The sequence below is a fragment of the Macaca mulatta genome, chromosome 15 (genome assembly GCF_049350105.2).
Source record: "Macaca mulatta isolate MMU2019108-1 chromosome 15, T2T-MMU8v2.0, whole genome shotgun sequence".
Classification (NCBI taxonomy): domain Eukaryota; kingdom Metazoa; phylum Chordata; class Mammalia; order Primates; family Cercopithecidae; genus Macaca; species Macaca mulatta.
In genome coordinates this window covers 118,063,082-118,207,260 of record NC_133420.1, presented here as the reverse complement: position 1 = coordinate 118,207,260, position 144,179 = coordinate 118,063,082, and the positions used below count along the sequence as shown (strand labels likewise).

Below are 144,179 nucleotides of genomic sequence, written 5' to 3'. Positions count from 1 at the left end.
GGCCTATAATTTCTATGTAAACTCAGCTCACTGTTTGAGTCATACTACGTTTCTTTTTTAGCTCAAGATTTGTCATCCACTACAAAAACCTCCTTTGGCTATACAAAATAGACAGCCACTCGAAATTGCTGGAGGGAAAAGCCAGTTTGCACAATGGGGGTGGCATGTTTGGGTGAGAAAACCAGAGACTCAGAATCAGGAAATGCCAGTTCCTCCCTTCACTCCTGTGACCTAAAGAAAGCACCTTCACCTTGAGAGTCTGGCCTTTCTCTTTTAATTTTTCTTTTTTTTCTTTTTTTTCCTTTTTTTGAGATGAGTCTCACTCTGTCACCTAGGTTGGACTCTAGTGGCACGATCTCAGCTCACTGCAACCTCTGTCCTTTGGGTTCAAGCGATTCTCCTGCCTCAGCCTCTCGAGTAGCTGGGATTACAGGCGCCTGCCCCCATGCCAGGCTAATTTTTGTATTTTTAGTAGAGATGGGGTTTCACCATCTTGGCCAGGCTGGTCTTGAACTCCTGACCTCGTGATCCACCCACCTTGGCCTCCCAACATGCTGGGAATGTGTGAGCCACCCCACCCGGCCTGGCCTTCCTTTCTTGTAAAATGAGAGGGTTAAGTTGAGGTTCGTAGTCAATAACTACATGTTCAGTCAGTAACAGATTCATATCAGGGATTTCCATAAACTTTCCCCAACCCAGTCACCACCATTTCCTTTTAGGACTATGATTTTCAAGGTCTGCTTCAGTCTTCATAGCTTTACATGTCTGGGAACTTATGTATTAAATTTTTTTTGTAAGAAAATTATCCTGTGTGTAATGGAAATGGAAATATCTCTTACTCTCCTGATTTCAACCTGCTGAATAGAAATATTCACATAACACAGCATTTATAAAATAAAAATCACTCATAAGCTTATCTTTCAGCAGTAACCACAGTTCATATTTTACTGTGGCAGCATCTAAACGTGTTTCTGTGGAGACCCACACACATTCATTTTTCCTAGGGTATTTTCAGAAGTCTTCCTAGTCTCCATCTGCTTTGTTTTCTTGTTTGCCACATGTTATGTGGATCTCTTTCCATGTCAATATGAGATTTTTTAATGTCAAGAAATACAGATCAAGTCATCATTTTCATGTTCAATGGTTTGAGAACATTCCATCACATAGTTAAATTATAATTTCTATAACTCTTCCCTATTCATGGGCATTGAGATTGGTTCCTTTTTTTTTTTTTTTTTTTTTTTTGAGACGGAGTCTCGCTCTGTTGCCAAGCTGGAGTGCAGTGGTGTGATCTGGGCTCACTCTAACCTCTGCCTCCAGGTTCAAGCGATACTCCTGCCTTAGCCTCCTGAGTAGCTGGGACTACAGGCATGTGCCACCATGCCCGGCTCATTTTTTGTATTTTTAGTAGAGACGGGGTTTCACCATGTTGGTCAGATTGGTCTCGAACTCCAGACCTCGTGATCCACCTGCCTTGGCCTCCCAAAGTGCTGGGATTACAGGCATGAGCCACCATGCCTGGCCTATTTTTTTTTTATTTTGGTATGAAAACGAAGCTAAGCCGGGCACGGTGGCTCAAGCCTGTAATCCCAGCACTTTGGGAGGCCAAGACGGGCGGATCACGAGGTCAGGAGATCAAGACCATCCTGGCTAACATGGTGAAACCCCGTCTCTACTAAAAAATCCAAAAAATAGCCGGGCATGGTGGTGGGCGCCTGTAGTCCCAGGAGGTGGAACTTACAGTGAGCTGAGATCCGGCCACTGCACTCCAGCCTGGGTGACAGAGCGAGACTCTGTCTCAAACAAAAAAAAGAAAAAAAGAAAACGATGCTAAGAGGCCAGGCTTGGTGGCTCATGCCTGTAATTCCAGCACTTTGGGAGGCCGAGGCGGGCAGATCACTTGATGTCAGGAGTTCGACACCAGGCTGGCCAACATGGTGAAACCCTGTCTCTACTAAATAAACAAAAAATTAGCTGGGTGTGGTGGCGTGCACCTGTAGTCCCAGCTGCTCAAGAGGGTTAGGCATGAGAATGGCTTGAACCCAGGAGGTGGAGGTTGCAGTGATCTGAGATTAAGGCACTGCACTCCAGCCTGGGTGAAACAAAGACTCTGTCTCAAAAAAAAAGAAAAAAAAAAAAAAGCTAGTATAAATATCATTGTTTATTCAATGCTTATTTTTCTAAACTCTAGCTATATTGGCATTATCATCCTTTGAGATTTTTATAAATCATCAAACAAAAGATGACATCTTATTTTTATTTCTTGGACTACTGGCAAGGTTGAACATTCTTTTATGTGTCTATTGACTATTTTACTTTTTTCATTTGTAAACTGGCTATCTATACCTATTATACCTATTTCCCATTGTTTTATTGAAGTGTGAATTTTTTTCCTCATTGCTTTGTAAAGATTCCTTCTATATTAAGGATATTCTTATGAGTTTTAATACAGACCATATACCTTCATTCTCAAATTACTCTCATTTTCAGTTAAAGTTCAATTCACCTGTTAGCATATCATTTATATATTTTTTTATTACTTTTATTTTTATTTTGTTATCTTTTTTTAGATGGAGTCTTGCTCTGTCGCCCAGGCTGGAGTGCAGTGATGTGATCTCGGTTCACTGCAACTTCTGCCTCCTGGGTTCAAGCGATTCTCCTGCCTCAGCTTACCAAATAGCTGGGATTACAGGCATGCGCCACCACGCCCAGCTAATGTTTTTTGTATTTTTAATAGGAACGGGGATTCATCATATTGGCCAGGCTGGTCTCGAATTCCTGACCTCAAGTTATCCACCCGCCTTGGCATCACAAAGTGTTGGGATTACAGGCGTGAGCCACTGCGCCCGACCCTAGCATGTCATTTATAAAATTGATATTTGAGGTATGTTGGGAATAGGAGATTGCTATATGTGGAAGGTCAGATCTTATTTTCTATGGTAAATTAATTTATTTTCAAAGTTCACTTTTTTCTATTTCTTTCATTTCACTCCCACTTTTCATACAATACCTTTTCCTCAGCTCCCAGCTCCTACTTCAGTTCCCCAAAAGTGAGGCTATTAAGATGCTCACTGATTAGAGGATTTGAACATTTTAAAAGAGAAGTGGGTGGTGACGGCACATTATTGAAACTTGAAAGAGAGCCAGTGTGATATAATTTCACATCGGGAGCTGATCACTATGGCAACGAGGAACAGATTTTGAAAAATAAGTTTCAATATAATAGAATTAGGAGAGAAAAATTGATTAGAAAAAAAACCTGACTGTCTATCTTTTGTTTTACTTTCAGCTTGTTTATCATACGCGTCAAAAATCTGATACATTAGCACCCAAGAAACGTGTTTCTGTTTCAAAAGCAAATACATTTTAATTATGTTTACATGGTATAAAGCCACAAAGAGGAAAGAGGAAATGCTTTGTTTGTAATAATAGTGACAGTATCTCTTTGGAGTCTTTTATTTCAGAAGAAATAGTTAAATTTAAAATATATGCATAACTTTGAGTTCTTTTTCTAACTTATTTATTCTTTTTCTTTTTTTTTTTTTTTTTTTTTTGAGATGGAGTCTCACTCTGTCACCCAGGCTGGAGTACAGTGGCACGATCTCGGCTCACTGCAACCTCCACCTCCCAGATTCAAGCGATCCTTCTGCCTCAGCCTCCCAAGTAGCTGGGACTATAGACGTGCAGCACCACGCCTGGCTAATTTTTGTATTTTTTTTTTTTACTAGAAATGGGCTTTCACCATATTGTCCAGGCTGGTCTCGAACTCCTGACCTGGTGATCTGCCCGCCTCAGCCTCCCAAAGTGCTGGGATTACAGGTGTGAGCCACTGCGCCCAGCCTTGCCTTAACCCATTGAGCCACTGTGCTAGAAGTTGAGTATACAATTAACCCTTAAACAACCCAAGGGCTAGGGACACCACCCCTCCTCACAGTCAGAAATCTGTATGTAACTTCTGACATCCCCAAAACTTAATTACTAATAGCCTACTGTTGACCTTACTGATAACATAATAGCCTATTAATACATATTCTGTATGTAATGTGTATTATATATTGTATTCTCTTTTTTTTTTTTTTTTTTTGAGACGGAGTCTCGCTCTGTCACCCAGGCTGGAGTGCAGTGGCGCAATCTTGGCTCATTGCAAGCTCCACCTCCCGGGTTCACGCCATTCTCCTGCCTCAGCCTCCCAAGTAGATGGGCCTACAGGCGCCCACCACGGCGCCCAGCTAATTTTTTGAAGTTTTTTTTTTTTTTTTTTTTTTTTTTTTTGAGACGGAGTCTCGCTCTGTAGCCCAGGCTGGAGTGCAGTGGCCGGATCTCAGCTCACTGCAAGCTCCGCCTCCCGGGTTTGCGCCATTCTCCTGCCTCAGCCTCCCGAGTAGCTGGGACTACAGGCGCCCGCCACCTCGCCCGGCTAGTTTTTTGTATTTTTTAGTAGAGACGGGGTTTCACCGTGTTAGCCAGGATGGTCTCGATCTCCTGACCTCGTGATCCGCCCGTCTCGGTCTCCCAAAGTGCTGGGATTACAGGGTGAGCCACCGCGCCCGGCCGTATATTGTATTCTCAAAGTAAACTAGAGAAAAGAAAATGTTATTAAGAAAATAAAATTTGAAAAAGAAAATCATAAGGAAGAGAAAATACATTTATTAAGTGGAAATGGCTCATCATAAAGGTCTTCATCTTCATATCACTGAGGAGGAAGAGAAAGAAGCGGGGCTGGTCTTGCTGTCTCAGGGATGGCAGAGGCAAAGGTGGTGGAGGAGGTAGAAGGGGAGGCAGGAGAGACAGGCACACTAGGTGTAATTTTTGTGGAAAAAAATTTCATGTATACATGGACCCATGCAGTTGAAACCTGTGTTGTTCAAGAGTCAGCTGTACGACATCGGGCAAACCCAGACATGGTCTCTATTCTCATGGAGCCTTTCATTCCATAGAAGATATTTTCCCATATCCTCAAATACTCCTCAAATAATGAATTCAATAGTACAACATTGCAGTGTTTGCATATGTATTAATTTATTTAATGACTCTACTGTTAACATTTAGACCAATTTTAATTTTTCATTATGACAGATGATTAAGAGCTTATTTGTATATTAATCTGAGTTTCTGGTTATTTCTTACGTGTTGTTTCCTGGAAAGAGAATTACTAGCATAAAATACTTAAACCAGTTTCTTACCAAAAAAAAGTAAATGATAAAATCACAGTCTTTCAGTGAAAAGATCATCTTGTCAACAATACTATTTCTGAAGTGCAGCATGGGTAACTAGGGCAATAAATTTCTGCCCCTGCCCCCAGACGGAGTCACACTCTGTCACCCAGGCTGGAGTGCACTGGTGTGATCTTGGCTCACCGCAACCTCCGCCTCCTCCGTTCAAGCAATTCTCCTGCCTCAGCCTCCCAAGTAGCTGGGATTACAGGCATGCACCACCACACCCGGCTGATTTTTGTATTTTTAGTAGAGACGGGGTTTCACCATCTTGGCCAGGCTGGTCTCAAACTCCTGATTTCAGGTGATCCACCCACCTCGGCCTCCCAAAGTGCTGGGATTACAGGTATGAGCCACTGCGCCTGGCCATAAATTCCTTTATTATATAAGTGTCTCCTAAAGTTGATGTTGAGAGTAGACTTTAGCTTCAGAAAACAAACCAACGTTTAATAAAATGTCAAAATTCAATATTACTCAATTAACAGATCCTTTGTAGAGAATGTCATCTTTGATAAGAAAAAAAGAGATGTCAAATCTATCCATCAAGGTTGTGTTTGAGGGAAGAACATGATCCAGGTTTGAAGCTAATTTGCTTCTTCAGGGGATTAGTCCCAGAGGTTAACAACCAAATTAGGAATGTCAGAGTCCAGTGATCTAAGAAGCCAGTTATGAGTTGACAGCCTTACTGGTCCAACATCACTCATGACCATCATTCCCTGTGACCAGTGGTGTCTGCCCCAGCAAAAATGGAACACCTCATTTTTATTCCATGGAGACTCTCATTTCTTCTGTCTACATTGTCATTTTCCAGAATATAGAATATTCATAACAGAAGGAATTGTATTTGTTGAAAAGACATTTTAATTACACTTTACAAATCATTAGACCCACCAACATAGCATTCTACAGAATTTGCATTTGCAAGAACCAAAATTATAAATGCCACTTCCTTTTGCTTGGCTCAAAACATATCTACTCAGGGAATATTTTTCAATTAACTCCACTTCTCCCTGAGGATGAGATTAGAAGAAAACTGTAAAAATATTAGAAGTCTGGGGAGCTAGTCTTGGGTCTGCATTTGTGTGACCACAGGCAAGTCGCTCATTCTTTCTGAGTCTGAGTTTCCTCACTTATAAAACAAGGACGTATTAGTAGATGATCTCCAGTGATGTCCAGTGGTCCTTCTTTACTTCTCATGTCCCCACTACGCATGCATGGTTTATTCTATTTTACTTATTATCATATGTTGATTTGTTAAAGATCATGAGAATCAGATCTGTGTATGTGCTATTTATGAATGTTATCCGTTTGGAACTTAAAGGTAAACTTTCTATGGAAAAGGACGTCATACCGTCTCATCCTCCTTGCCATCTTCTTCCTCTTCCTCCTCCCTCTCATCTTCCTCTTTATACACTTTTTGTTCTGCTCCTTGACCTCCACCTCTTCTGCTTCTCCTCCTTCCTCTTTGTATGGCTGTCAGTGCCTTAATGTGGCTTTGCCATGGTTTTGCTCAAAGTAAGATGCCTAGAGGGAGACAGAGCTAAATGACCTTGGGTGAGACATTTAATCTCTTTGGGCTTTGATTTTTGATGGCCTCCCTTTTCAGTCTAAACTCTCATGACTCCCCTACACACACACACACACACACACACACACACACACACACACACACAGAATGTGCCAACTAAAATCAATCCCTTTGCTCCCACTGATATCTGCTTATATATTTCTTCCTCTAAACTGAAGCTCAGCCTGTCCTGTGTGTTGCCCTCCAGCCCTCCTGAATCTCTTGAGTCCAGGCTCCAAGGCCTGGTTCACAGGCCCCCTGAGCAAGCCTTCCTTGATCCTTCTTGCAGGTCAAGTTTGCATTGCGATTTCAAACACTCACAAGGCCCGCTCCCTTTCTAGCTCTAGCTCCAAACATGTATTAGTATTTGACAAAAAAATAACAAAATATTAAATATATAAATGAATGATAAAGGCATGTCTTCTAAACAAGACAAAGATCTCTCTCTAGGCCAGAAAGTAGGGCAGCAACACAAAGCATGGAGCTGGCTTCAAACTACAAGCCAGCTGATCTCTGGAACTGAAAGAACAGTTAAATTTCTGTGGAATAATTAAGGTCAAAATACCCCCTGAAAGGTGGGAGACAGCATCAGACAACACTGCCTAATGCTGGAGAATTCCACAAAATCCCTGGCCTGCAAACAGAGGCTGCAGGAAATGCTGGTCCTACTTGGAAGGTAATGTGGTTTGGATCTGTGTCCCTGCCCAAATCTCATGTTGAATTATAATCCCCACGTGTTGGAGGTGGGCCTGGTGGGAGGTGATTGGATCATGGGGGCAGTTTTTAATGGTTTAGCACCATCCCCCAGTGCTGTCTTGTGATAGAGTTCTCATGAGATCTGGTTTTTTAAAAGCATGTGGCACCTCCCCACTCTCTCCCTTTCTTCTCCTCCAGCTATGTTAAGGGAGGAGACCACCCCTCATATTGTCTTATGCCCAATTTCTGCCTCCAAAGAAAGAAGAAGTAAAAACTAAAAGGCAGAAATGAAATCCACAGGCAGACAGCCCGGCGCCACACCCTGGGCCTGGTAGTTAAAGATCGACCCCTGACCTAATTGGTTCTGTTATCTATAGATTACAGACATTGTATAGAAATGCACTGTGAAAATCCCTATCTTGTTTTGTTCCGATCTAATTACCAGTGCATGCAGCCCCTAGTCATGTACCCACTGCTTGCTTAATCAATTACGACCCTCTCACACGCACCCCCTTAGAGTTGTGAGCCCTTAAAAGGGACAGGAATTGCCCACTCGGGGAGCTCAGCTCTTGAGACAGAAGTCTTGCCGATGCCCCCGGCTGAATAAACCCCTTCCTTCTTTAACTTGGTGTCTGAGGAGTTTTGTCTGAGACTTGTCCTGCTACAATGTGAAGTGGTGCTCCCCTTTCTCCTTCTGTTATGATTGTAAGCTTTCCTGAAGCCTCCCCAGAAGCCAAGCAGATGCCAGTATCATGTTTCCTGTATAGTCTGCAGAAGAGTGAGCCAATTACCCTTCTCTTTATAAATTACCCTGTCTTAGATATTTCTTTGTAGCAGTGCAAGAATGAACTAATACAGAAAATTGGCTACCAGGAGTAGGGTATTGTTATAAAGATACCTGAAAATGTGGAAACTTTGGAGCTGGGTTACAGGCAGAGGTTGGAACTGTTTGGAGTGCTCAGAAGAAGATAGGAAGACGAGGAAAAATTTGGAACTTCCTAGAGACTTGTTAAATTGTTGTGACCAAAATGCTTATAGTGATATGGACAGGAAAGTCCAGGCTGATGAGGTCTCAGATGGAGAGAGGAACTTACTGGGAACTGGAGCAACGGCTGCTTTTGTTATGCATTAGCAAAGAGGTTGGCTGCATTTCATCCCTGCTCTAATGACCTGTGGAACTTTGAACTTGAGAGTGATGATTTAGGGTGTCTGGTAGAATAAATTTCTAAGCAGCAAAGTGTTCAAGATGTGGACTGGCTGCTTCCAACAGCATATGCTCATATTGTGAGCAAAGAAATGGCCTGAAACTGACCCTTATATTAAAAAGAGAAGCAGAGCATAAAAGTTTGGAAAATTTGCAGGATGGCCATGTGTTAGAAAAGAAAAGCCCATTTTCAGGGGAGCAATTCAATCCTGCTGCAGAAACATACATAAGTAAAGAGGAGCCAAATGTTTATAGTCAAGACATTAGAGAAGAAGGCTTCCGAGGCATTCCAGAGACCTTTGAAGCAACCCCTCCCATCACAGACCTGGAGGCCTAGTACAGAATGGTTTTATGGGCCAGGACCAGCATCTCCCCACTGTCCTGCACAGCCTTGAGACACTGCTCCCTGTATCCCAGCTACTTCAGCTCCAGCCATGGCTCAAAGGGGCCCAGGTACAGCACAGCATGCTGTTTCAGAGGGTGCAAGCCCTAAGCCTTGGTGGTTTCCATGTAGTGTTAAGCCTGCAGGTACACAGAATGCAAGAGATGAAGTTTGGGAGCCACTGCCTAGATTTCAAGTTTGTTTGTTTGTTTGTTTATTTGTTTGTTTTGAGACAGAGTCTTGCTCTGTCACCCAGGCTTGAGTGCAGTGGTGTGATCTCGGCTCGCTGCAACTTCTGTCTCCTGGGTTCAAGCAATTCTTTTGCCTCGGCCTCCCAAGTAACTGGAATTATGGGCACCTGTCACTATGCTTGGCTAATATTTTTGTACTTTTAATAGAGATGGGGTTTTACCATGTGGCCACGTGGGTTTCAAACTCCTGACCTCAAGTGATCTGCCTTGCCTCAGCCTCTCAAAGTGCTGGGATTATAGGTGTGAGCTGCCGGGCCTGGCTCTCTACCTAGATTTCAGAGGGTGTTTGGAAAAGCCTGGATGTCTAGGCAGAAGCCTACTGCAGGGGCACAGCCCGCATGGAGAACCTCTGCTAGGGCAGTGCAGAGGGGAAATGTGGGGTTGGAGCCCACACACAGAGTCCCCACTGAGGCACTGCCTAATGAAGCTGTGAGAAGAGGGCCACCATCCTCCAGACCCCAGAATAGTAGATCCACTGACAGCTTGCACTCTGTACCTGAAAGAGCTATAGGAACTCAATGCCAGCACATAAGAGCAGCTATGGGGGTTGAACCCTGAAAAGTCACAGGATGGAGCTACCCAAGGCTTTGGCATCCCACCCCTTGTCTCAGTGTGCCCTAGATGTGGGACATGGAGCCAAAGGAGATTGGAACTTTAAGATTTAGTGACTGCCCTGCTGGGTTTCAGACTTGCATGGGGCCTGTAGCCCCCTCTTTTGGCTGATTTCTCCCTTTTAAAATGAGAGTATTTACCCAGTGCCTGTACTGCCATTGTATCTTGGAGGTAACTAATTTGTTTTTTATTTTACAGGCTCATAGGCAGAAGGGACTTGCCTTGTCTCAGATGAGACTTTTGGGTTAATGCTGGAATGAGTTAAGACTTTAGGGGATGGTTGGGAAGGAATGCATGTATTTTGCAATTTGAGAAGAACACGAGATTTGAAAGGGGCCGGGGTAGAATAACATGGTTTGGCTCTATGTCCCCACCCAAATCTCATGTGGAACTGTGATCCCCAGATGTTGGAGGTGGGGCCTGGTGGGAGGTGATCAGATTATGGGGGCAGTTTCTAATGGTTTAGTACCATCCTCCTAGTGCCGTCTTGTAATAAGAGTTCTCACAAGATCTTGTTTAAAAGTGTGTAACACCTCCCCTCTCTCTCCCTCTTTTTCCTGCTCTGGTTATGCAAACTGGTGCTCCCCCTTTTTCTTCTGCAATGATTGTAAGTTTTCCTGAGGTCTCCCCAGAAGCTGAGCAGATACTGGCATCATGCTTTCTGTATAGCTTGCAGAATAGTGAGCCAATTAGACCTCTTTTCTTTATAAATTACCCAGTCTCAGATATTTCTTTATAGTAGTGAGAAAATGTACTAATACAGAGGGGAGAGTTTATAACAGTATGTGCCTTAGGGCAGAATGCAGCAGATAGCTTCCCTCTAGAAAGGCATCCAGTGACTTGTGAGTGGCTCAATCTATGCATCCAGGATATCCTCAATGCTATCTTAATGCAAGAGCCCTGGGATTCTCCTGTAAGATCTGATTCTTGCCGGGTGCAGTGGCGCATGCCTGTAATCCCAGCACTTTGGGAGGCCGAGGTGGGTGGATCACCTGAGGTCAGGAGTTCGAGACTAGCCTCAACATGGAGAAACCCAGTCTCTACTAAAAATACAAAATTAGCTGGGCGTGGTGGTGCATCCCTGTAATCCCAGCTACCCAGGAGGCTAAGGCAGGGGAATTGCTTGAACCTGGGAGGCGGAGGTTGCGGTGGGCTGAGATTGCACCATTGCACTCCAGCCTGGGCAACAAGAGTGAACCTTTGTCTCAAAAAAAAAAAATCTGATTCTTATTGCAGGCACACGGGTGCCCTGTGGAGGAAACAGCAGAACTACTGGTGAGAAAGAGAGCATACTATATTGTATTTGCAGTAGAAACTCCTGGAGATGATGAGCCCACAAACTCTAAGCTCAAAGCAGATGAAAAAAGCTAATACTAAAAAAGACAGGTTTTAGCACTGGGTGAGGAATTTACCCCTAAGGACATGAAAATAATGGAGCAATCTGAAAATGACTTTAAAATAGGTATGTTTAAAATGACCTAAGGGATAAAGGAAGAGATAACATTTATTTAAGTCTACAATAACTAAGAAAGAAAATGTTATTTTGTTGTTGTTGTTGTTAGTTAAGGATCGAAGGCTTAGAAAGATTAAGAAACAAACTCAGTGTCCCACTGGTAATAAGTAGTAGAGCCAAATTTCACACTCAGGGTTGTCTCCAAAGCCGAGTGTTAAACAAAAATGTGTGTTGTTATTCCCATCAGTGTCTATAGGGCAATGTGTGTTTGCATTTTTCAGACCATCTTGAAAGGAAGAAATATAACAGAGCACTTTGTTAAAATGACTTGGGTGTGCATAGGCTTGGCTCCTATTATAGGATGGGCTAGAAAACAATAATTAATTTCATAAAACTCCAATTCAATAAATATTTATTGAGCACCTACAATCTGTTTAGCTCTCTGTTAGATGGCATGAGGATTGCCAGTGATGGGGAGAGAACGCAATGTAATTTGCAGTCTAACTGGGGAGCAAGGCTTGGGACTATGCACCAGGTTGGGGAAATGTTCAATAAGGTGTGCTTATGTGGGAAAACAAACAGTGTAGCCAATAAGACAATCAAGATTCCAGAGAAAACAGTGGCCATTTGTGGCTTTCAAGTAGGGTAGTAAAGCATGTGCATGATTTAGATAGGGTAGATCTAAAAAGAGAGAGAATTCCAGGGAGCAGAAATAGTCCACTGAAAGGAAAGAGACCTGAAAAACAGAGCCATTTTTAGGGTCCAGTGAAGGTATCAGATTGATCTGAGAGAAAAGATTCCACTGAGAAGGTACAAGAATACATTTGTATAGATCAGATTCAAACCATATAACACCTATCCTTTGCTTAGCAACTATCATTTATTCCTATAAATGCAGCTATTAAGTAAAAATCCATTAAAGAACAAATTTTCTATTAAAAACTTTAATAGAATATTTAATATATATGTATATGTTATGTGTGTGTGTGTGTGTGTATATATATATATATTTTTTTTTTTTAGCCAAATTTTCAACCTTTTTGTAGGGGTCATAATTATCTTCTCCTTGTATCCTCATGTGGCAGAGAGGAGAGAGAGAAAGAAAGAGCAGGCTCTCATGTTTCCTCTTAAATGGGCACTGATCCCATTCATGAGATTCCGCCTCATGACCTAATGACCTTCCAAAGGCCCCACCTCCTAATACCATCACCTTGAGGGTTAGGATTTCAACATATGAATTTGGGGACACACAAACATTTAGTTTGTAACAGCATATCTAGGCAAAGTAAGACAACTTTGGGCCATCCAAACATGGAACACAATCCTAAACCATCCCGTGTGTGTGTCTCTGGGTAAACTCATGAGTACATCTTTGCCTGAACTGTAAGGTTCAGCAATCTATTTGCTGAGTAGCAAATGTGGGAGTAAAACATTTATGTTAGAAAAAAAGAAACAGCTGTTTGATAAGTGAGCCTTTTCAAGAGTTTTCACTGTGAAAAGCTGTTACCAGGTCAGTGCATGACATTAAGTCTGTCCTTGGGATTGTGAAATGGAGGGGGAGGTTTCTGGTGGGTTCACTCAGGTTCTCCTTTCTGTGACATAGATGCCACTATCAAGAAATGCCTAATTCCACCCTGTGGAGGCTGAAGCAACTCCATCTTGGATGCTAATCTTCCATGTTAACTTCTAATTAACATTAACTCCAGTTCTAGGAAGACCTCTAAGATTTCCAGTTTACCTATTGTTCCTTGTACAAGGGCAGGTAGTTACTGGATATCCTACTCTTAGGTCAAACAACCTTGATGTTATTCTACTTCAGTTGTCCTACACATCCCTTCTGAATTGCCTTTTCCTTGTGTTATACAACTCTGGGTTTGGGGATTAACGGTACAGGGATCCACCATCTTGTCTCACCGCCACCTGAGGCACAGACATGGCTTCTGTTCATAAGGCCCTATTACATATTTCTTCCTGAGAAACTGGATCTGTCAGCCTCTTTCTTCAGCCTCTCAGCTTCCGGGGACTTCTGGGGGTAGGTTTGCATAGACCTGCCTGCCATGGAACACATCCTGTTTGCAGGATGCATCCCTCCAGGTAATCTATGATTATACATGAAGGCAAACAGGCAGCAGCCTCAGTCCTCAGAGATGGTGCGGTTGTTTTTTTCTGTCAACACCTAAACTGTGGGATATTTGTATTGCATCACATTGTCATAATATTTGTGGTCTTATGAAACGTGTGTTACCTTTTCTGTGTATGACTTCCTTGGTAAATATTTTCTGGGTCTCCACTGATCTTGTTATCAGAAATAATGTAAAAAAAATTCGCCAACAACAATTCGTTTGTTACACTAAGAGTTGTTTGTTTGATCTGTCGGTTTGCCATGTAAACTAAGACAAATATTGACTTCACTTTTCAAATTGATACCTCCATTTGAAAGACCATTCCCCTAAAGAGAGAACACTTGCTTTGAGTAGTTATTATTAATCTATTTGGTTAAATAAAGGGAGAGCTCTACTAATAATAGTTGACATTTCTTCCTTACTTTTTAAAAATTTAAACAGGGTGTGCTCATCAGATATGTCTTTAAAATTAGCTAAGGGAAATCTCCAAATAAAATGCTGTTTGTTGGAAGCTTTCCAGATCCACATGGTTTTATTCGGTTAAAAAAAATTAGAAACAAAACAAACAAAACAAACTAACAAAAAACAGTAGAAGACATGAAGTCCGTTCGGGCGCGGTGGCTCAAGCCTGTAATCCCAGCACTTTGGGAGGCCGAGACGGGTGGATCACGAGGTCAGGAGATCGAGACCATCCTGGCTAACACGGTGAAACCCCGTCTCTACTAAAAAATACAAAAAAACTAGCCGGGCGAGGTGGCTACTGTAGTCCCAGCTACTCGGGAGGCTGAGGCAGGAGAATGACGTAAACCCTGGAGGCGGAACTTGCAGTGAGCTGAGATCTGGCCACTGCACTCCAGCCTGGGCGACAGAGTGAGACTCCATTTCAAAAAAAAAAAAAAAAAAAAGACATGAAGTCCTCAGAGAGGGGAATAACACACACCAGGGCCTGTTGGGGAGGTCAGGGGTGAGAGAAGAGAACTTACAGGGCTAGTCAATAGGTGCAGCAAACCACCATGGCACATGTATGCTTATGTAACAAATCAGAACATTCTACACATGTATCCCGTTTTTTTTTTTTTTTTTCTTGTTGTTATTTTTGTTTTTTGTTTTTTTTTTTTTTTTCTTGAGATGGAGTCTTACTCTGTTGCCCAGGCTGGAGTGCAATGGTGCAATCTTGGTTCACTGCAACCTCCACCCACTGGGTTCAAGCAATTCTTCTGCCTCAGCCTCCTGAGCAGCTGGGATTACAGGCACCCACCATCAAGCCCAGCCAATTTTTGTATTTTTACTAGAGATGGGATTTCACCATACTGGCCAGGCTGGTCTCAAACTCCTGACCTTGTGATCCGCCCATCTCAGCCTCCCAAAGTGCTAGGATTACAGGCGCGAGCCACAAGACCTGGCCTGTTTTTTTTTTTTTCTTCAGAAGATATAAAGAAAAGAAAAAAAAGAAATGAAGTCCTGACATACTCTGTTCTCAGCTGTTCTTCAAAGATAATCCTATGGAATCTTTTGAGGTAAACAGTCTGATTGAGAATCTTTTCCCAAAGGTGCTTATAAATACCTTTCATCTCTATCAGAATAAAAGCAGATGTATTGTGGGGTTGAATTTCATGTTCACTGCTTAATTAATAACTTAAGAAAAATGAGGGGCTTTTCTATGTTTACTGATGCTGAACTACTCTATTAAGCAATTAGGTTTCATCATTCTATCATTGATAAAAAGGACGATGATAATAATTAGTTGTACAGGAGTGGCACATGAAACTTGAGGAATTGTAGGCCACCCTCCCTACTGAGATGCTAAAAAGGTTTCTGGATCTGCCTAAATTAAACTTAATTTAGTCTGAAATAACTATGGGCAGCAGAATAATTATATCCAAAGTGTCTGTGTCTTCATATAAAGTATATATGACCTGGGATCCCCTGAGATTTGCATATGTTTGAATCTTAATATAGAACACAAATTTCACTTTAGTTTATATTCAGGAAGATTGCTTGAAAAATTCTTAATAATTAATGCATGTCAGCCAAGACCACACATGTATATTAATGGGTAGACGATTATGTTAATGGACAAATAACTTTCTATTATAATTGTATTAATTATAAAATTTAAAAATGTATTAATTATACATTTTACTAGCAAGTAGCTTTTAGAAGTTCCTTTTTCGAAATAAGGCTAAACTTATTCCCATTTAACAGAACGAGGAGCAAAGGTACATGGAGCAAGTGACTTGCTCAAGGTCACAGAAGCAAAGTAGGATGTGGAATTCACAGCCCTTGAGCTTTGGTTTCTTGCTAAGTTCTTCTCTGTTGCTTAGGAACAGTGGTGCTTCTTTACCCAATAGCATAATATCTGTAGAACGTACTATTACCACTGTAGAGTTTTTAAGTGGAACTAAAATTCCTGTGAAATCAGTTCTTTGAATTCTGTATGTAGAAAAAAAAATCCTCAGAAGCAATCACAATGTGAAGAGATTGCATATTGTCAAGTTAAAAAAAAAAAAAAAAGATTTATTCTCCTAAGAACAAAATGTAGTGTCATTTTTCTCTTGGAACTCCCTCTTCTGCAGTATTTTTAATTAATTTATTTGTTTACGAGGTGATCTCAGTGTATCACAGCCAAAAGGAATCTGTTGCTCCTAGGAGGAAACAGTAATGAAAGAACTTTGGAAACAACAAGAATAATACAGATAAGAATTGACTACTTACTAAATGCTGATACTGATTTGAACCTAGAACTGGTTTGAACACCTACATGTGTCTATTAGGTTCACGACACTATCTTGGAACAGTGCAGTGGTTACGATCCTAAGCTGTGGAGTCAGATCCAGCCTCCAGGCCTGGCTGTACTCTTCATTATCTTGGGACTATTACTCTAATGCTGTGGTCTTTTTTTTTTTTCTCTCTCTCTTTCTTTTTCTTTTATCTTTTTTTGAGACAGGGTCTCACTCTGTCTCCTAGGCTGGAGTGCATTGGTCAATCACACCTCACTGCAGCCTTGACCTGAACTCAAGCCATCTTCCAGCTCAGTGTCCTGAGTATCTGGGACTACAGGCATGCCTTACCACACCCGGCTAATTTTTAAACTTTTTCTGGAAACAAGGTCTCCCTATGTTACCTAGGCTGGTCTTGAACTCCTGGCTTCAAGTGATCCTCCTGCCTCGGCCTTCCAAAGTGCTGAGATTTTAGGTGTGAGTCACCACACCCGGCCCACTCTGTTTTTTTTCTTGATGCAAAGCAGGGAAAGTAATCACATTCACTTTAGATTAGTTAGGAGTCAAATAACATAATGCACGTAAAGTGCCTAGCACTATGTCTGGCGCACAGAAGGTACTCTACAAGTGTCAGCTATCATTGTTTTTGTCAATATTATTAATCAGAAATTATATAGGCATGGATTGGAGAGACAGCATCTGCATGTTTGAGGAAGTTTCTATGTACAAAATTTTGCAGCCTTTCAGAATTGGAAGGGATCTTTAAATTCACTGTTCAACCTCATGATTTTCTGATAAAGAAACTGATGTGGAGAAGGTCAAAATGATTCATTCAAGGTCTATCCCCAGGATAGACAATGCCAAAGTCAATATAGTCAGTGTGGTCAAGCTGTTTCAGCCTTCAAGTGAGAGTTGGGAGAGGGGTTGTGAACAAAGGCAGAGACCTGGGGTGAGATATAAAACAAAACTGGGATAATAAAGCTGGATTCTGACAGGCCTTGAGAGCCAAAGCAGGCGAGTGTGTATTTGTATTGGCATGGTGGTGAGAGCACGTTTTTCCCAGAAGCCAATTAGTTGCTATGGCTGCCAAGGGGTAAGAGGACACCATGGAACAGTGGAGCATGCAAAGTCCTGCTTATGAATATATCTGATGGACAATGAAGAATGCAGATAGCGCTCAGCCATGGTAACAGGACTACGGAGCATTCCAGAGAGAGGATCTCCAGAGTGGAGTGGCAGAGAGGGGCACTGCAGAGAGGTTGGAGGAATGCAGGTACCCAGGGACTGCTGCCACCACAGCCCATTTATTAGGGCATTAGTCTAGAGAGGACTATCCAGACCCTGCTGGCTGCTTGTCAGGGGAGGATCAAGGCGGGCTGCAGGCAGCTGGGTGCTCGCTAGGAATAGTTGCAAAGAGACCAGAACGTAAAGCTATTAGCAACTCTGTCAGTCATCAGAAACTTTTAACATTATAGTATCCAATGTCAGATGGTCTAAAACATTTTCCTAATTGCCTCTTATAGGATGTGGCGTTGGAAAAGATACCTAAACACATACAAAACAACTAAACACAGACAATCTCTAAAATACTAAATTTTTACTTCCAGATATTCATTTTTAGAATTTAATTCCTGCACTAAGCATTTTTTTTCTTTTTTCTTTTCTTTTCTTTTTTTTTTTTTTTGAGATGGAATCTTGCTCTGTCACCCACGCTGGAGTGCAGTGGCATGATTTCATCTCATTGCAACCTCCACCTCCCAGGTTCAAGCAGTTCTCCTGCCTCAGCCTCCCAAGTAACTAGAATTACAGGTGTGTGCCACTATGCCTGGCTAACTGTTTTGTATTTTTAGTAGAGATGGGGTTTCACCATGTTGGCCAGGCTGGGTTCGAACTCCTGACCCCAAGAGATCCACCCTCCGCAGCCTCCCAAAATGCTGGGGTTACAGGCGTGAGCCACATAAGATGCTATGTCCACTCTAATCCATGGCTCTTCATCTATTACCATGCTGACTTTTCCTTGGTGAATGCTGTCCAGATTTTGTGCAATGGGCAGGTGGGAGGCACCTGTCTTGGTGAGAATGCTGGGCTGGACAGTCCTGGGACGCTAAAGCAAGGCAGCATGAGGTAGTGGAGCTGGGGTGGAAAAGAGCACAGAGGAGCCATGGCCACATGTGAGATGGCCATCAGGAACTGAGGGGTAGGGTGGGGACAGAGAGAGAATGACCAGTGAGATGGGGGCCAGGTAGCTGAAAGAAGAGTTGGTAAAGTACACGAGGCATGCTGAGGTGACACTTTTGGGACTGACTCTGCAAACGGAGGCACTGTGTGGGTGCTTGTTGTATGCTGTGGTTAGATATGCCACAAAACAGAAGCCAAGCGCTTTTTTCATTTGCCACTTGACTGCAGTATTGTTTTCTTTCTTTTTTTTTTTTTTTTAACATATTGTGTTAGTCCGTTTTCACACTACTGATAAAGACATACCCGAGACTGGGCAATTTACAAAAGAAAGAGGTTTAATGGACTTACAATTCCACATGGCTGGGCAGGCATCACAATCACGGTGGAAGGCAAGGAGGAGCAAGTCACATCTTAAGTGGATGGCAGCAGGCAAGGAGAGAGACTTGGGAAGGGGAACTCCTCTTTTTAAAACCATCAGATCTCCTGAGACTCATTCACTATCACGAGAACAGCGCAGGAAAGACCTGCCCCCGTAATTCAATCATCTCCCACCAGGTTCCTTTCAAGACAGGTGGGAATTGTGGGAGTTACAATTTAAGATGAGATTTGGGTGGGGACACAGCCAAACCACATCACAGATAAAGACATTTCAGAGCCTTCCCCTTGAGAGTCTCTCCTGAAAATGACCTCTATGGGCATAGGGCTGTACTCCAGATTCTTCCTCCAGAATTAATCTTGGTTGCACGTAACTGGAAACCCCGTTATGCAACTTAAACAAAATAGAGGTTATTTTTCCTTTGGTAGAGGAAAGATCTGGAGGCAGAGAGCCTAGGGCTGCGATCAGGCAGCTGAAGTTCTCGTGATCGGCAAGCTGGGCTTCGTTATTCCTTCTCTTCCACCATGGTCTCATGGTTGAAGATGGCATCTGGTGCTTGACCCACCAACTCAGAATTTTCCTGTGGAATCCAGAAGGGAAAGTGGAAGAGCAGAGGAGTACCCTTCTCAACTGCCAGTGCCCTTTAAGGAAGGAGCATGGAAACACCACTTCTGTTAACATCTCATTGGCCACCCTGAGGAGCATGGCCTTCTGGGAAATTTAGTCTTAACGAGGCTGTGGCTGGCTGAGGTGTCATTCCGATCTGTTAGGGAGGAAGACGGGAAAATGAATATTGCAGAGGCAGCTGGTGGTCTCTGCCACAGACCATCCCACTCCCATGCAGTCTTTCATGTCTCTCCCTGCTCTATTATCAGAAGTTTCCTGGCCTGTCTATAATTCCCAGCTCTTAAATTTTTTTTGGTGGAGGAATGGGAAGAAGCTAACATGTTAGAGTCTATGAGGATTTAATATTTATTATGAAAGGGTTACTGTATGGATGAACTTTTAATAGCATAATTTCAGGTATTTGCAGTAATCTGAAGGAGAAGAGACATTATGAAGCAACTACGCTTTACACATGGAAGGTCACACTGGATGTCATCTGCTCCCCGGGGTCCTGCAGACTTGCTGGCCTCCCCTCAGCTCTCCGTTGATTTTTCAGAGCTGGATCTAACAGAGTCTCCTCACCTCCAGTCTTCAGGCTGCTCCACTTTCCAAGTCAGTGAGTTTTAACCCTGGCTGTACACAAGAATCAAAACATACCTCTTTCCAAAATACCGTCATGTGTGGCTTAAAGACAAGTGTAGGTTCTGAGAAATGCGTCCTTAGGCAATTTTGTCATTGTGTGAATATCATAGAATGTACTTACACAAACCTAGATGGTATAGCCTGCTACCCACCTGCATTGCAAACATGTGTAAAATGGAACTATACTGAACACTGTAGGCAATTGTGACACAATGGTATTTGTGTGGCTAAACATATATAAACAGAGAAAAGGTACAGTAAAAACATGGTATAAAAGACCAAAAAAAGAGGCACCTCTTTGTAGGGCAGCCCCATTATAATTTTTATATGACTACCATCATATATGCAGTCTATTGTTGCTCAAGATGTCATTATATGGCACATGGCTGTTCATGTATCTGGACTCCAATATAATCTCCAAGGTTGTGTTATAATCACATGCATTTTGAAAAAGCATCCCAGTTCATCCTGATGGGCATTCAGTGTTGAGACTACAGTTTTTGGACACTTCTGATTAATGTGGAATAGTTTTTTTTTTTTTTTTTTTTTTTTGAGACGGAGTCTTGCTCTGCCGCCCAGGCTGGAGTGCGGTGGCCGGATCTCAGCTCACTGCAAGCTCCGCCTCCCGGGTTCCCGCCATTCTCCTGTCTCAGCCTCCCGAGTAGCTGGCACTACAGGCGCCGCCACCACGCCCGGCTAGTTTTTTGTATTTTTTAGTAGAGACGGGGTTTCACCGTGTTAGCCAGGATGGTCTCGATCTCCTGACCTCGTGATCCACCCGTCTCAGCCTCCCAAAGTGCTGGGATTATAGGCGTGAGCCACCGCGCCCGGCTAGTTTTTGTTTTAATGCTTCAGACTCATCTCAAAAATAAAAAATGGGGAGTTAGTTTGAGAATGCCTCCCCTCCGACAACCACCGTTTGCCTGACCAGGGAAGCAGTGCCTGCTAGAAGATGGAATTCTGGAATTCTGCATCAGTAACTGAATCACAGAGCTGTGTAACTGAGGATCTCTTCCTCTGATAATGGGGGTGTTTGTTGGAGTTGCCTGAGGGGATTCTGTAGTTTGCTGAATCAGGCTTTTCCTTGAACCCTAATTCTAACTTGGGTGGCTATCTTGTGCAGGAAAGAAAAAAACGTTCCCTCTACCGTCAAGTTTATCACTGGGTCCTGTGTATTAAACTGACAAAGACCAATAAACAAGAGAAAAGATTTATTTTTCATGCACATGGAGGAGGCAGGTTTTACAGAAAAGAAATAAAAATCCTCCAAAGAAGTGGTTATGACATTTTAACAAAGAGTAATAAATTGTGATAACACAAAGGAAAAGGAATTTGGGCTGTGTGATGGTTAATTTTTTTTTTTTTTTTTTTTTTTTTTGAGATGGAGTTTTGCTCTTTTTTTTTTTTTTTTTTTTTTTTTGAGACAGAGTCTTGCTCTGTCGCCCAGGCTGCGGTGCAGTGGCCGGATCTCAGCTCACTGCAAGCTCCGCCTCCCGGGTTTAGACCATTCTCCTGCCTCAGCCTCCCGAGTAGCTGGGACTACAGGCGCCCGCCACCTCGCCCGGCTAGTTTTTTGTATTTTTTAGTAGAGACGGGGTTTCACCGTGTTAGCCAGGATGGTCTCGATCTCCTGACCTCGTGATCCGCCCGTCTCGGCCTCCCAAAGTGCTGGGATTACAGGCTTGAGCCACCGCGCCCGGCCGGAGTTTTGCTCTTATTGCCCAGGCTGAAGTACAATGGCGCGATCTCGGCTCTTTGCAACCTCCACTTCCCACGTTCAAGCAATTCTCCTGTCTCAGCCTCCCCAGTAGCTGGGATTACAGGCATGGGCCACCACACCTGGCTAATTTTGTATTTTTAGTAGAGACAGGGTTTCTCCATGTTAGTCAGGCTGGTCTTGAACTCCTGACCTCGGTGATCCGCCCGTCTTGGCTTCCCAAAGTGCTGGGATTACAGGCGTGAGCCACCGAGCCCAGCCTGTGATGGTTAATTTTAGGCCATATAATTCAGCAGGACCATTGGTACTTGAGTTCCCTAGGCTCAGTTGACAGAGGAAAAGAAGACTAGGGCCTGGCTTATGGACGAGTCTGCACAATAAACAGGCACCTAAATTGTGCAAAAGTAAAGAGTTGTAGCACTTCGGCTCCCTTCTGGGACATCCTTAAGGACAATAATGAAAGAAAATCTTCACAATGGGCAGAATTTCAGGCAGTTCACTTTGCTTGAAAGGAGAAATGATCAGATATATGATTATACAGTGATTGGTATACACCGATGGTGAAGGAATTGGAAAGAACATTATAAGAAAATTGGTAACAAAAGTGGCCGGGCGCGGTGGCTCAAGCCTGTAATCCCAGCACTTTGGGAGGCCGAGACGGGCGATCACAAGGTCAGGAGATCGAGACCATCCTGGCTAACACAGTGAAACCCCGTCTCTACTAAAAATACAAAAAAAACTTAGCCGGGCGAGGTGGCAGGCGCCTGTAGTCCCAGCTACTCGGGAGGCTGAGGCAGGAGAATGGCGTGAACCCGGGAGGCGGAGCTTGCAGTGAGCTGAGATCCGGCCACTGCACTCCAGCCTGGGTGACAGAGCGAGACTCCGTCTCAAAAAAAAAAAAAGAAAGAAAATTGGTAACAAAAGAAATGGGGGAAGAGGTATGTGGATAGAGCTTTTGGAGTGGGCAAAGGATGCAAAGATATTTGTGTCCCATCTGAATGCTCACCAAACGGTGACCTCAGCAGAGGAGGGTTTTAATAATCAAGTGAATAGGATGACCCATTCTGTAAATACCAGTCAGCAGCCTTCACCAGACACCCCTACAGTAGCTTAATTGGCTCATGAACACAATGGCCACAGTGGCAGAGATGGAGGTTATGCATGGGCTGAGAGACATGAACTTCCACTCCTCAAAGCTGACCTGGCATCAGAGACCAAAACTGAGCCCCACTGTGGCACCATTCCCTGGGGTGATCAGCCAGCTACCTGGTGGAAAGGTTGATTACATGGGAGTATTTCCATCATGGAAAGGGCAATGTTTTGTCCTTACTGGAATAAACACATACTCTGGATTTGGATTTGCCTTTCTTGCTAACAAAGTTTCTGCAAAAACTACCATCTGTGGACTTACAGAACATCTTATCCACCACCATGGTATTTAACATGTCATTGCTCTGACCAAGAAACTCACTTCAAAATCAAAGAAGCTTGGCAATAGGCTCAGACTCATGAAATTCACTGGTCCTACCATGCTCCCCACTATCCTGAAGCATTTGGCCGGTAGAACTATGGAATGGCCTCGTGAAGCTGCAGTTACAGTGCCAGATGGGTAACAATACTTTGCAGGGCTGGGGCAAGATTCTCCAGAAGGCTGTATATGCTCTGAATCAGCATCTAATATACGGTTCTGTTTCTCCCATAGTAAGCATTCATGGGTCTAGGAATCAAGGGACAGAAGTAGAAGTGGCACCACTTACCATCACCCCTAGTGACCCACTAGCAAAATGTTTGCTTCCTGTTCCCCTGACTTTGTGCCTTGCAGGCCTAGAGGCCTTAGTTCCAGAGAAAAGAATGCTTCCTTCAGGAGACACAACGAGTCCATTGAACTGGAAGTGAAGACTGCCACCCGACTGCTTTGGGTTCTTCATGCCTCTGGGTCATCAGGCCAGGAAGGGAATTATGGTGTTGGCTGGCACGTTGATCTTGACTACCAAGGGAAAATTCTACTACTACACCACAATAGAGGTAAGGTATGTCTGGAATACAGGAGATCCTTTAGGGCATCTCTTAGTATTACCACATCCGTGGTTAAGGTCAATTGGAAATTACAAGAACCCAATCTAAGCAGGACTATAAAATGGCCCAGATTCTTTAGGAATGATGGTTTTGGTCACCTCACCGGGTAAAGAACCATGACCAAGAGATGCTTGCTGACTACAGAACTGGTAGCAGAAAAATGTGGTTATATATACCAGCTGCGAACATGTGGTCAGTTACAAAAATGAGGACTACAATTGTCATGAGTATTTCCTCCCTATTTTGTTAAGAATATGTTAAAAATATGTTCACTACAGTGAATTGTGGAATCTAGGTAACAGGATTTGTGGTTTATTAGAATCAGTTATTGAAATTAATAGTGAAATTCCTACGTATGTACCAAAATATAGAGAGGCTGGTTATAAATCAGCAAACTGCTAACCTAATTTTCATCTGTAATAAGGTAGGACACAATGTACTACTGAAGGGGAACCTCTTGAGAAGTAGGTAGCTGTGGCTGTGAACCATTTAAAGAGAACAAGAAATGCTGGGAGCAATGCAGTAGGATGGTTTCTTCTAACATCACTGGATATTTTATTTTATTTATTTGTTTAGAGGCAGAGTCTTGCTCTATCTCCCAGGCTGGAGTGCAGTGGTGTGATCTTGGCTCACTACAACATCAGCCTCTCAGGTTCAAGCAATTTTCCTGTCTCAGCCTCCCAAGTAGCTGGGGCTACAGGTGCGTGCCACCATGCCCAGCTAATTTTTGGGTTTTTTTTTTTTTTTTTTGAGACTGAGTTTTGCTCTTGCTGCCTAGGCTGGAGTGCAATAGCGCAATCTTGGCTCACCACAACCTCCGTCTCCCGGGTTGAAGCGATTCTCCTACCTCAGCCTCCCGAGTTGCTGAGATTACAGGCATGCGCCACCATGCCTGGTTACTTTATATTTTTAGTAGAGAAACATGGGTTTCTCCATGTTGGTCAGGCTGGTCTCAAACTCCCGACCTCAGGTGATAAGCCTGCCTCGGTCTCCTAAAGTGCTGGGATTACAGGCATGAGCCACTGCGCCCGGCCATCAGTGGATATTTTAACAGCTGTCTCAAACTTTGAGATTCTTGCCACGAGACATGAAATAAAACTCAAAAACTTTACGAGATTTTGGTTGAAACCCATCATGAACTAATGGTTTAAAAATAGCATAGAAGAGAAAACATCAAAGTATATTATTATATATAGTAAGGGTAAGAAATGTTTCATGTAATTTATAATTCAATTATATGTGTATATAAACTTATTTATCATATAAAATTTATTTTATAATGTAGGTAATAGCCAAAAATGCTTAGAAATCACTGAATGCCTTTGGCTTGTAGATATGGGGCTAAAATAACTAAAATCCAAATGCACAGAGTAACTCTGCAGATTGCTATTTTAACTTACAATCTGACCAGGTCTCTTACTGAAAATTGAGGCTTTTACCAGAAATCCCAGTAATTAAAATGAGAGATATGGCAAGATTTGAAAGATGTTTTTTAAGATCCTCCAAACTTTCTAAAATGCCAGCTATAGCATTTCTCTTGACTCAGGAAGCCACATCTCCTACATAGAAGAAAGAGGATAATTTTTCACAAGCTCCATCTCTTATTGATGCTCTAAAAATATCTGGGATTCAAACACAATATGATCAGGGAGGTGAAGTGCAAAATTCAAATGTCATATGCAGAAGAACCTGAAAAGATTCATAAATTCATGGCATTAAAAGTCTAGACGTATTTTTTTGAAACAGATTTTGGGAATGTTTCACCACAGGTAGGATTCAAAGTATTTATGTGAGTGTATTTTACTAGAGATTCAGCATAAAGTGGGCTGGGATTAGCTCACCAGCCATAGTTCTGCCAGTTCTCTGGGTTAACTCGTATAATCTTGAATTAAATGTTGGGCCATACTAAATGACACAGAAAGACCATGAAGGGTCATAATCAGGAATAGTGATTACCAGAATTTGTGTAACATACGCTGACCTGGATGTTTTTGCCTTTTCTTTCTCTGACCCTTGTTAAATCCCTAGGTAGAACCCAGAAAACTTTCCCTTTTCTCCTGCCGTGAAGATTATGTTAACAAGAGACGCAACACAATGTTTAAAAAGAGCTTTACAATCTGTTCTTGAAAGATCAAAAATCTGATGAAATTGGCTGCAACTGAAATAGGCTCCTTGATGTCAGTGTGGTTGAGAGAAGCCAGGGTGTCTGAGTTCAAACGACAGCAAAAGCACAGTGAATGTGGTCATCGAATTATGCAGCAGAGCAAGCACAACGTGAAGACTTTAAGGGATTATCCGGCATTCATACATTTCTGGCTGTCATTTTTTAAAGTGTGGGAATCTCAAGAATGAAACCAACAGGCAGCCCATGGCTGGATGGAAAAAAAAATTAGCTTAAACTATCACGTTAGAAAATAAGATTTCTTATTGTATTTGTTTTTAATTTATTTTTATTTTTTGAGACTGAGTTTCGCTCTTGTTTCCCAGGCTGGTTCACTGCAACCTCCGCCTCCCGAGTTCAAGCGATTCTCTTGCCTCAGCCTCCCAAGTAGCTGGGATTATTGGCATGTACCACCATTACCCATGCAGAGTTGGGAAAGATGTACACCGTCTGCTTACATGAGGTAGTATCTATCACAACCCTGAAATAATTCTAAAGCTTTCTGTTTAAAGCAGGAGAATTTCATATGTTTGTCAATAATCCTGCAAACTCCATATCCCAAGAGGATTTAATTCAAAGGGTGGAGTGTTTAGAAAATAAAAGAAGGCTGGGCGTGGTGGCTCATGCCTGTAATCCCAGCACTTTGGGAGGTCGAGGCAGTCGGATCACCGGAGGTCGGGAGTTCAAGACCAGCCTGACCAACATGGAGAAACTCTGTCTCTACTAAATATATATATATATATATATATATATATGTTTCTGTGTATTTTTATATATATATATATTTGTGTGTGTGTGTGTGTGTGTGTGTATATATAATGTATATAATTAGCTGGGCATGGTGACACATGCCTGTAATCCAAGTACTTTGGGAGGCTGAAGTGGGTGGATCACCTGAGGTCAGGAGTTCGAGACCAGCCTGGTCAACATGGCAAAACCCCGTCTCTACTAAAAATACACCAATTAGCTGGGCATGGTGGCACGTGCCTGTAATCCCAGCTATTTGGGAGGCTGAGGCAGGAGAATATCTTGAACCTGGAAAATGAAGGTTGCAGTGAGCTGAGATTGCGCTACTGCACTCCAACCTGGGCAACAAGAGTGAAACTCCATCTCAGAAAAAAACAAAAACAAAAACAAAAACCCCAAGTAAGTTCCATTTCACCAACTCACAGATATGATTAGCCTGAGTTTCCAGAAAAACAAGGAATGAAGGAGAGACTGCAATCCTGTACAAAGTGCCTAGAACAAAACAAGCACCAAATTATTACTTGCAAAATGCCAGCCATATTTAAGAACTGGCTCTTCTTTAGTTAAATTTTAAAACCGAGTTTATTTAAATCATTTCTTAAAACTTAGTTTCATCCTAAGCAACTCTGTTCACTCTTTTTGTATTTTTTGTTTTGTTTTTGTTTTTGTTTTTGTTTTTTTTGAGACGGAGTCTCACTCTGCCGCCCAGGCTGGAGTGCAGTGGCTGGATCTCAGCTCACTGCAAGCTCCGCCTCCCGGGTTCACGCCATTCTCCTGCCTCAGCCTCCCGAGTAGCTGGGACTACAGGCACCCGCCATGTCGCCCGGCTAGTTTTTTGTATTTTTTAGTAGAGACGGGGTTTCACTGTGTTAGCCAGGATGGTCTCGATCTCCTGACCTCGTGATCCGCCCGTCTCGGCCTCCCAAAGTGCTGGGATTACAGGCTTGAGCCACCGCGCCCGGCTCTTTTTGTATTTTTAAAATTGCTGTGTCACCCAGGCCAGAGTGCAGTGGTGCAGTCATGCAATCATAGCTCACTGTGGCCTTGAACTCCTGAGCTCAGGTGATCCTCCTGCCTCAGCCCCCACACCCAGTCTATCTTCATTCAATCTGACGAATGGCGAAATGGTTACGTTTTCAAACGCATTTTTAAACAATTACATAACCTATAAAATAACAAATATTCATCAGATAGTACCTAAAATCACTTTGCATACCATCTGTGGCATCTGTACAGGAATGTGTACCATACTTTGGGAAACAATGCTCCAGGTACATGTTGGACATTATCATTAATATTTATCTTTGGAGGCTGAGTATTCAAAGCCTCCCTCCAATAATGCAGGTGGTATATTCTCAGTACTATATTTAGATAAATCATCGGGAAACTTGACTCCCAATGTCGTAAAAATCCTTTAAGGGTCTATCTGACCTTTCTTTAAAGGTCACTGCTGCTAGGCAACACCTTTCTTCTGGGATGTCGACCACATTTCTTAGATTTTATTACCACGTTTCTTAGATTTTATTAAGCACTTTTCTTATCACGGGTGGAGGTGGGGAAACACAATCTGCTTCTATCTAGCATTTCAGTAGAGTCCTAAGCTCAGAGAGGACAACAAGATTTGGTTCAGAAGAGGTCACACATTTCCTCCTTCGTTTTGCACATCTGTGGGGGTCGTGTGCTATAGGCAGTGTGCAGTGGATTGGAAAATGAGGAGCTCTGTGTTTCCATCTTTGAGCTGCTACCTACTCCCTGGGTAATCACTGGCTAGCTTCCCAACTATAGGTCGGTCTCCTGTTGTCAAACCAGTTAGAGCAGGAGGCTGTCTCAACTGTGGGGAAGATCTGATTTCGGAAATGGAAGCTATTCTGCCCCATTCTCCCTCCTGAGCTGATCAATCGCAATTATTCACAACAATGACACATGGTGGGTCATTTTCTTTTAATCTATTGATTTTTAATCATAATGGAGAGAACTCCCCTGTTGCAAATCTGGAAGAGATGTTCTATACTTCAGAATTGTCAATCTTTCTCCTTGTTTTAAAGGGGACTACAGCATTCAAACCCAAATCTAAATCAAAACCTAATTTCTTCAGGTGGTTAATTGAATCAAAAGAAGAGTTGTTTCTAATTACCAGCTGTGTCCTGATTGCAAGGTTATTTGTATTCATCCATGACTAGCAAATTCATAATGCATGAAGCCCTACACAGCCACTTGCCTTAATAGCCCTCATTTTAGAAAGCTGATGTCTCCAAAGCAAAGGATGCTTAACGCAATATTTAGTCACATTGAAGAGCCTTGATTGACTATTCCTGAAGTAAGCTTGTAGAAAAGGAAGTAGTTTCCTAATCCACCTCAGCTTCTCCTCCAATCCACTCCAGCTCCTTTCTCTCAACCACAGGAGAAGCATAAAGCTGGAAGGTACAGGAACACACTCATCTGCTGTCTCTGCCTTCACTGAGGAGGCTGAGACAGTTCAGTGCATTTTCAGCCTTTGGAGTATCCGTGGTGAGGGTCTTCTATTGTCTCACATTTTAGTGCTCAATTATTAGGATTTCTCTATTGGCCACAGAAACTGGACCTTCCAGTTCCTCAACAGAGTCATGGGAAAGATCCCATCAGGAAGAGGATTGTTGCCTCTGGCAAGATTTGACCACAGGTTTAGAGCAAGTTACAGTCATGGTTTCTACAAAGTAGGTTGTTCCTGGATATGAGAGGTGGCCAGCCATCAGTAAAATCGAGCGTAAAGGGGCCACGTGAATACCAGTCATGCCAAATGCACCTTGGAGAAGACTCTCAAGCACAGTGCATTGAACTTTTGGGGAAGCATGCCCCTTCTAGGAAAGGCATACAGTCTCAAGAATTCTGACTTAAAATCCTTTGGAGTGGGAAGAAAAAACCACAGTCTATGTGATGGAACGGGCTGGTGGTCCTTACATTACCTGGGTTAGACTTTGCATTACCACCTAGCTTTGTCAATTTACACAAGTCACTTAACTTTTTTGAGTATCAGTTTTCTAAGCAGAAAATGAGTGAATGAAATATTTACTAAGATCCCTACTAGCTCTATGATTCTGTGGCTCAATTATTTACTTTCACTTCTAGAACCTCATTCATCCCTCCGAACAGTTAACTCACATTTCTACTGTAGTGTCTAAAAATTAATGATATCCACAAAATTAAACATTTCTAGTGTCTGATTCCACCCCCGTCCTGCCCCTGCCCCAAGCATTTCAGCAGGATTTTTATTTTTTATATATATATATAATATGTATATTATATTATATATGCTTTATTATATATATATAAAGCATTCAAACCCAAATCTAAATCAAATAGATAAATACATTTTATATATATATATATATATTTTTTTTTATTGCTGAGATTTATTTTATTTTCTGAGCTTAGAATTCACTATTGGAGCATCTCATGGATCATGCCTTAACTCTCTTCTGCTGGGTCTTACCAATGAGAAATGGAAGATGCATACTGGCAGAGAAAGAATTTAATAAGCTTTGGAGTCAGAGAAACTTAGGTTCGAACTCCAGCTGAAGCCCTTACCCTGCATGACTTCAGGCAATTATTCAAAACACCTTCTTCTTTAAGTAGAGATAAAAGTTCTGCTTTTTTTTTTTTTTTTTTTTTTTTTGAATCAGGGTCTCTCTCACTGCCCAGGTTTGAGGGCAGTGGCTCAATCATGGCTCATTGCAGCCTCAACTTCCCCCAGCCCAGGCGATCCTCCCACCTCAGCCTCCTGAGTAGCAGGGACCACATGTATGTGTCACCACACCCAGTTAATTTTTGTATTTTCTTGTAGAGACGGGGTTTCATCATATTTCCCAGGCTGGTCTCAAACTCCTGGGCTCAAGTGATCTGCCCATCTCAGCCTCCCGATGTGCTGGGATTACAGGCATGTCTGGCCAAATTCTTGAATTTTATGTAGAACTCTTAAGAAGATTAAATGGTCTTCACATCCCCAAAGCATGTAATGGCTCACTCATTCAAAACTCATCTTTCCACTCCATTTTTTGAGATTTCCCCAACCTCGTGGATGATCCATCTTGCATATCAGAGTTTCAGTTCCTCTACCTCTTTAAATATTTTTTTATCCTACCTAAACTATTGATCACCTTGGCCATAACATGAACATTTCATCATCTTCAATGCATAATTATTAAAAATTAACTTCAGTATCCCATTATCTGACCACCACCTCCTATCCTCTACATCTCTAACACCAGTGTCTTCACTCCAACAATTCTTCAGTCTCAACAGGCCTCTAATCCTTTGATCCTAGTGTATTTTCACAATCAGGCACTCTATTGCATTTTCATTTCCCTTACTAAGGTTAGAGTAGATGGTCCATCATACTAATCACCTCTCGCACATTCCACAAATTTTGTAGGCCCTCTCTTCAATGGCTTACTCCTCTAGCAAACATGCAATCTTGATTAAATCCCATTCTCTACCTCTTCTGTTCCTTTACCTGGGCAGATAATTATTGCTGGACAATAGCACAAAACTGTGTTGACTGGTTCTTTTAAATTATTATTATTATTATTATTTTGAGATGGAGTCTTACTCTGTTGCCCAGGCTGGTGTGCAGTGGTGCGATCTTGGCTCACTGCAATCTTTGCCTTCTGGGTTCAAGCGATTTTCCTGCCTCAGTCTCCCTAGTAGCTGGGATTACAGGTGCATGCCACCATGCCCAGTTGATTTTTGTATTTTTAGTAGAGATGGGGTTTCACCATATTGGCCAGGCTGGTCTTGAACTCCTGACCTCGTGACCCACCCGCCTCAGCCTCCCAAAGTGCTAGGATTACAGGCATGAGCCGCTGTGCCTGGCCGACCAGTTCTTGCTTTAGTTTCATGATCACAAATCTCAACTGCACATTCAATGCCACCCAGTAACCTTCTTGTTGGAACAAATAAGTTCCTCTTCAAAACTCAACTCTATGGTCGTAAGTGGTGAGGTCATAAATCCACCCTTCCCTTCTCTCTCCTTCCCCCTTCTTCACCCTGGTCGTCACCTTGGCCTTCAAAGTTCTCATTTCTCTACCTTATTTGGAAACAGTTTCAAACTTTCTTCTTTCTTGTTTTGTAAGTCAACCCTACCCCTTCCTTTCCCTCCCCTCCTTCCTTTGCAAATCTCATGTTTACCCTATTTGGAAAAGTTCAAGACTTAGCAAATTGGGTTGGCTTAGATTGTGCAGTCTGACTCCAGCCAAAGGGGAAAAGACAGAAGCAGGAACTGCCTTAGGAATAAAAATTCCTTCTCTCCTTTGTGTGGTGTGCAATCACTTTGGATACAAGTGGCACCCTTCTGCAGAACTAAATTGCCTTGATGAGAAATTTTCGATCTAAGTGCAGGTTCTTCTTTGCGGCACCTAGCACCAATTTCCAACACTTATTTTATTTATGTATGTATGTATGTACGTATGTATGTATGTATGTATGTATGTATTTATTTATTTTGAGACAGAGTCTTGCTCTGTCGTCAGGCTGGAGTGCAGTGGTGTGATCTCGGCTCACTGCAACCTCTGCCTCCCAGGTTCAAGCAATTCTTCTGCCTCAGCCTCCTGAGTAGCTGGGACTACAGGCAGGTGCCACCACTCCTGGCTAATTTTTGTATTTTTAGTAGAGACAGAGTTTCACCATGTTGGCCAGGATGGTCTTGATCTCTTGACTTCGTGATCTGCCCACCTTGACCTCCCAAAGTGCTGGGATTACAGGGATGCGCCACCACACCCAGCCACCCAGTAACCTTATTAGGCATCCCTAGTATATTAGTTTTTCCACTGTCTCGTATGACCACTTCACACCTTCACTCCCCTCAGATCTTTCACATTTCTCTCCATGTGCCTGATATTCAACAAGAGGACATAGAAAGCCTTAAGCATGTACACACTCCCTTGTCTGCCACTGCCTCTGCCTCCACACACTCCTGTTGATTATTAAGAAGGAAGTCCAACATGTCCACTTTGCCCTTGGGCTTCATTTCCTCTTACCTGCTTGGGGACTTTTCTCCTGCAGTTACTGCTCTTGCACCCCTAAAACCTATTTTTTTTCAAGTTTCAGTTATTCATTTATATATTTATTTATTTTGAGATGGAGTCTTGCTCTGTTGCCCAGCCTGGAGTGCAGTAGTGCCCCCAGCCTGGAGTGTAGTGATATGATCTCAGCTCACTGCAACCTCTGCCTCCTGGGTTCAAGTGATTCTCCTGTCTCAGCCTCCTGAGTAGCTGAGATTACAGGTGCATACCACCACACCCAGGTAATTTTTGTATTTTTAGTAGAGACAGGGTTTCACCATGTGGGTCAGGCTGGTCTCGAACTCCTGACCTCAGGTGATTCACCCACCTCGGCCTCCCGAAGTGCTGGGATTATTGGCGTGAGCCACTACACTCTGCCAAGTTTCAGTTATTTATTAATCAGTGTAATCTCCAATAGATTACATCAACATGATTTCATGAATTTAGAGGATATTTCCTGGTTAAGTGGAAAATTGTGAGGATGGCTTCTGGAAGACCTTCATTCTAAAGCAGATTTATAACAAAACATTTCTTTTTTTTTTTTTTTTTTTTTTTTTTTGAGACGGAGTCTGGCTCTGTTGCCCAGGCTGGAGTGCAGTGGCTGGATATCAGCTCACTGCAAGCTCCGCCTCCCAGGTTCACGCCATTCTCCTGCCTCAGCCTCCTGAGTAGCTGGGACTACAGGCGCCCGCCACCGCGCCCGGCTAGTTTTTTGTATTTTTTAGTAGAGACGGGGTTTCACCGTGTTAGCCGGGATGGTCTCGATCTCCTGACCTCGTGATCCGCCCGTCTCGGCCTCCCAAAGTGCTGGGATTACAGGCTTGAGCCACTGCGCCCGGCCCAAAACATTTCATTTAGAAATATGGACCTTCTTTCTTCAGTTTGCTGTAATCCACATTCACTGAGTAGAACTTGTATTAATCATTGGGACCTAGCTTGTTCCAGGGCTCTGGGTTATTCTTTCGGTCTCAGCTAACATCTGGATTGAACAATGCCAGACACACGACATACAGTGCTGCTCCAGTATCTCCAATAAATACAAAACTCCAATAAGTACAAAGAGGGGGATCAAGCTCGGATGCTTCTTGGTCTGACTGATGATCAGGTGGAGTGTGTTTGTGGCAGAGGACTCCTATTGGAAAGGAGAGAATCAGCCTAGCCACCAGGTCCCTGGGCTAAGTAGTATCTGCACTGAGACTGTGTGGATGTCCTAAGCCCTAGGACCTATTTTGTGACAAGCATCACACTGACCCTGAGGTATGAAGACCAATAAGGCAACACTCCTTCCCCAAAGCCCTAAATTTCCAGCAGTTAAGATCATATTCTCTTAGGGGAATATGCAAACCCCTATATGAGCAGAGGTAGCCTAGGGTGTTAAAATAAAAACTTTAAACAAATTATTTTGAGCAGAGTTTAGCTGCGCAAAGAATGATGGGCAGCCTCCTGAGCCAGAATAGGTTCAGAAAGACTATGGCACTGCCCAGTGGTCAGAGAATTTATGGACAGAGAAAGGAAGTGAGGCACAGGAACAGCAGGACTGGTTACAGGTTGGCCTTATTTACATACAGTTTGTACAGTTGGCTGCCTGTGATTGGCTGAAACTCCACAATTAATACAAGAGTAGGTTACAGTCTGTTTACACATCCAGATAGGTTACAGTTCACTATGTACAGAGGAACCTTTTGAGGTAAGGAGACAGCTTTAGGCTAAACTTAATTTAACAAGGGATACATTGGGTTGGAAAGTTGGGGTGGGTGTAGGGAGGAGAGGCAAGGATATAATTCCAGTGTTTGACGGAGATTTAGTAGGAACACTAAAAATCATCATTGTTTATTTGGAGCTAATTAAGTTTCCCATAATCATTAATAGTAATCTTACTCTCTTTTTATTGTAATTCTGGGCCTCTTTTTACTTTTAATAAAGTAAAATGCTCTTATTTGTGTGAGATGAGTCACTTAACTTGGTAGGGGTTCTGGAACAAACCTATGGTCTGTTTTATGTGTTCTAATTTTTTTTTTCACTTTTGTTTTTTTTTTTTTGAGACAGAGTCATGCTCTGTCACCAGGCTAGAGTGCAATGGCATGATCTCAGCTCACTGCAACCTCTGCCTCCCAGGTTCAAGTGATTCTTCTGCCTCCAACTCATGAGTAGCTGGGACTACAGGTGTGTGCCACCACACCTGGGTAATTTTTTTGTATTTTTAGTAAAGATGGGGTTTCACCATGTTGGCCAGGATGGTCTTGATCTCCTGATCTCGTGATCCACCCACCTTGGCCTCCCAAAGTGCTGGGACTACAGGCGTTTTTTCACTTTTCAATAGGTTTACTCATTTTTTAAAATAGAGAAGTTTTAAACTTTTATGAGGTTAAATTATCTATTGATTTATAATGTTGTGTTTTGTTGTCCTGTTTAACATCTTCCTTCTCCAAAGCACACTTTTCCATTCATTCCTTTAGCACTTATTTTCGGAATGCCTACCAAAATCTAAGAATTTTGGTGGCTCCCAACATATTTATTAGGCAATCCTCTTCAGGCAACTTTCAGTTTTCTTTGGGGAAGGGACACAATAACATTTGAACAAATCCATTAATAATTCTGGATTATCATAAAGGCTTTGAGGGACATATACAGACTGATATGATTGCTACCACCTGGGGAAGGAGTGAAACGGCCACTAAGATAGGATGCCAAGAGAGCTGTGGCCTGAAGGATGATGAGGACCATGTCCCACGTCAGGGGAAAGGTCTTCAGGTGGAGGGAAGAGCAAGGACAGTAGCTCTCAAGCAAGAAAGGGCATGGTGTGTAGCAGCAGCAGAGAGCAGATTGCTGTGGAGGGAGCTTTGTGAGCACGGGGAATGTGTGGTGAGATGAGGTTGGGGAGACAGGGCACAATCATGTAGGGCCTTGTATAGACCCTGCTGTCCTACGTCCCCCACCTCCTAACCTGACTCCTCTGGAGAAACTTTCTTAATAAATCAAAGGCATTGGTGGGTGTAGTGACTCATATCTGTAATCTCAGGACTTTTGGAGGCTGAGGCGGGTGGATCACCTGAGGCCAGGGGTTCAAGACCAGCCTGGCCAACATGGCAAAACCCCATCTCTACTAAAAATACAAGAATTAGCTGGTTATGGTGGTGCATGCCTGTAATCCCAATTACTCGGGAGGCTGAGGCAGGAGAATCGCTTAAACCAGGGAGGCAGAGGTTGCAATGGGCTGAGTTCACACCACTGCACTCCAAACTGGGCAACAGAGTGAGACTCCACCTCAAAAAAAAAAAAAAAAATCAAAGGCATGAATGCACTCATTGTCCACTTCTGGGGAACTTGACCTAAGATGCTGGCCAAGAGTTCATTTCCCCACTAGGTGCGGGAATGATCCAAGGGTGGGAAAGCCCATGTAACATCACTGGGGACTGCTGAGAAGCAGCTTTAGTGGAATTTAGACAGAAGCCAAATTGCAAGGATTAAGAAAGAAGAGGATATTGCAGATAGTTTGTAATTCTTTTTGTGTGGCCTACACTTTCTGAAAACTCTTATTATGTTTGGGATATTTCCAGCCTTTTGCACCTTGCCTCACCAAAACAGAACTCAGAAAATTGAGATTCTCAGCCTCTCTAGCAGCTGGAATGCAGGAATGTGATGTATGCAGCTTCTCATCAAATACACCCATATTAACCACCTGTTCAGAAACCAACAGCTTGGGAAAGAGACTTTCTTGTGGGATCTTTTGCTACAGTTGACCCTTGAACAACATGGGGCTGGGGCAATGACCCCTGTACTGTCAAAAATCCATGTATTACTTTTTATTCCCCAAAACTTAAGTAGTAATAGCCTACTATTGACTGGAAGCCCATATAAACAGTTAACACATATTTTATATATGCATTATATACCATATTTTTACAATAAAATATGCTAAAGAAAATGTTATGAAGAAAATAATAAGAAAAAATATATATTTACCATTTGAAATGGCTAGGCTTTGTATTCCCACCCAAATCTCATCTTGAGTTATAATCCCCAGTTGTTGAGGGAGGGACCTGGTGGGAGGTGATTTGATCATGGGGGTGGTTTCCCCCATACTGTTCTCATGATAGTGAGTGAGTTCTCAAGAGACCTGATGGTTTTATAAGTGTTTGGAAGTTCCTCCTTTGTTCACTCTTCTCTCTCTCTCCTGCCACCATGTAAGATGTGCCTCTTCCCCCTCCGCCATGATTGTAAGTTTCCTGAGGCCTCCCCAGTCATGCATAGCTATAAGTCAATTAAACCTCTTTTCTTTATAAATTAATCAGTCTCGGGTATGTCTTTATAGCAATGTGAGAACGAACTAATATACTATTCATTTAGTGGAAGCGGATCATCATGAAGGTTTTCATCCTTGTCATCCTCATGTTGAGAGATTGAGAAGGAGGAAGAAGACGGGCTGGTCTTGCTGTCTCAGGGGTGGCAGAAGCGGAAGAGGTGGAACAGGAGGCAGGAGAGGCAAGCATACTCACTGTGACTTTTGTTGAAAAAAATCCACGTGTAAGTGCAGTTCAAACCTGTGTTGTTCAAGGATCAGCTGTATTTTTGTTGGGTAAGCGGTAGCAGAAGCTTTGGCTTTTTGAGCAACAGCAGTAGAAGTGGCCACAGCAAGGGAAATTTTGGTTCCTCTGCCAGTCTTGTGGCCTGGTTTTGGGCATTCTTTTTGGAGACTCAACCTCAGCAACTCTGGTTCTCCAGCACTTCCAACAATATCTTTTTAATAAACTTCTCTTTGGAATACCTAGAGCCAACTTTGATTGCTTGCAAACAGTAACTCTGCCTGAGAGAGCAGAGGATGAGAAATTGGAGCCATGGTGGGCAACTTTTCAAAGTCACAGGAGAACAAAGAGAGTGCTAGTAGGTGGGGCAGTCAGCCTCTGAGTTGGCCCCCAATCATTATTGCCTTTTAGGGTTCATGTACTTTTGTTGTGCCATGTTGTACCAAGTCTGCTCTGTGTGACCACCAGAATACAGAGGAAATAACAGTGTGTGACTTCCAAAGGTAGTTCGTAAAGAAATTATAGCTTCTGCATTGGCTGCATGAATCATATACCCTAGGAGAATGCTAGCCACCATGTTGTGAGAACACTCAGGCAGCCCTGAGGAGATTCTTACACAGAGATGACTCCACTTGTTAACACAAATTTGCCAGCTTTTGCAGGGAGCTACCTCAGAAGTGGATTCTCCATTTCCATTAACCCTTCAGATACTGCGGCCTCAGCTGACCTGACTGCAACATTTTGACAGACCCCAAGCCAGAACTGCCCAACCAAGCTGCCACTCAATGCCAGACTCATAGAAACAATGGGAGAGGAGAAATACTTGTGGTTGTTTCAAGTCACTAAGTCTTGACGTAATTTATTATGTAGCAATAGATAACTAAAATATAATGCTTAAAGATGGTTTGTTTCTATAGGGCAGGAGAGAACTGAGTCTATTTATAACAAAAAGAAGGGACAGGGCACATGTAGAGAACTGCTGATCTAAGGGCGAAGAGAACTGAGCAAGGTTCAGAGAGAGAAGGAGGGAGGGAGAGAAGGAGGAAGGAAAAGAAGGAAGGGAGAAAGGAAAGAAGGAAGGAAGAAAGAAAAGACAATGAAGGAGGGAGGGAAGGAAGGAGAAAGGGAAGAAGGGAGGAAGGGAAGGAAGGAAGGAGGGAGGGAAGAAAGGAGATCAAAGACGTAGGGATAGCCTTGGCAGGCAAGAGGACCTGTTTTTTCTTGAGATAGGAATAAGGAGGGAATGAGATGGATAGGGTTAAGGATGAGCATAAAGAAGAGGGTAGATTGAGAGCTTCATCATCTCAGCAAAGTAGAAGTCAAGCAAGATCATTTGCAAGGACTGAGGCAGCCTGGGGTGAGGAGGTCTATTTTGTAAGCTTACATTTATTTAGTGTTTTTTCAACATTAACAATTTTTCTGGGGGCCAAAGCAGGAGGATTGCTTGAGCCCAGGAGTTCAAGACCAGCCTGGGAAACATGGAGAAACCCCATCTGTACAAAAAATACAAAAAAATTAGCTGCATGTGGTGGTGAGTGCCTGTAGTCCCAGCTGCTTGGGAGACTGACATGGTAGGATGTCTTGAGCTGGGTTTGCAGAGGTTGCAGTGAGCCGAGATCGCACCATTGCACTCCTGCCCAGGCGACACAGTGAGATTGTGTTTCAAAAAAGCACTTTTTTTTTTTTTCAGAGACAAGCTCTTGCTATATTGCTTAGGCTGGAGTGTAGTGACTACTTACAGGCGCCATCAGTGTGCACTGCAGTCTCGAACTCCTGGGCTCAAGGAATCCTTCTGTCTCAGCCTCATAAGTAGATGGGACGATAGGCCTGCACCACTACACCTACCTTACATTTATTTAGTTTTTATTTTGTGCAGGCATTGTGCTAAGGTCCTTCCATACATAATTCCATTTAACTACTCTACCAGCTCTACGAGACAAATGTCATTTTGTTAAATGATTCTTTATAGATGAAGAAGCTGATGCTAATGGGAAGTAGGGAAGCAAGAGGTAAGCTAGTTCTGTCAGAAACCAGACTGCAGCTCTTTTCACTCCCTACACCCTTTCAGTGGTTTACTTAAGAATGACTATTGTGAGAGATTTAAAAAGTTATCAACAAGAGGTTAGTCCAAGGAAAAGAAAAAAAATGTCCTTCAAGAAAGTATAGGACATTTGGTCTTCACAATTTCTTTTTTTTTTTTTTTTTGAGACGGAGTCTCGCTCTGTCGCCCAGGCTGGAGTGCAATGGCCGGATCTCAGCTCACTGCAAGCTCTGCCTCCCGGGTTCATGCCATTCTCCTGCCTCAGCCTCCCGGGTAGCTGGGACTACAGGCGCCCGCCACCTTGCCCGGCTAGTTTTTTGTCTTTTTTGGTAGAGACGGGGTTTCACCGTGTTAGCCAGGCTGGTCTTGATCTCCTGACCTTGTGATCCGCCCGTCTCGGCCTCCCAAAGTGCTGGGATTACAGGCTTGAGCCACCACACCCGGCCTCACAATTTCAACCGTAAATATAGCCACAAGGACAAACCGGCATTTTCTTAGCTGTTTAAATTGGCTTTGTCCTATCCTCAGACAGCCAGATATGTCAAGAAACACTTAGATTGGGCCGCGTACGGTGGCTCACACCTGTAATCCCAGCACCTTGGAAGGCTGAGGCGGGCAGATCACCTGAGGTCGGGAATTGGAGACCAGCCTGCTCAACATGGAGAACCCCGTCTCCACTAAAAATACAAAATTAGTTGGGCGTGGTGGCGCATGCCTGTAATCCCAGCTACCCTGGAGGCTGAGGCAGGACAATTGCTTGAACCCGGGAGGTGGAGTTTGTGGTGAGCTGAGGTCGCACCACTGCACTCCAGCAAAGTAACAAGAGCGAAACTCAGACTCAAAAAAAAAGAAAAAGAAAAAGAAACACTTAGATCGTTTTGCATGGTAAATTTTAATGAAACTTTAGACAGAACACCAAAAGGTTATGCACATCCTAGTTTAGTTTTTGGAAAGGTAAAGCTATCAGGCCATTTTGTGGAATGGTTTGAGGAAGCTGCCCCTACTAATATCTAAGGCTCTATGTTAACATAACAAAAGACGATTTCTTTTTTGCTGAAAATGTCAGCTCTTGGGTTAGAAAGTTGATTTACCCCATAAGGAGCCAAAGAGTAAGAAAGCAAAATAATAAAAAGGCATGTTATTTCTAAAAAATGGAGTTAGCCAGGTGTAAGGCTATGGTAATTAAAATCAGATGATACTGCAGCAAGAATTGGCAGCTTGGTGGGATAGGTCAACTGTCAAACAGACTCCTTAGTGTGTTTTAGGAAATAATACGTGATTAAGAAAACATCAAAATGATTAATCAATTAATTAAAATAGTTTAAGCATAAAAAGGGGTAAGCATCACAGAAATAAAAAATGAAAAAGAAATGAATTATTCTGAAATCGATACAGGTGAAGGCCAACAGCATGCTCAGTCAGGAAGGAGATAAGGCTGCTCGCTATCAGCATGGTTATCCTGCCTCGTGGAAAAATATATAGTTTAATTATACCTTCCTTAATGCATCCTCTTAATCATAAACACTACAGAAGAAATCACAAAGAAAGAGTCATGATTTTGACTATTCAATTCAAACATATAAAACCTCATGACTTTAAAAACCATTAAATGACTAATGGCAATCAAGCAGAAAGAGCAAATGACAGAGAGTTAACAAAGGGAATATATGAACATCTCTGATAGCAGTAGCACTCCAATAACAGAACAGACTATAGGATAGGGGATTCACTGGAGAAATAAAAATGTCAGCAAACAATAGAAATGTCTTCAACCACACTTGTTATCAAAGAAATGCAAATGAAAACAATGAAGTGGTAATCATAACCTAAAAAACCAGCGAGGCGCCCGGCGTGGTGGCTCACGCCTGGAATTACAGCACTTTGGGAGGCCCGAGGCAGGCGGATAACCTGAGGTCGGGAGTTCAAAACCAGCCTGGCCAAAATGGTGAAACCCCATCTCTACTAAAAATACAAAAATTAGCCAGGCATGGTGGCAGCCGCCTGTAATTCCAGCTACTCGGGAGGCTGAGGCAGGAGAATCACTTGAACCCAGGAGGCAGAGGTTGCAGTGAGCTGAGATCACGTCATTGCACTCCAGCCTGGCAACGAGAGCAAAACTCCATCTCAAAAAAAAAAAAAAAAGAAATCAGTTGGTAGAGAGGCTGGCGAGAGCATGGTGCCTGCTGGGAGGGTGACTTACTGTAGATTCTCTGGCAAGCCATTTGGCGTTATGTATCAATAATCTGTAAAGTTCATACCACAGATGCACTTCTGAAAATCTATATGGAAGAAATAATCAGAAAGTCAGAACAAGATTTATATGCAAGAATATTAATCACAATGTTTTCTATAAGGGTTACGTATTCAAGAATATAAGAATATTTAAGTGAAATGTGACTTACTCATATAGGAATATAAGGTGATTAAAATCATATTCCTGAAGAATTTTTAGGGGCATGAAAATAATCATAATACATGCAAAATGAAACATCATGCAAACTATTTATTTTATGCTCCCAATTATGTGAAATGAAGAATTCCATTGGAAACAGGGCATGTAATGCTTGCAATTATACGTATATTTAAAATTACCAAAATATTAAGTGTTTAACATATAGGGTGGACATTCAGGTGATTTTAACTTTCTTCTCCAAGGTTCTTCACATTTCCTGTAATGAGCATGAATGATTTTTTTTTTTTTTTTTTTGAGACAGGTTCTGGCTCTGTCACCCAGCCTGGAGTGCAGTGACACGATCTTGGCTCACTGGAATCTCCATCTCTCAGGCTCAAGTGATCCTCCCACCTTAGCCCCCCAAGTAGCTGGGACTACAGGTGTGTACCACTGCACCCAGCTATTTTTTTGTATTTTTGGTAGAGACGGGCTTCACCATGTTGCCTAGGCTGGTCTTGAACTCCTGACTTCAAGCGATCCATCTGCCTTGGCCTCCCAAAATGTTGGGATTACAGGCATGAGCACCACGCCTCGCCATGAATCGCTTTTATAAAAGAAAAGCATTATTGGAAGTAAAACTTCTCATGATCTCTGAAGATGGTCCCCTGGCTTTCCTGCAGTCAGTAGGATTCCAACCTGGGTAGAGAATTAGCCTCTTGATTTAGCATCAGAATTGCTTGAAATAAAGTGAGAATTCCCAACACATCTCAACTGTTTGGGGATCATTTGAATGAGTTTCAAGTAAGTCTCAGTGAATTCTTTTTCCATAAAAACTCAAGAAAATAAGGTGAGAACAGATGCCAATTACAGGGCCCTGGTGGCACAACCATAGCTCACTGTAACCTCCAACTCCTGGGGTCGAACCATGCTTCTGGCTCAGCCTCCCAAGTAACTAGGACCCCAAGTGTGTGCCCCCACGCCTGGCTAATTTTCATTTATTTTATTTATTTATTTTTTTGAGACGGAGTCTTGCTCTTGTTGTCCAGGCTGAAGTGCAATGGTGCGATCTCGGCTCACTGCGAGCTCCACCTCCCGGGTTCAAGCAATTCTCCTGCCTCAGCTTCCTGAATAGCTGGGATTACAGGCATGCGCCACCATACCTGGCTAATTTTTGTATTTTTAGTAGAGATAGGGTTTCTCCATGTTGGCCAGGCTGGTTTTGAACTCCTGACTGTCAGGCCTCTGAGCCCAAGCCTGCACGTATACATCCAGATGGCCTGAAGCAAGTGAAGAATCACAAAAGAAGTGAAAATGGCCATTCCTGCCTTAACTGATGACATTCCACCATTGTGATTTGTTCCTGCCCCACCTTGACTGAGCGATTAACCTTGTGAAATTCCTTCTCCGGGCTCAGAAGCTCCCCCACTGAACACCTTGTGACCCCCGCCCCTGCCTGCAAGAGAACAACCCCCTTTGACTGTAATTTTCCACTACTCACCCAAATCCTATAAAACTGCCCCACCCCTATCTGCCTTCGCTGACTCTCTTTTCGGACTCAGCTCACCTGCACCCAGGTGATTAAAAAGCTTTATTGCTCACACAAAGCCTGTTTGGTGGTCTCTTCACACAGATGCGTGTGACACTGACTTCAGGTGATCCTCCCGCCTCAGTCTCCCAGAGTGCTGGGATTACAAGCGTGAGCCACCGCGCCAAGCCTAATTTTTATTTTTTGTAGATACGGATGCCACTATGTTGCCCAGGCTGGTCTTGAACTTCTGTCCCCAAGCAGTCCTCCCACCTCAGCCTCTTAAAGCATTGGGACTGCAGGCATGAACCACAGCACCCGGCCTCAGGCTCTGTTTCTGACAAGCTCTCAGGTAATGCTGATGCTGCTGGACAGCAAACTACAATTTGAGTAACAAGATAGAGTCCCCACATAAACCAAAAAGTATCTGAGATAAGTCTCAATCAATTTATAAGTTTATTTTGCCAAGGTTAAGGACATGCCTATGACACAGCCTCAGGAGGTCCTGATGACAGGTGCCCAAGGTGGTCAGGCAACATCTTCTTGCTTTTGTACGTTTTAGAGAGACATAAGACATCAATCAATACATATAAGATGTACATTGTCTTGGTCAGGAAAGGTGGGAAATTGGAAGTCAGGGGTCATAGATCTGCCCAAAGATTTTCTGATTGGCAATTGGTTATTATCTACAGACCTGGAATCAATAGAAAAGAATGTCTAGGTTAAGGTATGGGATTGTGAAGACCAAGGTTTTACCATGTAGATGAAGCTTCCTGGTAGCAGGCTTCAGAGAGGATAGCTTGTAAATATTTACCAGACTTAAAGAGTCTGTTCTAGCAGTCTCAAGGTCTGTGTTGATGTTAATGATAATAAGGCTTGTCCCACCCCCTCTTCCCATCATGGCCTGAACTAGTTTTTCAGGTTGACTTTGGAATGCTCTTGGCTGAAAGGAAGGGTCCATTCGGATGGTTACAGGGCTTAGAATTTGATTTTTGGCTTATGCTATCTTAGAGGACAGTCCAACCTTTCCTGTTTACAAGTATAAAAGATTTTGAAACAAGTTCATCAGCAAGCATTAATTAGAGGAGTAATGTGCATCTGGTGTCTGGGAGCCCACATCTAGGGAACCGCTCTAGGGTCATTGGGTCATTAGCAGATTAACAAATGACTTCATGGCGCAAGTGCTTTCACATGAATATGGGGATGTATATACATCTTTTGAAATAAGCGTATTTTTGTGCATTTCTAGGGAATGTCTTTTAGGAAATTCTTGGGCATTATATTTCATCTTTCCTGATGGCATTAGTGATCAAAAGAACAAACCACCAATCCTTTTCCCTTGTCTTTCTTCTTTTTCCCTTTCACAAAATCTCTGGTCTCTGCATGTGTGTTCAGTAATAGGAGAAGCCAAGGCCTCCTGTGGGTCCTAGGAAATGCATTATCTACTCTAAAAATAGACAAGAGCCCATTGTCTCATGCAAAAGTAAATCTCACATACTAATCCAGCAGAAAGTGATCTAGCCTTTTAAAAGATTTATTAGTTTCTGATCTTCCTCTCTATGCATAACTATTTTTCATCTCATTCTGTGACAGATAAGTTGAATTAAGTGAGAGTTGAAATAACTTCTTTTAAAGAAAAATCATCTTTGTGTTATAAACCTTTGAGGTTTAGCAGGCCTCAAGATTCTTGAAGAATCAAAACAGTAAGTGAGGAAGAGAAAAGTAACTGTTACAGAAATAGCTGCATTCCCAGCAGTGGTGTGCTGTAAATGTTTAACAACCAGCTCTCAATAAACAAGAAACACTGCCAGGGGCTGGGGTGGGGAATTATGGGGAGTGACTGCTAATGACTGTGTTCCTTTTTTGGTGTGATGAAAATGTTCTGAAATTTGATGGTGGTAGTTGCATAACCTAATGAATACATTAGGAAACCACTGAATTGTACAATTTTAAAAGGAAACAACAATTCTCCCTTCCCCCAAATATTATTTGCATTATCTGCTAATTTCCATAATGTTAATTCTCCCACTATTGCTGATTTCAACACCACTGGTTCCCAGTGTGGCAACTGTTTCCTAGCCACAGGGGTTTAGGAAGAAGGTGCGGGGTATACAGGATTCCTTCTCTGATTGCTTTTGCTAGCTTTTTTCTTGTTTTTTTTTTTTTTTTTTTTTTTTTTTTTTTTTTGCTTGTTTGCTTTCGTTGTTTTTTCTGTCTCGAAGTAGATCAAGATGTAGTGAAAGCACCCTGAGTGGGATATGAGTCTGATATTCGTTCCTTTACTAATTCAAATATTCAGCCACACATTTAGCACCTCCTCATGCTGGGCTCTGTGCTGCGTATGTGACGCAAATTCTAAGGTGCCAAGAGTAACCCCTGCCACTGAAGAGACCACAGTCTAGTGAGGGATAGAAATATAAAAACACTATTGCCGAATGTGAGTATGCGTATGCTAGAATAGAGGTATACGCACTCTGATTGAGAGAGTTACTTTCCCCGATGGAGGAGGAATAGTGGTGGTGACATCAATGAGTGTGTCAGATAAGAGATATCTGACCTGGGAGCTGGGGAAGAGCACCACAGTTGAAAAAGAACAGCATGAACCAAGGCATAGAGGCACAAGAGTGATGGGGTGCTGAGGACACAGGCACTAATAAGTTGTGGGTAGCTCACAGGTTCATCAGTGGCCAGGATGTAAGATGTAAAGTGACCTGAAAGATGGGCTTGTATGCTTTCCAAGTCTCTATGGGCCATGCTAAGGAGACAGTACATTATGGTGCAGGAAATGGGGAGCCACTGAGTTTTGTTAAGCAAGGGAGAGACAAGCTCAGATCAGCAGTATATTACTTTTTAATGGTAAGAAGGATACATGGGTAGGAAAGAGAAGTGGGAATAAGCTGGAATTGAGTAGGCCAGAGAACAAGACTGTGTTATTCCAGCTGAGAGATGAATAAGCCAACAGTGTAGGGTACAAAGTGGAGGGGATGAAGTGGAGAAACACGTCAAGGTAAAATGTATAGAACTGAACATTCAACTGAATGTGCAAGACGGAGCAGATGGTGGAGTCAGGCTAATACAAAAGTTTCTGTCTTGGGTGACCAGATGAATGGTGATGCCCACAAAATGCCTATGGATGGTAGGCACTGAGTGAATATTTGCAGAAGGTGGCACAAATATCTGGATCATAGAGGAGCAGCATGGTATGATGGAAGGCAGTCAGAGTGAGGAGTCAGATTAACTTTGCTTGCATCATAGCATGGTTTGGTTACTTATTATAATCGTTGTGGGACTTTGAGCAAGTTTCTTTTCTTTTTTTTTCTTTTGTTTTTGAGATGGAATCTCGCTCTGTCACCCAGGCTGGAGTGCAGTAGCACCATCCTGGCTCACTGCAACCCCCGTCTCCTGGGTTCAGGCGATTCTCCTGCCTCAGTCTCCCTAGTAGCATGTGCCATCACACCCTAATTTTTGTACTTTTTTTTTTTTTTTTCAATAAAGACAGAGTTTTGCCATGTTGGCCAGGTTGGTCTTGAACTCCTGACCACAAGTGATCCACCTGCTTCGGCCTCCCAAAGTACTGGGATTACAGGCATGAGCCACTGCAACTGGCCAAATTTCTTAATCTCTCTGAATTCAGCTTGAATCCATGTGTGGGTGAGAAGAGATTTTGTTAGTTAGTACTGGAATTATTTTAGTTGGAGGGATTTAAAAAGCCCACAGTTATTCCTAAGATGAAGTGGAATCAAAAAGGTAGTGGAGGCAGAAATGTGTTCCCTGATCTACATACAGCCATTACAAACAGTGAGTCAGTCTTATTTCTTCATATTTGGAGGATTTCTGGATACCAAGTGACTTTTGTTTGTGGTTAAAAGGCAGAAGAAGAAAGACTGATGCAGTTCAAATCTAATTAGAGGGAAAACTCTGGTGGCCCCTCAGTTGGGGTCCATGGAAGCTTGATACAGCAGAAGGCCCTTGATACCTGGGCTGTCAGGAGTCCAGAATATGTCTTTTTTGAGAATTCTGAGTAGTTACAAACTATCAGATACATGGGAAGGGGACAGGTGCCAGTTTCAAAGTAAAGCGCAAACTGAAGCTGTTAAATACGTATGCGGGAAAATTGAAAATACTTTTGAAATAGGCAAAGCAGATTACTGGATGTCTTGTCCAGCATACTTTTCCAGATTATCTCTACAGCTTCATTGTTTTTGAGCTATTTTACAACTCTGTAATTGTAGACAACTGATAGCAATGCAAATGATTCTTGTCCAGGCATGCAAATACATTTTGTCTTGTGGAGAGGCAATTGATTCTCTCACATCCTTGTGGAAAAAGCAAATTTTGCATCTAATAAATTTCATTCGACTGTTTTTTGGGATTTACATTTGTGTGTGCTTTTTGGTTTCTCCTTTGGACTTCTTGCAACATCTTACTGGTTTCCTCAATAGTTAATGAGCGGAATAAAATCGGTGAATTTATTTTATATGAGGATCATGTTTTTACTCTTTAAAAAGGATGATCTGGCTGGGTGCGGTGACTCATGCCTGTAATCCTAGTACTTTGGGAGGCCAAGGCGGGTGAATCACTTGAGGTCAGGAATTTGAGACCAGCCTGCCCAACATGATGAAACCCCGTCTCTACTGAAAATACAAAAATTAGCCAGGTGTGGTGGCGCACGCCTGTAGTCCCAGCTACTGGGGAGGCTGAGACAGGAGGATCACTTGAACCTGGGAGGCAGAGGTTGCAGTGAGCCAAGATCCTGCCACTGTACTTCAGCCTGGGCAACAGAGTGAGACTCTATCTCAAAAAAAGAAAGAAAGAAAAAAGAATGATCATTTAATGAGCATCACAGTTACATTTTACACATTGAAAAACTAGGTTACCAGGATACTAGCCCCATGGTATCCTCAAGGTGCTGGTGGAGGACAAATAGTGATCCAGGGCAGAGGAAGGCTAGTAAGACTCCAATCTGGGGAGCATTGTAGGGCCAGCTTCTACTTCTCCAAGGCTGGGAAAATTCCTCCTCATGTAGACCTTAATACATATATGTCATCAGATTTTTGGCCTTAACATGGGTCATCAGATTTTTAGTCCAGGATAGAACTGTGTTTCACTGTATTGAGGTGAAAGGGGTAAGTAAATTAATCCTTCCTTCCTTCCTTCCTTCCTTCCACCCTCCTTTCTTTTTGTTTTTTTTTTGTTTTTGTTTTTGTTTTTGTTTTTTGAGACAGAGTCTCACTCTGTCGCCTAGGCTGGAGTGCAGTGGCTGGATCTCAGCTCACTGCAAGCTCCGCCTCCCGGGTTCACGCCATTCTCCTGCCTCAGCCTCCCAAGTAGCTGGGACTACAGGTGCCCGCCACCTCGCCCGGCTAGTTTTTTGTATTTTTTTAGTAGAGACGGGGTTTCACCGTGTTAGCCAGATGGTCTCGATCTTCTGACCTCATGATCCGCCCATCTCGGCCTCCCAAAGTGCTGAGATTACAGACTTGAGCCACTGCGCCCGGCCTCTTTTTCTCTCTCTCTCTCTCTCTCGTTTTTTCTTTCAAGGCCATGCTTTGTCACCCAGGCTGGAATGCACTGGCACATCATGGTTCACTGAAGCCTCCGTTTCCAGGACCCCAGATTCTCCCACCTCAGCCTCCCATGTAGCTGGGACTACAAGTATGTACCACCACACCCAGCTAATTTAAAAAATTTTTTTTATAGAAATGAGGTCTGACTGTGTTGCCGAGGTTGGTCTTGAACTCCCGGGCTCCAGTGATCCTCCTGCCTTGGCCACCCTGAGGATTACAGTACTGGAATTACAGACATGAATTGCCACTCCTAGCTCGGTAAATAATACGGTTAAGGAGAGGGGAAACTCAGCCAGGATTCAGAAACTTCTCTCTAAAGCACATTAGGAAATTCATCTAATTTTTGATTGCCTTAAAAGCACGGATCTGTGTCTCCTCACACATAATGATGCACTAACAATACGTAGAAGAGACAGTCAATATTAGTGAGAGGAGGGCTTGTTTCTTATGGATGACCCATTTAAAAAAATATACGATGATCCAGCTTTTCTCAGGATGGAGTCAAAACAGTTCTCAATAATTCCTATCACAGGACACTAACAGCATGAGGCAATCCTGCAGGAAGCACAGAAAATTTGCAAAGTCCTTCCTTGTGGCCTGAGGAAAATGACTTCTGGGTACTCAGGACAGCCCAATGTGATCAGTCTTCAGAATATGAGCGTTTTCTTGGTAGTGAACTAACTGCACAATTCAGGTGGGGCAGGATGTCTGGGTGCTGAAGAACAGGAGTCGGGGTAAGGAGCGCCTTGTGGGGAAAGGAGAGGCAAAGGCACGGAGGCATGAAGCATTGGGGTCTCTAGGATACAAGACGTGCGATGTGGCCAAAGTTCTTTTTTTTTTTTTTTTTTTGGTGACCGAGTTTCACTCCTGTTGCCCGGGCTGGAGTGCAATGACATGATCTCGGCTCACCACAACCTCCGCCTCCCGGGTTCAAGCGATTCTCCTGCCTCAGCCTCCCGAGTAGCTGGGATTACAGGCATGCGCCACCACTCCCAGCTAATTTTGTATTTTTTGTAGAGACGGGGTTTCTCCATGTTGGTCAGGCTGGTCTTGAACTCCTGAAATCAGGTGATCCCCTCTTCCTCGGCCTCCCAAAGTGCTGGGATTACAGGCGTGAGCCACCGCGCCTGGCCCAAAGGAGTTCTTGAAGGAAAATGTATCTATTATAAAATAAGAAAGAAGCCAAAAAGGAAACAACAACAAAGCAAATCCAAAAAGGGAAGAAAACACAAAAGATAAGTAGAATTAACAGAATAGTAAACAAAAAAAACTTGATATTTTAAAAAGACAAAAGAGAGAAAGTTACAGCAAATCCAATTATCAAACAAAAAACTATAAGAGAATAGTTTGTACAATCAAGATATTTGAGAAAATTACTTTCTCGGAAAATGAAAATTGTCTTATTCCAAACCTATGCCCAGTTAAAAATCCAGAAACAACTCCCCAAACTGCGCAAGGTCAATATGAAAAAATTTTGTAGTTTTTTCCTGAAATACGCAAAATAGTAAATAAATATTGGAGCAATAGGGTGTGCTCTTAATGGGCTAAGTATTATAGGGATTTTACTATCAGCAAAATTAATCTATAAATTCAGAACATTCCCAACCAAATACCAAGAGAATTTATGGGCAAAATAATTATACATTTCCTCTGAAAGAGATAGCACAGAATAGTTATGAATACTGGAACAACAAGAAAACAATGAGGAGTAAGGGGTCCCCCACTGCCCCCCCAGTGGAATATAGCTGGGGCAATTCAAAGTATGGTGTTAGACTCAACATACAAATTTGAACAAGTTGATAAAAAATGTTGAGACACGAAGCTATTTGGAAAGAGATAAAATTAGGTGCTTACCTCATTCTAGAAACAGAAATAAAGAGCCAGGCCTCAAGAGCAGAACCATGAAAGTATGAGAAGAAAATATTTTTATTTTTAAAATAATCTTGGGAATGGGAAGGCATCTGAAGAAAGATACAAAACCCAGAAGTCTCAAGGGAAAAGAGAATTAGAGAACTACACACAGAATTAGTATGTAGATTTGACTACATATAGAATTTTAAAAGTTTTGATGACGAATGATATTGTAAAAAGTTAAAAGAAAATTGGCAGATGAAGAGAAAATTATTAGTATACAGGAAATATAAAAAGTTCCTAAAAAACAATTAGAAAATACAAAAGAATAGATATGAGCAAGAAATTTATGAAAGAATTAAAACAAATGGCTGGCCAGGCATGGTGGCTCACACCTGTAATCCCAGCACTTTGGGAGGCCAGGGAAGGCGGATCACTTGAGGTCAGGAGTTCAAAACCACGCCTGGGGCCGGGCGCGGTGGCTCAAGCCTGTAATCCCAGCACTTTGGGAGGCCGAGACGGGCGGATCACGAGGTCGGGAGATCGAGACCATCCTGGCTAACACGGTGAAACCCCGTCTCTACTAAAAAAATACAAAAAACTAGCCGGGCGAGGTGGTGGGCGCCTGTAGTCCCAGCTACTGGGGAGGCTGAGGCAGGAGAATGGCGTGAACCCGGGAGGCGGAGCTTGCAGTGAGCTGAGATCCGGCCACTGCACTCCAGCCTGGGCGACAGAGCGAGACTCCGTCTCAAAAACAAACAAACAAACAAAAAAAAACCACGCCTGGCCAACATGGTGAAACCCCGCCTCTACTAAAAATACAAAAAAATTAGCTGGGTGTGGTGGCAGGTGCCTGTAATCCCAGCTACTTGGGAGGCTGAGGCAGGAGAATTGTTTGAACCCAGGAGGCCCAGGTTGCCCTGAGCTGAGATCATGCCATTGAACTGAAGCGGGGGTGACAGAGTGAGACTCCGTCTAAAAATAAAATAAAATAAAATAAATTTTTAAAATGACCAATAAACAGATGCAAAAATGCTTAACTTTGCTAGTAATTAGAGGAGTACAAATTATAATCATAGGTGATAATTTGTGGGCAAGAATATAGAGGAGCAAGTATTCCTACTATTGATCAGAATTTAAATTGCAAGTTTTTGAAGGGCAAGTTATTACAATTAAATTACTCTGATATAGGAATTATACATATAGCAGTTTCTCTAAAGAAATACTGGCATCCCAGCACTTTGGGAGGTTGAGGCGAGTGGATCACAAGGTCAGGAGTTCGAGACTAGCTTGGCCAATATGGTGAAACCCTGTCTCTACTAAAAATACAAAAAAATTAGCACTTGAATCCGGGAGAATCCGGGAGAATCACTTGAATCCGGGAGGCGGAGGTTGTAGTGAGCCGAGATCGGGCCACTGCACTCCAGCCTGGGAGACAGAGAGAGACTCCGTTTCAAAAAAAAAAAAGAAAAAATAAGGAAATACTGGCATATGTACATGAGTGTATATACAAAGACGTTCACTGTAGCATTGTTTAAAGTAAAAAAAAAAAAAAAATTAGAACCACCATAAATGTCCACCAAGATGGGGCAGGAGTAGCAGACATTGATGGGGAAGGAAAGTGTCCACTTCACATATTATTCCTTATATTTCCTTGTTAAAATAATTAAAAAAAAAAATGAGATGGGGTCTTGCTCTGTTGCTGAGGCTGGAGTGCAATGATGTGATTGTGACCACAGCTCACTGCAACCTTGACTTCCTGGGCTTAAGTGATCCTCCTGCCTCAGCCTCCTGAATAGCTGGGATTACAGGCATGTGCCACCACGATCGGCTAATTTTTTAATCAATGGGGTCTCTCTATGTTGCCCAGGTTGGCCTTGAACTCCTGGCCCCAAATGGTCCTCCCACTTTGGCTTCCCAAAGTATTGGGATTACAGGCATGAGCCCTCATGCCTAGCCTAAAAATTCTTTTAAGCAGCAATACAAATGATGCAGGAGTTAAGAAGAAATTACTTAGGCAGGCAGTGAGGATAGCGAAATTCTTGCTAAGGTTTTTCTTTTAATTAAAAGCAGCCCCAAATAATTTTCCTTTCTTTTTTTTTTTTTTTTTTTTTTTTGAGAGGGAGTCTCGCTCTGTCGCCCAGGCTGGAGTGCAGTGGCCGGATCTTGGCTCACTGCAAGCTCCGCCTCCCGCGTTCACGTCATTCTCCTGCCTCAGCCTCCCGAGTAGCTGGGACTACAGGCGCCCGCCACCACGCCCGGCTAGTTTTTTGTGTTTTTTTTTTTTAGTAGAGGCAGGGTTTCACCGTGTTAGCCAGGATGGTCTCCATCTCCTGACCTCGTGATCCGCCCACCTCGGCCTCCCAAAGTGCTGGGATTACAGGCTTGAGCCACCGCGCCCGGCCCCATTTTCCTTTCTAACTAAGAGAAGCCAGTAAAATTGAGCTGCAGCGATAGATGCCGGCAGTTGTGCCAATCACGTTCAAGATGGCGGCTGCATCTTCTCTTCTCTTTGTCAGCCACATGGAAGGTAAGTAGATGGTGCTGTGAAGGGGAGAGTTCATTTGCATAAGATTAGGGTGGGGCAACCAGCCTTCCCAGCGCTAGGTAAACATCATACCTGATGGAACCAATCTGTGAGCCCTGTGTAAATCAGACTCCGCTTCCTTAAACCTGACTATAACATCCGGGGCATCTGACATCAGCTGGTCCTTTCCTCTTGGAAGTCTACTCTCTCTCACCACAGAGAGAGCTGTTTTCCTTTCTCTTTCTTCTGCCTATCAAACCTCTCCTAAAATCCTCCTGTGTGTCCATGTCCTAAATTTTCCTGGCTCAAGAAAATGAACCCTGGGTGTTTACCCCAGACAATGTAGCTGCTTCACAAACATGTTTACTTATTTAGGTTAAAAAAAAAAAAAGAAATAAAAAACAATGTGAAAATTATACTAACATATTTAAAACGTTGTCTCTGGATAGTGGCATCTTAAATGTATCCTTTTCTATATTATTCAAATAATCCACAATAAACTGGGATGATTTTTTTCAATCAGGAAAAGACTGATTCAACATATAAAATTTTGAATATTCCATGTATTTCCATTTGTATGTAAAAAACATGATCGGCAAAAATACTGGAAGAAGATAAACCTGTAGGTTGGCAGTGGTTGTATCTGGATGATAGATATATTGGTGATTTTCTTTTGCTTCTGTTTTTCTTTCTTTTCCAAGTATTCGGTGATGTGCATACTTTTCTTTTAAACTTTAAAAGTATATTTTGTTAAAAGATGGTGGCCTGTCATGGTGGCTCCTGCCTGTAGTCCCAGCACTTTGGGAGGCTAAGGCAGGAGGATCACTGGAGCCCAGGAGGTGGAGGCTGCAGCGAGACATGATTTCACAACTGTACTCCAGTTTCAGAGCAAGGCCCTGTCACCCAAATAATAAACACATGAAAATAAAATGAAGCTAATGTAGGTGACCCTGAGCATGTATGCATATGGATATAATTTTTTAAAAACTATTCTTTTACAAATTACAAGAACCAGCGTATTCAACACCTCTTCTAAAGAGATAAACAATCCGTCAGGGCTGTTGTCATGTTGTTTAATAAGTGCTTGCTTCTGAGGGCCTAAAGAGAGAACACTTTGGTTTTTTAATAGCCACAATTCGGGTATAGGCTTCAGAACAGAATTCTGACCACCTATTTTATAGGAGAAAATGCCCTTTAAGACATAGCCTCTGGGCTGACCAGATCATTAACTTTAGTTTAGTAAGGTCATGGCAGAGAAAACAAGCAGTGAATTCCATTTTAATTTTAGTGTATTACCGTTTCTTGAAGTTTTCTTTTGGGGAATGATGGTTTTTAAGGAGTTAATGAAAAAGGAATTCTGATCTTTGTTTCTAATTCATTTTCTCCATTCTCATTTGCATTTTATTTGTTGAAGTCCTTGCTAAGCCACATCTGAATGAAACAAGAATTCCCTGGGGATAGGGATATTTACTCCTTATTTACCATCTACTTGGTGATAGAAAGCTGCACAGAACGAGGAAACTGAGAGTTAATACGGTTGCACATTTGCATTCTGTATCTCAAACTTTTCTAGCTGAAAGCTATTTTGAGGCCAGGTGACATGGCTCACACCTGTAATCCCAGCAGTTTGGGAGGCTGAGGTGGGCAGATCACGAGGTCAGGAGATCGAGACCATCCTGGCTAACACAGTGAAACCCTGTCTCTACCGAAAACACAAAAAAATTAGCTGGGCGTGGTAGCGCCTGTAGTCTCAGCTACTCGGGAGGCTGAGGCAGGAGAATGGCATGAACCTGAGAGGTGGAGCTTGCAGTGAGCCGAGATGGTGCCACTGTGCTCCAGCCTGGGCAACAGAGCAAGACTCTGTCTCAAAAAAAAAAAAAAAAAAAAAGCTATTTTGAGGCCTGGTGCGGTGGCTCACGCCTGTAATTGCAGCACTTTGGGTGGCCGACGCGGGTGGATCACTTGAGGTTAGGAGTTCAAGACCATCCTGGCCAACATGGTGAAACCCTGTCTCTACTAAAAGTACAAAAATTAGCTGGGTGTGGTGGCACACGCCTGTAATCCCAGCTACTCAGGAGGCTGAGGCAGGAGAATCGCTTGAACCCAGGAGGCAGAGATTGCAGTGAGCGGAGATTGTGGCAGTGCACTGCAGCCTGGGCAATAAAGCAAGACTCTGTCTCAAAAATGAAAAAGGAAAGAAATGAAAAGCTGGCCGGGCGTGGTGGCTCAAGCCTGTAATCCCAGCACTTTGGGAGGCCGAGACGGGTGGATCACGAGGTCAGGAGATCGAGACCATCCTGGCTAACCCGGTGAAACCCCGTCTCTACTAAAAAATACAAAAAACTAGCCGGGCGAGGTGGCGGCGCCTGTAGTCCCAGCTACTCGGGAGGCTGAGGCAGGAGAATGGCGTAAACCCGGGAGGCGGAGCTTGCAGTGAGCCGAGATCTGGCCACTGCACTCCAGTCTGGGTGACAGAGCGAGACTCCGTCTCAAAAAAAAAAAAAAAAAGAAATGAAAAGCTATTTTGAGTAGTTTTTTGGTGGCCGAGGACCAGAAGCACAGAGTCACTTGAAACTTGCCCATGACTGACTTGCATGTCACTGGCTCCTTGCACCATTTTACTACCTTCATTTTCTTTGTTAATATCCCAGAAATATATTTTTCATAAATCAAACTCTCCTTTTCAGAAGCCCTAGGCATTTTCAAAGCCGCCGCAGAATCAAATCAACCTCGAGATCTAAAGCCATTCTCTGCATCATTCATTTACTGCTGCCACAACCCAGGCCCAGGGAAATCTCTTTCTTTAGCTAAAGAGGCACCATTACCTCAGCTTCCCTAAGGCTCTTGTGACATAAAATGGCAGGACTTTTATGAAAATGTGTTGCGTTTTGCTGAAGCATTGCCTTTGGCTGTTTTAGTCACTGCAGTTCTGTGTTTGTTCAGCTGGAGAGGTCAAATGATTTGTTCTTCCAGAAGTTAATCATTTATGACAAATTTGCTTGGCTAACACATGCACTCTTTGTCGCAGACTAGCACGGGAGAGCGCAATTTGCCTTTGTAAAAATGCTCACATTCTTCAATGTACTTTTTCTCCTATGTCATACACTAGCTTCAGGCCACTAGCTTTTCTCATCACCTTCTCTACATCATCCCCTTCTGTCGCCTCTGGTTACCCCCTTTCCTCCCTTGTCAGTTAAAGACACAGAACCTGCCTTCACCTGCCAGGGCACATCAGGACTCAAACACGGTTCTCATGCTTGACCAGAGGTGGATTTTCTGAGGAAGCTTAGCTTCAGGGCCCCTTGCTTGCATGGGGTTGTAGCAGCGTGTTCACATGGTCATTCACTGTAAAATGTACAAATGCCAGATATCTTAGCCTCTCTCTACACATAATTATTCTCTGTTACATTGTTGTAGAACTTTCTCCTTAGTTCAGCCAAAAACAGGGTCCCTGTCACACAACCATGAAAGATTAGGCTCACAGACCCTTTAAAGGGTGAGAAGAGCAGGGTTTATTGGGTGAAGAGGAAAAAAAGGGAAACAGTGACTTTCAGCAAAGCGAGAGTCCTGCTAGTAGACTTCCTGCCTCACAGACCGACTCCCAGGTACTGCGTGGAGAGGCCGAGTTCCTCTCTCCTGCAAATGGCACCAACTTCCCGAGGTTCCGCCCCAGTGCACACTCCTCCCAGTGCGCAGGCTGGTTGGATGTTCTCCGGTGACCCCTTTATACTCAGCTGTCTCAACATCTCCCCTAATATGGCTGGACTTCAAGAGGCTGTGGGCATTGTGGGGAACGATCTAAAGGAAAGTTGAGTTGGGGACACATCTAATTTGGATTTAGTGGAATATGCTTACTTGGTTTGCACTCTGTTCGTGCCTGGCTACTGTTCAGTTATGGCTGGCTGACTTCTTGGAGAAATGGCTCCTAGGAACACTTCCCCCGCCCACTCTGCCACTCCCCTGAACTAGAGACTTAAGAGACATGAGAGGGCAGACCCAACAGTCTCACTGTGGGACGAACATGCACGTGATAGCTGGTACCCTAACTATGTGAGAGGCAGGGGAGAGGCATCGCCTGAAAGCTATGGAGCCTGAAGCCGGTCTCTGGAACACTCCTCCAAATGGTAAAACTTACATGTGAGGGAAACTTGATAGAAGTCTTGCCAAATCTGACCACAATCCCAAGAAACTTACATGACATCATCAAAAGAGATTGTGATACTGAAGGAATCTGCTACACTACTGACTTTATTTTATTATTATTATTATTATTGGTATGGAGTCTTGCTCTGTTGCCCAGGCTGGAGTGCAATGGCACGATCTCCGCTCACTGCAACCTCCGTCTCCCAGGCTCAAGCGATTCTCCTGCCTCAGCCTCCCGAGTAGTTGGGATTACAGGCATGCCATCACGCCCAGCTAATTTTTGTATTTTTACTAGAGACAGGGTTTCACCATGTTGACCAGGCTGGTCTCCAACTTCTGTCTCAGGTGATCCACCTGCCTCAGCCTCCCAAAGTGTTGGGATTACAGGCATGAGCCACTGCTCCCAGCCTGACTTAAAAATTTAATCAACCAGGCTAGATTAAAGATATTTACTCTTATATTGTATATTATGAAATCTTTTTTTTTTTTTGAGGCGCTGTCTCGCTCTTTCACCCAAGCCAGAGTACAGTGGTGCAATCTTGGCTCACTGCAGCCTCCGCCTCCCGGTTCAAGCAATTCTCTGCCTCATCCTTCTGAGTAGCTGGGACCACAGGCATCTGCCGCGATGCCCGTCTAATTTTTTTGTATTTTTAGTAGAGATGGGGTTTCACCAAGTTGGCCAGGCTGGTCTTGAACTCCTGACCTCATGATCTACCCACCTCGGCCTTCCAAAGTGCTGGGATTACAGGCGTGAGCCACCGTGCCCGGCCATGAGATCTTTATCATATGAAGAGATGGTCAAAAAGTATGCAGCCAACAATGCAGGAAGGTAAATCTTATTAAGATGTGTCAGGAGTTTAATTTTTATTTATTTTTACATGCTATTCCTTTGTATTTTATGATGCTCATGATTTTTTTGCCAGTGTTTAAAAATTTGTATTTCGTTGTGATTTCTGATTTCCCTCACATCGTTAACCAATTTTGCATTCTTTTCTACAAAATGAAACTTGAAGGTGAAATCCTCCTCTTAATCTTTTTAGGCTACCATGTTACAGGGCAAAGACTTTTATACAATAATTCTCAATCCAGATACTGGTAACTGATATATTTGAGGCTGGAAAAAAGTCCATAAATATTGGAAACTGCTATTATGAATCTGCACTCAGCTTTTTCTAGTTTCTATAAAATAAGATTTCAGCTTAGAGGACATCCATTCCCACATGCTAGAACAACACTCAAAAATCTCTAAAAATATAAAGCAACGTTCAGTAGGGAGGAAGCCATGTCATAAGAATAATTTGGCTGGTTCTTAGGAACAGTTAGTAACTAGGCACAGCCAAAATCAGTGTGTTTGTCTTCTAACAGATCATAATACCAGGTGGCAAAGAAAAAGACGGAAAGGAAATGCATGCAGTATGTTTCAAAGGGGGTTGTTGTGTTATGCAAAAGGCATGGATCCCAGAGGAAGCCATGTGCCTTCCCTACTGTTCAGATGGGGTTTGTCTGGCGCTAGGTAGCAGTAACCAGGGGAATAACAGATTGGTAGGATGTTCTCAAGCGGAAGGAATCTTCTGATGCCCCAAAGGATAATGCCTTTGGAACATAAGGTAATTCACATCTGATTATATTGCTGTGGTTCCCAAACTTCAGCATCATAGGGAGGAGGGCTTGTTGAAACAGAGTCCTGGGACCCACCTTCAGAGTTTCTGATTCAGTAAGTCTGGGGTAGGGCCTGAGATTTGCATCTCTGACGAGTCTTCAGGTGATGCTGATATGTTGCTCAAGTTCGTCATGAACCTTAAGAGGTTATATCTGCCGGGCGCGGTGGCTCACGCCTGTAATCCCAGCACTTTGGGAGGCCGAGGCGGGCGGATCACGAGGTCAGGAGATCGAGACCATCCTGGCTAACATGGTGAAACCCCGTCTCTACTAAAAATGCAAAAAATTAGCCGGGCGAGGCGGCGGGCGCCTGTAGTCCCAGCTACTCGGGAGGCTGAGGCAGGAGAATGGCATGAACCCGGGAGGCGGAGCTTGCAGTGAGCCGAGATCGCGCCATTGCACTGCAGCCTGGGCGACTAAGCGAGACTCTGTCTCAAAAAAAAAAAAAAAAAAAAGAGGTTATATCTGACTTGCTGTTGATCTTCTTTGTTCAGATCTTGCTGTAACAAGGGAATCAGCCACCATCACCTGCCTTTTGGCCCAGACTCAAAGGTGGGCAGAGGAGTGGGAAAGCATCAGTGGAAACAAGGGAAGGCTTCAGGTGTGCCCTGATTGCAGGCTGTTGGCATGGGAACTTGGAGGCTGGCAAACTAGAAGTGGAGCATCCTATGGGATTGCCTATGGGATTTACAATAGATGATATATATTTGGCTTTCTCCATGTGGTCCTAAGTTGAAAGCAGCGACAAAAATAAGAGAAGCTGTCAATTATTAATTAAGTCCTGATCACCTGGATTCAGTTGCTATAGGGGTTATTGTGTGGCTTCGTGGGCTGGTTGCAAGAGATAGTGATCTGAATTCCTACAAATTCTACTTATAGATGTACCTACTGGCTGGCTTCTTGGGCTGGTTACTGTAAATAATGGGTTGGCTTCTTGAACTGGTTGCTGGGATTGTGGATAAGAGTTCCATTTTTATATGTAGTTTGACCATCGTCTGTTTGTATATTCAGTCTCTCAGATGTCCAGTAATAGTTTCTTGCCTCAATGGGCAAAATCATATTGACGTTTACCATAGATGACAACCAAGATCCTCTTTGTGCATCCACTCTTGAATATAGATTAAGCACCTCGTTTATGTCACATATGATGTCAGCACTGGCAATGCAGCTGCCCTTTGAAGCTTAACAGTCCATATGGAAACAAAGAACTTTAATCAAGTAATTATAATAAAACGAGTGAATTCATTAAAGAAGTTGAGATCTATTGTGAGAGCAAAGGAGTCCTGGAGAAAGAGAGATTTACACTGACGTTTAAAGAGGAACAGTAGGTGAAAATGGATGGTGGTGAAGATGAGGGTGGAAAGTGAGGAGAGGATTCTGTGGGCTAAGAGGTCATCAGGGCAATCAATCCTTGCTGTTGCAGTAAGCAGACTCCCTCAAATCTCAGTGATTTAATATAATCAAGGATTATTATTATTATTATTATTATTATTTTGAGACAGAGTCGCGCCTGTCACCAGGCTGGAGTGCAGTGGCATGATCTCAGCTCACTGCAACCTCTGCCTCCTGAGTTCAAGCAGTTCTCTGGCCTCAGCCTCCCGAATAGCTGGAACTACAAGCACATGCCACCATGCCCAGCTAATTTTTGTATTTTTAGTAGAGATGGGATTTCACCATGTTGGCCAGGGTGGTCTTGATTCTTTGACCTCGTGATCTGCCCGCCTTGGCCTCCCAAAGTGCTGGAATTATAGGTGTGAGCCACCGCACCTGGATTATGTGTCATCCACACCAAGTTGAAGGTGGATGAGGCAGCTGTCCTGCATGCCTTTCTTCCAAGTGGAAGACCTAGGCTGCTGGGTCCCAGGCTGCTTCCATTTTGCACCTCTGCAGCCCTTCACTTCCAGATGTATGGATGGGAGGGAGAGAGCCTGAGAGTCTCTCACACTTGTTTTTAACTCTTTCGACTGAAGATGACTCATCACACGTCACTGGCAAAAGTTTATCACGCGACCTTCCTAGATCCATAGGATCTGGGAACTGGAGAGAAAGACATGGATGCATGGTGAGCGCTAACAGTTGCTAACACTAACAGTTGCACTAACATGTGCCAAGGTGACACACAGGAGGTAGTGGTGCCTTTTTGAGAAGCCCTAAGCAGGCAGGAGAGTAGGATATGAGGGGTCAAAGGGCAGCTGTTACTACTGAAGAGGAACACAGGAGACCAGAAAGTTTGGGACTTGGTAGACATGTTGGGGAATTTGTGCTTCACTCAAGGACAATGGGAGCCATTGAAGGGCTAAAAAAGGGAAGCGGTGGGATTGGATTTGTGGCTTTTAGATTACCCTGGTTTCATTTTGAATAATGGGTTGGAGCAAGACAAGACGGTGCAAAGAGAGTATATGGAAACATGTTGATATTCTATAAAATACAATACTAATGAGTTCGTTCAACATGAACATAGTATTAAGCAATTTTAAAGTTATCTGCTTCATTTGATATTTCTTTTGATTGCTACTTTCATCATGTTTCTAATATGTCTTCAAAACACAAAACTAAACTATACTTTGCAGGAAAAATACATGAGTGTGATAATTTTTTCACAGGGAAACAGAATGCATTGCAGTTCGAATGTGATAGGGATCCATTTTATTTTGCATGGAAGGGACAAGTCCTGTGAAACGGGGATCCATAAACTAGTGAGTCCTTGGTTTGGTGCAGAAAATCCTCACGATGGGAGAAATTAACCTAAAAATTAGGAACTCAAGCGGTAATAGGAACTGAAAAGAGATTCTAGCTAAACGCTGTTTCTGGTAATTGAGTGAATCACTTGGCCTCAGCACTCACTTGGCTTCTCCATTGGAAACACAGCAAGACCCAACCTCAGATTTACTCTGTAGGCAGAGAAGGAAAGTAAGACAATTGAAATGTCTTCTAAAAGGGCACCACTAGAAGTAAATGCATTCTTTAAGGCATGTTTGCTACATGATCCAGGAAAACATAGATCACTGGATAAGAGTTTAGGGAAATACAGTAGTCTTTTTATTTGCCTTCTCTGCCACCCCCAGGCCTCAGCCCCGGGCTGCTTTCATCATTCCACACAGGATAATGACTTATCTTTCTGATTTAACCACTGGGCATCTTATTGCATGGAAGAGTCTGGTATTTTGTTACTTTTAAGAGTAATACAATACAATTGGTTCTGAGGGTTTCGCTTATTACATTGCATTGTTTTCTCATGAAGGACTATGATTCCTCTTGTTGCTTGTTTCAAAAATGGTTGGAATTACATATGAAGATAGCAAATTGCAAACCCTTTAGGTTCTTTTGCAGAGGCTTGCTGCTAATAGTCTCTTTAGTGCTTTTCAGGATGTAAAGAAAGGAACTGGTGAATGCCTGTGTTCTGTTTTTAAGTCAGGGGAGCCAGGGAAAATATAATCTGTGGAGAAAATCCAGGCCTCAGCGCGGTTGCTGTCTGCTGAGTCCTAGATCATGAACATATTATTGCCGGATCTTGACTGGAAGGATTAGACTTTTCAAAACTCAAATTTTCACGTTCTCTTAAGACTTTTAGAAAGCCTAAACATACAAATTGTTAGATAAGGACTATTATTTTGCAAATTCCAAAGTCATTTCTCTTACTTGATGATGCTCCATGAGGCAAGGATGGAAGCCTGAGAGAAAAGTCACATAAGAATAGGACCCTTTTGTTAAAAAAAGATTTTTTGGCTGGGTGCAGTGGCTCTTGCCTACAATCTCAGCACTTTGGGAGGCTGAGGTGGGTGGATCACTTTCAGGAGTTCCAGACCAGCCTGGCCAACGTAGCAAAGCCCCATCTCTAATACAAAAATTAGCTGGGTGTGGTCATATACACCTGTAATCCCAGCTACTCGGGAGGCTGAAGCTTGAGAATCACTTGAACCTAGGAGGTGGAGGTTGCAGTGAGCCAAGATCACACCACATTGTCTCAAAAATAAATAAATAAATAAATACATACATAAATAAATACATAAATAAGATATTTTAACCTGGTTATAAAAGTAGTATAGGCTCATGCTCATTGAAAACAAAAAATACAAATAGGTAGAGTCAGATTTTAGAAACAGTTTTGTCTAACGTAGACCCTACCTGTATAATGTTTTGTTTTTCTTATTTTAGCATAACAATCTCCCCTATTTCATTAATATTTCTTTGCAAGTATACTTCTAATGACTAAATAATATTCTGTCTTATGAAATTTTTGTAATTTACTTAACCATTTGTCTATTGGTTGAGGCTTAGATTGTTTCCAGTTTTGACAGCTACACATAATATTGCAGTGAAAACTTTGGTGTGTACATTTTTTGTTTATAATTTTCATAAATTCCATAGATTTCCACAGATTTCATAAATTCCTAGAAGTAGATAGAGTCACAAAACATAAATACTTCTAAGGCTGTTTTTCAGCAACCATTGAAATGATGATGTGGTATTTCTTATCTTGTTGATGAAGTAAATTGAACTCATTCTAAAAATAATGGAGGAAAAAATTGAAAGAAGTGCTATCCAGGGCCGGGCGCGGTGGCTCAAGCCTGTAATCCCAGCACTTTGGGAGGCCGAGACGGGCGGATCACGAGGTCAGGAGATCAAGACCATCCTGGCGAACACGGTGAAACCCCGTCTCTACTAAAAGATACAAAAAACTAGCCGGGCGAGGTGGCGGGCGCCTATAGTCCCAGCTACTCAGGAGGCTGAGGCAGAAGAATGGCGTGAACCCGGGAGGCGGAGCTTGCAGTGAGCTGAGATCCGGCCACTGCACTCCAGCCTGGGTGACAGAGCGAGACTCCGTCTCAAAAAATAAAAAAAAAAGGGTGCTATCCATTTTAATTGTGTAACATTATATTAAGGTTAGATTGGGTAGAGTATTGGTAACTCCATGTAGGGGACACACAAATATTTAGTGAGCATTAAAAGTTTCTGCCATGGGCCAACATATGTGGGGCACCAACAGCAGGAGAGAATGGTGGAAAGCCACAGCAATTAAGAGTTGAAGAGTGTCATTCCACATTCCCTTTATTTTCTGCCCATGTTTCAGCTGCATTGAGCCCTAGACCTGTTGGGATGACTCAAACTTTCATTTGCATGAGACCTGACACCTTAGTTGTTTTATTCTTATTACATTACAGGCTGAGTATCCCTTATTCAAAATGCTTGGGACCAGAAGTGTTCTGAATTTTGTATTTTTTCAAATTTGGAACATTTGCATATATATAATGAGGTATCCTGGGGATGGAACATGAATCTAAATATGAAATTCATTTATATTTAATATACACGTTATACACATAGCTTGAAGGTAATTTTATACAATATTCTTAATAATGCTGTGCAGGAAACAGTTTGCTTACATTGAACCTTCAGAAAGCCAAGGCGTCACTGTCTCAGCCACTCATGTGGACAAACTGTGGTTCCTTGGCAATTACCATCATTCCTAACCAATGACTGCGACCAATAAGCAGTCACTTTCTTACAGTTATTCACACATAAGTATTAAAGAGTAAGAAATATGACATTCTGGCTGGGTGCGGTGGCTCACGCCTGTAATCCCAGCACTTTGGGAGGCCGAGGCAGGTGGATCACGAGGTCAGGAGTTCAAGACCATCCTGGCTAACACGGTGAAACCCCGTCTCTACTAAAAATACAAAAAATTAACTGGGTGTGGTGGTGGGCACCTGTAGTCCCAGCTACTCGGGAGGCTGAGATAGGAGAATGGCGTGAACCCAGGAGGCGGAGCTTGCGGTGAGCTGAGATTGCGCCACTGCACTCTAGCCTGGGTGACAGAGCGAGACTCCGTCTTAAAAAAAAAAAAAAAAAGAAATAACGTGTTCTGGATTACTAAGCAGCACGGTAGCATCACCAGAATACATGGGGATGCTGAATAAACTGTGTTGTGTGCCTGCATTTTGACTTGGACCTGTCACGTGAGGTCATGTGTGGAATTTCCACTTGTGTCATGTCAGAGCTCAAAAATTTTGGAATTTGGAGCATTTCTGGTTTTCAGATTAGGGATGCTCAGCTTGTACCTCAATTTTTCATTGACCGGAAATACTGGATCAGAAAGTCTTAAGAGGTGGCCCAGCCAGCCTCCTGGGGTCCAGACTTAGCGGTCCTCACATCGATAGAGCTGGAGCATCCCAGTGTCTCCCTGTCTCCTTGTCAGTACAGAGACCTCCCCCACTGCCTTTTGGGTCACTTGTGTGAAAAGCCTGGAATGACCATGTGATAGCCTCAGCTTGTAATGTAATAGAACCCAAACTTTGTTCCCTGGCAGAAGAATTTTTTCCTTTGAGCATTAGGACTTCCAAACATTTCGGTCCCAAGATTTGGGTGGAAAAATAAATTTCCCCTATTAAGTAATCTGGTATAACTTTGAAAGGAGCTCTTTGTACCCCTCTCCTTGTTTCCCAAGCCTATGCATTCTGGCTATAGGGAAGGGAGAGTGAGGAAGGTGCACATTTTCTTTCAAACATTTCATCCAGAAGTAAGAAATCCCCCATCATATTCAGTGGGTCAAAATTCAGTAGCATACCAGAGCTAACTGTAAGGGAGACTGGGAAATGCAGTATGACTTTGTGCAAAGCAGACAAAGGGGTAAGTCTGGTGAATACACAGCAAATTCCCCCACACTCCTCCCTTGCCTTGACCAATTCATTTTTGCTTCCCTATGCAGTTCTTCTTGAATATGTTTCAAAATTATGACAAGGTTCTAGTTAAGCATTAAGCATCTATTAAATTCATTTAAAAAAAAATGTTTCATTTGTTTCAGAGAGAAGACAAACCACTCTTCCATTTTTTTTTCTTTTTTCTCTTTTTAAATAGAGATGGGGGCCAGGCGCGGTGGCTCACACCTGTAATCCCAGCATTTTGGGAGGCCAAAGCGGGTGGATCACTTGAGGTCAGGAGTTCAAGATCAGCCTGGCCAACATGGTAAAACCCCATCTCTACTAAAAATACAAAAAATTAGACCGGCACGTAGCACATTCCTGTGGTCCCCGCTACTTGGGAGGCTGAGGCAGGAGAATTGCTTGAACCTGGGAGGCAGAGGTTGCAGTGAGCCAAGATCGTGCCATTGCACTCCAACCTGGGCAACAGAGTGAGACTCCATCTCAAAAAGCAAGCAAACAAACAACAACAACAACAACAAAAAATGAAAAACAAAACAGCAACAACAAACCACAACTAAATAGAGAGGAGGGGTCTTACCCTGTTGCCCAGGGTGGTCTGGAACTCCTGGTCTCAAATGGTCCTCCCTCCTCAGCCTCTCAAGATGCTGGGATTACAAATATGAGCCACTGTGCCCAGCCTGCTCTTCCATTTTTATCTAGAAACCTAGACACTGTTCATTGCACTGCCTATTTATTTTTAGTGGTCACATTGTAGGCTGTTGCAGATCCTCACATTTGAAATAATTAAAATTTTTGTTCTCAGGATCTAGGATTACTTCTCTAAATAGTTAAATATTACCTAGTGCTGCCAGTTATGTTATGAAAATACCTTAGAAATGGGCCGGGTGCGATGGCTCACATCTGTAATCCCAGTACATTGAGAGGCTGTGGTGGGAGGATTGCCTGAGCCCAGAAGAGTTTGAGATAGGCCTGGACAACATAGGAAAACTCTGTCACAACAACAACAACAACAACAACAACAACAACAACAACAAAGGTTAGCTGGGTGTGGTCGCATTTGCCTGTAGTCCAAGCTACTCAGGAGGCTAAGGTGGAGGGCTCATTTGAGCCCAGGAGTTCGAGGCTACTGTCAGCCATGTTTGTGCCACTTCACTACAGCCTGGTTGATGGAGCGAGATCCTGTCTCAAAAAAAAAAAAAAAAAAAAAGAGGGAAAAGAAGATTTTATCTTCTTTGTGCAGCATCCAGAAAAATTCAAAGTCAAACACTAAATTCAATGTTGTAAGTTGAGAGAAAACCTTTTGTGTTAATAGCATGAGAAGAATGAGCAGTTGTTCTTTGAATGTATTCTTGGTATGATTTTCTGTAAGAACTTCCAGGTAATGCCCCTTGGGCGGTAAGAATTCCTCAGCCAAGTCATGACTGAGTCAGGAAACCCAGTACAACCACTTTGCTGCATGCTTCAGCCAGAGAGAGGGTGGGGAGGTATCAGTTAGCATCTGTTTATCAAGTGCTTCATGGGGGCTTAACACTATCGGGGAGAGCAGAACCCCTGCATCCTGGGATGACAGCTGGTATTAAGAGTGAGATAGGCTGGGCACGGTGGCTCACGCCTATAATCCCAGCACTTTGGGAGGCCAAGGCAGATGGATTGCTGGAGGTCAGGAGTTCAAGACCAGCCTGGCTGACATAGTGAAACCCTGTCTCTACTAAAATCAAAACTTAGCTGGGCCTGGTAGCAGGCGCCTGTAATCCCAGCTACTAGGGAGGCTGAGGCAGAAGAGTTGCTTGAACCCAGGAGGCAGAGGTTGCAGTGAGCCGAGATCATGCCACTGCACTCTAGCCTGAGCGACAGAGAAAGACTCCATCTCAAAAAAAAAAAAACAAGAAAAAAGAGAGAGTGAGATTAAATGTATTTGAAGGGCCGGTTGTCTTTGGTGTAGGTCATTTAAAATGTTTGATAGAGATATCATAGAAAGACTTTATTATCAAATAAAGTCTTTAGTATTTATTCATTCATTCAGCTTCTCTTTATTTTGCAAATTTCAAGCAACCCTTAATGCTGTTTTGAAGGAAATCTGTCCCAATACAAAAAGCAGCTTCTTGAATTAGAACTATGCCAAAGAAATATGCTTTATTTGGCATGTTGGAAATGAAATAACTTATGAGATATAAATACATATGAAATAAATAAATAATGTACAAAATAGATCAAGAGGAAAGATTTTAACATGGATTTATTTAATTAATTTATTTTTTTGAGATGGAGTCTTGGTCTGTTGCCCAGGCTGGAGTGCAGTGGTGTGATCTTGGCTCACCACAACCTCCGTCTCCTGGGTTCAAGTGATTCTCCTGCCTCAGCCTCCCGAGTAACTGTGACTACATGCACCACCACATCCAGCTGATTTTTGTGTTTTCAGCAGAGATGGGGTTTCACCATGTTGGCCAGGCTGGTCTCAAACTCCTGACTTCAGGTGATCCTCCCGCCGCAGCTTCCCAAAGTGCTGGGATTACAGATGTGAGCCACCGTGCCTGGTTGGATTTTTTTTTTTTTTTTTAAAAGAGCTTAAAAAAGAAAATCTTTTCATGATAATTCCCAAAAATGCTGAACTCTTTTTAAAATTGAGTAGCTCTCATTTAATATAATGTGCTTTTGTAGAGATAAAGTTACTGATACTCAGGCAAAATTGCTTGCCTTAGTTTACACAAATAAGTATCCAAGATATGATTGCTTTAATCATTATATAGGTTAGTTTTGAAACAATATTTGAATGCTGTATTTGTGTGGCACTGTGCTTCGTGAGTTTACAGGTTGTTAAAGACTTTTAGCATTGTTTTTTGCCCTTTGAGATACTGCAGTAACATTTGCACTATGTCCATAGTGAAGTTGATTATACACTATGTTGGTTGTTATAGGATGCAAGTTAGGAAACACAAGGTTATATGCTGTGTGTTCAATATAGGGTGTCTATATCCTACATGGAAGTTTCTCCTCCACTTCTTTTCTTTTCTTTCTTTTTTTTTTTTTTTTTGAGATGGAGTCTTGCTCTGTCGCCCAGGCTGGAGTGCAGTGGCCAGATCTCAGCTCACTACAAGCTCCGCCTCCCGGGTTCACACCATTCTCCTGCCTCAGCCTCCCGAGTAGCTGGGACTACAGGTGCCCGCCACCGCGCCCGGCTAATTTTTTTTGTATTTTTAGTAGAGACGGGGTTTTACCGTGGTCTCGATCTCCTGACCTTGTGATCCGCTCACCTCGGCCTCCCAAAGTGCTGGGATTACAGACGTGAGCCACCGCGCCCAGCCTACTTCTTTTCTTTCCATTTTCCCATTTTCTCTCTTTTCTCTCTCTCTCTATCCTTTCTTTTCTTTTTTTAAACCAACACCAGTTTGTGAATCCATGAGCCACCATTGCAGACTTTGGTGGCATTTTTGCTTGAAGAGAGAATAAAATCTGTTTTCAATTATTGGAAGATTGGAAGAATGAGTTGGACTCTCGCAGGAGACTCAAATCTTGGTATGGAATATGGAGAAAGTCTTCCTGGTCTTGAAGTTTTGAGTTACTGAAAGAAGGGGCTTGAGGCTGCCGTGGTGGTGGCAAAATAGGCCAAGCCTGCTTTCACCTCAAGGTCCTCTCCTGTGCTCTCTTCTCCACCTGGAACACTACCTCCACACACCTGCGTGGTATCTCCATACACCTCCCTCCACACCTGCATGGCACCTCCACACACCTGCATGACACATCCACACACCTGCATGACACCTTCACACACCTGCATGACACCTTCACACACCTGCATGACACCTCCACACACCTGCATGACACCTTCACACACCTGCTTCCACACACCTGCATGGCACTTCCACACTCCTGCTTCCACACATCTGCCTCCACACACCTGCATGGCACCTCCACACACCTGCCTCCACACACCTGCATGGCACCTCCACACACCTGCCTCTACACACCTGCCTCTACATACCTGCATGGCACCTCCACACACCTGCCTCTACATACCTGCATGGCGCCTCCACACACCTGCCTCTACACACCTGCATGGCACCTCCACACACCTGCCTCTACATACCTGCATGGCGCCTCCACACACCTGCCTCTACACACCTGCATGGCAGCTCCACACACCTGCCTCTACATACCTGCATGGCACCTCCACACACCTGCCTCTACACACCTGCATGGCGCCCCACATACCTGCATGCCATCTTTACACACCTGCCTCTACACACCTACATGGCACCTCCATACACCTGCATGACACCTCCACACACCTGCATGACACCTCCACACACCTGCATGGCACCTCCACACACCTGCCTCCACACACCTGCATGGCTCACCCTCATATGCTTCCTTTAGATATCTGCTCAAGTGGCATCTTATCAGGGGCCTCCCTGACCATCCTATGTAGAATGACAACCTCTTCTCCATTCCCTGGCCCTGCCCCTCCCACCTCCATAGAGTTTATCAACCGGCACACACATGAATTGTCTGTCTCACCTCACTAGAATATAATCTCCCTAAGAGCAGGGACTTTGCTGTGCTCCCCTGTATGTCCCCAGCATCTAGAAGAGTGCCTGAGGGTATAGTAGGTGCTCCAGAGCCATGTGTTGAATGAATACATGAACACATGTTGAGGGTGTCACTGAGATTCGAAAGCTGCTGCTGTCCCTGCAGGTACTTCCATTGACACCTGCAGAAGAGCCAGATGCACCGGCCCTCTCTCTGTGGTGTACAGCGGAGAACTCTCCTTAGGCTTTTGGACATTGTTCTTTTCAGGGAATGTCGATGTCTGAATCCTTTTCCTATTTGAGATGCTCCTAGGATATGAAATTGATGATATTTAGCCAGGGGATCCAGGAACACCCAAACCCCTTCACAGAGCATCAAAATTTCTTCCTTCTAGGCTTCCTGAGAGAGTTATATGCACAAAGGAAGCACATGGGATAGATCTTTCATATTAGTTGGGGGTTTGTCACCAAATCCTAGTTTGAAAGAGCTGGGCTGGACCACATGAGCATGCAATTAACTTGTGTGAAAGCTTCACTTTTTTTGTTCAATAACCATCTGAAGCTTCCACTGGGTAGGCAATGTTTTAGGTATGAGATATGCAGAGGTGCCAGGAGTGGTGGCTCACGCCTGTAATCCCAGCACTTTGGAGGGCTGAGGTAGGAGGATTGCTCGAGCCCAGGATTTCCAGACCGCCTTGGGCAGCATGAGCAAACCCCATCTTTACAAAAAATGCAGAAATTAGCCAAGTGTAGTGGCGCTGGCACCTGTAGTCTCAGCTACTTGGGAGGCTGAGGTGGGAGAATCACTTGAGTCCAGAAGGTTGAGGCTGCAGTGAGCCAAGATCAAACCACTGCAGTCTGGTCTGGGTGACAGAGCCAGACCCTGTCTCCCCGCCTCCCCACAAAAAAAAAAAAAAAGAAAGAAACAACTTTGAGATATGCAGAGGTTAGACACAGCTTGCAAAGTAGAGATGATATATTCTGGTGCATATTGCTGGATTGTGACTGAGAGAATTCATATGAAATGTAGTAATTTTTAGAGAGCCGCACATGTATTAGCTGATTTTTTTTTTTTTTTTCAGAGGCAAGGTCGGGCTATGTTGCCCAGGCTGGCATGCAGTGGCTGTTCACAGGTGTGATCATAGTACACTACAGCCTGGAACTCTTGAGCTCAAGTGATCCTCCTGCCTTAGCCTCCCAAGTGGCTGGGACTACAGATGTGCGCCACTGCTCTTGGCTTTCAGCTGCTACTTTGTTGTTAAGACCCAAGTTGACCAAACTCAAAATAGGCAAGTCCAGACTACTCTGGCTGTGTGCCAGACACCTTAAGCTTAACCCTCCACATCTCCTCGGCCTTTTCAGGAGGTCCCCGCTAGGTGCAGTTTGAGACCTCACCATTGGTTGTAAGTTTATTTTGCTGCACAGATGGAATTAAGGATAAGCCCTCAACTATGTGCTCTCTGAGAAAGTGTCTAGTGTGTGTTGGTGTAAGACACCTGGTATCTTTAGACAGCATGAGTCCCTTGTGATTACTACAGGTTCTGCAAAGAGAACTATTACTCTTGGCAAGGACTTTGTTGACATTCCCTTTAGCAAACAGAGAGTCGGTGATGTTCACAGCCACCAACTCTCAGGAAAGGCTGTTGTGGGCAGCAACACAGCTGGACGTTCCTTTGCTTACTGATGGGAGATTCATAAGGTCAATGAAACTTGAGCAGAACTTTCAAAAGATGATGGAGAATCTCATCATTGTCATAATGTATATTTTACTCTTCCAAATGATTTTATTAAATATTTTATTATGAGGTTTATAATGCCAGAACTTGGGCCTCTTGTTTCTAAGTCATGTGATCTTTTTGTTCAACCACATTGAGGTGATTTGGCAGGTGAGAAAATGTAGATAAATTGAAGAGCTTCTATCAATGGGAGTGTGAGTGTGGAGACAGGATAATGAAAAGTTGTTTTTGAACATGCAGTCGAAACTGGAAACAGGAGAAAGTTGGTGGAGAATCACAATTACTTTGGAACAGGTTGCATTTATGTCTATGTGTGGTGGTGAAGTCTTTGAGATCCATGACCAGAAATTTGGGTAAAATGCATCCAGAAACTATAGACGTCTTGTCAGAATTGGGAAGGCAGGCAACATATGAGAAAGATATTTTTGTCATTCAATCTGAAGGAGCAGTGGTGAGACTGACAGGCCTGTGCAAACTGGCAGTCCAAAAAGAGAGGGAAAGGCTCTGCACTGAGTTTTCAGTGACGGGAAGAAGATCACTAGTATATGGGAAACTAGCTGGGGGAGGTGATTGACAGGGTGTGAGGACTCTCAATGATGACACCAGCCAAAGTCTACTAGGGACAGCATTGTGGTTCAATGGAAAGGATATTTGGAAAAAAATAAAATCAGTTTCTGCCAAGTCTCCCCATTATGAACACTGGCCTACAGTTTCCTCATGGTGAGTGATCTCAACCCAAGAGAGCTCACAAGAAGATGTATATAGGAGTGAGCGTGAATGCAGGAGGAGAAACAGGTGTCAGAGGTGCTTTGTCTAATCTGAGTGTGCTGAGAAGAAGGGATTGATGGCCGGAGTAAAAAGAAGCAGAGAAACCTATTTTTGATGTTTATATTTGGTGAGCGTTTCTTTTTACTGTTTAATCATGGTTTTGAAAGCCATAAAGAAGGAAAAGCATAGCAATGCTAATTGCAGTGGATTTAAAAGACGTCTATGTATTCTTTGACATTCCTCCCATCAAGGACCTAATTCCCCTTCCTTTGGTCCTAATTAATAGAATGTGTTAGAAATGTGTGACTGCAGAGGCTGGTCATAAATGGTGACACAGCTTTCCCCTGGCTTTGTTTCCCAGGATACTTGCTCTTGGAGCCCAGCTGCCCTACTGGGAGGATGCTGGGGACACCTGGAGAGTCACGTGCAACTGTCTGGCCAGCAATGCCAGCTTTGTTCCCAGCCAGCTGCCAGACCTGGGAGTAAGGAAGCCTTCCAGAAGACCCCAGCCTAGTCCCCATCTGACAGTGACCTCATGAGATATCTGAGTGAGATCTGCCCAGTTGAGCCCAATAAACCCATGAAAAGATCAGAGGTTTTCCTCCTTCTCTTCTCTCCTCTCTTCCTCCTCCTCATGAAAGTTGCTGCAGTTTTATGCTACTAAGTTGGGCTGATTTATTACATAGCAATAGAGAACTGAAACATCAATCAATGGCAGGTTGTTAGAAATTATCAAAGGCAGTGGGCACGGTTTCTCATGCCTGTAATCCTAGCACTTTGGGAAATAGAGGTGGGCAGATTGCTTGAGGCTAGGAGTTCGAGACCAGCCTGGGCAACATGGTAAAACCTTGTCTCTATAAAAATTAGCTGGGCTTGGTGGCATGCATGGGTAGGCCCAGCTACTTGGGAGTCTGAGATAAGGGATCGATTGAGCCCAGGAAGTCAAGGCTGCAATGAGCCATGATCGCACCACTGCACTCCAGCCTAGGCAACAGAGCAAGACCCTGTCTGAAAGAAAAAAAGAAAAGAAAAGAAAAAAAGAAGGAAGTTACCAAAGGCTCCATACTATTTCCTCTTAATATTCTTTCTCATTCTCCTTTATTCTTCCTATCTCTGTAAGAAAGCACACTGATGATAACTCGTGTAGAGCTTGTACAGAAGTGAGTTTTGGCCAAGTATTGCCCCAGGTGGTCCTTGATCAAGGAACCCGGTAGGATGTGCTAGCAACTGTGACCAAGGCCAGACCGTGAAATTGCACATCCAAGAAGGTGATGCTTCAGAATGTCTCTGTGTTCTCAGAAGGGAAAGAGTGAGAAAGTTAATATGTAGGTGGGTGTTTTGTTTTGTTTCTTAAACTAATTGTGATTCATGTGTTCTTGGCACAGTTTGTCTCCATAACTTTCATTGGACTCAGGGTCGGGTTTTGGGGTATCACTTACCAGTGTGCAAACATTACGTTTCCGGGGGAGGAAAGCTCTAGATTGCAAGGGTGAGAAGAAAAGTGAAAAATCCTGCCCGAGTGAGTAATAATAATTGCTAACCCCCATGGACCTATTGTCACATTATTCTTTTTACATAATGTATATTTTACCGTGTGAGTAAGCTTCAAAGACTTTCAAAACCCTTTTTCTTACTTTAAATAGTGAATTTTATGGATCATTAAGTTGTTAATTATATAAAAGCCATAGCTATTTTGCATCTGGTATGGAACTTTGGCAGTGCTCCCCTTGGGGATCTGCTCCACCTTTTGAGAACAGAACTCTTTGGGCTTCCTGAGAGTCTTGAGGAGCAGAGGAAGAAAGAGTCTTAGCACAGTCCTCTGGGAGAACAGATGGGGGAGGAAATGCCTTCGATGCTATGAGCCTCCAGGAAAATTCTGGAAAATTCTGGAAAACTCAGGGAGGGACCTGAAAGGGGGCAGGACCTGGAGGGGCAGTGGATGGCACCCTACCAGCCTGCTTGGTGACAGGCATGGAATGGCTTTGAGATGTACGATTTTGGAGCCCTTGTCAGTACTGAGTACTTGTCATAGTCTAAAGTGAAACAGCCCCTACTGTCCTCCCTTCAACCATTCTCCATTTTTTCCGCAAGTTAACAAGGACTAAGTCACTGCAAGTGTAAAACAAAATGATTCCAGTAGTCTCTCTTTATCCAAGCCTTCACATTCCACCCTTTGAGTTACTTTCGGTCAATAGCGGTCCAAAAATATTCAATGGAATATTCCAGAAATAACGCAGTTCATAAGCTTTAAATTGCATGCTGCTCTGAGTAGCGTGATGAAATCTCATGCTGTCCTGCCCAGGATGTGAATCATCATCCATTTGTCCAGCATCTCCATGTCGTTTTGTGCTTCTCGCCCACAAGTCACTTAGCCCTCTGGGTTATCAGCGCGCCTGTCGTGGTATTACAGTGCTGGTGCTCAAGTTGTCCTGATTTTTCCTAATGAAAGCACAACAATAGTGATGCTGACAATTCAGATATGTCAAAGAGAAGCTGTAAAGTCCTTCCTTTAAGTGAAAACGTGAAAGTTCTCAAATTTATCACGTAACTTTCACCACAGTATATTGTAATAGATGTTCTATTTTATTTTTATTTATTGTTGTTCATCTTTATGCCTAGTTTACACATTAAACTTTATCCTGGGTATGTATGTATAGGAAAAACATAAAATATATAGGGTCTAGTACTAACCATGGTTTCAGGCATCCAGTGGGGGTCTTGGAACATATGCTCAGTACATAAGGGGTGACAACTGCAGTTCAGTTCCACATCTATGTATTGAGCACATATGAGGAGCCAGGCTATAGAGGAACAAAGATGAGCAATGCACACTCCCTGCCCTTAGATGGACCACAATGGTGATGTCCATATAACGTGCCAAGAAGCAAGTGGAGGGCTACCCAATGCTGGGGTTACAGAGGGCCAGTCTTACTGCTGGATGGATTGTAATGCTAGCTTGGAAACATTACATGGTCCCTCTTTGTCTTTTTCACTCTCTTGGTTTTATAGTCCTGTCTTATTACTTATTGCTTTTAGGGTGATCTGCACAATTTCTTAGGCATGTGGTAGACGGGAATCATCCATGTAACTAAGTAAAAGATCATATTAACTAGCATTTACTGAGGGCTTTCCGTATGACGGCTTTTATCAATATTTTCTCATTCAATTCTCATGAAAACTCTAGTGAGAAGGTTCCATTATTATCCTTGCTTTATACATGTGGCCAGTGAGGCACAGAGAGGGTCATTAATATGCTCAAGGTTACCCACTGGCGCATCGTAGAGCCAGGGTTTGGAGCTCACATTCTGTACATCTGGCTGTAACACTGGTATCTTTTCTAATCATGAGATTTAATTCCTCAAGAAATAAACTCCTTGCTGGACTGATTCATTCTGAGCAAGAATGCTGTGCTCTTGAATCCTCCACCGAAAGGTCAAGACCTTGGCATCTCCTGAGAGTTCAGGGTCTGAGGGGCCTCTCCAGAGAAAGAAGCTGGGTGTGGCCTTGTGAACATGGGTCAGGGCCCTCACCTTTCTCAGAGCATGGGACAAGGGGCCACATTGTGCCCACCCTGAAGCTCTTTGGATTTTGGATCCGTAAATTTTCCTTTTTATTGAACATCAGTGTTTTATTTGTTCTGGCATGCCTGTTCTTACAGTGTAAAGCAAGCCAGAACTGTCTTCTTTCCATGAGAATCTGAGCTAGCTTTCTCCTAACCGGCCGCTGGACTTTAGAAAAAAATGTAAGACAGCTGAAATATGTAAGTTGGAAAACAAGGATTTCCAAATACCATGCCAGGATTTGCTAAGCATTCAGATATCCTGAGCCTTCAAAAAGAAAAAAGGTATTAGATGCCTGTGGTATGTAAGGTTTCCACAGTTTTTTTCTAATTTATTCACACTGACATTCAAATTCATTTTCAAGGACTTTTCCATCTTCTGGTATTTATGTACGATTGCATAATGTTGATACATTTAGGATTGTACAATATTACAAAATATTAACCAAAGTTTTCTTTTCCCAGTATTTCTTTTTTCTTTTCTTTGCATTTTCCCAAGCTCACTACTTCTCAAACTAACTATGAATTGGAATCACCTGGAAAGTTTTTACAAATGAATCCTATCTGGGCCTCACCCTCAGACTGAGTAAATCAGTATATCTTTAGGCCTGGCCCAAATACGGGTATTTTTGAAAAGCACTCTAGAGGATTTTAATATGCAGCAAAATTTGAGAACCCCTGGAGTGACTAAACTTCTCATTTTCAGGGGGATTCTCATGCAAAGAATAAAAATTCAAGGAAAACAAAGAAATATATTCTTGGCATTTGAGTTTTTTCATTTTTGTTTTTGTTTTTGAGATGGAGACTTGCTCTGCCACCCAGGCTGGAGTGCAGTGGTGTGATTTTCGGCTCACTGCAGCCTCTGCCTTCCGGGTTCCAGTGATTCTCCTGCCTCAGCCTTGTGGGTAGCTAGGATTACAGGCATATGCCACCACGCCTGGTTAATTTTTGTATTTTTAGTAGAGATGGGGGTTTCACCATGTTGGCCAGGCTGGTCTCGAACTCCTGACCTCAGATGATCCAGCCGCCTGGGCCTCCCAAAGTGCTGAGATTACAGGCGTGAGCCACTGCGTCTGGCCGGCATTTGAGTTTTAACAGACTAGCAGGGGAGTAGAAAGGACACAAGACAGACAGAAGATATGGCAGAAATGAGAGTGAGTGACAGTAAGGCTGTCTTCTCCCACAAGAGGAAAAGGTGCCTTGCACTGCTAAGGCAGCCCAGAGGGGTGAAAGGAAGAACCAGAGGGAAAATGCCAGAGCTTAAGTATTTTGGGGTCTTGGAAGCTCTGTTAGACACAAGGCATAGACCATACACCCAAATGGGGGACCAGGAGGGGCACCGGCCATCTGAACAGGTGCCTTCATGGACAGACATAGAGAACACCAGACGCCACCTCCCTCCTATGCCTCATCCCTGGGCACAATGCGGGTTTCCTAGAACTTAGATGACATTCTTGGAAAGAAAGGGAGAATATTGAATTTTGGCGGAGGAAAGGGAGGGCTCCGAGTAGAAATCAGGTTGAATTATAGAAAATAAGATCTTACACCCCTGATTCTGACATTTGTGCACACTGCATTTGGCACAAAGACTAAAAAGAAAAACTCTCTTCCTTTGTCGATAGTGATTCTGTTCAGTAGCAGCAGATTGGCTCTTGACCACCCTGTTTTTGAGTGTGGTATGTTCTTAATAGAGGTTGAAAGAAACTTTTGCTTAACAGGTGTTGTTGAAGGTTGACACCAATCACCACTTTAATATTCGTGTACTCTACCAAACTGACCAAATTCCATTTGATGGCACTACCAAGTAATTCTGGGTTTAATATTCCATAATGTCATCCGTTACTATTATTATTATTTTTTCTGAGATGGAGTCTCACTCTATCACCCAGGCTGGAGTGCATCGGCACGATCTCAGCTCACTGCAGCCTCTGCCTCCTGGGTTCAAGTGATTCTCCTGCCTCAGCCTCCTGAGTAGCTGGGATTACAGATATGCACCACCATGGCTGACTGATTTTTGTATTTTTAGTAGAGATGGGGTTTCACCATGTTGGCCAGGCTGGTCTCAAACTCCAGGCTTCAAGCAATCCAACTTCCTCAGCCTCCCAAAGTGTTGGGATTACAGGTGTGAGCCACTGCACCCAGCCACTGTCATCCATTATTAGAAGCAATTTAATAAATTAAGAAGTCTAAAAACAAATTTTGTTTATGTATTAAATAAGTAGTATATTGGCATTGTCTTAATCCAAGAGACAGAGACAAAAAATAAAAGGTATGTAGTAAAAATCTTCTTCATTCAACCTGGTTCTCCAGCTACCCAACTCCCTTCGGAATCAACCAATGTTACCAGTTTCTTATGTGTCCTTCAGAGACAATCAATGCTCATCAATGTAGATGTATAAACATTCTCTGATTTATTTTTCTTTTCCCTCAAATGGCAACTAATATAAATTGATCTGGATCTTGATTTCTATATCAAGGCATGATGGAGTCCTCCATTCTTTTTTATGGCTGCATGGTATATCATTGAATGCCTACCTCAGGATTTATTTAACCAGTCCTTATTGACAGTTTTAGATTGCTGCCATTCATTAAGCATTTTCAAAAAATAATTGGAGATGTAGGATCCTCTGACGAGCTTCAACTCCCCCTCCTTCTCTAGAATTACCAGTTTGATAATGATAGAAATATATGAATCTCAATTGCTATTATTTTGTCAGCATTTCAGCTCATTTAGAAAGGATTTTAATTTTATACATTAAAAGATACTTTATCATGAAGTCATTACATTTAGACTCTTAAGCAGTTTTATGGGCTTTTTATTTTCCTTTTTTCATAACTACATAAAATTTTTATATTCCCAACCCATTTTTGCTGGTCTTGGATAATGTCTGTTTTAGTGCAATTGATAATACTTCAATATGCTATCATGCCGTTCTATAACTTCGAAGTATAAATAAAGAACTTAGAAATATCATTAACAATTAAGTCATTTTCTATTTGAGAATTCTTATTTTGGTTAGAATCACTTGCTTCAACTGCTGGAGAAGCCTGGCTATGATGGTTAATACTGCGTGTCAACTTGATTGGATTGAAAGATACGAAGTATTGATCCTGGGTGTGTCTGTGAGGGTGTTGCCAAAGGAGTTTAACATTTGAGTCAGTGGACTGGGGAAGGCGGGCCCACCCTTAATCTGGGTCGGTACAATCTAATCAGCTGCCAGTGCAGCTAGACTATAAGCAGGCAGAAAAATGTGAAAGAGAGACTGGCCTAGCCTCCCAGCCTACATCTTTCTCCTGTGCTGGATGCTTCCTGCCCTTGAACATCAGACTCCAGGTTCTTTAGTTTTGGAACTTGGGCTGGCTTTCGTTACTCCTCAGCCTACAGATGGCCTATTGTGGGACCTTGAGATCGTGTGAGTTAACACTTAATAAACTCCCCTTTATATATATTTGGGTTCCATTAGTTCTGTCCCTCTAGAGAACCCTAATACACTGGTTAAAAACAACACCCTATCTTGCAGAACAAGCACATTATATTTACTATTATTTATGGTTTTTCATAAATAAATCCAACTTAGCCTCATCAGGTTGATTTTTAAAATGATTTAAGCCATTTTTAGGTAAAATTGATGATACCCTCTGAAATGTAAGTCCTTTTCTTTGGCTGTCAGGCTATGTTTTAAGATTCAGGCTATTGAACAGATTTAGAACTACAGAATCTTATTATTGAAACGGACATGAAGGTTTCGTGATCTGGCCACTCATGACAGAACACACGACTGCTGCCCTCTGACCAGCAGTTGTCCTTAGTTGGCAACCTTCTGGAGAAAGGAAATCACCACTCTGCTAGGGAGATCATTCTGTCTTTAAAAGATTTTCCAAAATTTTATACTTAAATATAATGATCTCCTTTTTAATCAAAAGAAAAACATATCATACTAGCGCTCCTGGTGACAGCAGATTAAGCTAAAGACAAATGATGGGTGACATGAGTCTAAAATCAACAGAAATCTGAAAAGTCATGAAGAGAAGTTTTCAAGAGATGCTAATTTCCCTCAAACTTCATGTCAAAAATATCAGAAAAAGCATATTGTTAATATTTTTCTTTTCCTTGCCTGCTCCTTGAAATTCACCCAAATGATCTTTTGAATGCTAGGGAGGTTCACTAATGTTTGAAAGCATCATCTTATTCTGAAGATAGTGACTCCATGTTGTATTACTGTCCTTATAGCCTACAATGCTATAAGTTAGCTCAAGGTAATGGTCACAGAGCTGGATGATGTCTAGGCAACGTTTAAACACAGCATTGCTACAATTGATAAAACACTCAAAACTCTTACCTTCTTCCAAAGGTAATATGGGCATCGTAATTCTAGTGATGCTGCCCTTACACGTGATGCTCCATTGTTTTTGAGTGTCAACAATCCATCTTCTCTCCCTCCAAAATTGCACCTCAATTTCCCTTAGGAAAACAAAACTTTTACTGGGGATAATGTTGATGGGACTGGTGTCCAAGGCATTTCCCACTTACCTACCATGAAGTAAGCATATGACCCAAGTTCAGTCACAGTCTCCCTGTGGAAGTTGAGTGTTAGGCCGAGATTAAAAACAATTAGTGCTCATTCATTCAAGGGTATTACCCCAGAGAGACTAGCATTTAGCTCTTACTCCCTCCTAAGATCTGTTTCTGGAGACTTGCTTCCCATTCTATGAGCCAATAAAATCTATTTTTACTTAAATTAGTTTGATCTGGTTTTGGTTGCTTGCAATCCAAGAACCCTCACATTTATAATGATGAAGACAGGATGTTGCGTGCGAATCATTTAGAGGCCCTCAGATGGTAGCTATACCAGGAATTCTATTTATTTTGTGAAGATTTTTAACTCCAACCAGAATGAAGTATTGTTGGAAGGTTAATTATGGAACTTTGCACTGCAAATTGAGTTGGGAAAAAAACCTATTAATAAGCAGCTCAAAATTGCCAAGCTTACACAAATATTTTGACAGATCTATCCTTTCTGGATAGTTTAGACTCTCCTTGGGATGAGTTATCCAAGCTGTTGGTACTGCTGTTGTAGCTGGGAGATCAGGAGTGGTGTCTGGGCTCTCTGGCAGATTTCACAGTGATGGGGAAGAGCTGTCCACACAGCTCTGTCTATTTTCTTTAATCTGGATCATCTGTGCTCCTAGAACCCATCTCTAGATTTCATTCCAGACTTCAGAAACCTTTTTCAATAACTCTCTTTGTCATCTTTATCAAGCTCCACAGATAAGCTCAGTTGGTCTGTGGAGGCAGTGTGAATGTCCATTTGCAATTTTAATGTCTGAAAATAATATTTTTTTGCAATAAATGAGGAGACTGACCTTACATTACTCTATCTCTAAAATCCGATTTATTTTTCAAGCATAGTAAAAATCTCAGTTTTGGGAGTGGGGGTGACAGGGGCTTACTCTGTTGCTGAGGCTGCAGTACAATGGCATGATTAGAACTCACTGCAACCTTGAACTCCTAGGCTTAAGTGATCCTCCTTCCTCAGCCTCCCAAGTAGCTGGGACTACAGGTGTGTACCGCCATGCTCAGATTATTTCTTTCATCAGACGGGGTCTCTCTGTGTTGCCTGGGCTAGTCATGAATACCTGGGCTCAAGCAATCCTCCTGCCTCAGCATTCCATAGTGTTGGGATTATAAGTGTGAGCCACTGTGCCCAGCCCCAAATATTTTGGTGATGTTTTTCTAGTTGACCACACCTGGAAAGAATCCATTCTACTCTAACACCCCATGATGGGTATTTTTCCATGTCAGGCTTGTTTACATTGATCCTGCACTGCGTTGTAATCCAGCCCTTATTTACAAACCCTATGTCCTCACATTGTTCCCTAGCTGGTTGAGGGCATGGATTTGTTTTATGAAGCTTGCATCTCCTATGATGGTGGGCATGAATGAATGACATCCTTCTGTACCTCCCCCCCACTTAATTCAAAAGTGTTGATGAATCCTATTACTAATTGGATGGCAGTCTGGGCAGTAAGGTTTAGTGCCAACAACAACAGCAGTAGAGGAAGCAATGTTCGGGCAGCATGACAGAATCAGGATGTCTCAGGCTGTGATCTTCAAGCCTCTGCTGCCTGCAGACATGTCTCAAAATATGAATTTAAAATCATTGAAATGTGAAGACCTTGGGCACTCTTCAATTCCCTGAAGCTCTTATCTTTCCCTATTGTCCTCTCCACCCACCCCCACCAACCACATTTACACATTAGTGTTCCTTGGAAGACTGTGAAGCCATTTGAGTTTGGACCCCAGTGATGTTTCTGACCTTGGTGCTGTATCTCCACATACTCTGCCTACCTGTGTATCTTCAGCTCTCTGTATTTCTCTAGTGTGTGTGTGTGTGTGTGTGTGTGTGTGTGTGTGTGTAAAACTCCTCAGTGGGAGTGATGCTTAACTACACACCAAAACAAAGCAAGGCCTTCCCTAAATATTACTAGCTGTTGATCTTGAACCTGAGGTTGTCATGAGAGCAAGCACGTACTTTGGAGCAATGATGGGCTTTCGTGCTTCAGCCTCGGGAATGAGAGCTCCTCTAGGAACTTTACAGACATTTGCTCCCTCAATGATGCTCTAGTTTCTGAGGAAAGCAAATAACTTAAATAAAAAGTATATTTGCAGAAGTACTTGTGGGATGAGCCAGGTATCCAACAAAAGTGGAGAAAGGTGCTAAGCTCTGGAAATTTTGTGGCCACTGAAGTAGACATGCAGATGTGAGGCCAACTGACAAGCACAGCTTTTGAAACTGCTTTTGCAAATTTATGACTGAGACAGTGAACGAGATCTAACTTAACTGACTCCATTTTGCTTCTAACCTCCAAGCTGTCCTTGTTCATTCCTGGGCATAGGCTGAACTAACTTTGGGAGAAACTTAGTTTATAGTTTGAACAAAGACGGTAACAGCCCTTTCCCAAAGCAGACCACCTTCTTGCCGGGGAACTAGACTGCCTTTGTAGGACTAACATTAGCCATAAGATTAGAAATTATGGTTTAGGAGTCATGCAGCTGGAGGCTACAAGATTCTGACACTCCCTAAACTGCTCCTAAAATCAGTGCTTGAGATATTTTGCAGATTCTGCACTTATGGATCAGCTGGCACCACCCAGATCAATAAACTGGCTCATCTGACCTTGTGGCCCCCAACCAGGAACCGACTTGATGCGAGAAGACAGTTCTGACTCCCTGTGATTTAATCTCTGACCAATCAGCACTCCCGGCTCACTGGCTTCCCACCACCCACCAAGTTATCCTTAAAGATTCTGTTCCCCGAAAGCTCGGGGAGACTAATTTGAGTAATAATCAAACTCTGGTCTCCCGCACAGCCGACTCTGCGTGAATGACTCTTTCGCTATTGCAGTTCCTCTGTCTTGATGACTCAGCTCTGTCTAGGCAGCAAGCAAAGTGAACCCCTTGGGTGGTTACACTTTTAGGAGAGCTTTGAATTACAGCCAGAGCTGTGTTCACCCAGGGAGGAGCAGGCTGGGACATTTGGAGGCTCCTTGTGGCCTGAATTCCTTCCTTGGGTAGAGCTTGTCCTAAGATACCGCGTTTCTATCTCAAGTAGACCCTGAGGCTCAGATGAGTTCTAAGACAAGGTAAAAAGAGTCCAGGGAAAATGTGAAGAGCCAGCAAAGATGGCAGATGGCTATGAAAAACAGTAGCAGACATCCTCAGACAATCACTCAGTGCCTTGGAATGATTTTCAGAGATGTAAAAATAGACACAGAGACAAAGTAGAGAAGGAAACGAGAAGAACTCAGAAAATAAGATGCCACGTTATTTATTTATTTATTTATTTGTTTGTTTGTTTGTTTGTTTTTGAGATGGAGTCTTGCTTTGTTGCCCAGGCTGTAATGCAGAGACGCGATCTCAGCTCACTGCAGCCTCCACCTCCCAGGTTCCGGAGATTCTCCTGCCTCAGCCACCTGAGTAGCTGGGACTATAGGTGTGCGCCACCATGCCTGGCTAATTTTTGTATTTTTATTTATTTATTTATTTAGAGTGCAGTGGGACAGTGTCGGCTCACTGCAACCTCCGTCTCCCGGGTTCCAGCGATTTTCCTGCCTCAGCCTCCCAAGCAGCTGGGACTATAGGGTTGTGCCACCGCACCTGACTCATTTTTGCATTTTTAGTAGAGACAGGGTCTCACCATGTTGGCCAGGCTGGTCTCGAACTCCTGGCCTCAGATAATCAGCCCACCTCGGCCTCCTAAAGTGCTGGGATTACAGGCGTGAGCCACTGCACCTGGCCTAATTTTTGTATTTTTAATAGAGACAGGTTTCACCATGATGGCCAGGCTGATCTTGAACTCCTGGCCTCAAGTGATCTGCCCACCTGAGCCTCCCAAAGTGTTGGGATTACAGGCGTCAGCCACCATGCCCGGCCAATGCCATGTTCTCATAACACGTATCATATATGTGTGTGTTGGCTGTTGGTAAAGGAAAGCCTTTCCTGATTGTTAAAGTCAAATACTATGTTATGTGTATTTATTTGTTAACATTTTATATTTACCTATCATCTCACCCGCTGTATTTTTTCACTCGCTGCCCTCTCGAAAAACCACCTGCGAAACACAGGTGTGGCAGTAATTATAATCTTTCACAAAGGGTACCCCGGCTCTAGATTCCCTTGCAGTTGTTCAAGGCAGAGCAGGTACTCAGCTCAGGCTTTCAGTTCTTATCTTGGAAATAGTTGTAGTGCATTTTCAAAGTGGAGGCTAACATCTGAATGACAGGCTCATTATTCATGTTTGGTTTTATCTCTCTGTATTTCCAGCTATAGAGACCCAGTGGAGGAGGCTCTGTCTCTGAGGAATGCACTCTGTGGGCTGGGTCCCCGCCCCGCCTGGAGGTTACGGCCCTTGTGTCACTCCCTGATTTCATTAACGACGCTTGAGGGGACTGTGCCATTTGCACGTACAGGGAGCAAGAGCAGGTCACGCAGTTATATTTTATCCAGTGTTGCCTTTCTTTAAGGGCGATGTTATCTATTAACCACTTTCTCTCTGCCCGCATCCCTTCTAGGTATTGTGAAAAGTAGAGATGTAAAATTTAAAACAATTTAAAGCTACAGTAAACAAGACATTTTCTCTGTGGGAGGTGGAGTTGGAAGGAATGAGAGGGAATCCACGTAGGGAATCTCCTAGTTCTGTTAGTGTGTGGATACCAATAGGTGAGTTCTAATTTTATGTGCTCATAAAATTCTCATGCCAGGAATATTCTGGAATGTGAAAAGCCATCAATGTCTTTTGCCTGGGCTACTACAGTAACTTTTTTTTTTTGAAACAAGGTCTGGATTTGTTGCCCAGCTTAGAGTGCAGTGGCATGATCTCAGCTCACTTCAACGTCTGCCTTCCAGGCTCAAGCAATTCTCCCACCTCAGTCTCCGTGGGATTACAGGCACACGCCACCAAGCCCTGCTAATTTTTGTATTTTTAGTAGAGATGGGTTTTTGCCATGTTGCCCAGGCTTATCTTGAAACTCCTGGGCTTAAATGATCTCCCTGCCTCAGCCTCCCAAAGGGCTGGGATTATAGGCACGGGCCACGCACCCTGCCCTGCAGTAACTTTTTAATTGATTTTCTTACTTTCTGTCACTCCCTATGTGACACTGTTTTCCATGTAACTGGCTTTCAAAAGTTCAGGGGGGCACTTTCCAGCACCTCATTCTTCCTGGGATGAAGAAGCCCCAGGCCTCAAAATCCTGTGAGGCCTGGGGCCCCCCAGAGCCCACCCCCCTCCCAGCTCTTTGCCAGCCACTCCCTGCCACCTGAAGGTTTCCATCCTGCAGGACACTCTAGGCCTTTTCACACCCTGGAGGCTTTGACCACGTAGCTTTCTCTCCCTTCCTTGCTCTCCTAACTCTCCTTCTCCAAATACTTAGTACATTTCATTCTTTTAAAAACTGTACTCGCTGGTGCTGTGGCTCATGCCTGTAATCCCAGCACTCTGGGAGGCCGAGACGGTGGATCTCCTGAGGTGAGGAGTTCGAGACCAGCCTGGCCAATGCAGTGAAACCCCATCTCTACTAAAAATACAAAATTACCAAGGCGTGGTGACGGGCACCTGTAATCCCAGCTATTTGGGAGGCTGAGGCAGGAGAATCCCTTGAACCTGGGAGGCGGAGGTTGCAGTGAGCTGAGATTGTGCCATTGCACCACAGCCTGGGCAACAGGAGCGAAACTCCGTCTGGAAAAAAAAAAAAGTGTATTCGACTGTCCCCTTTCTAGAAACTTCTCTGTCCCTTCTTTCTTCCAATAACTGATACTTCCCTTGTCTGTTCCCCCACAAACCTCCCGGTGCCGCTTTTGGAGATCTCCTCTTTTATCAGAGCTAGTTGTTTATGACTCTTGCATGGTGGGGTATGCTTGTGTATGCGTGCATGTAAGTGTGAAAAAGAGAGATACAGGGTCAAAGAGGAAAGCAAGGGCTTGGGGAATGGAGTAGTGACTTTTCAGAACAGGAGAAATGCTAGGGAGACATGCCCTCAGAACCCACGCCAGATTTTTCTGTTGCCGCCTGCAGCTTCACACTGCATTTCCTTATACCAACAACAGGTGACTGGATCTCAGAGGGTACAGTCGTCTCCTGGAAATTCCCTCCCTTAGTGGTGTCCTCCCTGAGGCAGGGACTGACTCCTGCTCATCCGTACCTCCAGTCAAGGGCACGGTGCCTGGTCCCCAGGAGAGATGCGGCAAATGCTGCTGAAGTGAATGACCCAGCGGTCTGGAACCTTTTCCTTCACCAGCCTAGATCCTTGTCCCCAACTGTGCTCCTGAGACCTCTCTCTCCTCTGCACCTGGCTTGCCCATGGCTTGTTTCAGTGGCGTTTGCCTGCATGACCTGGGCCATGTCTAACTTCTCCTGTCTATCCACATCTGTCTATATGGTTGCGAGGTGAGTTTCAAACAGCCCAGAGCCTGATAACATTGAGCCTAGTCTGGATCTGTCCCCGTGGTGCTCCTGCCAACATGGAGGCAAGTGTGGAGGGTCAGCTCTTCTGCCACCCATGCTCTCCTGTCCCGCAGCTCTGAGTTGCCTGTTTATGCATTCCTTTTCCCTTCAAGAATGTTCTTGACATTGTTTAATCTAATACCTTTCTTCTCAAAATAAACCAATGAAAGATGAACAAATCTGAAATATAGCCAAGGCCGCATTCTCATTGTTGTAATGCTGTGTTTTTAAAAGACAAGTCAATTGCTGTGAGGTCCTGGGTGAATTTAATCTCTTTGGCCCGATGCCTGATGCCCTGACATTAAAGCCTTAGGCAACAATGATTAAAATCATAAGCTTGCTCCGATTGCACTCTTACTGATTTTTTTTTTTTTTGTGGGCAACAAAAGGGAAGTTTTTGTTTTGTTTTGTTTTGTTTTGTTTTTCAGCATTCGATGAGCACCAGAAATTGTGCAGGGTATAGGGCTGTAGAGTCACTAGAGGCAAGTATACATCATCCCTAAACGCTGAAAATCCAAGACATAAAGACTGAATTTCCAAGCCCTCTTTAAGCTGTCTCACTACCTGTTCTTGAAAGTGTGCAGGGAAGGCCGGGCGCGGTGGCTCACGCCTGTAATCCCAGCACTTTGGGAGGCCGAGGCGGGCGGATCACAAGGTCAGGAGATCGAGACCACGGTGAAACCCCGTCTCTACTAAAAATACAAAAAATTAGCCGGGCGCGGTGGCGGGCGCCTGTAGTCCCAGCTACTCGGGAGGCTGAGGCAGGAGAATGGCGTGAACCCGGGAGGCGGAGCTTGCAGTGAGCCGAGATCGCGCCACTGCACTCCAGCCTGGGCAACAGCGTGAGACTCCGTCTCAAAAAAAAAAAAAAAAAAAAAAAAAAAAAAAAGAAAGTGTGCAGGGCATTTCTTCATCAAAATTATAAACCTTACAAGTTTTTAAGCATCAAGACCAAAGAGAATTGAATGTATTTCTAACTCAGGGAGGTATCATTACTGATTTCTTTGTGTTTGAATTTAAGTTAAATTTAATTTTTAAAGTTGTCGCATTAGTTAACCAAAAAAAAAAAAAAAAAAAAAAAAAGGAAAAGACTCTTTCAGAGTAGTTTACTCCTTATATGAGGAAAATAATCAGACTGGTACTATGAACAAAACAATGCTTCAGAATTTGAAACAGATGCTTCATATGATTAAAGGGAAAAAATTTTAGAGCATATTTGTGAATTCTGAAGTGTATCAGTATGTCTTAAACTTTATACTTGTTGCTAATACATTATAGTCATTCAGAATTTCAAAAATTAAAAACATGTTTGGCTGGGCGTGGTGACTCACACCTGTAATCCCAGCACTTTGGGAGGCTGAGGTGGGCGGATCACGAGGTCAAGAGATCAAGACCATCATGGCCAACTTGGTGAAACCTAGTCTCTACTAAAAATACAAAAAATCAGCCGGATGTGGTGGTGGGCACCTGTAATCCCAGCTACTCAGGAGGCTGAGGCAGGAGAATTGCTGGAACCCAGGAGGCAGAGGTTGCAGTGAGCCGAGATCGTGCCACTGCATTCCAGCCTGGTGACAGAGCGAGACTCTGTCTAAAAAAAAAAAAGAAAAAAATGTTTGATTTACTTGGCAACTGAGACTCTATGTTCTAGAAAATATTAAAAAGAAGATTGAGAGATTTTACTTCTGGTCAAGATGAAATAACAGGAACTAGACTTACCCTACTGCTTGAAATAACAAAAACATCAGAAGAAAATATGTTTTTTAAAAAGGGCATGCAATACATAGGGTATCAGGTCATGAAAGATAATGATCCTGGAAATGCGAGACAAATGAAGAGTGCCCTACAACTGCCCCAACTTATTGTGTGGAAAAAGTTTCTACTCTGCAGTATAGGAAGAGGGAACCCAGGCAGAATCTAGCGGTTTTGTGTTGAGAAGACTTAGCTGCAAGCCTGGGGAAGCCAAGGTTGTTAGATTTCACGGGGCAGAGTACCAGAGAAGAAAGAGCTATGTAGGGAAAATTCTGCAAATTTGTAGTATTCAGTTTAGTACTAATCAGTGCATGCATTTGAGGAAACTGGCTGGGGAAGTGCTACCTAGAAGGATTAGAGGAAATAATACCCAGAATTCACACAGAATTAAAACTGCCTGTTCCCAACAGCTACTGTAGACAACCGTCTAATGCATTTGAAAGTAAAAATACAAATAAGTTAAAAGTCAAAATGAAAAAAATGCAATGCTAATGCTAGTTAAAACAAACAAACTGGTAGTAACTAAATTAATATCAAAGTATATTGTAAAGTAAAGAATATTCCCATTGATACTAAGATAAACATGGTTATTTCATAGTGGTAAAGGTGTCAATTCATCAAGAGGACAACTGGCTCTAAACATTTAGGCCCCAAAGACTAAAGCTTTAAATACTTAAAGCAAAATCTGATATAACTGTAAAGATAAAGAAAAATCCACAATCTCTCTCTTAATAATTGGTAGCACAGACAGAAAATTAGTAAGGTTATAGAACACTTGAACAATACTATTACCCAACTTTTTCTCATTGACACCTTATCATATCAGTAGTTGCTGCCTTCACCCAATGACAGAACACATTTTTTTATTTTATTTTATTTTATTTTATTTTATTTATTTATTTATTTATTTATTTATTTATTTATTTATTTATTTTTTGAGACGGAGTCTGGCTCTGTCACCCAGGCTGGAGTGCAGTGGCGCGATCTCAGCTCACTGCAAGCTCCGCCTCCCAGGTTTACGCCATTCTCCTGCCTCAGCAAGTGTAGACAGAACACTCACCAAGTTAGACCATATTCTGAACCATAAAACAAGTCTCAAAAAATTTGAAGGATTCATGTCATACAAAATACGTTCTCTTACTAAAGTGAAATTAAATTAGAAAGCAAACCCAGAAGAAGATATTAGAATACTAATTGTCCCAACTAGTTCCAAGTATTTGGATAGTAAACAATACATTTCTAAACAATCCATTAGTTAAAGAAGATATCAAAAGGGGAATTGAAAAGTATTTTGACCTGAATGAAGATAAAAACAAAACATCAAAATTTATGGAACACAGCTAAAGCAGTACTTAGAGGGAAAATTATAGCACACCATAATTACATTAGAAAAAAAGGTCTTGCCGGGTGCAGTGGCTCATGCCTGTAATACTAGCATTTTGGGAGGCCCAGGTGGGCAGATCACAAGGTCAGGAGATCGAGACCATCCTGACTAACACTGTGAAACCCGGTCTCAACTAAAAACACAAAAAATTAGCTGGACGTGGTGGCGGGCGCCTGTAGTCCCAGCTACTCGGGAGGCTGAGGCAGGCGAATGGCGTGAACCCGGGAGGCAGAGCTTGCAGTGAACGGAGATCACGCCACTGCACTCCAGCCTGGGCGATAGAGTGAGACTCTGTCTCAAAAAAAAAAAAAAGGTCTCAAATCAATGACCTCAGATTCCATCTTCAGAATCTAGAAAAAAAGAAGAGCAAGTTAAATTCAATTATACAGAAAAAAATAAGATCAGACTATAAATCATTGAAATAGAAAGCCAAAAAAATTAAAGAAAATCAATAAACCCCAAAGCTGGCTCTTTGAGGAGATATTGATAAATCTCTAACCAGAATAATTAGAAAACAAACCAATAAAGGAGAGAGAGAGGACACAAATTACCAATATTAGAATTTTAAAGAATTTATTGGTATTAAAAGCCTAATAGGGTAATAGCATTAACAGTTTTATGTCAAGAATATTTGACAACTTAGATGAAAGGGACAGATTTATTCAAAGAAACATTCTCACATAGCTTAATCAAAAAGAAATAGATTATCTTGAATAGACCTCTGTTTGTTAAAGTAATTGAATATTTAGTTAAAAAATCTTCCCATGAAGGGAACTCCAAGCCGAAGTCTTCACTTGTAAATTCTACCAATCATTTAAGAAATAAATATCAGCTCTAAACAAACTCTTACAGAAAATTAAAAAGAGGAGACTACTTCCCAACTAATTCTATAAGGCTAGCATTAATCTGATACCAAAAACCAAACACAGAAATTTCAAGAAAGGAAAACTACAAACCAAAAACAGTTTTCCACAAAATTTTAACAGATCAATTCCAACAGTACATAAAAAGGATAATACAGGTTAATAAAAATTTTTTTAAATTTATTTTTAATTTTTGTTGGTACATAGTAGATATATATATTTATGAGGTACAAGAAATATTTTGATACAGGCATACAATGCGTAATAATCACGTCAGGGTAAATGAAGTATCCTTCATCTCAAGCACTTATTCTTTGTTTGTGTTACAAACAGTCCAATTATACTCTTGGTTCTTTAAAAATGTATGACAAATTATCATTGACTGTAGTCACCCTGTTGCGCTATCAAATACTAGATTTTATTCATTCTAACTATATTTTTGTATTCATTTACCATTCCCCCATCTCCCCTGCTACTACCTTTCCCAGCTTCTGGTAGCCATTATTCTACTCGCTACCTGTATGAGTTTGTTTTAAGTTTTAGTTCCCACAAGCAAGTGAGAACACGTAAAGTTTGTTTTTCTGTGCTTGGTTTATTTCACTTAACATTATGACCTCCAGTTCCATCCATGTTGTTGCAAGCCAAATGACAGTATCTTATTCTTTTTTATGGCTGCAGAATACTCCATTGTGTATATGCACCACCTTTTCTTTATCCATTCATCTGTTGATGGACACTTAGGTTGCTGCCAAATGTTGGCTATTGTGAATAGTGCTGCAATAACATGGGAGTTCAGATCGCTCTTCAATATACTAATGTCCTTTCTTTTGGGTATATACCTAGCAGTGAGACTGCTGGATCATATGGTAGCTCTATTTCCAGTGTTTTGAGGAAACTCCAAACTATTCCTTATAATGGCTGTATTAATTTACACTTCCACCAACAGTGTTCCAGGGTTCCCTTTTCTCCATATCCTCGCCAGCCTCTGTTATTGCCTGTCTTTTGTATAAAAGCCACTTTACCTGGAATGAGATACCTCATTATAGATTTGATTTGCATTTCTCTGATAATCAATGATGATGATAATCTTTTATTCTCTTAATTTTAATTTTTTTTTTTTTTAATGGAGTCTCGCTCTGTTGCCAGGCTGGAGTGCAGCGGTGTGATCTTGGCTCACTGCAACCTCCGCCTCCCGGGTTCAAGCGATTCTTCTGCCTCAGCCTCCCGAGTAGCCAGGACTTCAGGTGCACGGCACCATGCCCAGTTAATTTTTGTACTGGTAGAGACAGGGTTTCACCATGTTGGCCAGGATGGTCTCGATCTCCTGACCTTATGATCTGCCTTCCCCGGCCTCCCAAAGTGCTGGGATTACAGGCATGAGCCACTGCACCTGGCCGATGAGCACCTTTTATATACCTGTTTGCCATTTGCATGTCTTCTTTTGAAAAATGCCTATTCAGATCTTTTGCCCCTTTTAAAAATTGTTTTATTAGATTTTACTCCTAAGAATTGTTTGAACTCCTTATATATTCTAGTTATTAGTCCCTTGTCAGATACATAGTTTGCAAATATTTTTTCCCATTCTGTGAGTTGTCTTTTCACCTTGTTGATTATTTCCTTTGTTGTGCAGAAGGTTTTTAACTTGATGTGATCCCATGTGTCCATTTTTGCGTTGGTTGCCTGTGTTTGTGAGGTATTACCCAAGAAGTCTCCAATGTCCTGGAGAGTTTCCTCAATGTTTCCTTTTAGTTGTTTCTTTTAGTTTGAAGGAATTAATGGATTTAAGACTTAAATCTAAGACTTGATTTGATTTTTTGTATATAGCAAGGGATAGGGGTCTAGTTTCATTCTTCTGCATATGGATATCCAGTTTTCCCAGCACTATTTACTGAAGATACTGTCTTTTCCCCACTCTGTGTGTTCTTGGCACCTTTGTTGAAAGTGAGTCCACTGTAGGTGTGTGGATTTGTTTCTGGGTTCACTATTCCACCCCATTGGTCTATGTGTCTGTTTTTATGCCAGTACCATGCTGTTTTGGTTGCTATAGCTCTGTAGTGTAATTTGAAGTCAGGTAATGTGATTGTTTCAGTTTTGGTCTTTTTGCTTAGGATAGTGTTGGCTATTCTGGGTCTTTCTTGGTTCCATATACATTTTAGGATTGTTTTTTCTATTTCTGCAATGAATGTCATTGATATTTTGCTAGGGATTGCATTGAATCTGTAGATTGCTTGGGATAATATGGACATTTTAACAATATTGATTCTTTCAATCCACTAACATGAAATATTTATCCATTTTTTGGTGTCCTCTTCAATTTCTTTTTTTTTTTTTTTTTTTTTTTGAGACGGAGTCTTGCTCTGTTGCCGAGACTGGAGTACAGTGGCCGGATCTCGGCTCACTGCAAGCTCCGCCTCCCGGGTTTACGCCATTCTCCTGCCTCAGCCTCCCGAGTAGCTGGGACTACAGGCACCCGCCACCTCGCCCAGCTATTTTTTGTATTTTTTACTAGAGACGGGGTTTCACCGGGTTAGCCAGGATGGTCTCGATCTCCTGACCTCGTGATCCGCCCGTCTCGGCCTCCCAAAGTGCTGGGATTACAGGCTTGAGCCACCGCGCCCGGCCTTCAATTTCTTTCATCAGTGTTTTATAGTTTTCATTATAGAGGTCTTTCACTTCTTTGGTTAATTCCTAGGTATTTAATTTTTTGTGTGGCTATTGTAAATGGGATTACTTTTAAAATTTCTTTTTCACATTGTTCACTGTTGGCATATAAAAATGTGACTATTTTTTGTGTGTTGACTTTGTATCCCACAACTTTACTGAATTTGTTTATCAATTCTAACAGTTTTCCTGTGAAGTCTTTAGGTTTTTCCAAATATAAGATCAAGTCATCTGCAAACAAGAATAATTTAATTTTTTCCTTACCTGTTGGGATGCCCTTTATTTATTTCTCTTGTCTGATTGCTCGGGCAAGGACTCCAGTACTGTGTTAAATAACAGTGGTGAAAGTGGTCATTCTTGTCATGTTACAGATCTTAGAGGAAAGGTTTTCAGCTTTTCCTCGTTCAGTATGATACTAGCAGTTGGTCTTTTGTATACGGCTTTTATTATGTTGAAGTATGTTCCTTCTATACCCAGTTTTTTGAGAGTTTTTATCATGAAGGGATGTTGAATTTTATCAAATATTTTTTCAGCGTCAGTTGAAATTATCATATTGTTTTTGTCCTTCATTCTGTAGATATGATGTATTACATTGATTGATTTGCATGTGTTGAACCATGTTTGTGTCCCTGGGATAATTTGCACTTGGTCATGATGGATGATATTTTTAATGCATTGTTGAATTTGGTTTACTAGTATTTTGTTGAGAATTTTTTTTTTTTTTTTTTTTGAGACGGAGTCTCGCTCTGTTGCCCAGGCTGGAGTGCAGTGGCGCAATCTCGGCTCACTGCAAGCTCTGTCTCCCGGTTCACGCCATTCTCCTGCCTCAGCCTCCCGAGTAGCTGGGACTACAGGCGCCTGCCACCACACCCGACTAATTTTTTGTATTTTTAGTAGAGATGGGGTTTCACCGTGTTAGCCGAGATGGTCTCGATCTCCTGACCTCATGATCCGCCCACCTTGGCCTCCCAAAGTACTGGGATTACAGGCGTGAGCCACCGCGCCCAGCCTGTTGAGAATTTTTGTATCAAAGTTCATCAGGGATATTGGCCTGTAATTGTTTATTATTATTATTGTGTTTGTCTGGTTTTGATATCAAGATAATACTGGCCTCATAGAATGAGTTTGGAGGTATTACTTCCTCCTCCATGTTTTCAAAATAGTTTGAGTAGGATTGGTATTAGTTCTTTAAATTTTTGGTAAAAATCAGCAGTGAAGCCATTAGGTCCTGGCTTTTTCTTTGCTGGTAGACTTTTTATTATAGCGTTGATCTTGTTTCTCGTTATTGACCTGTTCAGGTTTTGGATTTCTTCATGGTTCAATCTTGGTAGGTTACTTGTGTCTAGGAATTTATCCATTTCTTTTAGTTTTTCCAATTTATTGGCATATAGTTGCCAACTTTAAAGATCTAATGATGTCGATCTAATGATCTTTAATGTCCTGAGGGCTTGGTTATAATGTTTACTTACCATCTCTGATTTTATTTATTTGGATCTTCTCTCTTTTTTTCTTAGTCTAGCTAAAGGTTTGCCAATTTTGTTTATAAAAAACTGGCTTTTGTTTCATTGATCTTTTGTACTGTTTGTTTCAATTATATTTATTTCTCTGATCTTCATTATTTCTATTCTACTAATTTTTGGTTTGGTTTGCTCTTTCTTTTCTAGTTCTTTTTTTTTTGAGACGGAGTCTTGCTCTGTCACCCAGGCTGGAGTGTAGTGGCAGAATCTCGGCTCACTGCAAGCTCCGCCTCCCGGGTTCACACCATTCTCCTGCCTCAGCCTCCTGAGTAGCTGGGACTATAGGCACCCGCCACCACATCAGGCTAATTTTTTGTATTTTTAGTAGAGGTAGGGCTTCACCATGTTAGCCAGGATGGTCTCGATCTCCTGACCTCATCTTGATCCACCTGCCTCGGCTTCCGAAAGTGCTGGGATTACAGGCATGAGCCACCACACCCAGCTCTTTTCTAGTTCTTTAAGATGAATTGTGAAGTTGTCTATTTCAGGTCTTTCGAGTTTTTTGATGTACCTTTCACAGTTACAGCTGAGACCTTTTTCCCTTAGTAGTGCTTTTGCTATCTTCCATTGGTTTTGACAGGTTGTGTTTTCATTATCATTTGTTTCAAGAAATTCTTCAATTTTCTTCTTAATTCCTTCATTGACCCACTGGTCATTCAGGAGCATATTGGTTAGTTTCCATGTGTTTGTGTAGTTTCAAAAATTCCTATTGTTATTGATTTCTAGTTTTATTTCATTGTGATCAGAGAAAATATTTGATATAATTTCAATTTTTTTGAATTTTTCAGAACTGGTTTTGTGACCTAACTTATGGTCTATCCTTGAGTATGATCCATGTGCTGAGAAGAATGTGTATTCTGCAATCATTAAAGTGTTTCCTTAACATGTATAAGGTCCATAGTGTAGATGCATAAGGTGCATACATGATTCATAAGGTCCATAGTGTAGATTAAGTCTGATATTTCTTTGTTGATTTTCTGTCTAAATGATCTGTCTAATACTGAAAGTGAGGTGTTGATATCTCTGGCTATAATCGTGTTGGGGCTCTATCTCTCTCTTTAGCTCTCATAACATTTACTTTGTATATCTGGGTGCTCCACTATTGGGTGCATATATTTACAATTGTGATATTTTTTTGCTGAATTGACCACTTTATCATTATATAATGACCTTCCTTTTCTTTTTTTTATAGTTTTTTCTTGAAATACATTTTGTCTGATATAAATGTAGTTAACTCTTGATCTTTTTTTGGTTTCCATTTGCATGGAATATCTTTTTCATCCCTTTTTAGTCCACGTGTGTCTTTATAGGTGAAGTGTGTTTCTAGTAGGCAACAGATCACTGGGTCATTTTTTTTTTTTTTTAAATCCATTCTGTCACTCTGTGTCTTTTGATTGGACAGTTTAATTCATTTACATTCAATATTATTATTGATAAGCAATAACTTATTCTTGCCATTTTATTTGTTTTATGGTTGTCTTATGGTTTTCCTTCTTTCCTTCCTTCCTGTCTTTCTTTCAGTGAAGGTGATTTTTTCTCTGGTGGTATATTTTAATTTCTTGTTTTTATTTTCTGTGTGTCTGTTGCATGTTTTCTTTTTCCTTAAAGAGTCAGCTAGAAGTTCTGTGGCATGTTTTTTTATTTGAGGTTACCATGAGGCTTGCAAATAATGTCTTATAACCAATTATTTTAAACTGATGGCAACTTAACACTGATTGCATGAACAAACTAACCAGCAAAGAGAAAACTGATAAAAACTGTACAGTATAACTTTGTCCCTCTGCTTTTTAACTTTTTTGTTGTTTCTATTTCTGTCTTATTGTACTATGTCTTGAAAAGCTGTTGTAGTTATTATTTTTGATCAGTTCATCTTTTAGTCTTTTTACTCATGATATGAGTAGTAGACACACCACATTACAGTGTTACCATATTCCATGTTTTTCTGTGTACTTACTATTACCAGTGAGTTTTGCACCTTCAGATGATTTCTTATTGCTCATTAATGTCTTATTTTTTTCAGATTGAAGAGCTTTTTTAGCATTTCTTGTAAGACAGGTCTGGTGTTGATAAAATTCATCACCTTTTGTTTGTCTGCGAAAGTCTTTATTTTTCCGTCATGTCACTGCATATACTCTTCTAAGACAAAAGTTATTTTCCTTTAGCACTTTAAATATGTCATGCCACTCTCTCCTGGCCTCTAAGGTTTCTACTAAAAATGTCTGCTGCCAGATGTTTTGGAGCTCTATTACATGTTGTTTCCTTTCTTTTGCTGCTTTTATGATTCTTTCTTTATCTTTGACTTTTGGGAGTATGATTATTAAATGTCTTGAAGTGATCTTACTTGGGTTTAATCTGCTTGGTGTTGTATAACTTTCTTTTACTTGAGTATTGATATCTTTCTCTAGGTTTGGGAAATTCTCTGTTGTTATCCCTTTGAATAAACTTTCTACTCTGATCTCTCTCTTTACCTTCTCTTTAAGGCCAATAACTCTTAGATTTGACCTTTAGAGCTATTTTCTAGATCCCGTAGGTGTGCAACATTTCTTTTTGTTCTTTTTTCTTTTGTCTCCTCTGACTGTGTATTTTCAAATGGCCTGTCTTCACGCTCACTACTTCTTTCTTCTGCTTAATCAAGTCTGCTGTTAAGAGACTCTGATGCATTCTTCAGTATGTCAATTGCATTTTTTAGTGCCAGAATTTCTGCTTAATTATTTCAACCTCTTTGTTAAATTTATCTGATAGGATTCTGAATTCCTTTTCTGTGATATCTTGAGTTTCACTAAATTATCTTAAAACAGCTATTTTGAATTCTGTCTGAAAGGTTGCATACCTGTGTCTTTCTGGAATTGGTTATTGGTGCCTTATTTAGTTTGTTTGATGAGGTCATGTTTTCCTGGAAGGTCTTGGTGCTTGTGGATGTTTGTCAGTATCTGGGCATTGAATAGTTAAGTATTTATTGTTGTCTTTGCAGTCAGGGCTTGTTTGTACCAGTCCTTGGGAAGGTGTTCTGGGTATTCAAAGGGACTTGGGTTATGTAATCTATGTTTTTGGTCACTATACCCATATCTCGGCACCCCAAACCCAGTAATGCTGTGGTTCTTGCAGACTCGTAAAGGTACTCCCTTGGTGGTCTTGGATAATAGCCAGAAGAATTCTCTGGATTACCAGGCAGAGACTCTTGTTCTTTTCTCTTACTTTTTCCCAAACAAAGTCTCTCTGTCTTTGTACTGAGCTCCCTGGAGCTGGGGAAGGGGTGGCACAGACACCCCTGTTGCCACCACTGGAACTATGCTGGGTCAAATCTGGCATTGGATCTCACCCAATGATAGGTGGTAAAGCAATCCAGGCTTGTTTCTTTCCCTTCAGGATGGCAAGTTCCCTCTGGCCTTGGGAAGGTCTAGAGGCTGTCTTGGAGCCGGGGTCTGGAGTCAGAAACCTTAGGAATCTACTTGGTACTCTATTCTACTGCAGCTGAGCTGGCATCCAAGCTACAAGACAAGGTCCTTCCCACTCTTCTCTGCCCTTTTCATAAGCAGAAGAGTCTCTCCCTGTGGCCATCACTACCCCAGACCTGTAATGATTACTGCTGACCACCACCAGTGTTCACTCTCAAGGTTCAAGTGCTTTTTAATCAGCTTGTGGTGAATGCTGCCAGTTCTAGGATTCTCCCTTTAAGGCTGTGGGCTCCCAGGGCAGGTCCAGAAATTCCATCCAAGAGCCAAGGCTTGAAATTGAAATCAGAGATCCCAGGAGCTCACTCAGTCTTCTACCCCACTGTGGCCGAGGTTGTACCTAAGCTGCAAGATGAAGTCCCTTCTACTCTTTCCTCTCTTTTTCTCAAGCAACAGAAATCTCTCCCCATAGTCACTAGCACCACAGCTGGGAATGTGGTGGTCACACCTAAAGTCAACACATCTCTGAGTCTCATCCAAGGCCCATGATGAGTACTGCCTAGGTATCACTGCGAATTATCCAGGGCCAAAGGGCCCTTTAGTCCACAGGTGATGAATCCTGTTGGGACTGAGTCCTTACCTTCAAGACAGTTGGCTCTTTTCTGGCCCAAGATGTGTCTAGAATTGTTGTCCAGGAGCTAGAGCCTGGAATGGGGGCCTCAGGACTCTGCCTGGTGCCCTATCCTATTGTGGCTGAGCTGGCATCCAAGTTGCAAGACAAAGTTCTCTTTACTCTTCCCTCTTCTCTCCTCAAGCAGAGGAAAGGAATATCTCCCAGAGCTGTGAACTGCACTGCCTGGAGCATTTCCTTTGCTGCTCCAGCTGGTGTCTCACTACATCATGTGCCCCCAAGTCCACTGGCTCTGAACCCAGCACAGTATCAGGACTTGCCCAGGAATTATAGTCCTTATGGCCAGACTGCCTTGCAAGTTTATTTAGGAACCCAGAGAACTTTAGTCCACAGAGGTGAGGCTTGCCAGAACTCGTGTTCCAACTGCTGGGATGGGCAATTCCCCTCAGGTTAGGGCAGTCCAAATTCTCCTTCTATAGGCGCTGGCTGAGCTCTGCCCAGTGTTGCTTTCTGCTGTCACAGGGCTGCACTGAGTTTTAATGGAAAGTCCCACTATCACTGTACTTTCTCCCTCCCAAGCACACGGATTCTCCCTCTGTGCCACATGGCTGCTGCTGGAGGATGGGGGAGGGGGGGCATTGGTAATTCAAGACTATCTTTTCTACTCTTTTCAGCATCTCTGTCAAAGATATAAAATTTAAAACAGGTACTGTGATCGCTCACCTAATTTTTGGTTCTTACAAAGTTGCTTTTTGCTTAGATAGTTGTTTGATTTGGTGCTCCTTTAGGGAGGATGATCAGTGATGTCTTCTATTTGGCTATCTTGCTGTGCCTCCTGAAAAGATATGATCAAATGTGTCTTAATCCATGAGTACAACAAGGCTAGTATAATATTCAAAAAACAATAGATGCAATCTTCCATGTTGATAGACTAAAAAAGGAAAACTGTATGATCATTTAAATAAATGTGAAAAAGGCATTCCTTAAAAAACAAAAACACTTAACAAACTGAAAAATAGAAATAAACCATTTCAACCTTGTAAAGGCATTAATAAAAAACCCTGTGTGTAACATCATAGTTAATACTTAGAGACTGATATTTCCCCCCAATATCAGAAACAAGTAAAAAATGTCTGTTTTACTACTTTTATTCAAAATTTTGTCAAAATGTCTAGGCTATGCAAAAGGAAAAAAAAAAAAGGAAATGAAACACATGGTAGGAAAATTGGAAATGAAGAAGTAAAACTGTTAGTATTAGCTAACAATATGATTTTCTACATAGAAAATTCTACCAAATCTCCAAAATGCTGCTAGAACTACTACTCTTACCTTAATAATAATGCACTATTCAAAATCAATATAGAAATCAATATAAAAAGTCAACTTTATTTCCATATATTAATACTAGCAACAAAAGACCCCATTCATTGTAAGTAAAGAAACATCACAATTTACATAGTATAAAAAGGTACTCAAGAGTAAATCTTACAAAAGATATACCAGACCTGAAAACTACAAAACATTACTGAAAAAAAAATTAAAGAATGCTCAAATAAATAGATATACCATGTTCATGGATTATAAGACTCATCTTATTGTTAAGATGTCAGTTCTCCTTGAGTTGATCTATAGTTTCAATGCATTTCTATGCGAAATTCCATCAGACTTTTTTCTAGAAGTTGACAAGCTGATTCTAAAATGCATATAGAAATGCAAATGATCTAGAATGTCTAAAATAAAATTGTAACAAAATTAGAAAACTTTCACTATTTGACTTCTGAATTTCTTCCCTAGATACGGTAATCAAGACAGTGTGTTCTTGTTGTTCAGATGGACAAGTAAATTAATAAAACAGAATAAAAAGCTCAGGAAGAGCGTATCGCTCATCTGGTTAATTCACATATTCAAAAATTAACTAAAAGTGAATCATAAAGCTAAATGTAAAACCCCAAACTATAAAACTTCCAGAAGAAAGCATAAGAGAATATATGTGTTATCTTAATTAAGGCAAAGCTTTCTTACAAAAAATATCAACAGCATGATTTGTAAAAAAAAAACTTATGAATTAGACTTCATCAAACTTAAGACTTCTGTTCTTAGGGGAACAGATTTCAGAAAATGAAAATCTCTTATATGAAAGATAGATCATAGACTGAGAGAAAAATGTGTGCATATTATCTATTTGACTAAGTACTTGTATCCATTGTATATAAGAACGCGAGACTCAAGAAGAAGAAAACAAAAAATAAAAATGATCAAAAGATGTGCACATGTACTTCAGCAAGGAAGATTTATGTATTTATTTACACACACAAAATGATGCTCAGCATCATTAGTCATTAGAGAATTGTAAATCAATACAATGGATTATCACATACACCTATTGAAATGGTTTAAAATTGACGACACTAATTATTGATGAGGATGTGAAACAGTTGGAACTGGAACTCTCATACACTTCTGTTGGGAGTGTACAATGATATGGCCATTTTGAAAAACATTTTGGCAATTTCTTCAAAAGTTAAAAATATACATGTCATATGATTCAACCATTGAGTTCTTATTTACTCAAGATAAATAAAATCATACGTCTGTACAAACACTTGCACACAAATGTTTATAGTAGCTTTATTTGTAATAGCTCCAAACTGGAAACAACTAAAATATCCATCAATACATGAGTGGATAAACAAACTGTTGGAGCCACACAATAGAATCTAATTATACTAGTGAAAAAGGAATAAGCTATTGATATACACAACAACTGTTACACGAAATAAGCTAGATGAATATAGAGTACCTGTGTTGTGATTCCATTTATATAGAATTCTAGAAAATGCTATCTAATTCATAATTACAGAAAGCAGATCAGTGGTTGCCTGGGAATGGGGATGGGGAGAAGGGACAATTGGAGAGGTGCAGGAAGGAGGGGTTATCAAGGGATACAAAGATATTTTTTAGATTGAATGAGCTTATTATATGATTGTAGTGAGGGTTTCACAGATGTACACATACATCAAACTTGTCAAGTTTTACGCTATAAACATGCTCAGGTTTTTGTTTTTCCAATTATATCTCAAACTGTTTTAAGCAAAAGGCTATGATATAGGCTCTGGGTTAAAGCAAAGAATTGATATTTCTATGAACTAGAGACTTTGATCAGTGAAACCTTAAATATTAAAAATTTCTTATAGCCATTACAAGTAGCTAAAATAACCAAATATTATAATCTGTTGAAAAATACTCATCAAAAATAATTACACTTTCAAAACATATGGGTGAAGGTACTGTCTGTGTGTACAAGATTTGTCCATTCAAAAATGTTGCCATCTGCTAGATCATTTGTTTCAATAGGAAGAAAGAATAATACAAATCTTGACATGATTTGGTAGTGTAATAAATGTCATCAAAATTGGTTAAATCTTTTGAAAATTATCAAGAAACCAAAAATGTGAAATGCCATTAGCCAAGTAGTCATGGTTATATGGTCACTAATACAATCAATGATAAAAATGAAATTGTTCTTTTCCTGAGAAAATATATAGAAAAGGTCACAGTAACTTTTAAAAACACTTACTTTAGAAGCGTCTGAGTTTTTAAAGATGAGTTTTTTGGCTGGCTGTGGTGGCTCACGCCTGTAATCCCAGCAGTTTGGGAGGCTGAGGTGGGTGGATCATGAGGTCAGCAGTTTGAGACCAGCCTGGCCAAGATAGTGAAACCCCGTCTCTACTAAAAATACAAAAATTAGCTGGGCATGGTGGTGGGTGCCTGTAATCCCAGCTACTCAGGAGACTGAGGCAGGAGAATCGCTTGAACCAGGGAGGCAGAGGTTACAGTGAGCCAAGATTGCGCAACTGCACTCTAGTCTGGGTGACCGAGCTAGACTCTGTCTCACACACACAGAAAATAATAATAATAAAATGAGATTTTTGTTTAAAAAATACCCCAAAGTCATAATAAAGTTGTCAGTTAGAATATTTTTTGAAGGAATGAATATAAATATAGTCATTGCAGACTGAGTGTTGGATCTGGATATTTTTCTTAATTTTTATAATTCACATGGACACTAAAATAACATGGTTTATGTGAATGGAAATTACCACTATTTGTCATGTCTTACTCCCATCTACTATAGTATTTCCAGAGCCCCTAACAGTGCCTGGTGTTGATAGGCTTCAATGATAATTTTTGAATAAGTTAATAGATTTTAGGGATTGTAAGACTGACCTAGGTACTTCCATCATTGTCTCCTACACTTTGATAACTTGCTTCTGAGAGACAGGTGGCTTTGCTTTCCTGGCTCCTTCCTCAACAAATTCCTCTACTCCCTGCAATGAAGGCTTTCCTGCCAAGCCTGAGTTGTTCATCATTCTGACGGTTTGTCAGGAAAGCTGACAGCCTTCAGGCATTGTTAAACAAGGATTTTGAAACTCGAAACACAATGTGATAGATGTCTTCCTTACTTAGCACTGCTAGCCTTTCCTGTGAAGACTCAGAGATGGTTAAAATGCTTATGATCACAGAAGCTGAAAGCAGGAGAAACGATGCTTGTTAGTTATTTTGGACTTCCTTTTTGTAAACTTCTTGAGAGACAGATTTTTGTCTCTTTTCCTTGTCATATACTGTAGGGAAAACACTGTGATCTATCACACTGAGATTTTTGCCCTGAAGAAATCACAAAAATGCACTTACTATCCCCAAAGCTTTGTGATTACAGCAAGGATCGATATGTACTTTGAAACGGCATTTGGTTGACCTATTTCATTTCCAACATTAAAAAAAAAAAACACAAAGCCAAAAACAGATTTTCCTTTTAGTATTTCCTAATTTATAAATAATTAAGCCAATACTGTAAATTTATTAAAATAGATTTTCAACAGTAACAGATGCCCTGGAGCCCCTTGTTAGGCTTTATATTGCATTGGGCTTTCTTATAAAGATGGATTTTTTATTTTTTAATTCCATAAAACAAAAAGTACCCTTAAGGCTTAACCAAATTGGAAAAACAAAAACAAAAACAAAAAAAACTATTCTGAGAATGTAAATGACTTCACCTCTTACACTTAAGCTAATTTGAATCTCACGATCAATGCATGAGTTATAGTGCAATATACACAAATGTGTTGCTGGCCTTGGAGCCAGCAATCACACAGTCCCTCAAGGAAATACAAGGATATTGTTAAATAAAGAAAACAATAAGATAGGAAGAAAATTGCTTAAATGGTTTATGAATATGCTGATTGTTGGCGAAGACTGATCTCACTGTTTATACATTGCATTATTCAGCTCAGGCTGCCATTATATAATACCATAGACTGGGTGGCTTAACAATAGGAATTATTTCTCATGGTTCTGGAGGCTAGGAATTACTGATCAAGGTGCTGGCTGATTTGGTTCCCCGGGGAGGGCTCTCTTCCTGCCTTGAGGCTGATTGCCTTCTTTCTGTGTCCTTACATGGTAGGGAGAGTTCTGGTCTCTCTTCTTCTTCTCACAGGGACAGTAATCCCATCATAGGGTCCTCACCCTCAGGACTTAATCTAAACCTAATTATGTCCCTAAGTTCCTACCTCCCAATACTATAACACAGTGGGTTGTCTTCAAAATATGAATTTTGGGGGGACATAAACATTTAGTCCATTTCCATCCCTAGCCTCCACCCCCAAATTTAGGTCCTTGTATGCAAAATAGATTTATTCCATCCCAACAGCTTCAAACGTCGTCTTAACTCATTACCACATTAAGTCTAAAAGTCCAAAGTCTCTTCTAAATCAGATGTGGGTCAGGCTCAAGGTACATACAATTCATTCTAAGAAAAATTATCTAGCCATAAACCTGTGAAATCAGGTAAATTATGTGCTCCCGAAATACAATGGTGTGGTAGGCGTAGGATAGAAATTCCCATGCCCAAAGGGAGAAATAGACCAGAAAGAAGGAGTGATGAGGGTCAAACAATTCAAATTCTGTTTGATCTTAAGGTTTGAAGATAATCTTTTTTGGTTTTGTGCTGTGCCCTCCAGGTCCACTGGGGTAGAGGTTCTGCCTCTTCTGCTCTGCTGGCCAGGGATCATGGCGCCATCTCCAAAGCTCTGGGAGACCCCTGTCTGTCCTGTTGAAAGTGAGGTGATGCCTCACCTGCCCTCCTCCTCCCCCTGAATCCGAGGAGGCCACCCTAATGACCTCTGAATCACTTTCAAGGTCATTCTTCTTTGTCTTGAAGAATAGTGCGCATTCACAACAAATAGGTCTATGGTGCAATCCTATAAGATCTAAGAAGTCTGACAGCTTTTCTTCATTTCATCCTGTCCCTGTCCCCTTCAATCCAAACTGGCAGTGTTTCTGCTTGTTTAATCCGATAATCTACTTACCAAGTCTAGCCATACCATTGATGTTCTCTTCTGAACACACTATCTCATGTTTTGCAATATGGACTCCTCCCAATCTTTCTGGTTTTCTTTATCTTAACAGTTCCTTTTAAAATACATTTAAATATTCAATTTCATTGTTCACATGTTCTAACTTCCATGAAACACTAGAACACAAACACAATTCATCCAAGTTCTTTGCCACTTCATAACAAGGATTATGCTTCCTCTAGTTTTCAATAACGTGTTGCTGCTCATTTATATCTGAGACCTTACCAGAATGGCTTCTAGCGTCTGTCTAAATCCATTTCTGCTGCTACAACAAAATACCTTATCCTGGGTAATTTATAAACAACAGCAATTCATTTCTCACCATGTTAGAGAGTGGGAAGTCCAAGGTCAAGGTACTGGCAGATTTGGTGTCTGGCAAGGCTGCTGTCTCTCCTTCCAAGATGGTGCCCTGTTCCTGTGCCTTCACGTGGTTGCAGACATGCTGTGTTTTCACATGGTGGAAAGCAGAAGAGCAAAGGGCAGTAGGGCACTTCTTTCAGTCTCTTTTATCAGAGCATTATTCTATTATGACTTTTGTTTTGTTTTTAAAATAAATTTTACTGTGCATATTTAAGGTATACAACATGATGTTATGGGATACGTACAGATTGTAAAATGGTTATATAGTAGAGCCAATGAACATCTTCATCATCTCTCATAGCTATCCATTGTTTCGTTTTCTGTGGCAAGAGCAGCTAGAATCTACTAATTTGGCAGGAATCCCAAATACAGTACAGTTTGATTACCTCTAGAAATCTTGTACATTAGTCTTCTAGTTTTGTTCATCTTACACATCTGCTACTTTGTATCCTCTGACCTATATCTCCCCGTTTGCTTTCCCTTCAATCCCAGTAACCACAGTTTAATTATCTATCTCTGTAGTCATATATGCCTTTTTTTTTTTTTTTTTGAGACATGGTCTCACTCTGTTGCCTAGGCTAGAGTGCAATGGTGTGATCACGGCTCACTGAGGCCTTGACCTCCTGGGCTCAATCGACCCTCCTACCCCAATCTCTTGAGCATCTGGGACTACAGGCGCACCTCCTGCATGCCCAGCTAATTTCTGTATTTTTTTTTTTTTTTTTTTTGTAGAGATGAGGTTTTGCCATGTTGCCAAGGCTGGTCTCAAACTCCTGGGCTCAAGTGATCTGCCTGCCTCTGCCTTCCAAAGTACTAGGATTACCGGAGTGAGTCGCCACATCCAGTCCTCTTTTTCCTTTTCTTTTCAGATTCCACATGTAAGTGAGGAGATAATGCATATTTTTCTTTCTGTGTTTGACTTATTTCACTTAGCATACTGACCTTCAGTTTCATCCGTGTTGTGGTAAATGACACAATCTCCTGCTTTTAAATTTTTTTGTTTTGAGACAGTCTTGTTTTGTTGCCCAGGCTGGAGTGTGGTAGTGTGACCACGGCTCAGTGCAACTTCAGCCTCCCACACCAAGCAATCCTCCCACTTCAGCCTCCTGAGTAACTTGGACCACAGACATGCCACCATACCTGACTAATTTTTAAATTTTTAGTAGGGATGAGGTCTTGCTATATTGCCATGGATGGTCTTGAACTCCTGGGCTCAAGTGATCCTTCTGCCTCAGCTGCCCAAAGTGCTGGTATTACCGGCACAAGCCACTTTGCTTGGATCTTTCTTTCTTTCTTTTTCTTTTTGTTTGTTTGTTTGTTCTTGAGACAGGGTCTCACTCTTTCGCCCAGGCTGGAGTGCAGTAGTGTAATCACAGTTCACTGCAGCCTCAGCCTCCTTGGCTTAGGTGATCCTCCCACCTCAGCCTTCTGAGTAGCTGGGATTACAGTCACATGCCACCATGCCCCACTAATTTTTTAAATTTTCTGTAGAGATGGAATTTTGCCATGCTGCCCAGGCTGGTCTTGAACTACTGAGCTCAAGCAATCCACCTGCCTTGTTCTCCCAAAGTGCTGGGATTATAGGCTTGAGCCACCACACCCAACCTATCTCTTTCTTTTTTAAAGCTGAATAATACTCTACTATAGTAGAATATTATTATATATTAGAATAATATTCTATATAGAATATTATTGTATATTATTATATATAGTATATATAGAATATTATTATATATACCATATATAATATTCTACTATATAGAATATTATATACTATATATTATATATATGTACTATATATAATATTCTACTATATATATATATCACAGTTTCTTTATCCATTAATCTGTCAATGGACACCTAAGTTATTTTCATATTTTGGCTGTAGTGGAAAATGCTGCAATGAACATGAGGGTGACAAAATCTTTATGAGGTGGTGATCTCATTTCCTTTGGGTATATGCCTATGAGAGGGATTTCTGGGTCATATGATAGTTCTATTTTTAATTTCTTTAGAAATCTCCATACTGCTTTCCATAATAGCTTCACCAATCCACGTACTCACCAACAGTGTACAAGTTATTTTCTCCATACGCCTGCCAACCTCCTTACTTTTGACTTTTTAATAGTAGCCATCTTAACAGGTGTGGGGTGCTATCTCACTGTGGTTTTGATTTGCATTTTCTTGATGATTAATGTTGTTGAGCACTTTTTCATATACCTGTTGGCAATTTTTACGTCTCCTTTGGAGAAATGTCTATTCAGGTCTTTTGCCCATATTAAAATTAGGTTATTTGCTTTTCTACTGTTGAGTTGTGTGAGTTCTTTGTACATTTTGAATATTAACTCCATACCACATATATGGTTTGCAAATATATTTTTCCCAGTCAACAAGCTGCCATTTTATTTTGTTGATTGTTTATGCTGCATAAACTTTTTACTCTGCATGAACTATTTATTTATTTTTGCTTTTGTAGCCTGAGCTTTTGGTGTAATATTCGAAAATTAATCACCAAGGCCAATATTCAGATTTTTCTCTATATTTTCTTCTAGGAGCTTAGTAGCTTCAGATCTTACATTTAGGTCTTTTATCCATTTTGAGTTGATTTTTGTGTATTGGTGTAAGATGACAGTCCAATTTTATTTCTTTGCATTTAGAAATCCAGTTTTCCCAGCATTGTTTATTGAAGAGACTGTCCTTTCCCCATTGTGTTCTTTTGGTACCCTTGTCAAAAATTAGTTGACTGTATATGTTTGGATTCATTTCTCGAGGCTCTGTATACTCTTTGTCTGTTCTATGGGACTGGTTTTATGTTAGTATCATACTGTTTTGATCACAATAGTTTTGTAATATGATTTTAAATCAGAAAGTATAATATCCACAATTTTGTTTTTTCTTTTTCAGAATTGTTTTGACTATTCAGGGTATTTTGTGTTTCCATATGAATTCTAGGATTGTTTTTCTGTTTCTGTGAAGAATACCGTTGGGATTTTGATAGGGATTGTGTTGAATATGTATGTTGCTCTGAGTAGTATGGACATTTTGACAATATTAATTCTTTCAATCCATGAGCATTAAATATCTTTCCATTTACTTTGCGTTCTTCAATTTCTTTCATCAATGTTTTATAGTTTTTAGCATATAAACATCTCACTTCCTTGGTTAAATTTATTCCTATTTTTTAATGCTATCATAAATGAGATTGTTTTCTTGATTTCTTTTTCAGGTAGATTGCAAGAAATGTTGCTAATCTTTGTATGTTGATGCTGTACCTTCCGACTTTGCTAAATTCATTTATTCATTTAATTTTGGATATTAACTTCTTATCAGATATATGGTTTGCCAATACGTTTTTCCCAGTCCACAGGGACTGTGCCTTCTGTTCTAACAGGTTTTTTTTTTTGGTGAAATCTTTGGGGTGTTTTACATATAGGTTCATGTTATCTGCAAAGACCCCACCTATCAATATCATCAACTTGTGGTTTAAGTTCCAACATATGAATTTTGGAGGGACACATACCTTTAAACCATAGTAACATCCAAATTTTACCAATTCTGTTAATGCATGCTAATATGCATAATTCAGCCAATTTCAGGATGAGATTCTGCATTTGGTTTTCAGCAATGTCAGCTCTGCAGCTGCAGAGGATAAGAGTATTTTTCAGGACACAAAATAAGTTTTCAGGTTATTTATGTGGCTCTTGAGCTAGCAATTTGAATTTCTTTCTTTCTTTCTTTTTTTTTTTTTTGAGAGGGAGTCTCGCTCTGTCGCCCACGCTGGAGTGCAGTGGCGCTATCTTGGCTCACTGCAAGCTCTGCCTCCGGGTTCGTGCCTCCGGGCTCACGCCTCCACCATTCTCCTGCCTCAGTCTTCCGAGTAGCTGGGACTACAGGCTCTCGCTACCACGCCCGCCTAATTGCAATTTGATTTCTAAGATGCATCATTCTCTTTCGCCACTTTGTCCAGCAACATTAGGAGCAAACAGCCAACTTCATTATATTAATAAGATTTGCGAAAATGTTCGAAAGTATTACATACACAGTCACCCAGCTCCTTGCTTTTTATAAGTGGTTGATTAGGAGTATTCAATAGAGTTATTTTGTGTATGTCTATTGCCAGATCACATCACAGACTATCAGTGCTCTCTTTAGTACTGAAAATAGAGTCATTAGTGTCTATAAATCTAATCAGTATATTCATTTTCTAGGTGGTAGAAATTTGATCTCCACTGTCAGTACATCTGAGTAATATTCTGTTATTAGATGAATGGATTATTATTTATATCATTGCAATGTCCTCACCAAGTTGTCACTTTATTAAAATTAGGATTCTTGGTGGTAGCCAAAGACTTGCTTTTGACACAGGTTGGTTGCTAGGATTTTGTAGGCATACATACAGTAGTAGTTCAGTAATTAGTTATGGAGCACTAATTGGCTGAATTGTATCCCTCCCCATTTTATATATTTATGTCCTTACCCCAGTACCTCAGAATATGACTGTATTTGGAGATAGGGTCTTTAAATAGATAATTAGAGGTCATTTTGGGCCCTAATCCAATATGACTGTTGTTCCTGTAAGAAGAAGAAATGTGAACATAAACATACATAGAGAGCTCGTGGGAAGATACATGAAGAAGATGGCCATCTGCAAGCCGAGGAGAGAAACCCCAGAAGAAACGAACCTGCCCACACCTTGATCTCAGAGAGCCAGCCTCCAGATTGTGAAGAAATAAATTCCTGTTGTCTTAAGTCGCCTAGTTTGTGGTACTTCGTTATGGCAGCCTCAGCAAACTAATACACTAACACTGAACACTAGGAAATCATCCTGGGGAATCAAAATCACTGAACCTTGGAGTTGGATGGCCTGGTTCAGCTTATCTTTTCTTTTTGTAGATATGAAATCTTGCTATGTTGTTCAGGGTGGACTGCAGTGACTATTTACAAGCATGATCATAGTGCACCATGGTCCTGATCTCCTGGGCTCAAGTGACCCTCCCACCTCAGCCTCCTTGATAGCTGGGACTACAGATGCACGTCAGCCTGGTACAATATCTTTGACATATAAAATATTCAGGCTCCTTTCTTCCAAGGGTGGAACAATTTTGGTATTCCACAGAAGTCTCAGGCAAGAATATTCGATTTGATGCTCAAGCTCTGTAGACAATGTCCTTTCTGTGGGTATGTGGCTCTCCTGTATTTATTATCATCTGCTATTTCTCTTTTCTTTTTTCTCCTTCTTGGAGACATTCCCTCTACTTTGAAAAGTGAAGGCACAAAATCACTTCTCAAGTTGGGCCACTTCAAGCTGCTCCCAGCTGGAGAGCAATAACAGTATTTCTACCAACTGTGCTTAGCCACTCAATCCTTATGTGAACATTCTAAGTACAGTGCACTATGGCAAGTTATATTATGGCTCATTCAATTCAACCACAGTGTTTTGTGTGCTTACTGTGTGCCAGGCACAGTGCAATGAAAGTGAGAATGCAAAGATGAATGAGATGCTATACCTGCCCTTACAGAGGTCAGTTGCTCAAATAGCACAAGGTACTCTGGTGATAGTAAGTGGGAATGATAAACTGTTCCTGTGATTATTTATCAGGAGACTTAGTGAAATCACCTGGTGATGGATATTGAGAGATGGCTTTCCTCTGCCAACAGATATACAAGTGTATACCTGTATACACTTGCTCATGTATCCCTTGGAGCCCCAATGAGTCTTCCTTTCAAACGTACACCAGAATAAGAGACAAGCTCAAAGAAAGGTAAATGCATAAATCTGCTCATGGAACCAGAATTTCTTACACATTTTTCTGGACCACTCCGGGTTTTATAATTTAAGAACTTCTTTACAACGTTCTAGGTACTTAGCATGGCACAAAAGGGCACATTCTTTGCTCCCAATGCACTGCAAGCTACAATTTAGAGAAAATGGGAAACAACTCAAACAAAGAGCTGGGAAGGGGCAGGAGCTGTTCTGAGGAGCAGAGAAGTGGGAGGCAAGGCAACTGAGAGCCGGTACATTGTGCACTGTCTGGGGACACACAGGAGGGGGAAGCAAGCCTGCAATGTTTTTTTTTTTTTTTTTTTTTTTGACTTTGGACAAGGAATCAGGAGCTATTTCTTGGTTAGTGAGCTTTGCTAGGGTTTCAGTTTGCCCTCAGAAGGTTGACGGTGTGGGTGGATGGTATTGTTTGGTTGCAAAGTGGGGCAGCAGTTGGCGAGTGGTTAATTTAAGAGTCATGCTCTGACAGAACAACCCATGTGTCCTCTCCCATGTGCGTGGGGGGAAAAAGCCAGCACTGCATTCACTGTTGGAATTGACTCTGTAGCTGGGATTAGCAGCTCTGTTTTGCAGAACACAAAGATTTAGAGAGTTAAAGTTAACGCACCAAGGTAAAGCTGGGGACAGAGGTGGCGTTTTAATTTAGTTTAGATGGTGCATCTTCCACTGAAGGATGGTTTTGCTTTTATTTATTATTATTCTTTAATGATAGAGAGAAGAGATTCAACGGTGTTCAGCTGAGGGGAGAAAGAGAGCTTATTTGTGGCCCCCCTGCACATCTGTGACTGGGTCCAAATTCCCCTGGGTCAGCTCTTTCCTGGAGCCACTCCTTTGTGTTGTGGCAGCAAGGGCAGCAGGGCAACCCTTGTGCACTCACACCTGGGGCACAAGACTCCATGTTGGAGAACCTTCAAGATGGCGGCGGGTCACCTTGGTGACTGATAGGATATAGGGCCCTTCTTGGAGGCTCTCCTCAGGCTAAGATAGGCTGTGCAAAGAAAACCTTGATTCGTCTAAAATGACTGTTATTTTGGGAACTATGCAGAGCAGTATATGACAATTACTGACTCTGAGACATTTTCAAAGTGGTGGGATTCTCTCTTCACGGTTTTGTTTGTTTTTAGACATAGGGTCTGGTTCTGTTTTCTAGGCTGGAAGTGCAGTGGTGTGATCATAGTTCACTTTCTCTTTGAACTTCTGGGCTCAAGCGATACTACTGCCTTAGCCTCCCAAGTAACTGGGACTACAGGAGCACACCACCATGCCCTACTAATTAAAAAAAAAATGTAGAGGTGGGGTCTTGCTCTGCTGCACAGGCTGGTCTCAAACTCTTGGACTCAAGCAATCCTCCTACCTTTTCCTCCCCAAATTCTGGAATTATAGGCATGAGTCACTGCAGGCAGCCAGGATCCTCTTTTCAAGTGTTAACGGATGTGCTTTTCCCCCAGAGTCCCTGTTACCATGTGCTCCTTTCCCACTGCTGCCTAATTTGAGAAACAGCTGGGGCATCCGATACTCATCACTGCATGGAAAGGTGAGGCCACAGCCAGAGGGAAATGAGGTTTTCCCCCTTAACTTTCATGTTTTAAAAGAAGAGGCTCTTAGAATGATATACGAAATAAAGTGGGCAACACTCTTGTGCACCTTAGGCAATACAGTAGATTTGGGAGAACACAAATAATATGAGAACCAAGCTTTCCTTCTCTTCTTTCCACTAGGGGGGAAAAACCCCACAAAAAACAAATAAGCAAACTTCCTGGACAGAGAAGTGGAAAGGGAGAGAACTTGGTAAGGTTTGTAGGGAAAGCATGAGGCCCCAGTGAACCCTACGTACAGGAGTGCCATCAAAACTGAAAAATCACCAGCCTCCCCCTGGAGCCAACATCATCAATCACCAGCATCCATGTAGGAGCCAACAAGCATCTGACAGCCACCCGTACAGTGGAACAATGTGATCACACTTCCCACTGGCTTCTGGTGAGGACCTCAATTTGGTAATGGTCACAACTTCACAACTCATTTTGATATCTGTTCAGCAGGAATGTCCCATGTTTGGACTCTGAGCTTTTTTTTTTTTTTTTTTTGAGACGGAGTCTTGCTGTGTCGCCCGGGCTGGGGTGCAGTGGCCGGATCTCAGCTCACTGCAAGCTCCGCCTCCCGGGTTCACGCCATTCTCCTGCCTCAGCCTCCCCAGTAGCTGGGACTACAGGCGCCCGCCACCTCGCCCGGCTAGTTTTTAGTATTTTTTAGTAGAGACGGGGTTTCACTGTGTTAGCCAGGATGGTCTCGATTTCCTGACCTCGTGATCCGCCCGTCTCGGCCTCCCAAAGTGCTGGGATTACAGGCTTGAGCCACTGCGCCCGGCCGACTCTGAGCCTTTTTAGTCCTCATTTGACTTAACCCAAGTGTGGAATCTCTGCTTCCACTTTCCCCAGATGGAGAGTGGAGTCTGGGGCTAGACACCTAGAGAGGGCCATGGGGAATGAAATAAGAGTCTCTCTCTTAGATTTGGATGGGCCGAGAGGAACCAACTACAAAGGACATTAGGCTTTTCTCTCATCCCCCGTATCATCTTCCTCACATGAAGACATTTCCATAGGTGCTTTCTAAGGAGCCACATTCCTCCAGGCACAAGAGTAGACAGACATCACGTTGCTGAGACATTGGCTTACCTGTTCCTGTTGCCCTCGGAGGGCCAGCAGAAATCTGTTACTAAAGCTAGTTTTTGGCATAATGCTTCAACGTTTTATGTGCTTAAAATTCCATCTGTGCGTGTTCAGACATGACCAGAGTGCTTGTCATTTCTAGTTCAACTCAGCCCTCCCAGGGCTTGGGCTTGGAAGAAGGAAGGTTTCCTCCCTCTCCCTCATATACCTCCCCTGCCGAGCAAGTCGCTCCATCTGCCCCAGACCTGCAGCCTGGGACTCGTGGACAAACTTGGGCCGTTTCATTATTCCCACCCAGTACTTACTGGGAATAAGCCAGGAGCTGCTGGAGGAGCCCTGCTGGCTGCTGGATAACGATGGAAGCCCTTTAGGAAAGGGTGAGCTGTGCTTGTCAGAACCGGACCAGGTTATTGCTTATACAACCCAGGAAAAGAGTCACCGCTAGAGACTTCCTGGGAACCCAAGACAAAATACCGGCTTCACTCATGTGAGCTGAGATCCTAGAATTCAAAGCACTGGGTGACAAATGGAGGGGATGTATAGTGGGCTGAAGATGCACCACCCACATCCCCATCCACGGAGGACCTGCTGCCCGTGCTACTGGAGGTGAGTCAGCGGACAGTTCTTAGCTCTCGGTTCCTTCTGGGTGACCTCAGCTGCAGAGGGCTGCCTTGCCCAAAAGCACACTCTTCCCTGTGTAGGGCAGCAAAAATATTCCACACCACATTATGCCATTTTGGCATAAGGATTATATTGAGCTGAAGACAGTGGAGAAGAAGCAGATACAAGAAAAACTCTCTTCCCTTCTCCTATTTGCCTAAAAGCAGAATATAAATTTGTAAAGGTGTTTTCCTCTCCCCTTTATCGGGAAAGACAGAAATTAACCACCGAGACAAAACCTGTGTCAGTCCAGAGACGGCACCATGAAGACTATCCAGAATTCAAGAATGGGAGCGGAGCTTGTTCTGGGCTTTGATTTAGGGAGAGGGGAGGCAAGGAGAAGGCATTCTGGGCAGGAGCCTGGCACAGATGGCGCAAGTGGTCAGTGAGGTGCTGATGAGGTTAGCAAGGGATGAAAAGCAGGTAGGGTTAAACCAAAGCTGGGCGAGGGGACTCTTCCTGACCCGTCCCCACCCTGTGGCTGCTTTCTGTAACCACTGGCACTGTGTGCTCTAAATATTCTCATTCCTGCTCCTTTTCTGGTACCTTCCTGGAGTCTCGGCTGCTGCCATCGTCCTGTGCTCAGGCCTTCACCTCCTGGCCTTTTTTTGTGTGCTCACTGCTGGGGGAGCCCAGACATCATGGAGGAGTCCCAGCCCAGTCCCTCATTGGCAAGCCTTCCTTCCTCACATCCCAGAGGGCCTTTCCAGCTGCACAGAGCACTCCAGCTCGCACTGCCGGCATCCTGAGATCAAACTCATCCTTCGCTCGAAAAATAACTTGGCAGACTCCCACAAGCCCATTATTTTTTCAGGCTTTTGAGGTGGAAGCCTTTGGCCATGTCTTCCTTCCTTCCCTTCCTTCCCTCCCTCCCTCCCTCCCTCCCTCCCTCCCTCCCTCCCTCCCTTCCTTCCTTCCCTCCCTCCCTCCCTCCCTTCCTTCCTTCCCTCCCTCCCTCCCTCCCTTCCTTCCTCTTTCCATTTATTTCCTTTCTTTCTTTCTCTCTCTCTCTCTCTTTCTTTCTCTTTCTTTTTTTTTTCTTTCTTTCTCCAAACCATAACAAAAATTGTACAGCTTCTTTCTTAGATATTTTTTCTTTTTCTTTTGTACCACACACACCAGCCTTAGGGTACCTGCCTCAAATTCAGCCCGTTCCCTCATTCTTGTGCCCCAAAAAATTCATCAGGGAGGACAATCTAGAAATCTATCCCTCTCTATATATATTTAAAGTAATTTTCTTTTTTAAAAAATTTTTATTTCTTATTTTCTTTAACTTTTAAGTTCCGGGGTACATGTGCAGGATGTGCAGGTCTGTTACATAAGTAAATGGGTGCCATGGTGGTTTGCTGCATAGGTCAACCCATCACCTAGGTATTAAGCTCAGCATCCATTAACTGTTCTTCCTGATGTTCTCCCTCCCTGACCACAGGTCCCAATTTGCATTGTTCCCCACAATGTGTCCCTGTGTTCTCATGATTTAGCTCGCACTTATAAGTGAGAACATGTGGTGGTTGGTTTTTTGTTCCTGTGTTAGTTTGCTGAGAATAACGGCTTCCAACTCTATGTCCCTGCAAAGGACATGATCTCGTTCCCTTTTATGGATGCATAGTATTCCATGGTGTATATGTACCACTTTTCCTTTATCCAGTCTATCATTGATGGACATATGCGTTGATTCTGTGTCTTTGCTATTGTGAATAGTGTTGCAATGAACATACGCGTGCATGTATCTTTATAATAGAATGGAAATATATTTTTCAATAACCTTCTAAGTGATTAATTTGCCCTGCACTGACGTCAGGATAGATTAGATTATGCTCCTATAACAAATTCATCCTGAAATCTCAGTGGCTTAACATAATCAAGATTTATCTGTTGCTCATGCAAATTCCAATATGAGTAGGGCTGCCTCCTTCTTGCAGCTACACCACTTGGAATGTGTGGTGCCCAAGATGTTAAGACTGGGAAGCAGGAGCTGAAGGGATGTTTCTAAGGATCAGGACTGGAATTGGCTAGAACTCAGTTACATGATCTGAACCATGCTGCAAGGGAGGCTGGGAGGTGCCCAGGGACTTCTCAGGAGGAGAAAACAGTCTGCAGACATCTGCTGTCTCTAGGATATATCTGGGTTTCTCTCTCTCTATGAGTATGGCTGTTCCTTGGTGTCCTGCAATGGCCTCCCTCACTCACATCATCTTACTGAGTCCTTGGTTCTTAGAGCTTCAAGAGCCGGACACAACATTCTCTTCAAGCAACACAATGCTGAGCAGCAAACACCTCATGATTGTTTGTTGGAGAGGTCTCCCGGAATCTCTGTTTTAGCTGCTTAGCTTGTTCTGAAATCCTCAGGATTTTTCCCCCAAGTTCTTTGGAATTTCTGGCTGATGAAAAAACAACTTTCCAGGGGTTCTCTGAAGGAAGATCACCCTATTGTGACTTTGGCTTTGGGAGATAAATTGGGTCAAAGCAAAGAACTTAGGGATGTGGACCAAATGTCGCTAGGGCAGGAAGTCTGCCGATAGGCAGAAACAACCGTTTCTGAACCGTTTCGTCCATCTTGCCTGTTAAAGAAAAACAGTCTGTAAATATCCAGTCTAGTTATTCATGCTCTTTGGGAAGACAGCACAGCAGGGCAGTGAAGGGGAGGGCTTTCTGTAATAGATTGCCTGGGCTTGAATCACAGGTCACTTCTTTCTAATGGCATGGCCTTGGGCAAGTTGCTTCACCTAGTGGAGCCTCAGTTTTCTCATCTGTAAAAAAGAAGGAGCAATCATTCCTATCTCCTTAAGTGAGGTGGATATTGAATAAAATGATCACTGTTTGACTTAATGTAAGGCAATAGAAAGCAAGTTCTTACCAATGTTGTTATAAATCCTTGTTTACTCTTAAACTTGAACAACTTATCTCTTATTTTTGACAGCTTGAAAATGTGTATTTCAACTACACATTTAGGACATTTACCCTAAAAAATATACTCTCTCCATTCATTCTTACAGACATTCTGTGATGAAAGAATACTGTCATCCTAGGGAAGGAGCAAGTCTGCTTAGGGTTGGCTGGGAGAATGGAGCTTCACAACAACTGTGGGAGAAAAGCATTTATTGTCCTTGCTACACATCAGCGACCCACGTTTTCCAAATTGCAAACATTTTATAACCATGCCTGAGGCTGGGACGAAGACCGCCTCTCGGATTGACTTCATCTGTAGTGCTTTCTGCTTTAGCTGAAGCCGGGGTGCTTGGCTAGGCCTGGTGCTGCCTCTGCTTTTGAGAATTAAATGGGAAGTATTGGGGGTGAGGGGGTGGGAGGTGTATACTCTAGGGATCCAAGTCATAGTTGCCATGCCCACTTGCTTTTTTCCTTTCTCTTTTTGAGACCCCAGGTGATGGGAACAGCAAGGCAAGGTGAAATTAACAAAAGGAAGGACTGCGTATGCCTGGTCTACAAAGTGACATTGCTTAGCAGCAGGGTCTCTGTGTCTTTGTGGTGCAGGTGGAATTTTTTTTCAGGTTGTGCTTTTTTTTTCTGAGATGGAATCTTGCTCTGTCACCCAGGCTGGAGTGCAGTGGCGCAATCTCGGCTCACTGCAACCTCCGCCTCCTGGGTTCAAGCAATTCTCCTGCCTCAGCCTCCCGAATAGCTGGGACTACAGGCTTGCGCCACCATGCCCGGCTAATTTTTGTATTTTTAGTAGAATCGAGGTTTCACCATGTTGGCCAGGATGGTCTCGCTCTCTTGGCCTCACGATCTGGCCGCCTTGGCCTCCCAAAGTGCTGGGATTACAGGTGTGAGCCACTGCGCCCAGCCAGATCAGGGTTTGCTTTTTCATAAAGGCAATGTAGGTAGGGGGTGGAGGTGGGAGGGTCCTGTATGGGCCATAAAGAAAGAGAACTGGGAGTCTGGGTGCAGTAATGGGGAGGATCTTATAGTGAGTGGATTTTGCTCTAAAATAAAGGAAACACTGGCTAAATTCTTTTCCATCCAAGAGTTAGAACAGAACATGGTATGCAGGAGCTGCTTCTGTTTTCTTGTGAAACAATGTGAGCAAACTATTCAGGTCATTTTCTCGACAGTTTTTCTCTTAAAAAGTTTAAAATATTATGGCCTGGCGCAGTGGCTCATGCCTGTAATACCAGCACTTTGGGAGGCCTAGGTGGGTGGATCACGAGGTCAGCAGTTGGAGACCAGCCTGACTAACATGGTGAAACCCCATCTCTACTAAAAATACAAAAAAATTAGCTGGGCGTGGTGGCGGGGGCCTGTAATCCCAGCGACTTGGGAGGCTGAGGCAGGAGACTTGCTTGAAACCGGAAGGCAGAGGTTGCAGTGAGCCGAGATTGCGCCACTGCGCTCTAGCCTGGGCATTAAGAGCAAAACTCCGTCTCAAAAAAAAAAAAAAAAAAAAAATTTAAAATGTTGTTAGTCAAAAGTTTTCTTTCTTCTTTTAAATTTTATTTATTTCTAGGGCTGCCATAACAAAGTGCAATAGTTTTCTAAGATTTTATTTGCTAATTAACTTTCCAGTTCACAACTCACATTTCTTAACATTTCAAATGTAAAGTTAGCTTGGAACAGTCGTACATTCAGTACTATCAGAATTTACAAGCTTAATTCAATGACATCTAGTTTCAGATAGCTGCAGTATGTATTTTCTCTTTTCAATTATGCATTTGCTCTTTATTCTGATTATTTCAAGTTATGCAAATCAAGCTAGGGAAGAGATTTAATTTAATCAACTGTGGGTTTGCCTACACGGATTGGAATATTAGCTGTCGTCTATATGTAAATGACAGGAGTGAAGAAAACCTGCTGCTAAGCAATGTGACCAATTCCTGATGCGGTTCTTGAAGGTTAACCTTGTCAGACTGTTAGGGAAACAAGAGCATAGGAGAGTCAGAGTCACGTCATTTGAAGTTCAGATTCATCTTGACATTAACAAGACACATTCCTTGCTGGTCACAACCCACAGGCCTAAGATGTTTACAGTTAAGAAAACAACTTGATGATACCTGCAAGGGCACACTCCTATGACAACACAATGTCCAGATGTCCCAATATCCGTAACAATGCATGCTTCCAAGGTAATGTATGGTATGTAATGGTATCCTTTGATGTATTTATACACTGTATGCCAAAGAGAGTTTTCTCTGAGTCAGCAAAATAAGCAATTTTGCCATGCTGTCAGCCCAACTGCACATGGACATACCTTAGCTTAGCTTTTGCATAGAAAAGACCCCTATATATGAACAACAAAACAAAGACAAAGGGTTTCCTTCTCTTGCTTTCTGAGAATCCCTACTCTGTAACTGAGTATCTTTCAATCAACTCTCTCTTCTCACTGCACTCTGCGACTCCCCTTACATTGTTTCCTGTGTGAGATCCAAGAACCGTCTCCTCTCGTGGGGTCTGGATGAGGACTCCCTTTTCTGGCAACAAGACCTCAAAGCCAGGCTCAAAGTCAGATTGGTTGTGGGAGGTTGCTTGGGGTGCTCTGGAGGAGGACACCTCCCCCCGGGTCTGGTGGCTGGGGGGGATTCTAAAAAACCAGATGCTTTTTTAGACACTTGCCTGTCGTTTATGGTTTATGAGACAGAAAGACTGAACAGGAATATGAGAGCTCATTTCTCCCTACAAAGAATTCTCCATTCACTCAAATGAAGCTGCGTTCTTTGCATTCCAGACCCAGAAAGGAGGCTAAGGTATCCATCCCCGGAGGAAAAATAGGAGACTAGATACTTGGCGCTGTTAGCAATCTGGGAGGAGCGAAAAAACCCTTCAAATTGCACAAAGGGTCAAGAATAGGGAAATAATCAGCCAAGTGAGTTCTCAGCAGAGGACCACATGAGAAAGGTGGCCACCCTTCTAGCCAATCATAAACAGAAGACTCACTCCTTGAAGTGCCAACATGGCTTTTTGGTGGGAGGAAGAGAGAAGAGGTGAATTTTACAGGGTTTATAAACGCACCGTCAGCTCATCTTGAAGGTGCAAGAGAAGTTTTCAGACACAGATGTTGTTTTGCTTTAGGAAGCTAGCGATGTGTTCTTCACAGGAAAGCTGACCAAATCCTAGAATTAATTATTCATTGTCTTCTTCCCCCCTCCCCCCACACTAAACTGGGTCAGGGAGAGAGTTTCATATTTGTGTTGCTGTTACCCCGCCAGCTCAGAAGTAAAATGATTGGCTGAGACTTGGAGCTTAACAATTAACGTTAAATACAGGCAGCTGGCTGTATTTTGATTAAAAGCCACAATCAAGGAATCTGGCAATCTGGAATTTTGTGATAGCTGATGCCTGTTTTTTTTTTTCCCCCCATTTAAACAATTGCGAGTCTTCTGGGACCTTTTCCTTTACTGCCACTATGGTTTTGCACATTTAAAAAATTGGCAGACAAAAAATCGGCAGACATCCTCGGAGGTAACGCAAGGTTCCTCGGTGCCATACACAGCCAAGGTGTGCTGTGCGGCGGCCACATGATTCATAGTTCTGCTCTGTTTGGTAAAAACAAACACTGAAGATGCGTTATCATTTTGTTAGTACAATGTTTAATTGTTCTTTTTTTTTTTTCCTGTTTTCACTCAATTAGTTGCTCATAAATGGGAAAACAAGGATTGAATCCTTTTAGCAGTCGGGCTGCTCTGGAGGTGAACTGTATTCTATTGCTTGTAGGGCCACCTTGTGGACAACAAGTGTATTTAGAAATTAGACGTAAAGGATGGATCCATTGGGAAAGCGTAGACTGGTAATATGATTTTGGAATTCTCGGTTATAAAATCTTAAGTGTAATGATAATGACTTAGTTTCTATTAGCAGAACATTCCAGAAGATATCCTGTTATAGGAAAGGCTAGTAATTGTGGTGAGTATGGAAATCTACCCATCACCATGAAATATATAATGATAATCCAGATTTCATAGTTTATTGTCAATCATCTAAATTTCCTTACAATTCTTTCATGTGCTGGGGGTGGAGAAAAATCCAGGAGAGCGAGAGCCTTTTTCAACCATCTCAGTATTTCAGATTTCTTGCTGTTCTCCCCACCCCGCTAGATGGCATCTGGCTGCATGAAAGAAGTGACATAACCTTGGGGTGGTGGGAGGAGATATCGGGTCCCTGAGCACCAGCCCCACATCTTCTAGTTGCAGATGGGCTGGGCCTTCTATGGGTCTCTGCATGGAGTTTGTTGTGTGCAGCTGGTCCCTTCTGGCTGCATGCTGGATATGCGTCATGAGTCCTCATGCTCCACAGACCCCATAGCTTTGTGATCTGTGGTCAGCACAGAGAATCTCAGAACCTTTGAGGACACGTTTATGGATCTTCTGCAGACCATGCATGGGCTCTGGGGCACCACTAACATTTTCTCAGGATGTCTACGTAGATATCTTATCCACCGTTGCTAGTCCTGCCATGTTGGATGTGGTGGTATACCAAAGACCCACTTCCCAAAGACAGGCGTGGGAGTTTCCAAGTTTACCCCAAGGTAGCAGAAAGGGATAGATATCAAAGACATTGGCAACCAACCTCTTCACTCTGTTTGTCTCTCTTCCCTCCCATGCTCCATCTGCGCTAGAAGAGGAAGGTTCTTCTCCTTTCTGTGTATCAGAGGTTTTCCTTTCATCACATCTTGCATTCTTTCTTTCTTTCTTTCTTTCTTTTTTTTTTTTTTGAGATGGAGTCTCACTCTGTTGCCCAGACCGGAGTGCAGTGGCACGATCTTGGCTCACTGCAACCTCTGCCTCCCGGGTTCAAGCGATTCTTCTGCCTCACCCTCCTGAGTAGCTGAGATTACAGATGTGTGCCACCACGCCCGGCTAATTTTTGTATTTTTAGTAGATACGGGGTTTCACCATATTGACCAGGCTGGTCTCAAACTCCTGACCTTGTGATCCACCCGCCTTGGCCTCCCAAAGTGCTGGGATTATAGGCATGGGCCACCGCACCCGGCACATCTTGCCTTCTTTCTATCCTATGACAATATAGCAAAGCTGTAGAATCAGTTTTGTCAGGCTTGACTTAGATGCTTCAGAATTGTCAAAACGATCCTATTTCTAGAGACACAAAAATACAATTTGTGTAGTCAAAGCAGAAAAATCAACTCTTTTTGTGCATTCCTGATGTAATTATTCTAAATCCTCTTAGAGGCAAATGGATGCTTCTGGCAGATTGAGTGAGTATATACTTGGAAATGCAAATAGAAAAACACACCAGTATTTTTCAATAACAAAGATATTGGAAGATAATAGCATTAAAGGTATTATCTTCATTTTATTATGTTATTTTTATTAGTCCCCAAAATGCAAATATTTCATAGTTTGGATAATAACTTGGAAAGCAAATAATGCAGCCTCTGTATTATTTCTCTCCTGCTGTTTCTCTCCTGACTTGACCAAACTAAGATTGGTTTATGTTTGGTTTGGCACTATAACCTCTTTAGAAGATAAAGGCAAGGAGACTGGGAGAAGCTGGTGCATTTTAATAGGAGCCTATCGCAAAGACGTGAATTTATGCAAGACAGTCTTCTTGCCAATCCAGTCCCTACACCAAAGCAATATTAGCCCCTTCTAATCAAAAAGGAATTTTTATTTCTTTAGGTCAGTAGTTTTTTTCCTTTTTTTTTTGCAACCTCTAGCTCCAGGGTTCAAGCGATTCTCCTGCCTCAACCTCCCAAATAGCTGGGATTACAGGCATGTGCCACTATGCCTGTCTAAATTTTGTGTTTTTAGTAAAGATGGGGTTTCACCCTGTGGGCTGGGCTGGTCTTGAACTCTTGACCTCAAGTGATCCACCCGCCTCGGCCTCCCAGAGTGCTGGGATTACAGGTGTGAGCCACCACACCCGGCCTGGGCCAGTAGTTCTTAACCTGAAGTGAATCATGCCAGTTCACTTGGCAAACATTTTCTAAGTACATTTAAGCCTTTGATTTAGATATTGTAATTCACTTGTTCTGAGACTGGGCCTACAGAGTTCTGAGAACATTCCTGCTTAGGCATCATGGCTGAGGTTTATGGTCTATCTTCTTCTAATCCACTCTATTGGGCATTTTCCATCTATTGCTTTGTGCCTCCTTCTTCGGTAATGATGTGTCTTGGTGGGGTGCGAAAGGTCACTTTCAAACTATCAGAGCCTGATGGTTCTTACTTTCCCCAGAGTCCTCTGCATATTCTGGACATAACCACCTTCTGTTTGTTCATGGAGTGCCCTGGGAACCCCAGCGTGTCAAGGGACACAAAGATTCCCTGACACTTCCCTTGGTTTACATTAGACTAGGAAGACTGTATAGGCAGGGCATCCCCTGATGGTCTGTAGGATGGTCTGTAGGATCCCCTGATGGTCTGTAGGATAAAACTGTTGAATTCCTGAAAGAAAAACCACCACAAAGAAGGAATAAGTAGTAACTGATTAAACATATACAGTCATGCGCTCCTTAAGGTCATTTCGGTCGATGATGGACTGAATATATGATGGTGGTTCCATAAGGTTTTCATAGGCTGGCCTGCCCTATACAGATGTACCACTTTTAAGAAATCTTGGCCGGGCGCGGTGGCTCACACTTGTAATCCCAGCACTTTGGGAGGCTGAGACGGGTGGATCACAAGGTCAAGAGTTCGAGACCAGCCTGGTCAATATGGTGAAACCCCGTCTCTACTAAAAATACAAAAATTAGCCGGGAGTGGTGGTAGATGCCTGTGGTCCCAGCTACTCGGAAGGCTGAGGCAGGAGAATCGCTGGAACCCAGGAGGTGGAGGTTATAGTGAGCTGAGATTGGGCCACTGCACTCCAGCATGGGAGACAGGGCGAGACTCCGTCTCAAAAAAAAAAAAAAAAAAAAAAATCTTTCATGCCACATTTTTACTGTACCCTTCCTATGCTTCGATGTGTTTAGATACATGAATACCTTCCATTGTGTTATAGTTTTCTACAATATTCTGCACAGTCACTTGCTGTACAGGTGTGTAGTCTAGGAGGAGTAAACTGTACCATTTAACCTAGGTGTGCAGTAGGCTGTGCCATCTAGTTTGCATATGTACACCCTATGATGTTCACACAATGATGAAATTGCCTTGCAACACACTTCTCAGAATGTATTACTGTCTTTAAGCAAAGGATGACTCTACTAATTGAAGATCTACTATGTGCCACATGATGCATTGGAGATACATGACAACAAATAGAGAAGCAATCACCATTTCCATAGGGCATGAGAGGGGACAGGCAATAAAAATGAGAATGGGTAAATACCCAAGACAATTTCAGATAGCAATAGGACCTCTGAAGAATGGCAGGTGTAGCAGGTGAAGCAGCAGGGATCTGGGTGAAGGAGGGAAGCATGGGTCTGCTTCGGTGTGGGGCTGTGCCTCCCTGAGGGCAGGGCACCGCAACATCACCTCCTCTTAGTCCTGCAGCCTCACTTGAGAGTGCGGTGACTCTCAGAGGAGGACAGTTCCTGGGGCATAAAGGAAAGGTTGGACTTCCAAGGAATCCAAATGAAAGGACTGTAGGACCTTTCTCTGAAAGTTGGACATAAGGGTTGACAGAGGCCAAGCTGCCTGGGGAAAATAGGTGGGGGTGTGGACACAGGCCCACAGCACATGAAAGTTAGAAGTCTGCAGAAGATTCCTTTTTTTTTTTTTTTTGTGACAAGGTCTCGCTGTGTGACCCAGGTTGAAATCCAGTGGTGTGATCTCAGCTCACGGTATCTTGGGTTTAAACCATCCTCCCACCTCAGCCTCCAGGGTAGCTGGGACCACAGGCATGCACCACCACATCAGCTAATTTTTTGTATTTTTAATAGAGACGTGGTCTCGCCATGTTGCCCAGGCTTGTCTTGAACTCCTGAGCTCAAGCAATCCACCCGCCTCAGCCTCCAAAAGTGCTGGGATTACAGGCATGAGCCACCATGCCCAACTTCTACAGGAGAGTCTAGCAGCGTGGACTGGGGTCCAAGGCCAGGACAGTGACGGCAGGCACCGGGACAGAGAACTGGTGGGCATGGAAGACCTGGAACACTGGATCTGCTGAGCTCCCCCTGAAATTGTCCTTTGGCTCCCATCGGCTCAGAATCTGAGCAAGAAAGAGACCCTAGAAAGGGCCGGGGGGCACTTGGGTCCTCTCTGTATACAATCTTAAGGACTCACATGGATGTTCCTGGAAATAGACAGCAGTCACTGCTAATTAGCTAGCTAGTGGGTGCTCAAGAGTATGGAGACTGGTGTGTGAGAGGCAATGTGATGGCAAAGTCAAGTTGCCAGCCTCTGAAGCCTGGCCTGCTCTTATCTGTCATATGGTGAACTCTTTGAGGGCAAGGATTCTTCTATTTTCAGCACCATGCAAAGTGTCCCTGATAGTAGGAAGCAGGAACTCAAGAAATACTTATTAGTTTCTATTTGATTGTTTTGACCTTGGGCTTTATTTTTATTTATTTATTTTTCCATCCGAGGAAGCATCAAAATAAAGGTTGGTGTGTAAATCAGATTGATGTGGGTAAATCAGTAGTTAATAAAATTAAGATTTTTTTTTTCTTCTTGATCCGCTTGCAAGCATGACTTGGATAATTTGCAATTATATCCCAGGAAGAATTAAACAATTATATGATGCAAATGAGCTTAAAATGATGCTCTTTGGGATCAAATGCACACAACTGCTTAATTGCTGGAGATTTGCCCAAGATTTGTTTTTCAGCAGTCTAATGCTAGTAACAAACCACCCTAAAACTTAACGGCTTAAAACAACAACCATTTTATTATCTTTCCCAGTTCTAGAAGTCGATTGAGCTCGTTTGGAAGAAGCTTCTGCTCCACATGATTTTGGCTGGGGCTGCAATGGGGGCTTGATTGGGTTAAAATGTACCAAAGGGCTTATTCACAGAGCTGGCCATTGCTGTGTATAGAGCTGGCCATTGCCTGGGACCTCAGCTAGGGCTTAGTTCTCTTTCCTATGGCCTTCTCCACGTGTAGTTTGGGCTTTTTCATGGCATAGCATCTTGAGTCTAAAAATAGGCTCCCAAAAGAAGGAAGCAGAAATTGTTAGTTCTCCGAAGGCTGAACTCACTTAAGCCTGCCTTTTAAGGCAGTGCACTTAAGGCTGGACCATGTTGGTCAAAGAAGTCATGGAGCCAGCCCAGATTCAAGAGGAGATGAAACAAAACTCCACTCACTGTGAGAGTGGCACACATGTGCACAGGGGCCCCATCTTTAGATACTGTCTACCACAATCTGCCCTCTGGCCTCCACAGTTCACATCTTTCCACATGCAAAATATACATATCTCCTCTCCTCATATCAGCATCATGGTATTGGCTTAAACAAAGTCCAGGATCTTACTACCAGATTCAGGCATGGATAGGAATCCTTGAGTGCAGCTTTTCTGGTGTGGTTTCTTGAGAGAAAATTCCTCTAAACTGGAAAGACAAGTTATCTGTCCTGTATACATCCTTTCACATAAAATGTGAAAAAGGGACAAGATAAATGCAATAAATGCTCCCATTCAAAAAGTGGGAAACAATAGGCGAATAGCTTTGACTAGTTCATAGCAATTCTGAAATCCAGCCAGGCATGTGTTGTCATTTTTTGAATCAGGATCTCTTTCATGGTTCTCTATGGTTCTTGACTCAGCTCTCTAGTGACCTGTTCTTTTCCATAAGAAATTACCTATGCTTGCAGCTGAGTAGGAGACAGTCTCAATCTCCTTTCTCTTTATAAGAGGTTAAGGACCCAGAGACCTCTTTTCATTTTGAACTATCTCCATATCGTTTAGACCAAGTTAATATAATTCCTTTAAAAACCTTATAGGTTTCCTGTGCATCAAATTATAATTCCAATCCCTTAGATAAATGCTACACCCAGAATTCTCCTTGAGACAGGAACATCTAAACCTTGGACTGAGAGTAAAAATGCTGTAGAACAAATCCCTTAAGATTCTTGAAAGTCCTTTTGTCTTGGAAGTGAAGAAGGTTATTGGGACACTGTCTCAAATCTTTCTGAGGTCTTATGCCTGCACTTTTGATTTGAACATTTTCTCTGACACTACATTTTACTTGCAGCAACCTGGGTTTAACACTTGCCTTAAGGCCATTTCTTCCTTTGAGAATTTTTTGTTGAGTCCTGAATTCTGGATGTGTTTTCTAAATTCTGCTCTCAATCTGAGCAGTCCTTTTTTTTTGTTCATCTCTCTTTCCATTGGCTTCATAGTTTGACAGTGTTGTAAAATGTTCTACCAATATATTGTACGAGTTGCCTTTTCTTCAGGCTCCAATAACAATTTCCTCGCTCTCCTTCCAGTCTCCTTTAGTGGTTTTTTGAGACCTTTCTGACCCCTGCCTGCCCCAAACAGTCTTAAAGCCAATGCTGCATGTTTTCGGTTTCTGTTACAGTATCCCACTTCTAGATACCACGTTCTGTTTCAGCTATCAATTACTGTGGAATAAGCCAATTTAAAATATAGTAGCTTAAAACAACAGCCATCTTACTACTCTTAATTCTATGAGTGAAATGGACTTGGGGTCAGTTTTTCTGCTCCATGCGATGTCAGCTGACTCTGCAGTCTTCTGAGGACTCGACTGGGAAGAAAGACCCAGGAGAGCTCACTCACAGGTCTGGCAGTTGGTACTGCATGTTGGCTGGGAGCTGAGCTAGGGCTGTTTACCGAAGACCTTTGTTTTCCCCCATGTGGGCCTTGCAGTGTAGTTACTTAGGCTTCCTCAAAATTTGATGCCTGAGTTCCAAGAATGAATGTTCCAAGAAGGAGGCGGAAACTGTCAGCTTAACTCCTGAGTTCGAAATTCACTTCTGACATATTTTATCCATCAGAGCAAGGGACCAGCCCAGATTGAAAGGAAAAGAAGTATACTCCACCTCTATTAGAGGGATGGATGTACATACAGGCAGGGAGAGTTGGTAGCATCGTGGTCATCTTTGGAGACGACCACAGCTGGAGGACGGTGACTGCCTCTCCTAACAAGGAGTCACATGGAACTGGGTGCTACTTTTTCTTCTGTAGAGAAGACAAATATCTCATTTCTAGAACTTTTCAATTATTTTCGTATTTTCCTTTTGATTCATCCTACTCACTGAAGGCATGTTAATATCTGCCATTGGCACAATTGAAATTTACTCTGTATATACTGAGAATTCACTATAAAAATGCATTTGATGTTTCCTTCAGTTGGGCAGGATTCTTGGTAAAAAGTTAAAAAAAATAAGAATTGAGGCCTGAAACAAAGTCTGAATTTAGTATTGATGTGCAGTATAAACTGTTGCCAAAGCACTTTTTCTTTTACTCTGTCACCTAGGCTGGAGTGCACTGGTGCTATCTCGGTTCACTCACTGCAACGTCTTCCTCCCCGGTTCAAGCAGTTCTCCTGTCTCAGCCTCCCCAGTTGCTGGGACTAAAGGTGCACACCACCACTCCCGGCTGATTTTTGTATTTTTAGTAGAGACGGGGTTTCACCATGTTGGTCAGACTGGTCTCAAACTCCTAACCTCAGGTAATCCACCCACCTTGGCCTCCCAAAGTGCTGGATTACAGGCGTGTGCCACCGTGCCTGGCCAGCACTTTTCTTTTTGATGTGACCTATGCAAACTGTGGAGGCTTCTCTGCCTGATCACGATTTGGGTAATGGGACTTCCACGAGGTCTAGCGCTTTCCCTAAAGACAGAGAAGCGAGAGAGCTTTCTTCTGCTTGTTTTAAAAAAGTATATGGCTTTTTAGAAAAAAACAAAACAAAACAAAACACAGATTAACATGCTATAAGAATTCAAATGGTTCAGAATGACATGAAATTTTTTTTTTTTTTTCGAGATGGAGTCTCGCTCTGTTGCCAAGCTGGAGTGCAGTGGCACAATCTTGGCTCATTACACCCTCTGCCTCCCGGGTTCAAGCAATTCTCCTGTCTCAGTCTCCCGAGTAGCTGGGACTACAGGCGCCTGCCACCATGCCCTGGCTAATTTTTTGTATTTTAGTGGAGATGGGGTTTCACCCAGTTGGCCAGGCTGGTCTCAAACTCCTGACCTCATGATCCGCCCGCCTCAGTCTCCCAAAATGCTGGGATTACAGGCATGAGCCCCCGACATGAAATTTGTAAAAGTCTGTTTGCTCACACCCCACCTTCTGCAAAAACTCAGCATCACTCTCCAGAGGCAACCACTGTCAACACTTTCCACTGGTTGCCATTGGAAATTAATACAGTATACTTTTACTTTTGTTTTTTGATCGATACATTTAAATAGTGTTTATTGTGTTCTCATTAAAGAGCAATTGTTTCCCAAATTTAGCATGAGAAACACCTTGAAGGTTTCGCAAAACAGAAATTGCAGGGCTGCACCTCTGGAGTTTCTGGGGTCTGGGTGGAGCTTGAGAATTTGTATTTTTGGAAAATCGCATTTTTTTTTTTTTTTTGGAGACAGAGTCTCACTCAGCCCAGGCTGGAGTGCAATGGTTCTATCTTGGCTCACTGCAATCTCCACCTCCTGGGTTCAAGCGATTCTCCTGCTTCAGCCTCCCGAGTAGCTGGAATGACAGGCGCCTGCCACCACACCCAGCTAATTTTTGTGTTTTCAGTAGAGATGGGGCTTCACCATGTTGGCCAGCCTGGTCTCGAACTCCTGACCTCAGGTGATCTGCCTGCCTTGGCCTTCCAAAGTGCTGGGATTACAGGTGTGAGCCACCGTGCCCAGCCTGAAAAACTGCATTTTTAATCATTTAATGCTATTATAGGAAATACAATTTGTTTTTATATTTTGGCCTTATGTCCAGGGTTAATCCTTTAGTATTAGAATTAGTAATTTTAATTCTTTACTTGTTGGTAAGATTCTTACATTGTTGGTAAGATTTTGCATGTTGATACCTGCAGCTCTAACTCATTTTTATTGTTACATAATGTTTCATTTGCTTTTTTCATTACGGATTAGTCATGCATTCTCTCAAGGATGGACATTTAGATCGTTTAGGTGGTCCCCTTCTCCTCCCCTTCCTTCTTCTTTGCTATTACATAACAACGTGACAACAGAATTCTAGTACCTGTCTCCTTGTGAAAATGTGTGAGATTTTTCTTTTCCAGGATCTACCAGGGAGTGGAACTACTGGGTTGTGGAGACTCAGATACTGCTTAGGCACAATTCATAGCCTCTTGGCCCGACCTACTTTTCGAGTTATTACAGTGGCAACCGGCTCTGTGAGCGCTCCAAGTGACTTTCCCTTAGTGTTCCCTGATCTACCCCACCCCCTTCTGTGATGCCTGCCTCTTGCTTTGGCCTGGGATGAGGTATGAAACACTACAGACCATGCTCAGTGTCCATGCATGCACAGCCACGAAGCATGGGGCAGGCAGCACCACATGGGGCAAACATTTAACCCTGGGACATAGGAGCCAGTGGATAAATTCTTCCCCTTTGCACCCTTGGACTAACTGTCCTGTAGTGCAGTTTGCATGACTTCTTGAAGGGTGATATCACTAGGTCCAGCCACGGGAGCACCCTCTGCAGGTGGCCCCTGCCTCACTCCCCTTCCCTCTCTGTTTCTGAGTCTCACTCTCACCACCTATCTCTGGGGTGCGTCCAGCAGAGTCTGCCGGGGTTCTCTTCCTGCCATTGTGAAGGTCCCCACGTCCAAGTGGGATAGAAGGAATGTGGTGGATTTGCGGGGAAACTGCTTCTGGTCAGTTGAGCTTTTGTGGCTGAAGCTACTCACACTGTAAATTCTACACACAGGAATTTATGGGAATCTGGTCTTCGGACTAGACAAGTTTGGTGCTAGTGGAGACCCTAGTTTAGGGGTTGGTTTGGAGCATTATGAATCTACTAGGGATTTAGCTGAATATTCAGAATCAGGAGGTTAAAACAGATGTGAATCTGATGACTGTTGCTGGCTTGGATTAGTAGGCACCAGCCTCAGGGCAGATGACTCAGCCAGCCCTGATTCTGCCTCCTCTAAAGCTAACATAATTTTCTGATGGCGTGGGTTGCATTATGGTCTATAATATTATTCATGCTATAGATACTTACTGAGAACCTACTGTATGCCAGATACTATTCTAAGTGCTTTAAAAACATTAATCCTCGCGACGGCTCTGAAGTAATAAGTGTTATGTCATATGAGGAAATTGAGGCACAGAGGCTTCATAACGTACCTCAGGTCCCACAGTGGTCGAGCTCTATTTGAACCCAGGAAGCCTACCCCTAGCCCCACACTCTTAACCATTGGACTACACTGAGTCTGTTGTTAGTCCCTCCTTCTCCTCCTCCTCCTTCTTCTTGGAGTCTTTTGTTAGTCCCTCCTCCTCCTTCTCATCCTTCTTCTTCTCCTTCTCCCTCCTCCCCCTCCTCCTCCTCCTCCTTCTTCTTCTTTTTCTTCTTCTTCTTCTTCCTCTCCTCTTCCTCCTCCTCCTCCTCCTTCTCCTCCTCCTCCCTCCTCCTCTTCCTCCTCCTCCTCCTCCTTCTGCTACTTCTTCTTCCTCTTCTTGAGACAGGATCTTGCTCCATCCCCAGGCTGGAGTGCAGTGGTGCAATCATGGCTCACTGCAGCCTGTGTCTCCCGGGCTCAAGCGATTCTCTTTTCCAGCCCCCCAGGTAGCTGGGACTATAGGCACACACTACCATACCTGGTTAATTTTTTCTATTCTTTGTAGAGTCAGGATGTCACTATGTTGTCCAGGCTGGTCTTTATCTCCTGGGCTCAAGTGATCCTCCTACTTTGACTTCCCAAAGTGCTGGGATTACACGTGCCAGCTGCCATACCCAGCCAGTCCTTTATTCCTTCCTTCCTTGCTTCTTTCTTTTTTCTTTTCATGTCAGAATTGTGGAGGTATAACTAACATGGTGAAAAAATAATACCCTTTTTAGGTACATAGTTCTGTGAATTTTGGAAAACACATACGCTCATGTAACCACCCCCATAATCAAGTCATAGACATTCTCATCATCCCAAGGGGTCATTGTGCCTTTTCCTGTACCTAGCCTCTGGCAACCACTGATCCATTCTCCTTCCCTGGAGGTTTGCTTTTTGGAGACTGTCACATGAGTAGAATCCTACAGGACATAGACTTTTGAGTGGCCTTCTTTCACTTAGCATGAGATTCATTCATGTTGTTGCACATGTTAGCAATGTGTTTGTTTATGGCCGAGGAGCATTCCATTGCATGAATGTATAATAGTTTGTTTCTGCATTTACCAGTGGATGAATAGTTGTATTATTTCCAGTTTTTGATTATTATTAATAAAACTGCTGTAAATATTTGTCTGCAGGTATTTGTGTGGACATATGTGTTTTCACGACCTTGGGTGAATACCTAGGAGTGGGATTTCTGGGTCATAAGTGAATATTTAACTTAATAAGAGAAAGCTTTCCGAAAAAGTCTGTGCCATTTTGCATTTCCACCAGCAATACACAGGTTTTCCAGTTGCTTTTTTTTGTGTGTGTGTGATGGAGTTTTGCTTTGTCACTCAGGCTGAAGTGCAGTGGCACAATCTCGGCTCACTGCAACCTCTGCCTCCTGGGTTCAAGTAATTCTCCTGCCTCAGCCTCCTAAGTAGCTAGGATTATGGGCGCCCACCACCACAACTGGCTAAGTTTTGTATTTTTAGTAGTGATGGGGTTTCACCATGTTGGCCAGGCTGATCTTGAACTCCTGACCTCAAGTGATCCACCTGTCTTAGCCTCCCAAAGTGTTGGGATTACAGGCGTGAGCTACCATGCCCAGCCTTAAGTTATCCATTCTAATAGAGGTGTAGTGCTCCTTATATGCATTTTGCTAATGACTAATGAGGTTGAGCATGCTTTCGTGGGGTTATTTGCTATCTCTTTATCTTCTTTGGAATGTTTTCTTGTAAATAATATTTCATTTTCACTAACCATATGCTTATGAATACATAGAACTTATTCCAACTCTACAAGTTAATGTTCACATACCATTCAAGCTTTTTTATTTCCAATCATTATTGAAGATGAATAATAGTGTAGTTGTTAGGCGCAGGGAGAAGGTTCAAGTTGCAGCTCAGCAACTTTCTAGCTGCATACTCTAGACAAGTTTTTTGAAGCTCTATGACTCTTTCCTCATCTGTAAAGTGAGAATGATAAGAGCATCTACTAGAAAGAGTTTTTGTGAGGATAAAGTGAAATGGCTCATGTGAGGTTTGTAAACAGTGCCCGACACGTACATAGTAAATGTAGCATAAGTGTTAGCTATCATTGTGATCTTTATTTTCATCTTCATCAACATCATCATCATTAATCATTATCATCATCATCATCATCCATGACTGAATTCAACAAAATGTATATGTGTATTTTTACATATAGAAATGTATAAGTTCAACTAATACACATTTAGACAATTCACTCCTTTTAATCTAGTTACAGAACTGTAAAGAGATATAGTCCAATTACTAAATATTACAAAAGAAGGCAAAGAGATCTGGTGAGTCTTCTAGATCACAGCAAGCAACTGGAAGATTCTGAAAATACGAAATGCCAAATCAGATACGGAAAACCTCAAGTGTCTCCAGGCATCTGGAGAAGTAACAAGCTGGTTCTTCTGTCATTGTTTTCCAGATGGACAAGAGACTCATCCTTCCAGGATGCAGATGATTCTTTTCCTAATTTATTTTTTATTGGGGTAAAGCATACATGTAAAATTTACCATCTTTACCATTTTAAATGAACAGTTAAGTGGCAATAATTAAATTTATATTACTTTCCCCCCTTTACTTCCTTCTTTTCCCTACCCTTCCTGGCCTCCAGTGGCCATCAATCTACTCTTTATCTTCATGAGATCCACTGTTTTAGTTCCCACATATGGGTTAGAATGTGTGATATTTATCTTTCTCTGCTTTGCTTATTTCACTTAACATAGGGGCCTCCAATTTCATGTTGCTGATTTCAAGGGCCCAGACCAACATTGAAAACATTCTTTGGATTAAACAAGCGTATAAGCTACTTGCTCCTCACAAACAGCTTTAGGTGAATACACGTCATTTTAATTAGGTAGAAATATGTCTTGGAGTTTTGTTGGGGACAGCTCAATATTTATTTTCTGATAGGAAATTATGATGTTATACAATTGTAATAGGATTTGAATTGGTGGAATAAATCTTTGGGCAAATAGATTTATACGCAAACAATTTAATTTAATTCCATTACATAATTAACTAATAATGTTGGTGACTATGGCAAGCAGGACCTGTAAATGGGAGGATGTGGATATGTAATTACTCAGTGTGTCCACTGGGAGGAGCCATTTCCATAGCAAAGAGGGAACAAAGGTGAAAGGGAGATTGTGCTCACGACCCAATGTTAACTTCAGTGTATACAGTTACTTATGCAGATGGCTGAAATCACTACAGTCCTACAATACCCAAACAAAACCATGTTTTAAAAGTCAATACAATTAGCTGCAGTGATTTAAAACAAAAATCTGTTGAGTTTCGGTGGCAGTACATCTTCCCAGGGAGACGTAAGGGGTAAAGATCATTGTTTTTTTCTCTTTGTGTCTCCTTCAGAAATATCCAGCACCAAATAAAAGTTAGTTGCAGGTAGCAATAGCAAGAGAAATCTTTTCTGAGGGTTTGCTGTGTACTAAGTGTGTTGTAAACATTGGCTTATTTAATCCTCACACTGATTCTATAATGTTGGGAATAGTTGCCATCATTCCCATTTCACAGGTTGGAAATGGAGGCACAGAGTGGTAAGTCAACCACCTGAGGTCACGGAGCTGGTAAGAAACAGTCAGTCTGGCTGTAAAACCCACACTTCACTCTGCTGACTTTCAGCTGTAGAGTCTGTAAGCCTTGGCTGAATGAGTGAGTGAGTGAATGACGGAGAAAGTGAGAGGATGAGACAGTGCAGACAGCTCGTCCAGACCATGAAATCTGAGTGTTTTCCCTTGAGACTCAGGGAGAAAAGTCAAAGTGGAAAAGTGGGCCCTCTGAACAGTTGCGTGAACACAGCACAAATGTCAAAGGAAAACAGATAAGGAGGAACTCGTTTTGAATATATCTTAATATTGGAAATGATGTCAACCGTCCTTGGGGATAATGATGTTGGGGATAGTAAGAGAAGGTTTTGGCCTAGATGAAGTGAATATGGGGATGAGAAATGCAGTTTCCGGCCGGGCACGGTGGCTCACGCCTGTAATCCCAGCACTTTTGGAGGCCGAGGTGGGTGGATCACAAGGTCAAGAGATCGAGACCATCCTGGCCAACATGGTGAAATCCCATCTCTACTAAAAATACAAAAATCAGCTGGGTGTGGTGGCACATGCCTGTAATCCCAGCTACTCAGGAGGCTGAGACAGGAGAATTACTTGAACCCGGGAGGCAGAGGTTGCAATGAGCCTAGATTGCTCCATTGCACTCCAGTCTGGCAACGAGTGAGACTCATCTCAAAAGGTAAAAAAAAAAAAGAAAAAAAAAAGAAAAGAAATGAAGTTTTCATGAAAAACATGCTGTGTGGTACAAAACTGAAGTTTGTTATGGTTTTATCTCTCCATATTATATTAACATTTCAAAACTTGTCTCATCTTTTTGGACTGCCTTTAAAAGGTTTTTTCTTCCCCTTCTGCATTCCTCTCCTTTTTTTTTTAATTTTTATTTTTTTGCAGCTGTTTTCAAGCACTCTGGCTTTGTCATATTTTCTTGGCTTTGGTGACATGTGAACCCCAATTTGCCTGGTGATAAAAAAGGTCTCACAAAGAAATCCAAAAAGTTAAAATAAAAGAAAGCTAGGATAATTTTTCCCACCTTAAAATGATTCTGCCACATTATATTCAACAGAGAAAATATCAAAGATGAAAAAGTAAAGTGAATTATTTATAACTCAAAAGAGAAAAATTCTCTTTTTAGAGACTCTTCTGTTCTGAGAAAGAATATCTAACATTGGGGGGGGAGGTGCTTGTGGCCCTTGGAGAATCTTGCGACCCATAGCTGTGGTCACGTTCAGATTTTTTTATTGGCTTAAAAAAAAGTATTTAGAAAAATTAACTTATGGAGACTGCTTGCTTTGCCAAGAGAAATGAGAGAACCCTATTTTATTACCCTTGTGAGTCATCTCTTTCCTTGGTTCCGTAAAAAAAGAATTGTTATGAAACTCATCAAATATTACTTAGGAATGAAACCAGTGTTTGTGATTCATCTATAAAACAGAAATTAATTCACACAATTCAATATAATCTTGGCATCACGGTGCTATGAAACAAGGCGTTACCATTGAAAATCCGCCTGTTGCAGGTATCAGTTGTTCGGGCAGAAGCCGCTCTGGACCCTGTCTTGTGCTTTGTGTCAGCTCAGAATAAGCAAATCAGGCCAGGCACAGTGGCTCACACCTGTAATCCCGGTGTTTGGGGAGGCTGAGGCGGGCGGATCACCTGAGGTCAGGAGTTCAAGACCAGCCTGGCCAACATGGTGAAACCCTGTCTCTACTAAAAATACTGAAATTAGCCAGGCGTGATGGCATGTACTTGTGGTTCCAGGTACTTAGGAGGCTGAGGCAGGAGAATTGCTTGAACCCAGGAGGTGCAGGTTGCAGTGATCTGAAATCGCACCACTGCACTCCAGCCTGGGTGACCGAGCAAGACTCTGTCTCAAAAAAAAAAAAAAAAAACCAAAAGTAAAAAGAAAAAGTAAAAGACAGTCAGTCTGTCAATTATTGGGTTGTGGTCAACTGCCTGAATTGCCTGGCCACCGAGCTGAAGGCTGGAAGGAAAGTGGCCTGTCTTGTGACCTGTCTTTGATTTAGCCAGGTAGGGGCACCCGTGGCCAATGGGAACCCAGGAGAGTGAGGGCCAGAGCTCAGGAAGTTCCCTGAGAAAAGGAGGCAGGTGTCAGCTACAGAGTGCCAAGAATCGTAACCAGAGAACCACATCCGTCAGCAAGTTCCAAAGGCACCAGGTGGGCCTGAGGAGGGTGAGAAGAGTCACCCAGAGCAGCCTCTGTGATCTGTGGAGCCACAAACACAAAACAGGTCACTGCTTGCAGGCTGTGTCCCTGCCACATGTTCTATGACTAGGTCAGGCGGGTTTAAGTCTATGGTTGGCTGCAAACCACTAAGGCAAGAAAAAAAAAGAGGACATAGCTATGTTGTTATTAAAAAAAAAAAAAAAGCAGCATTTGACTACTTTAAAAAGAAAGTCTGCCCGGCAAATGGCATTGTCAGAAAAACTGAAGACACTCTCTCTTTTTTTTTTTTTTTTTGAAACGGAGTCTGGAGTCTTGCTCTGTCGCCCAGGCTGGAGTGCAGTGGCCGGATCTCAGCTCACTGCAAGCTCCGCCTCCCGGGTTTACACCATTCTCCTGCCTCAGCCTCCCGAGTAGCTGGGACTATAGGCGCCGCCACCTCGCCCGGCTAGTTTTTTGTATTTTTTTAGTGGAGACGGGGTTTCACCGTGTTAGCCAGGATGGTCTCGATCTCCTGACCTCGTGATCCACCCGTCTCGGCCTCCCAAAGTGCTGGGATTACAGGCTTGAGCTACCGCGCCCCGCCTGAAGACACTCTCTTAAGAGATTAACCCTTGGTCTATGGAGTAGGAGGAAGGGGCTGGGCAGAGAAGAGGTTTTGGGTTGCAAAGTATCCTCCATGTTTGCCTGCTCACCTGAGCTCTCATGGTCCCAGAGATTTTCCCTTCGCCTTCCTTCTCTGCCATCTCCACCCTTACTATGTTGAGAGGCAGGGGGTGGTGACTCAGAACCAGGGTATCCCAAGGCCCAAGACTGGGTAGGGTAGCTGGGAGGAAAGATTGGGGGAACCCATGTGTGTGGTAGGGACTACGCTTCTTTCATACTATTACACTTTCAGTACATGATGATTCCCACAGGCTAGTGTGGGCAAGTCTGGGAATCTGTATGTATATAAATAATTCATGTATGTTTTGTCTATCATATAAGATACATATATAAATATATCATATATTTAGACATATATGGATATACATCATATATCTGTAGCTCAAAGTATTAATTTGTTTTCATGCTTTGAATAAAGACATACATGAGACTAGGCAATTTACAAAAGAAAAAAGTTTATTGGACTTGCAGTTCCACATGGCTGGGGAGGCCTCACAATCATGGTGGAAGGTGAAAGGCAAGGAGGAGCAAGTCACATCTTACGTGGATGGTGGCAGGCAAAGAGAAGGAGCTTGTTCAGGAAACTCCCGTTTTTAAAACCATCAGATCTCGTGAGACTTGTTCACTATCACGAGAACAACACAGGAAAGGCCTGTCTCCATGATTCAATTACCTCCCACCAGGTCCCTCCCATAATACGTGTGAATTTAAGATGAGATTTGGGTGGGGAAACCATATCACTTGATATATTATTATTTTTTGGTAGAAAATGTCCCCAAATATATTTCCTTTGGGAACCCACTACTTGGATGTATTGGAGGAAGCCTGATATTGATCCATATTCCTTTCCGAGGACAGAGAGCCTAGCATTTTTTTGCATCCTTTTTTACTTCACCTGTGACACAAGTTCACTTTTTTTGCATCTTAATGGAGCTTCCTTTTCCAAGAAAAAATGATTAACATGGATATCTTCAAAATTATAACAACTTGGGTTGCCCTCCTATCACACTGGGAGCTTGAGGAAGATGTATGATGTGTGTTACAGTAGGGGTCCCCAGCCCGCCCTCGGTCCATGGACTGTTAGGAACTGGGCCACACAGCAGGAGGTACGCGGTGGGCAAGCAAGTGAGGCTTCATCTGTATGTACAGTCGCTCCCCATCACTCATATTACCACCTGAGCTCTACCTCCTGTCAGATCAGCAGCGGCATTAGATTCTTACAGGATCATGAACCCTATTGTGAACTGCACATGTGAGGGATCTAGGTTGCACGCTCCTTAGGAGAATGTAATGCCTGATGATCTGTCACTGTCTCCCATCACCCCCAGATGGGACCGTCTAGTTATAGGAAAACAAGCTCAGGGCTCCCACTGGTTCTACATTATGGTGAGTTGTATAATGATTTCATTATATATTGCAATGTAATAATAATAGAAATAAAGTCCACAATATATGCAATGTGCTTGAATCATCCCCAAACCATCCCTCCACCTCAGTCCATGGAAAAATTGTTTTCCACAAAACCAGTTCCTGGTGCCAAAAAGATTGAGGCTCTCCATGTTACAGGACACAACTGTTTTTATTATCATAGCAGACACTTACTACTGTTTTTCATCCTACCTTATACATTTTTATTCATTTAATCCTCATGACAGTGCTATAGGGTGGATACTCTCCACTTTATAGATGAAGACACTGAGATAGCTACTAAATGCCAGGCTAGCTCGGGGTCAACTCTCTTAACCACTCTACCAGCCTGTCTCTCAAAATGAAAAGCAATTCATTTGTTTTATTCCCCTTTGTTTTTATAGTAGAAAAATGAAATGCAATATCTCCTTCCAAACCTTCTGGAAAATCTGGATATTAAATCTTCTCAACTCAAGGAAAGGGAAACTAGTTTCACTTTGGGGGAGATTTTTGGGTCTAATGGGCCATCAACTCCAGTATGAGAGCACTGGAAGAAAAGGCATACAAATGCCTTTGGAAGTAAGAAAGGATCTTCAAGATGAAATGAGATCAGCGAATGGGGGAAGCCAAGGAGGAAAATTGCAGAGGGGATGCATAGTACATGGGACTTATCCAAAAGAAGTTGCTGGAGGAATAAGAGAGTACCTATTCTGGGAAGATGATATGGTTTGGATCTGTGTCCCCACCAAATCTCATGTTGAATTGTAATACCCGTTGTTGAAGGTGGGGCCTGGTGGGAGGTGTTTGGGTCACGGGGGCAGATCCCTCATGGTTTGGTATTATCCATCCTCGAGATAGTGAGTGAGTTCTCTTGAATCTCATTGTTTAAAAAAGTGTGACACCTCCTCCCTCCCGCTCTTGCTCCGGCTTTCACCATGCAAAGTGCCTGCTCCCACTTCACCTTCCGCCATGACTAAAAGCTCCCCGAGGCCTCCCCAGAAGCTGAGCAGGTGCCGGCATCATGCCTGTATAGCCTGCAGTACTATGAGCCAGTTAAACCTCTTTTCTTTATACATTCTTTATACCCAGGCTTAGGTATTTCTTTCTAGGAATGGAAGAACAGCCTAACACATAAGACTTGGGTAGGTGTTTGGATGTAGCCAAAGACAGGTATGAATGACGAAGTAGGTTGTCACTTCTGTGACTCTCAATGAGCCATGCTCCTGGCATTCGCACGCTTGTCCTGTCTCTTCCTCTTGGTCTGATCCAGGTCTGTTAGAATGCTGGCAGAGGGGACCCAGTGCCAGGTGTGGACTTCAGCTTTAAGAAGGTTTGGCCATTTCTGATTGTGTATATTGGAAGGATTGAACTTTGTGGAGAGGGAGAAGCCCTGAGATTGCGTGGAGACTGAAGAACCCAGCCAACTGTGAGAATTGAGGCTACAGACTTCTGACCCCCATAAAGTATCTCTGTCAGCCTTAAGCTACTTGAGCCCATGTAATTGAGCAACCAGATGTACGAGTGAAGAAGCCGTCTTGGACATTCCAGTCTCAGCGGACATTGCGTGGGACAGAGATAAGCCACCCTCTGTGTGCTGTCTGAAATCCTGATCACAGAATTGTGAGCAATGATAAAATGGTCTGTTGGGATAGACCAGCCACTAAGTTTTGTGTGGTTTGTTTCACAGCAATTGATAGCCAAACAAACACACAAACAAACAAAATTCAGAAAAAACGTGCATCATTTGCATGCCCAGGAGCTTCAGAAAAAGGGAGGCTTCATCTGCTGCAGACCTAGCCCCTTCTCTTGATTCCAGCTCTGTGGATCTTAGTGAGATCCTCATTAGCATCCTTCATCTTACCTGTCGGCCACCTAGCTATAGTGATGCCATAGACATTGCATACATTATCCCTGGTCACCCCATATAGACAACCCTCTCCCGCTCTTCTTGGGATATTCATAAGCCCAAACAAGTGGAGGGGGTGAAGACTTGTACGTCTGGTGGGACAGTGTGGTGGTTCATTTTATGTTTTAACTTGGCTGGGCCACCTTACTTGGATATTTGGTGAAACATTGTTCTGGATGTTTCTGTGAAGGTGTTTTTTGGATGACATTAATGCTTAAATTGGTGGATTTTGGGTAAAGCAGATTCCCCTTTATAATGTGGGTGGGTCTCATCTAATCAGTTGAAGACCTTAACAGAGCAAAGACTGACCACCCCCATTCCATCTTGTTGAGCAGTAAGGGATTCTGCCAGCAGGCTGCCTTCAGACTCAAACCGCAACTTCCCTGCATCTCTAGCCTAGCGGCCACTACCGTCAAATTTTTAACTCACCAAGCCTCCATAGTTGTGCAAGCCTATTTCTTAAAATGAATCTTTCTCTTTCTCTGTGTGCATATCCTGTTTGTTCTGCCTCTCTGGAGAACCCTGACCAATAAGGATGGTAAGACTCCTTGCATATATTCTTTGTGTTTGTCAACAGAATATGCTCGAGACTGTCTCAGCTGGCACAGTAGTGAACGACTCTGTTCCATGTATTAGAACAATTATTGGATTGAGAATATGGAGCTCTGGGTCAGCCTCTGGCTCTGTTCCTCTCAGTCTTAGGAAAACCAATCAACATCCTGGGCCTCAATTTCATTAAGGCTATAGCTCTCAAAACTTTGTGTAATTTAAATATGGTTATTAGGATGAAATAACAATGGGGCCATTGTTACTGCAATAATGAGTGCTTAATCATGACCCAGGTGGGGACCATATAATAAGCTTTTTAAAAATTTTTAATAAAGAGTTTTAAAAAGTGGGCATATTTTGCACTTTCTACTTTCTGCAGCTTAAGTTGTATGAGCTGAATAGAGGTAGATTCCGGGGGTTACCATACTTAACCAATTACCCAAGGACATTAACTGGCACACCTGTTCACATTTACCCTTTTATGGCTTGACCTCAGAGCCAATAAAATTATATTTTGCCCAGTTCGTTTTCATAATGCATCGATTGCTTTTAATAATACATTTTCTCCCAAGTGTCTGAGTGGACTGGGGATAATGGTCACTTCAGTGTCAGAGTCCACAACTTAAGGGAAAAGTCAATCTGATTCTCTTTTACTTAAGAGGCCTGATCCCTAGGAGGATGGTGGCCTTTGTGCCTGGCCTGTTTGCTTTCTGGTTTTAGTGCAGGTTCGCTAGAGTGCTTATTGTCCTGTGTAAGCACGGTAGCCCCTCGGCCCTAGCAGAGCATTGAGGAGAAATCTGGTGGTTCTGCGCACTCCCAGAGCAGTGTCTCAGGTCATTAAGTGCCCACTGAGGAGGGCTGGCTTGGGTCACTTTTACGATATAAAGTAGCTGTGACCCGGAGCCTGTGAATAGAGGAGTTTTCCAAAGTGACGTGGACACAGACTTTGCAGTTAACACTTCCTAAGTGCTTTCCGACTCCCAGGAAGACCCCTTCGGTCTTGCTTGCTGGGATCAAGTCTCTGGACAAACACCGATGGTGGATTGATTGCTGCTGTAGCATGTGGAGTTTGAGAACCACAGAGATTTAAAACTAGAAAGGCTGTGACCTTAGAGATCCTGGGTTTAGTGGTTTTCAAACTTATTTTTAACCGTGGAGCCTTTTGTTCACAAGAAATGTGGGGCAGAGGCTCGGTATAGGAAGCAGTCAGAAGTCTGCACATCAGGTTGAAGTTGCCAAGGGTAGGGGGTTGAAGACCACTACCTCCTGGGGGTCTTCCTCAACCCTCTCAAAGACCTCAAGGATGGAGCCTCTGAGGACCAGTGTGGTCCAGCTTCTTCCTTCCACATACGAGGAAATTGAGGGTCTTCCCCCAAGCACTCAGTGAGGGAGTGGAGCAGTCTGGGGTATTTCTTCCAGAGGCTTCTGCCCCAGGAGTCTCTCTACTGCCTCACTCTG

The 144,179-nt window shown here is 42.5% G+C and overlaps 1 pseudogene; it reads right to left on the bottom strand.

Moving 5' to 3' along the window:
- Positions 1-33,613: 33,613 nt before the first annotated feature.
- LOC144334789 (cytochrome c oxidase subunit NDUFA4 pseudogene) lies at positions 33,614-138,939 on the bottom strand (annotated as a pseudogene).
- Positions 138,940-144,179: the final 5,240 nt, after the last annotated feature.